The sequence below is a fragment of the Halichoeres trimaculatus genome, unplaced genomic scaffold (assembly GCF_033239565.1).
Source record: "Halichoeres trimaculatus isolate MK-OKI-2021-1 unplaced genomic scaffold, fHalTri1.1 fHalTri1_scaffold_4, whole genome shotgun sequence".
Lineage (NCBI taxonomy): Eukaryota > Metazoa > Chordata > Actinopteri > Labriformes > Labridae > Halichoeres > Halichoeres trimaculatus.
In genome coordinates this window covers 8,529,055-8,673,233 of record NW_027437182.1, presented here as the reverse complement: position 1 = coordinate 8,673,233, position 144,179 = coordinate 8,529,055, and the positions used below count along the sequence as shown (strand labels likewise).

The 144,179-nt window shown below is 39.0% G+C and overlaps 1 protein-coding gene and 1 long non-coding RNA gene across 2 annotated transcripts in view; one reads left to right on the top strand and one right to left on the bottom strand.

The window, feature by feature from the left end:
- The first annotated feature begins 29,999 nt into the window (after window positions 1-29,999).
- brinp3a.2 (bone morphogenetic protein/retinoic acid inducible neural-specific 3a, tandem duplicate 2) lies at window positions 30,000-105,733 on the top strand. Its single transcript, XM_074668415.1, has 9 exons — window positions 30,000-30,701; window positions 54,359-54,732; window positions 74,749-74,939; window positions 79,995-80,185; window positions 87,984-88,089; window positions 88,235-88,471; window positions 92,650-92,872; window positions 101,241-101,583; window positions 104,403-105,733. The coding sequence occupies exons 2-9, from the start codon at window positions 54,509-54,511 to the stop codon at window positions 105,171-105,173; spliced, it is 2,286 nt and encodes a 761-aa protein (XP_074524516.1). The 5' UTR covers window positions 30,000-30,701; window positions 54,359-54,508; the 3' UTR covers window positions 105,174-105,733.
- Window positions 105,734-137,420: 31,687 nt separating this feature from the next.
- The window catches only part of LOC141788587 (uncharacterized), a 13,532-nt gene continuing 6,773 nt past the window's right edge, over window positions 137,421-144,179 (bottom strand). The window contains exons 2-3 of the long non-coding RNA XR_012598153.1: window positions 142,513-142,632; window positions 137,421-137,728 (exon numbers count right to left, since the gene is read on the bottom strand). This is a non-coding gene — a long non-coding RNA (uncharacterized LOC141788587). The remainder of the gene's footprint in view (window positions 137,729-142,512; window positions 142,633-144,179) is intronic.

The following is a 144,179-nucleotide window of genomic DNA, read 5'->3' as shown; positions in this document are numbered from 1 at the left end:
AATCCTAAATGAAAAGGTAATTTTTTTTTCAATATAATAGGGAAATAATAGGAAAACTGAGGCTACAATTCACACAGGCTGACCAAAATTGGACAATAAAAGATTGGAAAAATGTTGACTGGTCTGATGAGTCTGGATTTCTGCACCACATTTGGATGGTAGGGTCAGAGTTTAGCGTCAACAACATGAAAGCATGGATCCATCCTGCCTTGTATCAACAGCTCAGGCTGCTGATGGTGAAATGGTATGGGGGACATTTTCTTGGCACACTTTGGGCCCCTTAGTACCTGTTGAGCATGGTTTAAAGTCCACAGCCTACCTGAGTGTTGTTGCTGACCATGTTCATCCCTCTATGACCTCAGAGTACCCATCTTCCGATGGCTACTTCCAGCAGGATAACGCTCTATATCATAAAGCTGGATTCATCTCATACTTATTTCTTGAACATGACAATGAGTTCAGTGTACTCAAATGACCTCCACAGTCCCCAGATCTCAATCCAATCGAGCAGCTTTGGGATGTAGTGGAACGGGAGATTCTCATCATGGATGTTCAGCCGACAAATCTGCAGCAACTGCGGGATGCTATTATGTCAATATGGACCAAACTCTCTGAGGAATGTTTCCAGTACCTTGTTGAATCTATGCCACAAAGGATTAAGGCAGTTCTGAAGGCAAAAGGGGGTCAAGCCCAGTACTAGCAAGGTGTACCTAATAAAGTGCCCGGTGAGTGTATAAGTATATGGTGAAAAAGTTTGGTAAGGTAATTGCAGGTCTTACTGTAGAATAAATTTTCTCCCTCATAAAACTCGCTTAGTCTTGTAATCTTCATTTTACCAGCCACAGTGTGTCACTACAGCATATTTCTTTTAAATCAATATAGATATTATTGATTAGTTAAGCTTCTGGCAGGTTAATGGGGTCATCTGTAATTTTTTTCAGTGCTCTGCCTTCTGCTTACTTTTTTTTTTTTTTTCACCATAGATTTATTTATACACACAAGCTGGAGGCATGATTCATATTCATCCCAAAGACCTGGGAGGTTAATACTCTGCACAACAGATAATCAGAGGTGATAAAGAGGAGACGCTTTAATTTACACAATTAGACTGAATGTGTTGATGTCAGCTGATTCATTGGCTCTTAGTGTCACCATGCACTTGACTGGTGGTTGGGACAACACACAGGCAGGAATAAAACAAACTGTAGAGATAAAGGAGCCCATAGATTTCTGTCCCTTCCTGTCCTGTCCTCCCTCGGCCTCGGGGTCTGAGCGATGGCTCTCAGTAACTTATGTGACGGCGGAGTTATCGCCATGATTGATGGAGCCCCAAAGGAATCAATAGCATGCGTGCCTGAGAAGAGAGGAAAATGCCTACATATTTCAGAGCCATTAACTGACCACAGTTACCATACTCTGGGCAATGTTTCTCAATTTGACCTGCCTCTTTGCATCAGGAGAGAGGCTGGATATGAAAAATTAAAGAGTCAGATATGGAAAGGTGCACGGGCGCTGCTTCTGCTCTCCGGTTAAATCGTCCAGACTGAGCTGGGGGCTGCTGCTCTGATTCCACAGGTCAAAGGAGATTTGTTAACAGCGGCGGCTAAATCTGCTGCCCCATTTAGGTGATAGTGTTTACAGGCAGGCTCGATGATTTATGACCTTAGCTACCACAATCGTATATCGGTCTCTAATTCTGAAGTAGCACATGTAAAGCAAAGTCAATTAAATGATTGGGTGACATGGTCTTTTATCAGAGGGGGCAATGCTGTGAGAAGAAGTACTACCTTGGTCGGTCTTTTGACCTTTAATTATCTCCCTTCAAAACTGGATTAGATAAAGCTAAGCACCCAATGAAAACATGTTATCTATCCTTTCAATTACCCAAGTCTCTTGATGAAGCGAGAGGGAGATTACTTTTGAAAGGGTGGAAAGGTCTGGAACTTCTTGTAAGTGAGAGATAAAGAGTGTTATTACAAATGGGGATTTTGTTTTATTTGTCACAGCTGCTGGTCTAAATCTTTAACTCCTTTAATCGTGCTCTTCGTGTTTAGACGGGTACATGTTGGTTTCCCTCTTTTTAAGTTAACTTTTTTTGGCATCACATTCAGTCACTGTTGTTACGTGCGGCTCACATCTCACCCCCTGTCTCCTCTCTGGTCCCTCCTTCCTCTGCCTGCTGCGCATTTGAGTGTCATCAGTGCTCAGGTGGGAGGAGGTGATTTAGAGGAGACAGAGGGCAGAGACGGTGTCTCTTCTCCACTGCTGAGCAACACACTTTCTTTTGCGGTCATTGTAGTCTTTTGATTTCTGTTGATTAACCTTTGTTCTTTGCTTCTCCTTTCTCCCAGGTTTTGGTTGTTCCCTCCCGACAAGTTAGCTGCCAAGAGTTTCATTATTTTGGAGTTTCTTTTTTTTTTTTTTTTTTTTTGGTCAGGGGGAGGTGGCTGGCTCAGTATCTTCCTACCTTTTGCATATTTCCGGCCGGGGTCTCCAGTCAGTTTCTTTTTTCCTTATAATATTGATTTTCTTTGTTTATTAACTGTGATGGTTGATTTAATTGAATAAAACTCCATCAATTAGTCTTGCAATTTACCTTTGCTTGTGGTGTCCCTTTTCTAATATGCTGAGGTCTCCGGGGTCCAGCCTTGTTAGATTAGGTTGGTATAGGGGACCATAACACATATTTATCTAATAGATGTACTCACAGGTATCACTGGTTCTCATTGATTCCACAGAAAAATTAAGACACTCTTTCCAACGCCTAGATATTCAGAATTGTAAGTGTTCTGGTTTCTCTCTGTAGTTTGTTAAAGTCCGAGTAGAATTTACCAGTTACCTTTTAGCAGGCTCAAGGAAATAAAAAAAAGTCAGTGTAACTTGAATCCTGATCTGCTTGAAGCCATGTTGCAAAAGACCATCAGAGCTTAGATTTACCATCTTCCTGTAATATATCAGGAATGATTGGTTTGACCTGTGTTTACCAAACAATTACTTTAAAGTCATCTTTAAGTTGTCCTCTTCTCTTGCGTACAGACCTGTGAAATTTATAGTTTTATTGCTTTAAATTTATCTATTATTTTTTTGAACCAGCAGGTTTCTTCTCAAGTTAATACCACTAAAGTTAGCTGGGATGGGGCATTTATGTGTTAGCATCCATCCCCAGAGGCACAAATCACCCCTCAGTGTCAGATAATGATGCTGTTGGGTTCTGAGCTTGCAAGTTGATTATTGCCAGCTTAATGTGTCATTAAGCAACTAGCTCTGGGGTTGCTGCTTGGTTTACATGTATACAGTGACCTGACACACATGTTGGTATTAAGCAGTTAAAATGTATTGTCATGGTTACATCTTGGTTCAGTGTATTAGCTTTAGTAGTAACAGATTAATTTCTTTAAACTTTAGGTCACCAGCCAATACAATACAAACAAGTCAGAAAAGAATACATTTATGAACCGTAACCACAATCACATTGATGCATGTGAGACGTTCAACTCTAAAACCAGGAAAGCAAGTCTTGCATGTGATTTTGTCATTTCCCATCTTGCACATTGATGTTTTTTTTTTTTTTCTTTTTTTTTTTAATGGAGATACTTTAGGCTATTCCCTCCATGGACCGCAGTTCTTTTGCATGACATGACTGAGTTTTTCAGCACAAATCGACACACCTTTTTTTCCACTATCCTTTGAGTGACATTGCTGGCGTGTTAACTGCAAAAGAATGTGCTTAAATAATGCATCTACTGGGATTTCCACAGAGTCACATACACATTTGTTGGTCATTTTCTAAAAATATGAAATTAATTTGAGCAAAAAAAGAACTACTTGAAAGATACAGCTGCTCAAACTGTCTCTGAAGCAACCAATGGTAATAACTAAATTAACTTTTTTTTACAGATTGGGTTGATCTATTCTGTGATTGTGAATGATTTCAGAAACAATAGCAATTATAACAACAGAAATGACTTTAAAAGATTTTTCTTAGTTGAATGTTGATCAAATTTGATTTCCATTATAAAGTAAAAGAATTAATGAGTTAAAACTATCTACTTCAGAAATAACCCCCTCTTAGATCTGATGGCACCTGGAAGCTCCCCTGAGCCGTGATAGTGAAATTAATCAGAGCATTTCTTGGAAAGCGATGACTTTTTAACAAAATTAACAAAGCAGATGAGCAGTGCAATAAGGGCATTTCCCATTGACACCAAATCATTATTGTCACAATAGGCGTGTACGGAGCAGACTATTTCCTCTCTGGCACTGTCGTGTCTTTCCGAGGCCTGAGCAGCTGGGGTTCTATTAATTAACTTGGCATTAGCAATGTTTGGTTTTTGTTCAGCACCAAGTGCACTGAGGTGTTTTAGGACTGTTAAATTAGGGCTGAGGAACAGGGGAATGCTCGCACCAGATTCAGGGAAAATTGCAGCCAGTTGTTCCATGAGGGAAGACGAGTCTCCTGGAAGCTCTCTGTTATTTAACATGACTGTCAATCACTGTTTCTAAAGGGCCCCAAAATCCCTCGCCCACTGTGGGGATAAACGCCAGGGATTGGCGACGGCTCTGTCTCTCAGTAAATATTCTCCAAACCCTGAAAAACAGATGTCCAACAATCAAACTCTAAATCAGCGCTGATGGGTGAAAGTGTGTTTTGAAAACAAGCCAAATCACCACTGCTCAGTAGCTCAATACAAGTGTTTAACTTTGTCTTGAATAGAAACCCACTTGTGTTGCGGAGGAATGTGATTATATTAAGGGACCGACATTGAGTTTGGACTTCATAGTTCATTGGTGCAAGAAAAATGCTTCAAGCTATGAATCCCTCTTGCATTCAGGCTGATGACTATGTCCTTTTGAAATATTCTATGTAAGGCTTTATGTACTCTTAGGATTCAATTGATAGTCAGTTAATTAAACTCAGAGCGTGTCAAGGTTACCACATCTTCCAGCAGCTTGAGATGCTAGCTTTCAGCTGCAAAATTTTTCTTTGCTGGAGGAGGTAAATTTGGATCTTAAGCGAGAAAAGTCTGGAGGGAGTCACTTGATGTGCAGAATAAAAAATATCACCTTAACAGCAACTTTTTTTCCTGTTGTTGTCCTTAAGCCCAGACACACCGTGCACTAATTTCCAGCTATTTTAAATAGATTAGTTTGAAAAGGTGGAAAAACTAAATGTAAAACTCTATCTGCCGGCTGGTGTGGAGGATGTAAAGTCAGAGGAAATTGGGTAGCTTGACAACTGCTCCACACCTCCCTGCCAGAAATGTTTAGGGGTGGCTCATAAGTTTGGTAACACTTTGTAACATAGATGTTTTAAACTATGTCTCAGTTGTTGGGTCAACTAATCCTACGTCTTTCATTCCACTTAAAATATGAGACAGTCACATTTTCTGCAGATGTATTTTGAAGAATAACAAGAAACCACTCTTGTTTTTGGCTCAGAACAGTAAGTATTTGCTGCCATTTTTCTCTTGTCTGAAAAAGGACAGTATTGCATCAGTGGTGTGTTTGCAGATTTTATTCTTTGCCCCCAACTGTCCATAAAACCCAGTTTGAAAATATGAATTTAATAAAATATAATTCCCTGTTGGCACTTGTGGTCCCAGTCATGATCAATTATTTAATTCACTGTCAGGTGAAACATAAAAGTGAGATCCTGCCTCTTCTTCCCCCCAGATAAACATTCACTTTAACAATCACAACTCAACATGTGACAACAAACCAGCTACAATCCTCTCTCAAACTTCATGGAAATTATAAAATTATATATCAAAGAAGAAGTGCACTGATTTTGTATGACATATTTGGCATGATGAAATAAATAAACCAACAGATTGTATCAGAGTGTCAAAGATATTCTGCCTGGTTTTGACTCATCAACCCATTTCTTCCCCTTTCTCTTTCTCAAACCTTGTCTGTGGCTTCAACTCCACACAACACAGGAAAGGTGACTGACTGTAGCTTTCTTGGCATCAGTCACCAGACTGACATCCTGTTGCAGGTTACTCCCCTTATTGGTTGGCTGTAGGACATTGAAAGGCTTTAAAGTTGGAAGTACTTGTGCTGCTCAATTGTCCGGCTGACATGATGCTGCCTGTCCTTGTCTTGTTCAGTACAAGCTTTGTTCACAACGTGCCTCTGTGTTCCTACTGGTTCAGGCTGTCAATCAAATGAGTTCTCTAGCCTTCCCTCTCTGTGGATTTGACACTAAAGGATGGAGCTCCAAAATCCCTTTCCGCTTCCTTTTTGAATTATGAAAAATGACCCTGGCTACAAAAAACAACCTGCCTCTGGTTTCTTTCTGGTGTTGAGACCCACCCACGTCTCTGCAGAAATATGAGTTATTCTGCCTACTGCTGCATTCTTTCAGGAAATAAAGTAGAGTTTTTGGGAGTTTTTAGAGACTAATTTCAACCCTTTGGCTTCCCCTCCTTTTAACCCTTTAACTTTCTTTTTTTATGCAAGGGATATGTAGTCTGTTTATTTTCCTTCCTCTAAAATTCCATTTTAAGGAAAAAAAAATCAATGACTAAAAAATTTGGAGCACTGAGAACAGAGGCTGCAAAATTCAGGAAAAAAAGCTTTCAGTGAGATCTAGCAGCTCAAAAGTGCTCTACCAAACAACTGCAGAGCAAGTTAAAGGGGAAATGCCACTAATTTGTGTATGCATGTTCTCTGGTAATGATCCTTGGCCCATCACGGTTTGTTTCAACAGAAACAAACCATCTTGATCAGTGTTGTATCTTGACTGTCTGTGACATATGGATGTAGAAGGAACTTCATGACGCTTGCTTGCTTGTATAGTTTTGTGTTCATTATGAAGATAAACGCCAATATGGAATAAGCACCATGGCTACTTGGAAAGATGACTGCTAATGATGTCTTCCTCTCCAATTGACAGTTGAACACTTATTTTCTTTAAATTAGCACCTGAATCCAACTGCATACAAGTAGGCACTGGCTTTCACAGTGGTTTAGGGAGAGGCACTGCTATGTTAACATTCCATGTGACTATTTTAAAACCAACATAGACTTTGCCTAATATGGTTTCATGCCAGATACCTTATAAGGCAAAGCTACAGAAAATGTGTCTTTGAAATGACAAGTTTTGCACCAAAGCTCTACCAGATGGTTATTTAATAGAGATATTGTGCATTTACTGAGGATGTGGACTTGTTAGGCTGAGTCTAAAATATTTCTTTGAGAGAGTCCTTCAGCTGGTTAAAGGTGGACCACACTAGAACACATGCAACAGTTAACAAGCAGATTAGCATTTTGGAGGATGTCAATGACCCAGTCTGTACTTCATCTAATGGGTTGCCTTTGAGATCCACTATTCTGACCAAGATACACAACTTGTAGGAGAGGTTAATACGTTATTCTGGAGAACTTCCTGGACTTGTCATTGTTTTTCTTTGGTACCTAACATTCATTTGCATAAGCAAGCATAATTACTCACTTATATTTTGCCAAGAAAATCACAAACTTGAAAAAATATCCCTATGTGGCACATTTGTAACAGTTAAAAAAAAAAAAAGAAAAAAAAAAAAAACATTACTTTATGATTTAACACCTCTTAAATACAAGACATCATACGACTGATCATGATTAAGTATGCGTTTACTTTCACAAGCTGTTTTTACCCTGTTTTACCACAGAGGCCACATGTGCCATACTCAGTAAATGTCCTCACAGAGGTGAAAAAATTGAATATGGAGGAGATTGAGAACAATAACAGACAGTTGTGTGAATCTACAGCAGAAACACCACTCCTTTAAGAAAGTTAAAGTCCAAAATTGATTGGAAATGTTGTCAAGCTTGAAAGCACAAAACCCCCAAATGTGGTCTGTCTTATTATTCCCTTTTTTCACTTGGTATCCATGAGCGTAGCTCTAATGAATAAAAGTCAGAAAAGGAGAGAGTGGCTTTAGCTATAAGGCCAAAAAATGCAAATCCATCCTGCTAAGCTCCACTGTAATGGAAGTAATTAATTTGTGCAGACAGATATAAGGGTATTATGGTAATGTTTGACAAAAAAAGGAAAAAAAATCAATTTCTCTGCATAATGCTAGAAACGCTGGTTTCTAGTAATATTTCATTTAACAGGAAGAGGCAGGGTTTAGTTATGCCTTTAATTTGTTTAATCAGAGGTCATCATCTCGGACGAATTCATCAGTTCCAACAAAGTTTTGTGCACACACTGAGATTACACAACCACCTTTCAGGTTACTAGCATATTCCTTTTTACTATTGTCTCCTCTGCCTGCTGGTTTAGTTACTTAAAAATTCTCTTTTCCAGACTGACAAAGCTTTTCATCTCACAGCTGTAGGACTCAGGAGTAGTTTCACCCATAACCTCACCTCACATCCAGCGGACAGCTAGACATTTTTTGTTTGGTGAGGAACACTGTGACACATGCCTGCTCTGGGTTTCCCTGATGACCTGATCAGAGTTCTCTCTGCTTTTTACCTGGTGAGAGTTGTCACAAGCAATCCAGGTGACATGTTCAGAGTTCTTTGAGAATTATATAGAGTTAAATTTTCAGGGCTTTGTCTGGTTCCACTGGTTTCCTTTATGGTTTAAAAAATATGATCTCCTCATCAAGTTTACTTCTGTCCATCACTGGTTACTTTTCTATATCTGATTCAACAACTGATGTCATTCCTCTTGTTCAACCATTACCTGTCTGGAGTTCTGCCTGGTTCCATCGGTCACATGTTTTGAGTTGTCTTTGGTTCCACTTGTAACTTGTTTAGAGTTTGCCTGGAATATTTTTCAAGCTTTTCTGTGGATTTACTGAAATGCTATTTTACAGTTATAGTTCCTACCAGGAGCACTGGTAGAGTCAGAGTTATCTTGTTCTCCTGATCAACTGTTTGGATAGGTTTCTGGTCCCCTTTTACATCTAGTGTTCCTACTGTTTTTTTAGGTTGCTGGTAGATTACTGAAAACTGGAAAGGACAATGAGCTTGAGGCCAGTAGCATCAGTTGCATTCATTATGTTTTGTTGTTCTGCAATTAAGAATGATATTTTTTTTTTTTCTTGAACCACAAAAAAAGAAAAAAAGAAAAAAGTTCAGATTTGGCTTTACTTCCTCTGTTACCCTTGGCTGAGCATCATTCTTTATCTTTCTATTGTTCTTCTAGTCACTTGTTCATATGTTTTACCTCTTTCTTGGTTACCTGACCAAAGTCTTCATTAGTTCCTTCAATACTGTGATGTATCCCGTAGATACTGTAAACATTTTTCTGAAGTTTTCCTGGTTGACTTGTCCCCCCAGTCCTCTGTTTATTCTTATTCTTATGATCAAGAGCTGTCTCTCAACCTACTTGTTCACTTGGTCCCTTTGGAGCTGGAAGTGGTCCTGGTCTCTTGGTAGCTTGTTAATGCATGTCTTTAGTGCGCTACGGCAACTGTTTGGAGTCCTTCAGAATTAACCTCTCAAAAGTGTCTTCTTTTTCCGTTGGTTTCATGTTCAAAAGTCAATCAGTAATTTTGATTATTCTACTGGTATCTGCATTTTCTGTGGTTCTCTTGGTCCAAATTTTTTACATTTTCTGAACGGCTTATCCTGTTATCTAGACTGGAGCCTATCCCAGCTGTCATAGGCCGAGAGGCAGGGTACACCCTGGACTGGTCGCCAGTCTGACACACATGCTCATGCTCACACTCACACCTAGGAACAATTGAGAGTGATCAATTAACCTGATGGGTATGTTTTTGGACTGTGGGAGGAAGGTGGAGTTCCCGAAGAGAACCCACAGGGAGAACATGCAAACTCCACACAGAAAGGCCCAGTGGCCAAGCTGGGAACCGAACCAGTGATCGTCTTGCTGTGAGGCTGCAGCGCTAACCGTTGCGCCACCATGCAGCCCCTGTTTGGCCATGTTTTCATAGTTCTACCTCTCTAGACTTATTCTACATGTTCCAATTTCTCCTCTTTGTTTCTTTGTCCAGTTGTCTCTGGATCCTCTTGTTCTCCTCTTTACCCCTTTAGAGTTCATCCTTGTCCTCTAGGACACTTGTTCATTGCTCTGGAATTCAAGCATTTTGTTCAGAGTTCTCCACTGTTTTCAGTTACATGGTAAAATAACCTCTCAGCAACCTGATCAGAGTTTGTCTGGGTCCAACTGTTACCACAGCAGTAACTGCTGATGCTGTCACAGCTTTAACTCAGAAACAAAAAACTTGTATAAAATCTGCTGTGTACTATTATTGATTACTTAAAGTGGTAAACACACATGATCTTTAATTCATGACTTGGTAAGAAGGTTCTCCTCTATCTGCTTCACTGATGAAATGAAAGCTGCAGATCATGATGTTTTTACAGACTGAAGAAGATTCGACAGTGGACTGGGCAGGCAGTGCTGCTCGTCCCTGATAAATTAACTGTGGACAACACAGTGCCAAACCCATCACTGCTTCGACAGCTTAAGTAGTGGTAGGTGTAATAAATGATTCAGTAGTCCCCAGAAGTAGGGTGTCAATTTGTAATGTCCTCCAAATGCCCAACCACCTCTGCCTAAAGCCACAGAGCTTACAGATTTGTCTGAAACCAGCTGTAAATTTAATTTTAATGGTGTGGCACCTTTCGCTGAGTCATGCACTTTCCCCTCCGTTCTACGCTTTCCCCCCACTCCTCGCAGCTTCTTTCAATGCTGTCACAAAACAGTCTTTCACTGGGTTTTGTATTATCTCTGTCAGCAGAGAGCCCATGGATCTATCAGGCCAAGCTGGGAAATACAGATAGTGACAGGGGTAATGTGGACCGGGTCACTTCACATGCCTTAACTTGTCCCTTCTTCCAAAGCTCAATCCTCTGCAAACCACAGGTTGAGGATTTATCTCTTAGACTTCCACTCGACTTTGTGTCATTTGTTTACCCTCTTCCAGGCAAAACAAAAGGTTGGATAAGAAGAGTACACAGAGAAAAACAAAACAAAACAAAATAAAAAGCCTTTACATCTTCCTACCCTCCTTTGCTGGATAAAATCCGCATGTCAGATTTTAGTGCGGGGGGGGGAATCTCTGTGCTCATAAAGTGACAAAACAGAACTATTCCTCTGTCCCTTCAGGAGTGGACCTACAGCTATTTTTTTCTTTGGGGGTGGTAGCCAAGACTTAATTGAACATGACAATGCTATTTTAATGGATTGACATTGGCCTAAACACAGACAGTAGGCATCAACAATTGAGCAGCCAAAGGTAATAAACAGCTCCATGTGGACAGTCAGGGGTCCTCTGGGGAGGAAACCCGGTGAGAGATCTTGTCTTTGTTAATGTAGAAATTACCCCTAATGGTTGGACAGGGCTTTTAATTGCATCAAGGACTGTTCAGTGAGGACTTAGTATTGATTTTTGCAGGACAAACACCTGGTGTAGAGTCTTGCAAACAAGGGGAAATAAAAACATTTCTCTGGTGAGGTGTAAAACCGTCTGGGTTTATCTTATATAATGGATGTTTGGGGGCATTACGTGTCCCTTGTTATCTTGTGATGGTTCACCCATTTACTGTCTGGATTTTGCGTGGTATGAGTGTTTAAGGTAAAGGAGGTGTCCCCTTTCCTCAGCTGACCCAGAAATAATTTCCTCCCCCCATATGGTGAAGGGTCATCTGATTTGTTAAATGCACCTGGAGGAGAAGAGGACCGAGGAGGGTGGAAGGGTTTTGTGGAGCATGTGCAGCTATCCCACCTCCACATGAATAATTATTAGTTAATGTTATTATTTTTGGTGCTGTGGCAGCACAATCCCGATAAACACCATGACCATATATGTTACATTTTCATTACATAAGGTGGCATTATATTTGTAGTAGGGCTGTCACTTTAACACATTAATTAGATTAATTAATTACACCGCAAATGAATGCGTTCACTCAAGACTAACTCATTGGCTGCTGGCAATTTTCAGAATATCTTGAATTATCTTTCAAGACGCAAATACTATTGTTTTCTACAACTATGTATATATTAAAACTACCTAAGAAGAGTGGACTCTCTTCTTTCATGTCTCTTTTCCTGTTTTTGATCCAAAAAACAGACAAAACTTACTTATTTGGATTGCATCCATCTCTGGTGCTTCATCCTTTTATCCTCTCCATGATCTTTGTCGTCTTTTCTCACAATGTGCCGTTCTTCCTCTCTGAACTACACTACCGTGGCACATCATCAGTTCGAGTGTCAGCTAACCGAACTTTCCTGACTTTGTCTCTGTCATCTCACATCTTTTCCACATATCCATACTGATCTCTCACCCAAAAAGTGCACCACTCTCAACCACAGTAGTTTACGAGCATGATTTTGATTGACAAACTCCACCAGACCCTGCCTCCCCCTGCTGAAAAGATATTTTTCTTCTATAGACCTGTGAATGCTTGTGATCGAATTGACATCTATAGACCTCAATGGTAGCTAACACGGACATTTTAATATTGGCCAGTTGAGGGACCCATACTTGGCAGTGGCACGTAACTTGACACACGCGCCACTAATCAAACCAAAAAAAAGCCACGGTGGCAATAAGAATGGAGATGATGATTGCGAGTGAGGCTGGCAAATTTTTGCTGTGGCCTTTGAAGTTTATTTACAACAAAACAAACAAACAAACAAAAAAAAAAAAAATGAAGACAAGGCAGTCAACAAAAATACGGTTATTTGTAGCTCTTATTAAAAATAATGTTCATGTCACCGAAACTGTTCCAGCCTGACATATCTAAGAGAATAAAGATTTTCTTTGGACGAGATGCCCTGACTTAGGTTTTATTCAATCACCAATAAAAAGGTGGGTTTAAAAATCTTCTTTTCTTTGTGCATTCATTTAATTAGTCATGCAATACATTTTTGTAATGTCCACATATTTAAATTCTGTATATGGGAACCTTAAGCAGACATGGGATCAAAATGTGATTAATTAATTATAAAGCATGTATTCAATTAGATTATTTTTTTAACCACCTGACAGCACTAATTTTTAGCAGCAGCATGTTTTTTTCATTCAACGACAGAACTAATGAATAAACAAAAAATAAAAAAAATAACTGGCCATGTTTAACAGTTTTCATTTCTCTGTGAACACAGGTTTCTTGGTGAAACTTTCAAACTTTCATCTAAGTACAGCAAGATATCGAAATGCCTTAAATGTTTGTAAAATGAACCAAAGGGTTTTTTTTTTTTTTTAAAGAGTTGATCTTCTGAAGGGTTCTTCTTCTTTGCCAAATTAAAACACTTGTTCTGTCCTTGTGCCACTTTCTTTTGTGATCCAGGAGCTGAGATGTGAGGAAACAAACAAGTGGAGAGACTCAACTTTGAATTGAGACGCAGACGCTGTACATGTCACGGCGGTCTGGTTAAGGTAGGTGTATGTGTTGGGAAAAACTTTTACCAAGGCCCCTGTTTGAATCCTGAATACTGTTATGTTTAGGACACCACTGAACTGAAGGCTAAAAACACTTCATCTTGAGCTTCTCTACACCTTTAGAAAACCGCAGCAAAGACCTTTCATCAACTTTGAAGTAGCTTTTCTATTGGCACTACTGATGGCAATGAAGGGCAACTGAAGATTCACCTCTTTCCAAACTTTATCCAATTTGCTGTTCTTTGGATTTGCACTTAAATCAGCGTCACATTCATAAAAGACTTTCTCCAGTGCACCATGTGCTAAATGACCCCAATGTTGACCTATTTGGCAAAGATAGAGACTTCAATGAGAGCTCCTCAATAGTGTGTGTGTGTGTGCGTGTGTGTGTGTGTGTGTGTGTGTGTGTGTGTGTGTGTGTGTGTGTGTGTGAGAGAGAGAGAGAGTTGAGCCCAGCACTGTGGAGTTATATTTGAGTTGTTATAAGCAGATGCTTGAAGGAAAATAAAAACCTCATCAGTGTTCATTGAGCATATCTGTTTATATACGAGTGCCTTGTTAGTCTCCTGCTGGATACACAGTGTAATGTTTCAGTTTTTTCAGCCAAAATTATTTCAACACGTGGCATACTGAAGAGGTTTCAGATTTTTTGTTTGTTAGATGGCTCTTAAATACCAAATAAATAAAACAAAATGAAGATTCTAAAGACATCCGTATACTCCATTTACTATAAAATAGAGCCATCATGAGGAACATTGTATATGATGGATTGGCCCCACATCTACTAAACATTCAAAGGAAAGCTTTTGTCTTCAGTTGCAGAAGGCATGGGATAACATTGGTGTTGGAGTTCTCAGGAAATATACTGACATTATGCCAGATATATGAGCTGCTGTAACTGTTGCAAAAGATGGACAGACCAAATATTAAAGTCAGAAGTAGATAAAAAACAGTCAGACTCAATGTATCTGATATTTGATGTTCTCAGAGCAACCATCTGCATGTTTCATGATAATAATTTGGAGGTAAAAGGTCAAAATATGCACATATGGACATTTTATAAAGTGGTTCATTTACTTTAGTGCAGGCCTATGGGCTGTAAAGCGGCACTACAGAAGAACAGCACATGTAAATATTAGGATGACCTCTAACAGCAGGGACTTCATATCAAATCCGGACTTTAGGCTCTATATATAATCAGGACATCCAAACTCAAGAGGGTCTGTTGTAGCTTCAGTATTATGGTAGTGTTTGTGCCGAAGGTGTTTCTCTTTTTTTTTTTTTTCATGCCTTCAGAAAGATGAGTCATCTCTTATGTAAACTGTGTTGAAAGACAGTCGCAGAAAGATAATGTGGCAATTACGTTTCGATGTACTCAAAATGAAGTCTGTCCTGTGCTGTGTTTGGTGTCTTTGTTCCAGTTTAGAAAAGGAGATAGCAGAGATGAGAAAGTGCAAACAGGAGTTTTTTGTCTGCAGTCCCAAAGGTTTCTGATTCGCGAGACATCCAAAGTCAAAGTGACTTTATTTGTTTATCTATAGAACTGCCAGTGCTAAGGTGTTAATCTCACTGCGATTAGGGTTTAGAATCAATGCCTCACTTTTTATTTTCTTTGAAATCAAAAGCTATTTTGTCCCCACGGCCTTCTGTGGTAAAAATGTTGTCATAACTTCCTGTATCTGCAATGTTGGAAAACACTGTGGTTTTGAAGGGCACACTGAATTTTAAAGTACTCCAAGGTCAGAAGTTACACGTAGCTTCTGTCTACAGAATCAAAATATCACAAAGTGCTCAACTTTTGAGAGACTTCCGATACCTTTCAAGTTTCAGATTTGAAAACAAGGAAAATGTTGCAGCGTTCACCACAAGTTGTTCCACCTGGGTATATATATATATATATATATATATATATATATAAAAGGGTAGAACAAGGAAAACTTCACAGCTATGGCAATGGTTAGCTGTCACTATACCTTGAAAAAGTAATCTGATTACCAATTACCCCTCTAAAAAGTAACTTATTTACTTTGCTGATGACTTTATTTTAAAACTAACAAGTCCTAAAAATGCTTTTTTAGTTACATTCAACAGCTGTTGACAACAGCCCCCACTGCCTCAAAGAGCTGCACAGTTTGGCAAAGTTGTGCAATCGCGTTTATAATGAATAATATTATGAGTCTACATGCTTTGTCATAAGGAACATGCAAAACAATGTTGGTTGTTGTGAAATGCTCTTCACAATAATCATTTTTTTAATATTTTGAATTTTGATAAACAACTAAAGAAAGCTTGTGCTGTACTATGTTCAGTGTGCAGCACTGTTCAGTTAAATTTTAGCTTGAAGTAATTTTAAAAAAAAACTCTCTGGACAGTACGCACTCACTGCCAGTGAGTTTAGCTCATGGAATGGAGGGAATGACAGTGAAAGATAGGACTCAACTTTCCCCAGGTCAAAGACAAACAACTTCTGAAGCATCTATGGTAATATGTATTACATGTGAGATGTCCTTGTGCTGAAAAAGGTGACATATTGCATACATGAATTCTGTCACACCCTGAGAGGCAAGAAGTAAGAAAATATAACTTTTTTCATGTGAAAAATGTTTCAATAAAGAGCTGCAACGCACAACGCACAGTGACAAGGATAAGTTACCGGTTTGGTAATAGCAACACAGATTACGCATTACTGAAGAAAGTGGTCATAATAAAGTAGCGTGCTACCGGCATCAGTGAATATTTTCAATTATATCTATTTGGAGAATGCTAATACAGATCGATGTGGGGTAAAATATGATAGATTCCCGGCCAAAACTGCAGACTTGACAACTAAGAGCTAACATTCAGGTGAAGCTAATTTGATTGATGTCAATGGGCAACTGCATCGGAGAAGCTATCAAAGCAATACTTTACAAAATCAGTACACAAGAGAGTGTCTTACACTTGTGAAGCAATGCAGGATTTACATGAAGAATAGAAGAAAAGTCAAGAGAAGTCAAGATAAAGTTAATTCACAGGATTCATTTAATTTCCAAGTTACTGATAAGAATTGCTTTGAATTTTATCAAAAGTAAGCAAAATATACCATGCATCTTACAACACACAATTAAAATGGTATTAGTAACAGTTTGAACAATAACTACTTTGACAGCCCTGTCCTCTTACTTTTAATTACACTGATGCATTTGCAAGCACTTAAACACTGTACGTTATTATGAGTATGTTACACCTCTGACTCAACATGATGCATTTTGTCTTTTTAACTTGTCTCTGCACTGAAACAGAAAACCTCCATTTTCACCAGTCATAAGAAAATACTTGTGGTGCCCAACTATGATGTCATTAAGTCTAATTTTAAAATTGCAGCTTAAAGAGACCCAGCCTCAAGTGGCCACTTTGATGGACTGCAATTTGTGTCACTCTCACATTTCTTTGCCCTGGAGGTTGCTGCTTGCTTGGAACCGAGTCTCAGTGTTTCGATATAAAAACACAAAATACAAGTCTGATTTCTTGTGATAAAACAATATGCTGTTAAAACAGGTGATCCACCAGCTGATGAAGAAATGCATCAGCTACGTAGCTCAAGAATAACCTCTGAACTTCACCTTAAGGCACTGGTGCCTGGACGGGGAACTTTCCATCCCATGTCTGGAGACAAATTGTGTGTTTGCTCTCTTCTGTCAGTGCGCACACACCACCCCCAAGAAGTAATAGTGTTGATATGAGTCCTCTTGTACAGAGACAAGCGCTGACTGTTGTATTGAGAAGAGGGGGCTGTGTACGCAGGGATGGCCATGGGGGAGTTTTCACTTTCATCAACGAGGTCAGCCTCTCAGCAAGAGCTTGTTGCTGCCTAGTTGTTTATCTGCAATACATCACGAGTGATGGATGGGTAATGGAGAAGCCATAGCCTTCTCATTCACAGCACTATATCATTTCTGATAAATCTCATAGCTATCTGTTCATTGGGTTTTGATGATAGGCTTCCTCCATGGCAGCATACTCGAGGTAGAAAGCCGCACTGGTCTATCCATGCCTGGCCTCTCAATTTCCCATTCTCTCTAGCTGAGAGCTGACATACAGCGTCTGAATTTGTGTGGTTTTCATGTTTACCCACACAATCTGTACTGTAAGTCATAAAAAATGCATTTTATTTTTTTAAATATTCAAACTCTGTGTGTTGAAAAAGCAAATATTACAGCAACAAGAGAGCAGCTGCATGCTTATTACAGCTCAGTTCTGTTTGCCAAAACGGAGCTTAAAGGGAGAAGTTTTAAGTTCAGAGTCAAACCTAAGGGCACTTTTACTGCAGTTGATGTTTTCAAGTATTTCTCCTTTTTTGGAGCATTTTCTGGGATTTGTGGTGGCAAGTGAGTTTTTTTCCGACCGTGAAAAGAAAATAATGCCAGTACAAATAAAGACTCAAAAGTATGAAGTACTCTTAATCTGCAGTTGTTATGGTACTGCAGAATAGCATTCTTGTACAACCCTCTGCATTGAAAAGTGAAAATTGACTGAGATCAACTCCAGGCCGTGTTGTTTTTCTATCTGAAACTGCATGCTGTTAACAAATCATCATAACAGTTAAATAGTCAATGTATGTATTGAACAGTGCCATAGGAAGTTTCTCTGTTATGTGGTATTGTGGGTGGTGACAATCTTTTTGATGCCTTATCCACTCTTTAGTTAAGTTAGAACTGGTTATTTTTGTCCTTTCATGGCACAGATGTTTTGGAGCAGAACATTGTCAAATTTTCTGAACAGAGGGTGCACAGAGAAGCCACGAAGGGTAAATGAAAGTAGGAAGTAGGAACAAAAGGTGGCTATAAAACAATTTTCTTACAAGACAGATTCCAAAAATAATGGGATGTTGTGCAAAATGTTGATGAAATAGGATGGTATAGGAATAAATTAAATTCTACATTTATGGAAGGTGAAAGTCAATTCAGACAAGTACTCCTGAGTCTCTCAGGGGTAAAGATTCACTCCTTTCAAGACTGTGTAAGGGAATAGTTCTACATTTTAAGAATGTACAAATGAATAGATAAATAAAAATAGATAAATTACTTAGTGGAAAATTGCATAGAATCCAAAATAAACATCATAAAACATTCAAAGAATCTGGAGAAAAAGTGATCATCAGGTATTCAGGCAGCACTACATCAAAAGAAGATGCAGCTCCGTAGTGGAAATCACTCCATTGGCTCAAAATACCTTCCTACACTGTCATCTGTAAACACAAGCCACAAATCTATCCAGCCCAGCTCCTCAACATCACATCACTGGATCAGATAGGCTTTCATTCAAGTCAATCTGTCAACTTACACTGGATCCACTTGGTCCAGCAGTTTGCAGGTAAAATGCAGCCACCCTTTTTTCGCCTTAAAGTGACACTCAGGGATGGAACAAGTTGGGTCCTATCACAAGGTTGGGTCCTATACCCCCCTGCTCGTCTGCTGGTTTCTTCTGCACTCAGACGGGGCCATATTTTACTTGACCAAAAACACAAATAAACGGACTCCCACCGAAAAAAATCTGATATCGGTCTGCATTCATGCTTTATTCAAAGTGAACGGCAGGTCACCCTTGCTCTCATAGTCACTCATCTTTACATTGTTATTGCATAATTCGTCCTGGCAGACTACCTGCGTTTGTTTATATCTGGCATGCGGACTGATACACTAAGCGGCGAGCGCCCCGTAGCCAGCTGTGGCTCTGCAGCGGAGGTAGCGCCGTTTTATGACACGATGAGAACTGGAGCCTTATTTAGCGGTGTTTTTGTGTGAAACTAACGCACTGAAAATTCCCTAAATAAAGTGTGAATGCAGACCAATATCAGATTTTTTCCGGCGGGAGTCCGTTTATTTGTGTTTTTGGTCAAGGAAAAAATGGCCCCGTCTGAGTGCAGAGGAAACCGGCAGACGAGCAGGGAGGGGGTGTTGGGTGAGAGCGCTCTGGGCTTCTGCTGCACAAAAACACTGCTGTAGGGGTCATTTCTGCCCTAAACCTTGTGATAGGACCCAACTTGTTCCATACTGGAATATCACTTTAAGAGGTGCTGGTGTGGCCTAGCGGTTAGGTCGAGCATCCCAGAAACCTAGAATGGTCTGGTTCCAATCTAACCTGCCCACTCTCGCTTAGTTTCCAGCTCAATCCACTGTCCTTTCTTTTCTGAATAAAGGCATGAAAAGTGACCTGCTGAAAAATCAAACAGTCCAAATAAAGCCCAGGTTATTATTTTCCAACAATTGTGATAGTTTGGGATGGATAATTTACACAACAGGAAAGGCACCATCAATGCTGCACAATATCTACAGGTTCTTGAGCAACATATGCTGCCATCCACGCATTATCTTTACAGGGAGACCTTACATATTCCAGCACAGCAATACCAAAACACATCCTGCATGTATTAAAACAGCATGGCTCCATTGCCTGCAGTCCAGATTCATCACTCACTGAAAACATCCGAAGCATCATGTAGAGAAAACAGAAATGGACAAAGGAGACCCCAACCTGTAAAGCATCGGAAATCACATGTTGGGGAAGAATAGGATGACAAAATCACTGGACGTGGGTCTCATCATGATGCAATACATGGTAAACATGTCCTCGTTATGATTCTTTTTAAAAACAAGGATATCTATTTTATAACAACATTACTATTTTTCAGTTTAACATTCGATAGGTTGTTTTTGCATAATTTCCAATTACATGAAGACTTTACATGTTTTGGAAAACCATCAAACTCAGTTGTAGTTAATCAAAAAGCCTACCAACGTTTTTAGAATTAAGCTTGTTCACATCGTTTAGCTATTTTTTTTCACCAATGTCAATTCATCTTTCAAAACTCTACATATTTGAGATGGAAAAATGTGGAATTTGGAATGAAAAGTGTGCAGGAGCTCTGTAATGTTTATTCAGAAGAAAATCACTTTTTATCAGTGTGTGATAGGAAATATGATCTGTGTTTACTGAAGGGTAGACAAAGCAGCTTACCTTCCTCATCCCCCTCTGCAGATGTTTTATCAATCCAACAATCCCTCTGAATTAGCGGCCACACTGTTAAGCACTGAGGCTGCTGCAGCATGATAAATATCTGGAATGAAAATACTGATCGCTATCACGGTATTACTGTTGTTGCTTGGAGCTGAAAACAAGGTTAGCTTACCTTTACAACTCTGCCTCTGGATTCTTCTTAATTCCTCTTCTCATCAGGGTCATCATTAAGCCTCGTATTGGCCATTACACAAAGTGTTGTTTATGGTATTATAAGTACCAGAGTGGGATGCATTTGGGAGCTGGTAATGATATTATGAGGAGTTCCAGTAGATGAAAACATTAACCCTGAAGACTCTCATTAAAGCTTTTATAGCACCCAGCCAGGAGATATGTCAATGAGGTTGATCGTGAGATTTTGCTGTGTTCAATACAGATAAACAATCATGACTGCAGCTTTAGGAAGTTAAGAGGGCGGAACAGCAGGATTTGCTTTGTGATGAGACAAAAAAAAAAGTTGAAAACATCCCCTCAGAGCTGTTCAAAAGTTACTTCTATTCATGAACCTTTTGTCCCAGCTATGCACTGATAAGCACATACCACAATAAACAGGGAATCACACTGCTGGCACTGGCTTATATTCTAATGCAGGAAATCTGTAGAGCAGCAATAGATAGAAGGCAACACAAGATAGCTTGAGGAAATATGTATGAAGTATGAGGTATATTCATCCCTGCACCAAATAATCCCCACTGTTTTAAATGTGGAGTAGATAACCGCTGGTCTGATGGCGTTCTCGGGAAATGATCGAAGGTGAAATGGAGCCAAAATGGATGGGCCCTTGGTTGAACAGATCTAAATTCATTTCACAGGCACAGTGGAATGGAGTTATCTGAATCTACTGTCCTCCATGGCTGCCTGAGGGATATTGGAGACAGCTAAGGTCAAATTACAGGGAGGTGGTTCAGCTTATGTGAGACTGTGGAGGGGATTGCAGGTCCCAGACATTCTGCTCTATACAGTGAGATCCTCTCAGATGGAGCAAAGAATTGGGTGGAAACACAAATCCTGTTTTGTATCAGAGTCACTGTTGCCAAGAATGTAAGATCAAAGAAGTAAACAAGTACATCTAGACTGGTCACTGGTGGACCGTGTACATCTCAGGTTGGCGACTTATCCTCCAGGCCAGCTCAGGGTAACACTCGTCTGTACCGACTACAAGTTCTTCACAGAAAATTTCATGGAACATGTTTGAGGATGCTGTGAGATGGAGGGCTGAAAAACTACTTAGGAGTACACTATTATTATTTTGCTGCACAAAAATGAGGCTTATCACAAGAATTTAACATGCAAATGCAGAAAGAGTGCTACTTGTACAAAGATAACAACAATGATGATAATGACTCTGAATATTCTGAAAGTACCAGCAAGTGGACTGATTATTTTGTTGATTTATTTGAATAAAATATTCATTTAATCACCTCCTCAACTGGGCTCTATCCCCTTTTGCTCAGGAATGATCTTCTCTTTTTGTGTTTTGTTTCCGTAATGATAATGAGATCTCTGAAATAAGATTATTCTCAATTAGTATGAAAAACAAGTTTTTGTATAAGAAATAGTTCATCACTGGGAGGTTAATCATTAACACATCGTCTTATATCAACATATATGTATTCTTTGGTGCATCATTTTAGGAGCTTACATGGTATTGGGAATTAGAGAAAAGGGCATTGAGGAGACAGAGATGTCTGGTTGATTGTTAACTTTACGAAAGAATTGACTGTTAAAGATGCAATGAGGAGGGTCTGTTTTCATTGGACTACCTCATCACCTTCTGGCACAGTGTTTCAAGCGCACTGTTGTAAAGTACTTTTAGCGAGGCGTGTGTTTGTTTTGGAATTATATGGAGATCAAGACAACTAAGGTATTTATTTATCAGTACAGTTACATAGCTCTACGGTTTGAAACATGACATCAAGTAAGTGTTGTAGTAGGCAGCCTGGTGCTCTGATATATCTGCAGGCTAATGTGACAAGAAGTAAACACTGTCAGTTTGTATAAAGTTTAGTAGCTGTCAGTATTCAACGCAGTTGACAGCCTGGTGCTCTAAGACAGGTCCGTAATGTGTAACGTTAGTAAATTTTTGTTAGCTATGTCCTGCGATCCATCTACCAAGCAGAGCTAACGTAACCTCACTCAGAATTTTATTGATAGATTCTCAAGTTTGAACAGAGAAATGAAGAATAACTGCTGCATGTGGGTTGGGATCAACATTATCAAAAACAGTTTTGCCCCCTATGTTAGCCTCTAGCCTATTCGCTATCACTCTCCTGTTTAGCTTTCTTGTACTCCTCTGTCCTTTTTCCTCCTGACAGTTAGGCTCCAGTGCCCACCATGCTACAAATTTAATCAAAAAAATGTTTCTAGCAGTGAAAACACAGATCTCTCTACTTACTACGAAACTTTGTGGTGTTGTCATTAAGACTTAAATGTTCTGTAAATCAATCTGATCCTGCTTAACTCGATCAGGAAGCTAAGAAGTAGCATTCTGAAATAACCAGTAACCTGTAATAATGGCACTGATAATCTTGTTTTAAAGTGTGGATTATAATCAGGAATACATTGAGAAGGGAGACATTTTCAAGATCACTTAGAAACTCCTCACTGCCTCTTTAACTATTGAATCTCCTATGTAGAACATTTGGTGTGTGTACAGTATGTTGCCTCGATGTACTAAGCCGTACCTTCTACCTCATTTCTGATTTGAACCACGATCAAGACGGGTTTCACAAAACTTATCATCTTGGTTTCACTACTCACAAATAGCTCAGGATATTCGGCTTCTGGATGAGATATCAGAATGCACCTAAAATGCACTTTTACTTTTATAGGTAAACTTAAATTAACCTTCTCCAAACTTTTGAAATCAAGTTGATTCACATCATAGAAATGATTGCGGTTGGCTCTGTTAGGGATGTCAGGAAGAGTTCCATGCATCAGCCACTGTTGGCACCAGACAAGCCTTTGGAGGTGGTGGTGGTGATGCAGTCTGGGGTGTTGTGTCCTGTTGATACAGAACTGACTGATACTACCTGAACAACAACATTAATCCAGTCGTTGCACCTCGGCTTGAGCAACACAGACCTAATTTTGATCTTCATTCATGGCAAGGAATCATCAATGTTGCATCATCAGGAAACGGCTCCTGGAGGCTGGAGTAACTCATGTAAAGTTGCCTGCTCTTCCTCGAGACCTGAATCCCATAGAAAACCTCTGGGATCAGATGAGTCATGCTGAAGGGAGTCCCAGAACTTTTATGACCTGAGGGCAACCTTTCAAGAAGAAAGGAATGTCACGCCTCACCAGATGATTAGGCAACTTGTGGACGCACATAGTTGTCAAGCTGTAATTGATGCCCAAGGACTCATGACAAGTTAGTAAGATGCTGTCATCCTTTACTTTCTTTTCCAGACTGCTTCGAAAGAAGTTAAATAGATTTTTTGAGCTGGTGTTTAGTCAGTCGGATTATTTGTTTGAGAACCAATAAAGCAATTTGCAAAAACCCTCATTGATAAACATATAAGTATTGAAATCTCTGAGACTTGTGTGGTTTCGTGCAGATGATACTTTCTGATCAAGAAACTCAAGTATTTAACAAAAAATGGTTGACTGTAAAACATATCCATTTACTTATTCAAGGGTGATTGTAATAGGGTCAATGAAGAAATCATTAACCTTCCCAGTGGCTGCAACCTCTATGACTTACCAGCTCCAGTCCCTAATTAGAGAGCAGGAATAGTGAAGTACTCAGAGTTCCAGCTTTTTCTTTTTTATTCTGAGCTTCTCTGGAAATGTATTTCTGTATCTATGCTGCTAAACCTCCAGGTTGCTTGTTTTTGTTTACCAAAGATGAAATCAGTTCATTTTTGTTCCCCAGGCTTCAGCGAGTGGAAGCACACAGCCCTGAACATACTCACAATTCTATTTCTGCAAACTAACTGTTGCTATTATAACTGTCAGTAAATTTACTGTAAGTTCAGCGTCATTTATCCACATCAGACTCTGACACATTGAGCATCAAGATGGCTTTTGTGTGATCGATTGCAGTGGGCTGGTCTCGGCCAAAATGCCAAGGGGATTTTTTCGTCCAGTGGAGCCCGGCATACAAGTCAAACACGTACAACCCAAAAAGGTTACAACTCTGACACAAGAAAGACACTGATGTGGACGCCATCTCCTGGGTGAGCGGAACTTTGGCATTAGAGAATGAAGAATGACACTGAAAAAGGGCAAATATCACACTCAACACCCCTTCCTCTTTCCTAGAGGAACATTTTCAGTGCCTGTCCAGTCAGCGGCAGAGCTGGAATGAATGTGATCCTCAGCAGACACTCCCAGGTCTTGTAATGAGACTGTGCTTAAGGTGTAAATTAGTTACACAGCCCGGCTCATCTCAGACACTGGAGCAGCAAATCCACTGGGCCGCTCCACTTCCAGCAGACATGATGGAGATCCATTTCATGAACATCACTCATTAATATGCTAATGGAGGTCATTAATGGTTGATAGCAGAATTAATGGAATTACAGTACTTAGCGGGTCATGGCCAGGAAGAGAGGGATACACTTTCCAACAAAGAGGCCTTTCAAGAGAAAAAAAAATACTCCTACTAAAGTTTGAAGTGTTTTTCTTGAACAAAAACAAAATAATTTAAAGTGGTTAGTAATTATAATGTTTGCTGTTATAAAAAGAGAGCTCTCTTGTTAATACAAACACTGAAACAATTATCCAATCAAGCATATAAGGAGTTTTTAATCTGAAAGTTAAACTTTGGTGATCCCAGGGGCTCTAAACAGTGAGGCTCGTTATTCAGCACCACGGACAGCTCCACCTCCACAAGCTTATCAACATCAACAAGACCCACAGAGCTGGAAGGCTTCAGTATGAATGATGGATGGATTTTGAAAGGAACAACACTGTGGTTATTCTAATTCAGCCCACAGACGGATGGATAGACTTTAAAGAAATGGTTAAATTAACGACTTTCTCCAAACAAGTTGTCACTTTGTGCAGGACTGTCCTGATCAGAATTGACATTCAGGAATATAAAAAGCGGGTTTGTGTCACACAGAATACGGCAGATATCTCTTCGGGGACGTGACATAAATCAACTTGAGGAGCAGGGACGGCCACAGCTCAGCACAGCATACCAAATGGACACTGGAAACACGCAGGAACTGGGTTAATTAGCACCACACCGAGGCGGCTGTGCCTGTAGAATTCCAAGAGCTGATTGCTTTCTCAGATTAATTCCTGCTGTTTCCGAGTGGATTTGGTTTCTTTTCTTTAGTCCCAGGGGAATCTGAGTTGAAAAATGACCCACAGAAACCACCCACACTGTGTTTCTAAGAAATAGGGCCCTAACCCTTCCGCACGAGTCAGTAAATACATTTGCATTTAAACCCTCAACAATGGAAACCACTGGAAAACCAAGCCTCAGAGAACTTGTCATAGAGGCTCCTGCACTGGTACAAGTCAAACTGCGTAAAGAAAAGGCTTCACAATAGGTGCCAAAACTCTGGATCAGAAACAGTCACAGGCCCTTTGTCTATGTGTTATACAGTCAAGATTCCAGCAAGAAACACACACACACACATATATATATATATATATATATATATATATATATATATATATATATATATATATATATATATATATATATATATATATAGATATATATATGCAAACTCCAAAATTCAAAATGCTTAGAAAAGGGGGGAAATGAAGGACATCACATAGGGTGACAATACACGAAGGAAGGGAAAATGAGACGCAATGAACTGACAAAGAACTGAAGAAACCCAGAGACCATAAAGACACATGGTAATTAAATCACAGGTGTGAAACAAGATACAGGTCAATCAACACAGAGAGGGAAACACAAGGACATACTTTAAGGAAAAACCTAACCAGACACACAGGGAGCAACAACCACAAAACAGAAACAGTAGGCAAACACAAGACTCACTGATACATGTATGAAACAAACCCACCACATTATATGTATCAGGGAAAGCGTGCAAACCATCCTGCAAGCCAACGCCAAGGATGGTAAGCAGCTGCTATGATGTTCATATTTAGCATTGGTTGCCTCATTTTGGGTTGGAGTACCAACAATGACATCTCAGCAAACTAAGGATGTGTTCACACTGGCAAACTGTGCTGTTTTTAAGCATGCTTCAGCCCTAAAGCACATTTCAAATGGCCAGTGTGATCACAACCGTGCTGTGCTTGAGCATGATTCACTTCTCTAATTTGCAATACTTCAGAGAGGTGGCACTTTGACACGGTTTACTTCATGCTCGAGCACAAGCATGCAGACAGTGCGTGTGATCCTTGATGTATGATCACTGTGAGGAAATCCCTTGACCATCATTTTAATCAGTAGCTGGGTGTTAGACGGGAGTGTCGGGCCAAAACGACTTACCATACGTTAAAAAAGTCTCTAAAGTTGTAGCAGAGCTGTCTGTGTCTTATTGTGCTGACTCTGATGAGATCACACTTCATGTAAACAGGCGTTTCACGATGATGTAGGCGGGCCATGTGCGTGTGTGATACCCGCTAACGTCTGTTTCATATTGGGGTAGTGTGACCGCTGGTCGTACTCTCCAGCGGGGGAACGGCTCTGCGGGGGTGGGGACAATCGGGCTTAAGCACGGCACGGTTTGGATGGCCAGTGTGACCACATCCTTAGTCGCAAATTTTGGGCCTACTACGCTATCCTAAACAAAATGTGTTTAACTTCTATAAACAATTGAAAAAGATGGTCAACCCATGATAATGTGCATGGAAGTCTTCACAATGATCTTCACCAGCTCTTCACCTGATCGATTAGCTACATCATGAACAAACAACCACCACAGAATATGCAAACTATATCATATCCAAACCTTTAAAGATAGATACAATTTGTATAATCCATTTATGATTTAGACTTGTGGTGTCAGAGAACCGTGGACAAAGAAAGAAGACAGATATTTGATTTAGTGCTTTTGAACCAGTGCAGTGCAAATAAATCATCTGTTGTCACAAAGCTCTAGTTTTTTTTTTGTTTGTTTGTTTTCAAGTGTTTAAAGGGGACATATCATGCTGATCTGTGATTTAATACTTACATATAAAATAATAAAGTTGAAAACAAGACCTTTCACCCCCTGAATTTTCAAAAAATTAGATATTGTATTTTTTCTGATATCCCAGAACAAGATTTGATGCCTCTGAAAATAGGTCATTGACATTTGGCTTTGAGATTTCGACCTTCATGACAACACAAGGATCCTTTCTTTTTATTGGAGCAATCTGATAAAGCAGCTCCTCCTCTGTGAAGTCAGTTAGTCACACAACCGCCACCGAGGGATACACCCACCAAGAGCCGTGTATAAATAAAGCTCCCTACGAGCTCTGGCTAACTTGACTGAGTGCTAACATAGTGACGGACTGACGGTAGAGGCGATCTTTAGACGACACTTTCAGCATGATGGATAAAACAGACTGAGAAAAGTGAAGGAGCAGGATGGAACCCTATTATAGAAATAGTTTATTGGTGAAGTCTTCCTATATTTCCACATATAAACTATACATGTTACAGTACCGGCTTGACTCACTACACTGAAGCGTCCTGAGATGATCTGTGTCGACGTGGATTTTCTTCCTCCTGAGCTGCAGAATCGTCTGGGTCTGACACGGGGTCCAATACAAAAGGACGTATCCCATACTCTGCCATTTTATTAGTGCTATCAATGCCTTACGGTGAAGTTTTGACAAACAGCAAACTCGCTCGGTCTGCTCCATTCAATGTGTCAATTTTGTAAATACTGCCATGCTGCAAAAACTGCCCCCTGGCTCTACCCCCTTCGCCCCTCTGATAGAGCTGACCAATCAGAGGACAAAAGGCTGTGACGTTGCGAGGTTACTGGAGGTCATTCTTGAAACGGAGCTTTTCAACGAGATCTTCAGAATGGCCAAAGATGAGGATATTGAGAACGCTATTGTGGGGCAATAAAGGAACTAAATGACTTGTACTGAGGACAGAAATGCTTTACAGGCATCCTAGTTTGGCATAGTGAAAAGGAGAAACAAGCATGATATGTCCCATTTAACATGAGTAGTTGAATGGGTGTATCTTGGAAGCTTCAGACATCAACTTTCACATGAAGATGACACAGGCTGCAACATTTTATGGTCAGGCATGTCAGTTCAACTCAGCTAAAATCTAGTCCCAGAGTTCCCACCATTCATAGGTCGAAAGAGTCACCCATCAATGTTTTTTTTTTCAACATAATGAGTCTAGTTTGGGCTGTTGGTGATCTACTTTTGTCTGTCATCTACCACAGTGTATCTTTGATGACATCTCAAACAATATTACTTGTGTTTAAACTGCTGACTTTGGTTAGTATAATATTTGTGTGAAAGTGGGTGAAATTATCATTTTCGGATGAAAGGGCCTCTGCCTCCTCTTCACACTCAGACAAATCATAGATAATGTTTTAGGCTGATTGCTACGGAGCCAGTGAGATGCCGATCAAAATGTGATCGACTTTGCCCTCAGTCTTTGGAAATGTTAAACAGCTAAATTGCAGTTTCTTAACCTAGCTTTTACAGTTTTTAAGATTTATTTTCACTCAGATTTGTGTGGATGCCTAAGGAGACTCTCAACTCTAATATCACATGCACTTTTACGATTTTAAGCTAAGTTTTAAGATTCTTATTAACTATTCAAATCCATTTTTGCCACTTGGGTATCTCAAATCTCCAAACCCATGAGAAGGGCTCACATCTCTGGTGGTATTCAAAATGTATTTCAGATGTCATTCAGACAAAAGAGCCTCTTTTTCTCCCCTGCATATTAATGATTCCTGCAGAGCAGTCTGATCCCTCCTGACCAGTCCAGACCCTACATGCTCTGCCACTGGTTTTGATCAGTGCCACCTGAAATGAAATCAGGTACCTGGGTGTGCAGTTTCACAGCACTGATCCCTGTAACTGTAATGTGTGCTGTCATAGTCATTATGAAAACGCCAGCATCCATTCATTCACTCAGTGGCTTCATGCTCTCTGCTGCTGGGTGATTTGAGCAGAGCTTCCTTTGCAGAGCCACTTAATGACGAACGGTTCATGCATAGTCATGCTCCAAGAGACAATACCAAAGAGGATTAAGCTTTATGCTCAACACCTTCTCTCCTCTGACTAATGTGACAGATTAGACAGAAAAAGGACTTCACTGTTGACGTCCTCTCTTTGGACTTTTTTTTTTCCTTGAGTGGACCAGCCAAGCAGTTATAAGGGATATTAATTACTTCATTCCCCATGTCTTTATAAATAACTGCGACATTAAAAGAACTATATTGGGGCATAAAGTTAATGAGAAGACTGCCATTTCGCTTAGTGCACATCCTCATTTAAAGTGAGAAGGAAGAGAGGAAGAGTGTGAACAAAAAAAGCGCTTATCATTCTCGCCACGTCGCCTACCTTATTCTACCCCGCTTTGGCAGCTATTACAGAGGGCTTCTTGTGTCTTAAACATGTGACTAAAAGAGAGGGAGAGAAGACGGCAGGGAGGGAGAGAAAGAGGGGCAGAGGGGAGAGCTGAGGCGCTCATGCCTGTTATCTGCTACCGGGCTCATACACTTGGTCCAGGATCGGGCTCCTGCGCTCATCCAAGCACACACACACACGCACACACTGATGCGGAGTAGGCGGGTCGTGTTGTTGGGTTGGAATTCATAACGGGATATTTAACCATCTCGGTGGGGCGGCTGTCCGCGTCCCGGTAGCCGCATTCCGTCGCATCTGTCCGACGCTGGACCCCGCCGCTTTCTGGCTGCAACAAATGCGCAAACGCGTCTTTTTAATCCTCTAATCGACAGCCCCTTTGCGCTCCTTGAGGCTCTCTCTCCTCCTCCTGCTTATCCTCTCCCTCTCTCCTCTTGACTACATCTCCTGCTGGATGATTTCATTTTGTTAACTCATTATCCTCTCAAAGGTCAAAGCTTCTAGGAGCGTTGAATCGCAGCTGGGATAAGGCGACTTTTCACCCGCAGCCAAAGTGAAAGTTTTCTCGCTGGTGCGACGGATTGATCCGGAGCAGCTCTCATCACCCTTTACTTTTACCCCCCTTTCGGATCCCTGAGTGTGTCCTGAGTGTTTCTGGAGTGCTGTTTCTTCCCCCATCGCGGAGCTGCTTTTAAACCCCGATAAACTGTGAAATGAGTTTCTCTACAATTTCAGCAATTACGCGGCACCGAGAATGGGAAATACCGAGTTAAACTTTACCTGCTGTTCCAATCCGCGGTGAGTTTTTGTAATTATATCGTCTTAGTGCCATTGAAATGTGTGGATTTAACTTATAACTTGTAAATACCTTAACTACATACCTGTGGATGCTTTCTGCTCAGTCCTGTGTGGGAAATAAACATGTCTGCAGTGTACTTGGCCAGGATAGCACCCGAAAAAAAGACAAATCTGCTGTGCTGTGACATGTGAAACTCCCACACAAACACACATAAACATAAATCTGCACAGCCATGACTACGGAGTGACACCTGCACATGCATGCTCACAGGCAAACTCTATCCAGTGCTGCGTCCAGGACAGCCAACACAATATTGCTTTTCATGCCTTGTCAGTACATATATGAGCACAATCAGACTCATCTCCTTGCTTTCTCACTGCCTCACCCCTCCCTCTTTCCCCTCCCTGTACTCACACTGCCACCCTTTATCTGCCTCCTCCAACAAACATCTCTAATCTATATTCCTTAGGGTGTATTGGCATTCTCGCCTGTAGAGGATCAGATCTCTAACACTGATGTGTGCACAGGGCACGCTTCGCCAAGCAGCACCGAGGCAGAAAAAGCAAGCTCGCTTTCAGCCTGGGAAGAAAAAAAAAAGAAGGAAAACAGTCCCGCTGATTTCATAATTATACATTTCACCCTCTAGCATCACCCTCAAAGACTGCACATGAGTCAGGGTAGCCTTATGGGAGCATCAGCGGAGGCTCTGATAATGAGTCGAATGCCCTCGAAGCAAACAAATAACATTTAAAATGCAATCACACAGGCCCAAGGGCACGCTGGCATAGGTGCTATTTGTAATATTCAAAATTTAACTTAATATTAATGCAATATCTTAGAACACATGGCATCAGCAGGAAGGTGGTGTTGTAGCTGAGCCTCACGGAGGAGAAAAACAGGGCTGTAATTCTCAATGCCACTTGCCAGTGATGGGCAGAAGTGCCAAAGCCTCAGACGCTTTATAGGGCCACAACAGGGCCACTGTTCAGCCCCTGTCCTCATCTATCCTGGGAGACTGGTGAACCCGAGCGTGTCTGGGCCTGAAAGGCACACTGTCTCCTTCCATGAAAAGAGAGATTTCTCTCACTGTGTCGCTCACCTGCGCCACAGAAAGGGAAGTTAACTGCTCAACACATTTCTACTTTTCCCCCTGTTAGGATGTCCAGTCAGGGAAGGGATGTCTGTGTGACTACTTTTGTACTTGAGTTACTCACTTGTGGAGGCGTCGGCGAGGAGAGCAGCTGCCTGTCTTGGATGAAAACTTTATACAGCTGAACTTGAAAGTAGAAGCATTACAAATAACCACTATGTCATGGCCCTTTGGGGAAAGATAGTCTCTGATTTTTCTTTTCTTTTTTTTTTTTTTTCTAATTCTACAACAGAATGGCCTCAAGCAGTACAAGGCCTATCTGGATAAGAGAAAGTCTACAAAAAATCAGACACTGATACTAATACAGATAAGCCTGTAGAGAGGCATCACTGACACATTATTCACAGATACAATCTGCTGGTTTCAAAGATTTACACTTGCATATTCTCTGGGATGTCTTTCAAAACGTGTCAGCAGTCTTAGTCCTGGTCCCACTTGTATCATTAGACAGGACAGCAACAGGGGAGCATATTGTCATTCATTGATGCTGAAAAATGCAGCATCATATCTATATCTTGGTAATAAGGGCGGCCAATTCTTGTAAACATAACAGACTGAAAGTGAATTACTTCATCCTAAGTTTTTTGGGTGTTTTGGCGAGTATAAATATGTTTCAGTGTGTATTTTCAGATCTGGGATGTGATAAGGTTTTGTGATACCGAAGTGTTGGAGTTTGAGGCCCTAGGGACGAACTCTGACTGGCACTGTTCTCTGAGGTAAATGTTGAATTGCATTGTCCCTATCAAATCAATTCAACAACAAATTGAAACAGTGACTGGGAGCCATCTATAGGCGTCTAAACCAAACACCAACAGAAGGAATTACATGCCTGAGAGGGCGCCTTGTTTTTATAGTTTAGTGTTGGGTGCCTGACAGAACCGGATCAGGCATTGTTAGTAGGTGTGACGAGTGAGGAGAGAATTGGAGAAGGGGGAGGAATTGAGCCTCCCACCTCCAACTGTAAACACACCACAAGGGAATGAAGAGACTGTGGAGTGAAAAATGTTGTTTCAGTTTAATGCAAAACGCTTCTCCTGTGCTCAGCTTTGGGTGGGGGTTGGGATGAAGCTTACACGTGTTGGACTTAATGAATGAGGGCCCCCGCTGCAGTGCATTTGATCATACCAGCTTTTTGCTTGAAAGTAGGTGATGGAAGAGGGAGGTAAAAGTGATGTCTGAAATAAGCAGATAAGAGGTAAAAAAGAGAGGGTGAAAAAATGAAGCTGAAGAGATGGAAAAGACTGACTGAGTGTGCAGTTTTTGGTGGTATTTTGGAGGTCAAGTTTTGCAAAGATCTGCCCATTATTTTATGATAATGAGCAGAGCGTGGAGTCTGACTTCAATCTGCAATGATGGAGAAGAGCGGGTTAGGCGGAGAGGAGGGAAAAGATGAGATGAGATGAGAAAAAAGCAAACGAGGAGAAGATCATAAAAAGAGGGGAAAATGTCTCATTGAGGGATTTGGGACCGACTGGGGCATTAAAATAGAATCTCTCAGATTAAGTGCGACTGGGGCATTAAAGCAGAATCTCTCTGAGGCAACTGGTAATTGAATGTTGAGTCTGAAGATACTGTGTAAAAGCTTTCATTCTCTCTTCCACTCATTTCTTCACACACACACACACACACACACACACACACACACACACACACACACACACACACACACACACACACACACACACACACACACACACGCTAAAGGATAGATCTAAGATTGTTTTCCTGGAGTTTACAACTAATCAATCACAGTCCTGAAAAAAAAAATCCAGTGGTGAACATGTGAAACACCAAGAGAGTTGTCTTTTCAATATGGGGTGTTATGGATTGAGTGGTTTAACCCTAATCCTAATCCATATCACGGTTATCAGACACTTTGTATCCTATTTATTTCATCCAAGATATTTTACTCCGTTATTCTAAAATCCATAACTTAGCCAATTAGCTTGACGTGTATCACTTCATAATACTGTTTTGCATCTTTTGTAAATGATTTCTTTCAAACACATCATTAGCCTGATGAAAAAACATCTCAACTTGTTCAAAATGCAGGATAAGAAATGTTTAAGGCTATAAATGTTGTTTTTATAATAACTTTGATAAAATCCTGATCCTGCCGTAAAAACGTCAGGACACATTTCCGCATATCGCCCCCTAATGGACAACATTTTCCTTAAGAAGAAGCAGAGTTTGCTGATGTTTATGCAGCACCTAACACTGCAGGAAACTGCCCACTTATCAACTGGTATCAAAAGACAGATGAGGTCTGATTTCATCAGTCTGTGATGATGACATGAGTATGTGTGCTCACACTTAGTGACTGATATTTTTTCCCCAGGAATCTCTATTAAAATAGACCATTCATGTGTCACTTTGAAAACAAATACTTATGTCAGTAAGAGCTGCTGGCCCTTGGTCACTTTCACACATTTGAAAGTTGCCCTCTTTGAGACAAAAAAAAAAAAGATTGGACACTACTGACCTAAATTATTTAACTGTATAGAAGGGTTGGCTTGATGAGCTGTGTGAAGGAAAAGTCTGTAATCATAAAGGAAGCAGACACAGATGCAAACAATTAACATCTTCACAGTTTTATGGGCCTCATCTGTTCCATTATTTGAGATTTTTTTTTTGCCTTCAGATTAAACATTTTCCTTCATAAATGTCTGTACCTCTGCTAGAGGCTGACATTTTTTCAGGAATCCTGCGGGTCACAGGATTCCTGTGGGATTCTTGCAGATAATTATGTGATTAGAAGATAAAATATAAGTGACATGCACCGCCATTTTGTAATTGTTTTCCAGTAAGCCTCCAACATAAGTGAAGAAAATAAATAAATAAATAAAATAAAACTACAGTGCTTTTGACAGCTTTCTTCCACTGGAATTCAAAAAAGAACAGGGAGCAAAGGAAGTAAACACTGGCGTAGCTCAATGTGCTAAAAACATGGTAGTGGTACAGGAGTGGGAGTCATTTTACCAGGAGTGGAATGGGACAGGATTTTTTTCTGTAGTAGTGGGTAGGACAGGAGTGAAAATGCACTCCCACATCACTTTCTGATGGTATGCAGATGTATTGTTGTGCGCAAAGCGTCTACCAGATTAAACTGGAAAAAGTTTACTTTTGCTATGTTGGTTATTTCCAGTATTAGGCAAGTCATGGAAATATAGCCACTAGCTGAAAACACTGCTTAGTTCTCTCAAAAAACAAACAAATAATCAGAACCACCTTTATTTGCCAGGTTTCTCAAGAATACAAGGAATTTGAATCCATATAACCACACTCTCTATATACAATTATTATAAACACACACTCAATTTTACAAAAATAGCAAAAAAAAAAAAAAGTAAATCAATAGATCTTAATCAATAAAAAAAATAAAGATAACGATAAAGGGCTTTTCACAGAGAAGAATTACCACTCAAGTTAGTGCATTATAAAAGTAGTCATTTCCATAGGAAAGTAACTTTATAAGCTAATCCCAAGGCAGAAGACTCACCACTTTATGTATGAAGCATGTCTTTGACAATATACCACACGATCAGGCTGTCTCAAAGTTTGTAGAGCTGGCAATAATTCCTAATCATGCCTTGGATGCTTGGATGGAGCGACTCCTCCCTGGTCTGATAAGCTAACATAAACTGCACCTGGGTCACTGGCTCTCTATCAGCAGCTAGCTTAGTAGAAGCATGGGGTTTGTCAGGTGCTTCATGTGATTAGAATTATTGGTGGTGGAAAAAGTTTTTCTTCTTGCAAATGAAATACAACTCATGATTTTAAGGATGAAAACTTAATGTCTTTGCATGACATCATGCATTACAAGCCTTTATTCATTTATATGATTGATTGCTTTTACTGAATCTGAAAGGTAAAAAGCTTATACTCTACTTAATAGCATACTACTCACAAAGCTGGTCATTTCATGCATGCAATTGTTTATGTAGTCCTTGTATTTAAAGTGCATTAGACATGCCCCTTTCAAACATTAGTACTTTGCATTTCAAGAGTCGACAACAAGTAGAAAATGTTGAAAAATCACAAATAAAAATCAGCTTCTAAATTCTTAATCATAGGCTGTCAAAGCTCCTGAGCTGTGACCTTTCAGATAATCGCCAATTATGTTGTTGTGAGTACTCGGTCAGTGGATTAGTATGAGTGGACAAAGAACACAGAGTGTACACAACAATCTGTTTCAGCTCACATTGAGTGCAAACGTTGAGCTTCAATAACAAGTCATGAAATCTTTTGTTTGGGAACATATGCTAGACTTTCTCTTTCGCAAGTGGAAGGATGTGCAGTGAGAGTTGGGGATAGAGGCTAATTTCTTTCATTTGTGGCTTTTCAGGAAGCTGGCATAAAAGCAGAAGACACAAACAAAATAAAGAAGCCTGAGAGATGTGCGAGGAAGAAAACCGGCCCTCTAATTTAAGAGCCACCTTTGTCCCTGTTTGCACAAGGCCACTAGCAGAAGAGGCTCTGTTTGTATTTTACTTTGATTTATAGAAGCTTCACTCTGTATGTTTTCCAGCCGCTTGCTGATATGCAGCTGTACAAAAAGGAAAAAAAATAGTGCTAGAAAAAAGTTTACAGCCTGTAAAGCAATCATTTTGTTGACTTTCTTCCTGGTTTGATTATCTCTTGAGTTTTTCATGTACAATGTCTTATAATGATTTATCCCAGCATGCTCTGAGATTAAAAATGGCACACTTCACTTGCTTAAATCGACGCGTGTACTCACATATAGACACTGGTAGAAACCCTGAGCTGTGTAAAGGATTGGATCTGTCTAAATAATTAATCACCCATCACTGCCACAGACATCCAAGAGAAGAAAAACACACATCCTGTGAACAGCCACACACACACACACATATAAACACACTGTACTAACATGCCTCTATTGATCTTAAGCTGCTAAAAATAAAGCTTTGTTAAGACTTGACTGAAAATGAGTAGATCAATGTTTTTACAGCTATTTATTTTAATCACTGGATTAAAGACGGAATAAAAGCGGCAAACAGACGCTATGATATCATCCATTGGTTTGTGGGAACCCTTTGAAGCTCTGAGCTGGTATTTTGGCTGATGGTTTTCTTGATTTTCTGGAACTTGAAGTATCCATATTTGGATGAGCATTGTAAAGTCTCAATCCTGGTTGATGAGATGCCATGGTAGCAACATGACACATGCTAGAGCATAGTCTGAATTTAGTCACATATGATCCCGTTTTGAGGAAAGTAGATAAAACATGGGCATTGTCTTCAATATGTTATCCATCCAAGCAGTTGCCATTTTGGAAATGCTGACTCAACCTAAGATTTTGGTCACTTTAGAATAGAGAATAAAGATTTTTTTTGTTTTTTTTTATAAATTACATTGGTTTTATTGAAGTTCTTATTTTATTTTTTATTGTGCAGCACTTGATTGTTTTTGAAATATGCAATATTAAAAAAGTGGATTGGATTGGATTGGGTTGGATTGGGTTGGATTGGATTGGAGAAAAGGCTGAGAGTAGATTTCTAACTCTAAAGCTGAACATACTTAAAATTTCTGGTTTTGAAAAAAAATATAGATCCCTGTGGTTTGCAGGGATAGAGAAATATTCCAGAAGGACCTCAATTCATGTATTTATTTTTCTGTGCCAGTCATGGTACAAAATAAACATGTTTATTTCTTCAATATAAATTGGCATTTCGTCATAGGCGTTAATGGGGCTCTCTGGGCTTTTGGAGTGAACCTCATGAGGATATCGGAAGAACTACAGTGTTGTTGTTTTTTCTTTTTTTCAGCCTTGGCTTCAAAAGTTAGTGGATGCTGTTTAGTAAAATAATTGGTAAACGTCATACTGTGCTAAGATGTAAAAATGTAGGTTGAAATGAGAAGACAAACCCAGAGCTGATTTAGTTTCGCATAGTTGGGGTAATGGAGTGGCCCTCTGTTGGCCATCATAGATAATGCAGATTAAAGGCGTCTCTACATTGCCTCCACTTGAAACAAAATATCTTTATGTAGGTAACTTGGCTTGTTTCTTTTCTTCCATCTTTCATGAACGAACATACCTGCGTTAAAAACAGAAGCGTTTGCCAGTGTTTGCCATCAGTTTATGCTTCCTCCTCCAGCCAAATGTTCCTCCTGCTTTTGTGAAAGGAAGGATTTGTCTGCCTGATCTGTTTCCAGGCTGGCTGCGGCGATGTTTGCAGGAGAATTCCTCTGCCTTAATGAACTACTGTATTTTGTAGACACCGGTGGATGGATTAAATGGGATTTCACAAAGACTCAGTTTCTGCTCTGAGTCATGCTTCTTGAAAAGAAAATGTCCACTGTAACAAACTGCGCTACAGTCAAGTCTCAGAGTCCATTTGAGGCACTAACACTGGCTGGTTTATTGGCTTATCTGCTTTCTTGCTCCCCTGTTGATTGGCAGCTTTTATATCATGGGGTGGAAACAGAAATTCTGGCCTGTTTGGATTTCTTTTTAACCAACAAAGTTTGAGCAAACAGAGCTTTAACACACAATAGGGAAGCTTAGTCTTCTGATGTCTGATCTGTCCAGGGTCCTGGAGATCTCGGCTATCTCTCACAGCAAGGAAACATACAATTTTTTTGATGTATTGGCTAGACTCTTTGTGACTTTTGTCAACTTGCTTAGACAAAATAATTTTTGGAATGATGACATATTGAAATAACATAATGTAAAGAGCTGCAGGGGGTTTGGAGGCGCTGGGGAATAATTCATTGATTTTATTAAAGTATCACTTTTACACAAATGTTTCCTAATGACTTAGAGACCAATAAGCTCTTTTTCAGTGTCTGTATTCAGATTGAACCTTGAATCTGCAAACACAGTGATATTTGATATTCGACAAGTAACCAGAAGTGTCAGTGTTTATTCCTCCGCAGGGAAAGTTGGGCAGTGAAATAAGTTGGCAGATTTTTTTCTTTTTTTTTTTCTTGTCCTCATGGCTGATACTGGAATAAATCAGAAGATGTGTTTTCTGTGGAAGTATTGCTTGAGACCAGGGCTGTCCAATGTTTTGACTGTGTAAAAAAAAAGGCCAAGGGCCAGTGACTCTTACTGTCGTATTTATCAACTGGGAAAGGAACATGCTCTGTTTTATAATGATTTTATTTAAGGATAATAGTGACATGTGAAATGTAGTCAAATATACTTGTGCCATCATCACAGACTTAAGAGCTCAAACCTCACCAGTCACTCAATTGTCTCTTGACACCAGATGAAAAATGGTCAGTTTTACAAAGTGTTACATACTGCATAAACATAAGCAAACTCTGTTTCTTTGCAAGGAAAAAGTTCTCCATCAGAGGGCGAATATACGTGGGAAATATGTCGGGATTTTTTTTTTTTTTTTTTTTTTTTTTTTTTTTTTTTTTTTATGGCAGGATCAGGATCTGGAATTTATTACTATCATTATAAAAACAAAGTTAATAGCCTCAAACATTACTTATCCTGTATTCTGGACAAGATTAGATGTTTTTGACTCAGGCTACTGATGTTTTTTTTTTCTTTTTAAAATGTATTTTTTTTTTTTTTATTTACAAAAGAAACAATAACACTAATATGGATTGAAACACGTAAAGCTGATTGGCTAAGTTATGAATTATAGAATGATGGAGTAATATATATATATATATATATATATATATATATATATATATATATATATATATATATATATATATATATTTCTTGGAAACAGGATACAAAGTGTCCTTTCACTGTGGAATGGATTAGGATTAGGGTTAACATACTTAATCCATAACATCCCATGTTGAAAATACAACCCTCCGAGTGTAGTGAAAAATGTTCACCGTTAGGGGGCAATATAAGGAAAATGTGTCAGGAAATTGGTTTTTAATGGCAGGATCATGATCTGGAATTTATCAGGATTGTTATTTTTCATGAAGAGTATTTTGACCTGCAAACAAATTTGTTTGCCCCATAGATTTATTATCCTGCATTCTGCACTATAATTTAACTGTTCTGCAGAATTTCCTAAGTTAAGTTAGGAAACTCTAGTCTTGTGTCTTCTGATGTTTTTTTTTTTTTTTTCTTTTTTAACTCTAGATGTTCATGACGCACATGTTTTTCCATATCATGAGGAATACATTTATTTAAACATGCCGACTGTAAGAGTTCTTTAGTTGCTGTGAAATGTAAAGAGCTTTTTAGCTTCATACAAGTAGCCTATGCACAGTACAAATGTAGCAAGACAAGTGCTATTAATGTAAGACATTAATAGAAATACCGATTATTTTATTTTTTTTGCACTTAACAGAAGACATAAATACACATCATTTATAACATGAGCCATTCCAATGCCACAATTCAAACACTTTAACATGAAAGCTGGGGGCTGAATGAAACTCTAAGACAGGGCTTTGCTTAGTGAAAGCAGGTCTTGGCTCATGCTCGAAAGCCCCTTCATCAACAGAAGTGAGCGATAAGTTATTTCTCTAACCATTATTTAAAGTTGCATATTCTTATTTCTGCATACTGGAACTTTAAGTTTTCATGTTACACATTATCTTTGATGCTTCATCCTTGTCTAATTCTTTCCGTTTTCAGTCAGAGAAGTTTGAAAAGCTGCAGTTTGGTCTAAAATACAGTACGTCCAGATACAGTTGTGTATATCATCATAGTTGCAGTTGCCCCTGTAAATAACCAATATAAATAAGTTTCTTTACTGAGTGACTTCACTGGAACTCATTTACATACAAAGAGGATTATAAGTGATAAAGAATATTGCAGGCAAAATGCAAATCATAGTTTAAGCCTAACTTTGTGGTGATAAAGCAGAAATTATTAAGAAAAAAAACAGAGTTAACGTGCGTGAAATTAGGTTCAGTGTGTCCACTTAGTGAATCTGAAGCCATACTGTGAACACCATGGAGTTAAATTTTAATAAATATGTCTGTGGTGATTGAGGACAACCTCCAACCGCCATGTTGGAGCCACATCATCTTGTGTAAGTTCAGAAGTAAATTTAGCAGCACCTGAACTACTCACCACCATAACACACTTTCATTTGACCTTCCCTGCAGCAGCGCAGCACGGCGAGGTCGTGCATTATTGCTTTGAGTCTTCATGTCAGACGCTAACACATGCGTGTTTGTGGATCTCTATGTGCATGTGTGTGCTTGTGTGTGTGTGAGTGGCACTCTTTGTCTTTGATGTCTATGTCCCAGGACACCTCAGGAGCTCATCCTTTGTATTTGTTTGCAACACAGGCGGATGAGTGCAACTGGCAGTCACATATTATAATTTCACAAAGGCTGTGTTTTACCGCTGGCGCTGCTGTGAGAGGCGTTGTTGACAGTTGTAGGAGAGAAGATAACTGGGTTAATTAGGGCCAAAAAGCTCATTAGTCAGCATGGAGGGGAAGATGTAAAGTTTATCAGTTCCTGTTTCTCTACTTTGAGGATGGTTTTAGGGTTGGCTCGCGGACAAGTTACAAAATGGATCCTGTTGAAGAAACTGTTATGAAACGTTTTAATCACACCCTCCTTCCCTCTTTTGTTTGATTCTCTTTTACTCCTGCCGCTTACCTCAAACGTTTTCAAAGTGTGAGATATCATAAAAAGACTCATTTGAATCCACACACTCACAGTGCCAACACAGAGGGTCTGCTGTGCTGAGGGATCCAAATGTGGATGTGGATGCACACTTGCATACTTCCTCATACACGTATACACACACACTCTCAGGTAGGTGACCGTTAGAACTGGCACCCTACAATAAGCGAGCAGATGTTTGGGGGGCTGAATGCTCTGTTTGGTCCCGGTCTCTGATGGAAACGGCTGCTGAAATTCTCGAGAAAGATTAGGCATGGGAGTTCCCACATCTCATCAAGCTTACGGTATCCTCCAAAAGACAGGGTGAGAGTCAAGATCCAACACTGCAGTCAGTAGTCGGGCCTGTATCCCTGGAGGGAACATGTAATTCTGGCAGCTTTAGTGAGTTGCAGGAAGAGCTGCAGAAGAGCCCGAAAGATTTGGAGAAAACAGATAAATCTATTCATCACGAACGCAGCAGATTAGTGGGAGAAGCCAATAAATGAAAGCGTGTTTCGGATGTTCTCTTTAGCAAAATCAATTGAGATATTAACTCGGAGAGGCATCAACCGCCAATTTAGTTAATTCAGCTGAAGAACTCTGAATCAATCAGACCCTTTCAAAACAAGAGCAGGATCATGGTAGAACATCAGTGCTCGTGCCCTCTAGGAAATTATCTCTTTCTCTGAATGACGCATTTGCAAACATTTTATGTTTTCCTGCGGCTGTTTATTTACCAGTCTCTGACAGTTGTGCCAGAGGATGTGAAATTTTCTATAGTCTGAATGTTTCTTTTTTTATCATTCAGATGAAAAGCAGAAAAACAAACAGAGTTGTAATTTTACACAGACGCTCCACACAGCCAGAGGACATGTGAGACCCACACTGCGTCATACCTTTACGTTACCACCAATAGGCCTCATAATGAAAAAAATGTCTTTGACTGACTGTTTCATTTAGATTTTTAACATCATGCCTCAGGGAAGAACATTGTGAGATGTGAAATAAGCTTTGAGTATCTTGTCCTGTTCCGTCGGCTGCTCGTCTTTTAACGTGGACTCCTGGTTTTCAGTCGGGGGGTTGTTTGAATTACAGCTTTAATCTCTGGAGGAACACGTTGTGGTGAGACTCGTCTAAATCTCCTTTGTAGACATCGCTGGACCATCATGTGAGCTCAGCCTGTTTTGAGCGGTGTGTGTTTGTTGACATGAATGTAGCTTTCTTCTTGTCAGTCAGCATGAATGTCATGCTTCCAAATGAAATTCATTGCTGTATTTATTACCTGCTCTACAAAAGCTGTTTGGAAGTAAAGAGAAACAGGAAGCCTGGGGCGATGGCTGGGCCAAGCACACTCAGGTCTACCACCTCAGAGAGTAAGAGTCATGTGAAAACCCAAAAGTCAGGGTTGACTCATTTTAACTGCTGACCTTTCGAAAAAATTGTACAAAGCCTCTGAAGCCATACTGAAACCTTAAAATGTGAATTCTTTAGGAGGCAATGAGGGAGCTATTCAGTTATTCAGTTTATCATAAAGAAAGGATGGTTGTATGAAAGCAGGTGCACAATGTTCTGACTTCTAGCTTGATTAACTGCGCAAGACAATACTTTAAGAGATGACTATACAATTTAAATGATCATTCTCAAATAGTTGGATCCTGGTATTTGATATCAGCCTGATACTGATTCATACTGTATATACCATGCATCACCAAGTGGCAGACCTGGGTTGGGATCCAGACCAACTGATGGGTCTGTCTGCACCCGTGACCAATTTGATAAACCCTCAAGAATAGGTCACGCTGGACACCGGATGGGCTCTGCTACTCCAGTCAGTACGACAATAGCTTACTTCAGTCAAGCCAATCGTATTGTTTGTTTACCCTGCAAGGCCATTGCACTGGAGCAGAGGGAAAGACATGTTCATGACAGTATGGCTTGCTCCAAAAGAAGAAAGGTTGATGTGGACAACCGTTGTTTTAAAGAAGAATGGACAGAGCAATATGTTCATTTTTCCTCCAACCTGTTCAAACCAACTCCATTCCAACCAAGATTTAAAGTGGCACTCACATGCCCGTTTCTGTCACTGAGAAAACTATAAGAATAAAAGTGAGAAGAAAAAGAAGGAGAGAAAATATGGTTTTCAATGCAGTCTGCGTTTTTCTCTAAAAGAGACACTTTTTTATTTATTGTTTTCTGAAGATATAGACTTTTGTTACTTTAAAAGTAAACCTTTTGTTTTTTTTTTAGCCTGGGACCTCTTTAATTTAAGGAGGAAAAAAAAATAAAGATGCCAAGTTAATTCTATGTTTGCAATTATTTTTTCCTAAAATAACATTTTCGTTATATATATATATATATATATATATATATATATATATATATATATATATATATATATATATATATATATATATATGTGTGTGTGTGTGTGTGTGTGTGTGTGTGTGTATTTTATTTTATTTATTTTTTATTTTTTTACAAAAAGTGCAGGCTCTTAATTTCTTTGTCTGGGACCTCTTCAAAAAGGGTTATTCAGCTCTGTTTGCCCTTTTTCATTAATTCATTTTATTCCCAGGTTTCTGCTTCTAAAATAAAGGGCTTAAATTTGTTTGACCAAAATTACTTGAATTTATCTTGAAAAACTATTTCTGCACAGAAAATTGACAATAAATATTATTGAAACCACAGGAAAATGAAGTTGAACTTTAGTCTGGAACTTCGACTTGGAGGGAAATTTAATAAATGGACCTCAGTGACTTTTAATTGACTACGCCTCGTATATACGCTTAGCACAAAGAGTAAAGAATGTGTGTTTGGCAGGTTATTTCTTTGTTGTAACAATGCTTCTTGGCAATAAATCTAATACTGTTGGGAAGCCAGTTAACTTCATCAAACAACTCCTGCGAGTTGTTGAAAACCTGTGATTTTCCTGCCAGGTTTAAAACTTGGGACTAAAGCACAGTTTGCCACCATGCAAATATTTTATCTATATCTGAAATGTCTAAAATTAAAAAGAAAAATAATAAGTGTGCATACTTATCAGCATAGTTCAAAGACGCATTAGTGATGAGTTCTACCTCAGATGTCTAGTGCTCTGATGTTTGATGCTGCTATGCTACAAGCTTCAAACCTCACATATTACCCTTTACTGACTCAATTCTGCCACCATGTGATGTCATTTTGAAAGGTACCTGTGGCAACGTGAAAAAAAAGCTGCTTTTCAATTACAATTAGCTTGCATTGACAGAAGGTTCAGGTAAATCCAGTAGAATGATTGATGTTTGAAACGTGCAGTCAAATTGAGAGGACAAACTGATACAGCATCGAATGCTTCAGGTTTTGGCCACCAGTGATTGACAAGTCACCATCACAAGAGTCCGTCAAACATGATTGAGGAATAGCAATGTATATCTCCTCTAGTGGTAAAAGTGTTCACTCCTGGCTGTAGAAAATCGAACTGGTGACAGCTGAAATGCTGAAATCAATAATGAGATCAACAGGCAGGGTTCACAGACTGAAAAACACATCACATACTTAACATGACTTAAGCAACTCGGGGACTGAAACTGTGGGTTGCACTCGGATGATCCACCAAAACAGGACCACTGGTTTCATTTATACATGGCATAGGGTTTTGACAACCTTTGTTTTCGTCTTTCTGAATGGAATCTTTCTGGGTGACTTTTCCAAAAACAATAGTACACATGGAAAGGAATGTTCCAATCTCTGGTCTACATGCGCCACTATAATCAAACAAAACAGTCAATGGGGCATGCGCAGAAAAACGTAAACATTACGCGATCAATCAAAGATGGACGACAGTTTTTTTAGCGAGTTTTTCATCCGTCCAGTCGTGAAATTATGTTCAGTTCTTTCAAAGTTTGGATCAAAAACAAACATTCCGCAGCAGTCCAGTGCTGACTGCTGGCCGCCATTTTTAAAACTGAGGAACGTCTCTAGTTTCGTCTTACATCATATCTGATAATAATCAATAATAATATTAATGGATTATTTGGGTCCATGTATACGTGGTTATTGAGACTCCCCTGTTTGGGAAGCTACAAAGAATCTACAAAATAGTATTTTTGAAATAACCCAATTTTACGATCGGGCATATATCTAGAATGAGATCACTCAGAAACTCCTCACACCCCCTTTAAATAGGGATGGAAAAAAAACAAAAAAACATCCAAAATCAGTTTCCTATTTTTTTGAGTTACGCAAGCATCAACTTACAAAGCAAATGGTGTCAGAAACAAAAAAAGAAAAGAGGAGCTGAGACACATGGCTCCCCTTTCTCCCTCATTGATCCACCGGGCCTTTTGGTCAAGTAATGACAAGACATTAAACCATGCAAACGGCGGGAGTCATCATGGTCGACTTGTTAAGCATTTCTGCAGCTGAACCATTTGATATTCAGTGGTGCTTACTGAATATAGCTTGCCATTATGACGGGCAGTGGGTGTTAAAATGCAGTACAGAGTGATCCAGTGCTGGCTCTACTTCACTCAAACAGCCATTTGTTGAACATTCGCAGCTCTCTATAGAACTGGCAGAAAGAAAAAAAGACATTTTTTACTGTGTGGAAATAAACATGACCTTGTGCTAGGTGTGAGACAAATAGCATCACTGTGTCGTCCTTCCTCCTAAACAAACATTTCATCCATCCTTTACAAAAGTGTTGCGCCGTTTTAACATCCGAGAGAAGAACTGCATGTCACATGACAAGGCTGAAGCAATCGCCTGTGGATGCACTAGCTGACTGTCACTGTTGAAAACCTTGAGAGCTCATCTAACAGATGTTTCCAGAGAGCAGGAAAAAATGCCTCTCAAGGCTCAAAGTGTTTTTAATTTAACTTAAAATCATGATTACTTTGGTGCTTTGAGAGTATGTCTGGGATAATGTGGAGGGAGATTATGAAAACATTCATAAAAACAAAACAGTCACTTGATAGCTTTAATCTTCATGGATAATAAGTAAAAGGGCTGCATTTGCTATATGATGCCTCGTCTCGCCTTCCATGGATATTATTCTAAGCATATGCCTATTCAGGGAATGTGAGTCCTCATTACATTCATGTGTGGGAAAGTCTATTCCCCCATCATTTGCACTCTCTCTACAATCCCATGGAGAGGACCTCACAGGAACAAACACAGCTTTCATTTTATACAGAGGTTCCAAACAGCCCCGGGTTATTGCTGGCCCACGTTGTGCAAAATCATATTTGAGTGGATCCACTGGAGCCCTGGCGTTTGTCGACTGCTAAAATTGAAAATTCCTCCTTGCTGTACCACCAAACATTTGATTTGTTGTTTCTAGATTATGTGGCTCCCTCCTGCCCTAAGGAGGAGCATTTTTCACTCTGATGAAAAGCAGTGTTTGCATAAGGTTGAAAATGTGACATAATGGCCTCATAGAGTGAAAATGGCATGTATCTGATAGCACCCAGGCAGACAATGACAAAGACTTAGTGGATGGCTTTGTTTGTGAGATAATGTGATTATAAGGCTGGCACAGACCTGTCTGGAAACAATGAATGTTTACTGACAGGACTGTCATAGCAAGTGTGTGAAACAACATGGAGTATGTGAGTCAGTGGGCTTTGGAAGCATTTGAGAAAGATGAGGAAGAAGAGTGTGGGTGGTTTGAGGAAGGAGGTACAAAAGAAAAAATGACAAAGGCGCAGGAAAAAAAGAGAGCAAGCAACAGGAAGAAGAGAGCAGTGTTTTCCCCGCCTCAGCTTTTTGGACAGCTGCCTGTTGGATGATAGGATTAAAGAGTCTTTTAATATGACCTCTGCGCTCATTTTTTGATATTAACACGCCACCTACTCCCCTCTGAGAAAGGTCACCCAAACACAATGTGCACCATGTAAAGTGAGGCAGTGTTCACCTTTAAAACAGAGTCAAAGTGGAGGCAGGAGGTGGGTTTGGATTTAATTAACAAAACATGCACTTGTAGCAGTTTTAAAGGCAACGTGTTGCTGTGTGTACATGTCATCATAACCATCCAGGTCATTTAACTAAAAAGACACTGGCAACAGTGCTGAGAGATCCTGGTAAAAGTGGTGTACCGGTTTAATTCCTAGATGCTGTCTTAAAACTTGTTGTTGTTCAGATGTGGTTATGAATTGGGGTAGCAAAGCCTGACAGTGCTAAAAGTGTCTGAATGTTTCTGTGCATCGATGAACCAATGAATTTACTTCACTGTATGGACACTTCTGAGTTTGTTGCACCTTGTGGTTGCACACTTGCAAAATGTCAAAAGTCGAACTCTCAGCACACTGGAAGTCTTGCAACATGTCATAGTCAAGGGGCAACACCAGGTTTAGAAAGATCAAAGTGCTAAAAGCGGAAGTGCTAAAAGTTGCTGTTCATTGAGGATGAGCCGCTCGAGGCTGGCTGCAGAAAGACAAGAAGTAAGGTACACACCAAGCCAAAAAACTGATTGTAACATAGTTAAAAATCATATTTACAGCCTGGTTCAACAAACAGTTTGGATCTGAAACACTGATTTCGCTATTGGCACACACTCTACAGTGATTTTTTTTTTTGTCTAACTCGGCAGTAAAGAAGATATTAGAACCATTTTATTGTCCAGTCAGAAACGCAGCCTAACTCATGTGAATGATGAGCGCCCTAAAGCTAATAGAAAGGAAACTCAAAGCCCCCGTCATACCCAGTGTGGCTGTTTCTGTGGATTGTCTCCATTTTAAGGTATCTAGAGCAGATGTGACGTCACGGAGCCTACATCCAGGTTTTATACAGTCTTTGGTCATAGTCAGATATTAATTTTGAGTAAATAAACGTGACTGACCACAGGAAGTTTGTAAAGCTGCATTTCAAGCAAATATGCTATTCACCAAGGCTGACTAATTGTTAACTCCAATAGTTCCCTGCCCCCCACTGCAGACATGTAGAGAAAGAGATAAATTGAATGACTATGCATAGTTGTTGTGGGTTAGTTTGATGTGACGTACAAAGGGATATGATCCATTTATTCTAATTTTACCTTGTGCAGTTTGCTCCTAGTCTATACTTTTGATCATATTTTTGTAGAGGTTACTCAAAAACTCTTAAAGCGGCAGAAGTCTTGTTTTTCTTCAGTTCCGAATCTCACAGTGGCATCTGTGGTTCTTTGTATTATTAATGTTATTATGAAAGTTTGTTAGTTTTTGTGTCCAAATGAGAAAGAGAAAAAGACAAACAGAAAGCAGTAAGATGAGATAATAGTCAGAAAAATTATTGTTTTTTAATTATAAATCTTAAAAAATTATTTGATAATTTGAATATCCAAAAAAAAAAAAAAAAAGTTTACCATACAGCTTCCTGGTACAGTCGTTATGGTATTGATTGTTAATGCCATAACTCTAACGGACAGTTGTCCCCATGTCTGTGTTTGCTGTGCTGCTTTTTTTCTTTTTTAAATTGTCAGTAATCCAGCTCGGCCACACCATCTAAAGCAAAAATCCACTTAGCACCATATCTGCCGTCATCTTTACAACAGGATATCTAATCTTAGCAACTGAATATGTATGCTTCAAATCAGTGCAGTATCAGTCCTCTTCTGAATAGATCATGGCAAATGAAATCACTCTCCACACACCTCACACCACTGGAAAATCTGACAAGATAATCTGAGGAAACCATCAGTATATCAAGCTCGCTGCCGTTTGCCTGATTATCTTGGAGAGTGTTCTTAACAAGACAAACCTGATGTAAAATTGACACTTGACTGTTATCTATATCATCATATTATGAAGTCTAGGCCCACATAACAAGCTGCTGTACTCCGTGGGTTGTTAGGGAAAAAACGTGTTGCATTTTAATACAGTAGCTTCCCCAGATCCTGATGCTAAAAGACAGTAAGCCCCAACTTTGTGTTTTGATGAACCTCAGACACCAAAGTGTTGCTCTGCTCGCTGTGTGGCCCTCTGCTGCTGAAGGCTTAGAGAGGAAAGTGTGATGTTCAAGCATGGCAGAAGATAACAGAAAAGATGGGAGGACTGAAGTCTTCAGTCTCTGTGCCAATAAAGTATTCAACACTGCTGGAACGAGAGCAGAGATTGCTGAAGGACTTGTTGGCAGTGTGACGGCATCGACAACAAAAGAAGTGAGAGAAGAATTTGAGAGATTCTGCAACATTTCAGTGGAAATCTTTTCATGCCCTCGTTTTACTTTCATGTAGCTCAGAATTAAACCACATTTCTGACTGCACTTTGGATGATATAACGTGGAATGTATAACAAAAATGTAGCTTTGTCTACCAAAGACCCATTACTAAAGCATTTCAAGGGACTTAAAACTCTCTTAACCTTGCAAATAGATCAACTCAAATGAAAACAAGCCCCACATTATGCTTTATATGTACCATCCAAAGCCTTGAAAAAGACTAGTTTTCAGAAATCAGTCTTTTTGGATCATACCAAATTAACTTCAATAACAGTGTCAGTCCAATCTGCCACCATCCGCACACATTACCGAAAAGCTCTCAGAAGAAAAAAAGCAAGCTAACAAATTCAAAGTATTCAGTGCCACAAGTGACAGGTACCTTAAAATCCAGTTCTTCAAATTCTCAAATACCTTCCTTCAAGCATTCTCTGCAGTATCAAAATCAAGCTTTCTTCAATGCAAAACAGCAACACACATAAGCAGCACTTTATGCATTAAAATTTCTGTTCCAGTACAAGAAGATGCAGAGTTTTTAAGTCACTCCCTACCTGATATCTGTCCTTCTTTTAGTCCTCCTCTCTGCCTGGGAAACAGAAATCCTGAAAGGTTTGGAGAAGCAGATAATCCCAATAGTCCAGGAATGTAGCTGGAAGCTCAGCTTCTCTCTTACTCCATTTTAGAATTAAAAAAGCCATTCATGAAAAATAAAGGAGTGATAAGTAAAAAGATGCTGAAAATTGGCAGAAAGCATCCTAGATCTAAATGAAGTGTTAAAGACTTCCTGGTTAAATCACAGCACTTGAAGCTGAGGGAAAGTTCAACAAACTGTGAGAGAAGAAGTGTCTAATTAACAACAGTCTGTATTTCTAGACACCGAAATGTAAATAAGATAAATAGAATAGTCTTTCAACTAGAGTTTGGTTAAAATCTGGTCAAAAACAGATATTGAAAAAGGAAAACAAATGTCTAAAGTCCCCCCATCTAAAGGTCCTACTTGGTACAGTCTGCTTTTCCACAACCTGATGAAGCCAAGATGTTTGCTTTAAGGGACAAGTGCTAAAATGGAAGTGTTTCAATGCTCTTTTATTTATTTATTTATTTATTTATTTTCATTTTTTTTTTGTTTGTTTGTTTTGTTTTATTTTCCAAGAGAAATTTAAAGATAGAAATTACTTTGTTTGATATGATTTAGTCATTCATCATGAATCTTGGATTTTTGTTTTTGTTTGTTTGTTTGTTTAATATATTAATTTGTTTAAATCAGATTATTTTATCATATTCTATTTATTAATTTATTTATTTAGTTAGTCAGTTTTATTTGTCTCCCCCTCGTTTCATCAGGTAAAATGTAACCTAAGGTGGAAACACTGATATTACACACTCCACTACAGTAGGTGGCAGTCTACATCTGTAATTATGGTTGTGATGTGCCAATATTTTAAGAGAAGGGGAAGAAGATGAGGGTGCTGTGCATGCATTCACCAGCAACATTTCAAGCAGAGTTGACTTTGGTAAGAACTCTGATTGGAGACCAAACTTGCTAAACAGATGAACAATGTTCATGTTTTGTTTCTGATCCTGTGGTGGCTTGTGTATATTGGTTATAAAAGCTGTGTTGTGTCATCACATGAGGGGCAGTTTTGAAATCTAGAAGTGTAGTTATCACACTTTAAGGATCAGCTTTTGACTTTTCTGGGGGCTGCATGTGTGAGGCCATTAATCCTTATTTTGCTCCCAGTTGAAAGTATGACACTGTGTATGTTTTGTGTGCCTGGGAAATACACTCTCTTTACACTGGGAGAGAGCAAACACTAATTCCAGCCTGGACTCTTTGTTGCAAATTGCTGGCTCATCTCATCACATCATGGGGTCGTGGATTCCTGTAGGGTTCGGTTTTCAATAATCTCCACATATTCCAGTCAATGATAAAATGATGGCATTAGATTCATTTTTCCAGGCAAACCAGCAGGCCGCACTGTTCCCAAGCTGCCTGCTGGTTCGTCTGAGTGTAATGATTGTTGAAACCCACACATACACTTGCGCATGCACACACCCACACACATACAGTCATATGGCTGAGTTAACTTGACAGATTGTCATCAGAATACTGTAATGGGACTCGAACCCCCCCCCCCCCCCCCCCCCCCCCCCCCCCCCCATCACAACACAAGCACACAAACACACAAAGCAAAAGAGTCTGTCACTGCGGGGGAAATGATTGACAGGCCTTGGAATGGTGATGGAGACTAATGTGAGCCCTGGACAACAGTCTGAACAGCACGTCGTCTGATAGATCTCAGGAACCAAGACTTTCTTATTCCTGCAACAAAAGTCTACCTCTGTGAGTGCGTCAGTGTGTTTCTCTCCGAGGAGCACTCTTAATAGATGAGGTGCAGTCTTACTGCAAAGTGACCGCCGATGTGTGAAAACAATACATTTTATCTACACAGAACAGTTGAAGTTTAACGCAGGAGAGGAGCATTTATAAGCTAATTTGCCAGTTTAAATTTAAAATTGGAAACTAAACTTCAAGAATCATCCGCCACCTGCTAAATCATTTCAGAAGCAGCAATGTTAGCATAGACTTTTGCATAAATCTATCTTTAAATCACACATTCACCCTGCTGATAAGGTCTGCTAAACGGTCCCTGTGTAACATAAATGAAGTTCTTGGCTTGTACCGAGTACTCAAGCTTCTAAGAAGCAATGACTCATAACGAATGTGGAAACTTAAAAAAAAACAGAGCCAAACTGTTCTTTTTTTGAAGAAGAAATGATTCACAGCACAACAGAGAGCATTTAACTTACAAGTGCTGTGATTTTCTTTTATTTGAATGGGCTATTTATTCCCCCAGCGTCTCCTGGGAAATTTTAGTCGGAAGCTGAAAGTAATGATTTTGTTTTGTTTCTATTAAATCTGTCATTTATTCTTTATCTTTAATCAATAAGTCCTTAACTTTAAAAATGTCTTTATTAAGTGGAACATTTTTTTTTTCTTTTATCAGAAGTTTCCTCATTCAGGCATTCTGCAGCTCTAAGAATAACACTTTTTTTTTCATTTTCTAATTTACTGTTTTATAAGTTGAGCACTTCTTTTTGTGAACAAGATTTACTTGACTAGGGATGAAGGGAAACATAATACACACTCAGTGGCAACTTTATCAACAACACCTGTTCAACTGCTCGTTAACAACATCGTCTAATTGGCTAATCATATGGCAGCAACTCAACGCAAGTTAAAACTAAGCATCATAACGGAGAAAAAAAGGGGATTTAAACACTGGAAACTGAGGCTACAGTTCACACAGGCTCCCCAAAACTGGACAAAAGAAGATAGGTAGGCTGAGAATTTGGAGTAAACAACATGAAAGCATGGATCCATCATGCCTTGGATCAACGGTTCAGGCTGCTGCTGCTGGTGTAATGGTGTGGGGGCTATTTCCTTGGCACACTTTGGGCCCCTTTGTAGGATACTTTGATGGGTACTTCCAGCAGGATAACGCTTCATGTCACAAAGCTCAAATCATCTCACACTGGTTTCTTGAACATGAAAATGAGTTCGCTGTACTCCAATGGTCTTCTCGGTCACCAGATCTTGATCCAATAGAGCTCCTTTGGGAGTGCATGAGGCTCAAACTCACAGATTTTGTCTGAAACCATCATTCCTTGTCATTTCATCATTTTGCAGTACCATTTAGGCATGTGGTGACAGCTTAATCCTACTTTAAAATGGACCCACTGCATTTCCCAATTCTTCCTTAAATATACTGGCGGCAGATGGTCAGAATGTCAGTTTTATTTACCAGCATGCATTGCTTTGAAAGAAAGAAATCAGAAAACGTGTTGTTTATAGCCCTGAGATGAAAAAAAAGAAAATCAAACCCAACCATATTTCTTGGTAACTAACCAGTGTTTTCCTGTGTTTTATAAAGTTTGACCATATTCCTGCAGCCTCTCAGACACCCACTGTTACTACTTTGAGATATTGTGAGTGAATGTGGTTAGATTAGCAGTGAGAGCACAATCTGTAAAGTTCTCCCCAATTTGAGCTCCAGAACTGATGTAGATCCATGATTCTGTCCCTGGCTGTCCATGAATCTGGGGCTTGGTGGCTCGAGGCCTCTGGCTCTTCCTGTTCGCATAATGAAGTGTCTTTGATCAAGACACTAAACCCTAATTTGCTCTCAATGAGCAGAGCAGTGCTCGCAGGGCTCGGTAAAAGGAGAATACAACGTGGTTAAATTTAATACGGTCACAGCCAAATAAAAGAAGAGATGACTGCTTTCAAAATATGTTTATTGTTACCTCACTAATTTAAGGTTGAGCTAAAGATGTTTGTGTGTGAGATGACATTTGAAGTGCTTTTGAAATCACAAGCCTGAGTGTGTTCATTTTAAAGTAACAAACGAAAAAGAAAGAGAGATAAGCAGTAAATCCTCATGCTTTTAAAGCTGCAGCTGCTGAATGTTTTCCACCTTTCTTTGATATTCTATTTCAATGATCAATTAATTTCCCTTCAATTTGCTGGTAATTAATGTAGAAATCATTCCAGCACAAATGGATTGTGTTGAATGATCCATCTGTGTGATGAAGTCTCTTCAAACACTTGAGAATACAAGCATCTGTGTCTGGCTGCCACATGGAGCCGGTACAGTCTGAAGTATTGTCAGGTTTCTGTTTGTCTCTCTGTCTTTACACCAGTTGTGGGTGTGTTTATATTTGTATCCTTATCTGTCTGTTTGTTCTTTTTTCTTTTTTAAGGTGTTCGGGGGGCGTTGAGGTGATGCAGGTCCCCCGGTCATCCCAGTGGAGGAGCCAGCTAATAAAGAGTGGCTTTGGCTGCTGAACACCCCCCTCTCCATCCTCCACCATCACCACCCCTCATCCCCTCACTCGCTCCCTCCATCTCTGATGGCTCTATGGGGCGTCATCAGCCTCAGCCTTCACTGCTGGGTGTGTTTACGGTCGGCGGTAACAGCAGCTGCAGCGGCAACAACCAGCCTCCCGAATGACAAACCCGGGGGCCCCCTGGACTGGCTCCTGTCGGATAAAGGGCCCTTCCATCACTCCCCAGAGTACATCGACTTTGTGGAGAAGAACCGGCAAGGCTTCTCCACCAGATATAAGATATACAGGTGAGTCAGGGAGGAAGCATGGGGAGGAACTCCACATAGTGTCTTGTTCTGATGCTACTTATACGAATATCTCCCAGCTGACACATTGCAGCGTTTCCACAGCTGTACTGTGAAAGGCTGGCTGTATGTAAATAAAGATCACTTAGATTATAGGTCTGAGTCTACATACTGTATTTAGATCAGTACAACCCACAGAGTCACAGTCGGCAGCCACAGACACACAGCAGCACCAAGACTTTACTGTTAGATTGATCTAATTCTGTGTAACAAGAGTTGAGCATTATATATTTGCATGTTGATAATCAATTCAAAATGAGATTAACAGCTTCAAAATCAATTATTTAAAGTAAATGATTGATAAACAAGAGTTTAAGGTTTCAGTTTTGTTGATATGGAGGCCATTAATCTGTGTAGGAAGTCTGCATTGTGGACACCAGGGGCCTCATGTACAAAGAATATGTACAATCTTTTTAATAGCAAAGTTCAGGTGTATCAAGAGTAAAATGACCGTGGGGATATGCACGGCCTCACGCCAACTTCATGGCTGGCACACGCACGTTTCTACAGCTGTTGACAGCTGCCTCTAATGCGTACGTTGCGATGTTGTACGTTGCAATGTTTCCTGGATTTGAATGTTGCCAAGTTTCAGTAGGAAATCCAAGTAAGTCTTTGTACATGAGGCCCCAGGGAGCTGCGTTATGGGTGGGCCCAATGGTTCCAGACCCACCAACTTTTCAACAGGCCTACCCAAAACTTAAAAAATAAAAAATAAAAAAATAAAAAAAAATTGTAACTTCAGTTTCTCTTTGTTATTATTAGATGTCCTGTCTTTATGAAATTAGCCCAGTTTGGAAATCTTTTGAGCATTTTGAACAAAAAACAAACAAACAAACAAACAAACAACAACAACAAAAAACAATGCAACAGAGCTGTGAAACATTCAGCCTCACATTATATGGGCAGGACTAGAGACTGATTTTGGGAAAGACTTTGTCTTTTGTTTAAATGTAGTTATTGTCACTGTTCTTAAAGCCTTTAATAAATGTAATGCCATAGCTGTGCAGCCCACTGGTTCGTTAGAGCACTACTCTTTGCTCAGTACCATGGATAGTGATCACAGGCAGACCCATCTGATGCGCAAAAATGATATAAAAATCTGGCCATAGTAGTATATGAGTCATTTATTCATACCTGTCATTTTTTTCAATTTGAATAGTGATCTACTAACTTTTGTAATTTAAGGCCCAGACAAAATTTGTTTGGCCCCCCTGAAACTGAAATCCTGGCTCCGCCCCTGATAGACACTCTGTTAGCATCACTCATGGATGTCAGAAACGAAAGCCCAAGCATGTATTTACTACTGAAAAGTATGTCTAGTTAACCTCTTCACATTGAGCTGTTTCTCATTTTGACTTTTGATACATATTCTGCCACAAATCTCTATCTCCCCTCTATTCACACTTTGTGCTGAATTTACACCCCTTGCAAAGAAATGCGCTACAGATTTGTAAATCAGGTGAAGCTGAATGAAATGCTAACAATGAGATATGAAAGAAATGAACTCTCAGGCGTTAGGGTTGAAGTGTCATGCAAATGTGTGCCTGATGTTTGTTGCAGAGAGGAGAAGAGACTTAAGTGGAGGGCAAGGTGACTCCAAAGGCATTTCAACACGTATGTGATAATGTTTGATCACTGCGGTGTCAGAGCCGCAACAGCAGAGGATTTTTATAAGCCCTACATTTGTTTTTTCCCTGCTTACATTTTTATTCTAACATCAAAATGATGTAAGGGGGAAAATAAAACATCACATTTGTGCACACACATTTGACAATATGCTTTCTGAAAACCCCTTTCATGGTTATTTAGTAGGCAGACTGGATTATTGGCCCTGTGCTGTCATGCTGAAAAGGTTCCTCTCTGCCAATGCTCACAAGATTTCTGGCACTTTCCTCGACAGAATCATGATGTATTTCATGCAGACATGTTGCTATCAGCAGGCTCTACATCATATTGTGCTGCCTTCCAGAGCCCTCGGGGAGTCACCTGATCAGGTGGTCAGCTGAAATATGGTGATTAGGACCGGAAAAAAATGATGATTTGTCATGACAGCAACACAGTCTGAGGTATCGGCATGCGGCCGAATTAGCGGAGATTGTGTCATGAATCATATCCTTCGTCATTTTAGGAGGATGTTGTCTGGGCTTCTGGAAATAGATGGACAGGGCTCTTGACATCTATGGATCGGTGCAAGGATGCTTTATGGCTTTGGTGTACGGTTGCTGCATTAGAGCTTTTTAATATTTCTTTCTCTGGCAAAAAGGCAGCGATCCGTCGGAGCTGAGCTGCACGAGCGGCAAGATTAATAGTCTTATCATGTGGCCAAGTGATTAGTGAGCTCTTAGTACTTATTACTCTGCATTATCACAGAATCCCCTGAGAGGGTTCTGTCAGCTGCAAGGTTGTGTTTGAGGCTCTCTAGATTACCACAATACGACACTGATTAATAGTGATGATATTAAAAGGAAAAACTATCCTAAAAAGCAAATAACTTGTAAATCTTCGCATATTGAAATTCTCTTGGATTCAGTCCCATTTCAGTCCAGAAAGGGGTCTGACAGAGACAGAATGGATACAGCTGTGTGGCTAAGCTTATGTTTCTCTGTTCTGGCAAATCGTTGCCCCCTTTAGTGCTTCTGTTGATAGGAATGAAATGTGGTGATGTTTTTGGGTGCACACACCTGGAGTTGGCTCATGCACAATTCAGTAGTGCTTTTTTTTTTTTTTTTTTTTTTTTCAAAGAAACTGGGCCCACTGCCATATCCTCCCAGAAGAACAAAGTCACGCCAAGTCCCCCCAAAATTCAAAAATCCTTGCATAATGTGTATTTTAACCTCACAGCTACCTCTGCTGGCATACATAGGACTTTGATTTTTAAATCAAGCCCTGACTATTTTGCAGCAACAAGAAACGGAATTGATGTTGTGTTGCTGAAACCGTTTCCAAAGCATGTCTTTAAAAGGGAAAAGAAAAAAGAAACAACTTTTTTCTCTCACCCCCACAGGTTGAAATCATGGCTTATGAATCCCTGTCACTGGGGGGACAGAAGCAAGTAAACAAACAAGAAAGAAAAAAAAGTTAGAAGTTTGTCAAGGTGTTTTTTTCTTCTTAGATTTTTTTTAAAAAATGTTTGATGTAAGAAATAAGTAAACAAGATTGAAAATCTGTCTGGGCACTCAGGACCAATATACTTCTATTTCCGATGCTGCAGGGACATCAAATATGAGTGTTAACAGAACGTTGAGGTTTGATTTCCAGCCCAGTTTGGAAAAGAGTTTGACAATAAAAAAAAGAACTTAAAAAAAAAACAAAAAACGAGCCTTTAGATTTCTCTTCAGTCATTACATCTCAGCTCCGCTCAATCAGCAACATCTCTGCAACATCTTAAAATTTTCTGTCCCTGACAAATCTGACTGGATTTTTGATGCATCTCTGAAGATAGCAGATAAATAACCAGAAATCATATGAGAAAAATAAACACAGAGTATTAATATCATAAAGAGTGTTTTGTGGGATTGATCAAAAGGGGTAAGAGCCGTATGACAACAGCAACAGGAGGAGTTGTTACATCTGTCTTTTGGCTAAGATTAGCAGAGATTTGGAAAACCTTGCCTGTTTACATCATTGGATTTTTAAAATTCACCATATGAACAGAGCTGTTTTAGCTGTAGCTGTTCTTTACCAGGCTCAGGATAGAAAGCATCAAGACAAGCTGATGTAAATAGGACGGTTTGTCATCTTTCAGAGATAGTAATGGGAGACAATACTTAAAATATATATTTTTTTTTTCAGTGTTGCAGATTGTTTGTTAAGACTCTGCTTTGCGCTTGTCAATGGTGATGTCATCTTAATAAACTGGGCATGCTCGGAATGACAAAATAAACTCTTTCACAAAACATAGGAATCAAATTATTATAATTTTTCCTATTATATAAGGAATGTTTATGTGATTCATCAAATGATAAATACTTTATTTTTCTTGTTTATCAAACTGAAATAATCATTTGTTTATTATCAAGATATTACATATGTTATGCTCCAAGTAATGTGGATCATGTGAAGGCATCTGACATTTGTGATTAATGAAAACCGTTTGAAAATGGATTCACATTTCTCGAGGTCATAAATATTTTCCCTCGGGATAAACCTTCTGGCTTCATAGACTTACAACACACACATTAGGAGGAACGATTCGCTCACTCGAAGACGGTAGTCCCGTTGACACATTTCTCCCATGGGCAGCAGCAACAAATGCAGCAGCAACCTATGCAGCATCAATATGCTTGAATCTCTGATCTATGAAAGTCAAATGATGCCAGGACTTGTTTTGGATTAGTGGTGTTAGATTTTGCAAACAGAGAGCAATGATACATATGTTGACTGATATGTCTGATTATGAAAAGTAATTAAACACCTGACTGTCTTGGGTTATTAAACAATCTGAAAGCAGTGAATTCAGTTTTTTTTTTTCTATTTATTTATTTAATTATTTAATTTTATTTTTATTTACTCTTATGATGTATTTATCTATATTTTTAATTATTTGCATTATGGTAAAATGTCATATTACCACAGATCAATTGCATAACAATAATATTCCCCTATTGTGCAATACAAGAAGAATGTGGTTGCCATGGGAGACTCCATCTGCATTAACAAACATTAAGCTAACTGAAGCCTTTTCTTTTTTTTTTTTTTCTTTTTTTTTTTTTTCTCTATTGTCATTGGTTAAACCTTCCGTGGTCACTTTTCAAGCCCACAAGGTATTTGATTTGTTTAAGCCTTCAAGTTCAATAAAGTTAGCTCAAAGTATAATATTAACATATTTAATTTATGGACAATTGAAAGCTTGAAAACAAAGTTGCTAAACAAAGTTAATAGCAGTAGACAGTGTCAGTGCTTTGAGAAAGTATCACTGTGGATCATTTCTGAATGACTTAAAAGAAAACGACTGTAATAATAAAATGCAATCAGTTTACTCTGGAAGCAGGCAGCACCCAACCACCCTTAGAGTTAACTTGATCAAAAGCAGACGGCTCATGTTCAATCATGTTGGATATAAGAGCCACTTCAAGCTGAAAGAACAACAGCAGATTTCCTTTAACCCGCAGGGAGCCTGCAGGTGCTCTGAAGAGGGCTGAGGTTAGTGTTTTAGATCAGACTCCCTCAGCTCTACTTTTCAACATCCCGCTGCTACACTCCAGCTGATGTTCTTTGTCTTCTCTTGTCTCCTGAAAGTCCCTCTGAGAGTTTGGCAACTTCAAGTTGCTCCTTGTTGTAAGTCGGCTGTTGAAGGAAGTCTAATAAATAGAAGTTTTTCCCCCTTAAGACATATTTCCTCAGCTATTAAACATATCCAAAAAACATTGGTCTCTACTTGTCCCTTTTTTTTAAGTCATAAGAGACAGTATTCCCTGCGTCACCCCCTATTAATGGCTCAGTTTTACTTCAGTTCTCACTTTTATTCAATTTGTTAACGCCCCAGGCAACTGTGGAGGGCAATTTCTCTCTCTTTAGTAGAGCTCCCTCTCTTGAGTTGGATTCAATAAAGATGAAAAATGAGTAAAAATAGGTGTAATTTCACTATAAATGAAGGAAAACCTTATTATAGTTTCCTTTTCTATCCCCATTTGAGATATTTAACCACATTATAACAGCTCTAGTGGACGCTGAGCAGTCTTAGCTTGTTGGTTGAGCTGTCTGCTTCTGTGGTCTAGACTGAAATATCTCAACAATTACCCGGTAGGTAGCCATAAAAGTTTGGAGAAATATTCAGTGTGTCTAGAGGATACTGGGTTAGGTGATCTCCTGACTTTTCTCCCACCATAACTGCAAGTTTCTGTTTTATTTTTGTGAACGTATTTTGAACATACTGGAAGAAAATGTATGTTAGACCTTAATGTTCCCCTCGAAAGCTTTTTTGAAACCCCTTTACTTTCATCAGATCGGCAACACCAGGATGAAAACATTCTTCAGTGTAGTCCTGAAGTCTGCAACCACTCAGAGAGAAAAGGGTCACGCATCTTGCAGTCCTTTCACAGTTAGAAAAATACACATTTTTCCTGAATATGAGCAGTGCAAAATTTGAAGATTCTACTTTGTCCAAAGGGGGTGACAAAACAAACACAGACTTTATTTATTTATCTATTTATTTTACTTTTTTGTTGATTGATTTTCCAACTTTCAAAGGAAATGGGTTTACAACAGCAATTCCTTTATGGGGGATCCCGTTTTGTGACACAGTTGCACAAATGATTGTGTTTCAGTAAGTTTCGAATCATAAAGCTTTTTTTTTTTGCCAAATAATAAAAAAAAAACCTTGTCACAATTTTACTACTTAAAAAGGGTTGAAAAAGGAAGCAGCTTAATCTTTGTGTCCTTTACACAGTGTTTCTGATGAGAAGATTTCACAGCATTAAGTGTCAGCGGCTGCTGCTCCAATCTAACAATAGTATTTTGCAGTCCTCTAAGTGGAAAAAGTAAAGTGCTAGTTCTCTCTTTAATTGCTTGTTGGGGTGTGCACCATATGCTTCATGTCATGGATTCATTAGTGTAACGTTCTATGTCTGGGGTTCATGAATTATACTGGAAGATTCTGGTGATGAGCCATCATGACAGACATATGAAATCAAACCTCACCTGTCCCTCAGTTGCGTCTTGATAAAAAATAAAAAGTTGTCAGTTTTCTGCAGTGTTACGTAAATGTTGGCAAACTCTGTGTTATCTCAAGGAAAAAAAAGTTCCCCATTCGAGGGCGATGTGGGAACAATATGTCAGTGTTTTTCATGGCAGAATTAGAATCTGGATTTAATTAGGATTGTTTTTCACTATGCTTTCTTGAGTTTCTGCAGAATGTACAGAGCTTTAGTTTTACACAAGTAACCTACGCACAGTCAAACTGTAGTTTTGTGAGCCGTTTCTGAACATACTTTGGTTTGGTTTGAGCATTGTACAGAAAATGTTAATGTATACATAATTTACAACACGATTCAATTTAGTGCCACGATTAGTACAGGGTAGGATGAAAGCTGGGGGCTGTATGAAAACAGACCTTGGGCCATGATTGGCCATTGGGAATGACTTTGGACATGGCTACCGTGGAGATTTTTCAGTTCATGTTAGTTTCTAGGTTCCCTCCAGCAACAACATACAAGTGAGGGTTGTGTGGCAACTGGGAAAGTTGTCAGTTTGACACTGTTGATGTATGTTGTTATGAGTGGCCAAGATAATCTGCTATAAGGAGAGGACAGGTTTGAGTACTGGCAGCTCTTAAGAAGTTTCTGATATGTCGGAAAAGTCGTGATTACTAGTGCATTCCTAGAATACTGTGGATTAGATTTTAAAGTGGTACATTCCAGAGCCAAATTAAAACACTGCTATTTCAGACAAACAAACATTTTTTGTACTGTCAACTTTTGGCAGAGAGGTTGCTTGCCTGTTGTAGAAAAGGGGCAGAGGTAGTTAAAAGTGATTGTATTACTGCCTTGTCTGGCCTCCCTCATTGGTAGTCTGAATCTCTCTTAAATCTTAATAAAAGCTCCATTACAGAAGAGATGGATCACCAGGAGCTGTGCTCTAAGTTACAGCCTCTAAGCTACCTCAGCAATGATGAAGTAATAATTCCACATCAAGCTGTCCCTCCACTCTGTTTGTCTCCTCTTGCTGATTGAATTTGAAAGGAATCATTGAGGGTGTGTTCTTCGCTGGATGTCAGAGTGAGTGTGTTTTGGAGAATCACTGGAGAGCAAGCCCATTGCTTCCAGTGCAAACACAATGTGGGCCTTCCGCCTCAGCCACCTGTCTGCAGGAAACACTGCCAAGGGAAGGCTGCCACATTCACCAGGGTGACGGCAGGACTGTTGACATGCATTTGGCTGTGTTCAGAACATATTGCATTTGGATAATGCATGTGATTATTTTTGTGGGATAAGACTGCACTGCAAAAAGTATTAAACTGAAATATCTTCTATGCCAATGAAAGTTATTGAAGTGACTAATCATGAGCTTGCACGCCAGCAAAAATCTGAATACTACTAAATAACAGAGAAAGAGCTTCAAATCAACACATATGTTCTGTGTCACACATCAGGAAGGTGTAAGTAATGCAAAGAGCTTTTTAATACTGTAGCTGTTTAAGGTACAGCTCATTGTTAGTGTATTATGTGTGTAAGATATAATCCACTGTGGGAATTGTTAGGATCAATCTATGGGTTGGACCTCCTCCAAAGGGTCACCGCATAAATCTGTAGGTTGTGAGATGATTAATGAGGTGGGAAGAAGAAGAGTTCTGCTACTCCAGTTTATATTCATATACCGTGCTTAACTTTTTGTGAAACATTGGGTACACTGACCTTTTGCATCGTAACAACTACTTTTTTTTGTATTTATGTGAGAAGAATAATTTTAAAAACCCTTGAATCTGATCATAGACAAATGATATCAGCCAGATGCTGTCTTTATAAGCCAAAAAGGTCAGTATTGATCATAGATTTCATTTTTCCGTTTTCATCAAGGAGTAGTTGTCTGATTGGAAAAATCTAATGAATGAAATGAAAAACACTTCATGATCTTGACTTTTAGATTCATTTTTCCAAATAAGTGCTGCACTGCAACAACAGTGTGGTCTGAAGCCACAACTTAAAGGTATGGCTTTTCAAAGGAGAACACTGTCATTCATAAGGAAATTTGCAAGAATGCATGTACACAATGCCTGAGAAGTGTCACTGCGGTTTAAAGTTACCCTGGACAATTTAGATTAGTTATGTACAATGATTCCAAGTTAATGCAACATTATTTGCACTTATCAGGAGTTCCACTTTTGTTGCTTCCTCTTCGTCATATAGGTCCTATATGTATTCAAAATTTAATTTAATTTCATCAGCAGCTCTGTGGTAATTCATCCACTCAAAAAAAATGCTCCTTTGTGATCTGGTTGTACACTATTAGTATACAAGCTGCACTTATTTTCGATTATTTTTGACTCGTCAACTGAGCCAACTTAGGATTATTTTAAGTGGAAGTTGCCTTCAGGCAAAAAAAAATAAAAGTGCATTAATTTAGATCTTAATCATCATCCCAATTAATGATGTAGCTGACAGCTCCAAAATGCTTTACTTTTACTTCTGGTAGAGTGACATTTGGTGATCTCACTTAAACAGACTGCTTTATTTATTCATTTATTTTTACTTTATTTTAATTTGTAATTTTTATTTATTTATTTATTTATTTTTTTATTTATTATTTATTTTATTTTATTTTATTTATTTATTTTTTAAAACAACAAGCCAAAAGCAACAGAGTTTGGCAAACACCAGCACTAATTTAGCCTCAAACTATGCTGGGAATTTGGCTGTGGGCTCTTTTTTTCTTATCTTTTTTATTTTTTTATTTTTTATAAGCCCCTGATTATATCACTATTTAAAATATAAGAGTACTTTGCTAGTTTTTTGGGGTTTTTTTGGAGCTTAAACTTGAGACTGATACCTTTTGACCCAATGCGGGTTTCATGTGTTATGATATTGCTGCTGTAAGGTATTGGGAAACCTCCGCTATCTGGTCAAGTGAGATTATTATTTGTGTAGATCTGTTAAAATGATCTAAAGTAATAAAATATCAGTGTAAGGGGATAACTGATGACACTAAGGTATCTATTTTCTGTCTGTGATTAAGCATACTGGGCTTAAAGTAATGTGTGTATAGTTTAGTTATGCAGATGCACAAAGATACATGAAACAAATCTAAAAAAATAATACATAAATAACCATTTTATGTCTTAAAGTGTTGTGCTTTAGTAGATCTTTCCTGTTACTTTTTACAAGGTGCACACTATTTGAGAGCAGCCCAAAAGAAGTCACCTCTTTACATTCTGAGAAAATACAAACAACTCTGAAAACTTTGCCCTGATAGCATCCACAGAGTTGAACTGATGTGCTGAACTGATGTACCTTTTGCAAACAGCAGCAATGAAATTGATAATAATAATGACTTAGCTGCTTGTTGGGAGGATTGCGGCTCCTAAAATCAGCTCCTTGGTGAAACCCATTTCATTTCCTCCTCTCCCCGCAGGACGAACTATTTGGCCTGTAGGGGTTTAAGATAAGGCCGGGCTAGCTTATCACAGTCAACGATAACTGAGGAAACGAACGACAGTGGGGATTTGCGAATACTCTTTCTGTACCTGCTCTGCCTCCCTCCCTCCCTCCCTGTGTATTCCTCTTTTTCACAGAACGTGCTGCAGCTTTGAACTAGTGCTTTCACGCTGCAAAGTGGAACTCAAGAGACATGGTGTCCCATTTGAAGAGGTCATTTATTTGTATGGCATGAAATGAGGTGAAGATTAATAGCTACACTAGATGTATCAGAGCAAGAGATTAGTCAAAGCCTTTGTCTGAATACTACAGTGTCAGCAAAAAGGTCAGCGGGTACAACATATCCATTTAACATCATTATGTTTATTTTACACACACTGCCAACAGTTTCTGCTCAACACTACATGGAAAAAGTGTCTTGTTTTGTAGTTGTGTATCTTAAATTGAAATCGATGCGTGCTCAGAATCTTTGCCACCAGCTCGCTCCAACTTTCTGTGCATCAGTTTGAATTTGAGATGGATTCACGCTCTGTATCATTCAAACATCTGGGTGTTCTAGCTTTCCTCATTACTCCTGCTTTAATGTGATATATACCCTTTCAAAAGGCCACACTCCCTCCATCCATCATCAGCCGCCAAGGTTGCCCAACCCTGTTCTGATTACAGCAGTCAAACTTTTATTACAGAGGGAGAAAAGTGCAACATTTGACAGGGAAGACATGCAGCTGACATGCTTTGCTGAACGTTGTTTCCTTTCACACATGAAAAACTGCCACAGATATAAATTCTTCACCCATTTCTGCATGGCATCGTTTTGGGTTCCAGCCGTCACATGGAAAGGATTCATTTCATTGCTTTCCAAAAAGCATCAAAATGAAGCTTTTCAAATAACCTTTAAAACACAGCGCTCTGTAAAAAGGGAGAAGGCTCTCTGAGGAAATATTTTTTCTGTGCCTTTCTTCTCATATAAGCGTGATTATGTGAGTAAATTGGGGGCAGTGCCAGGCGGATTGCACAAAAATTGGCAGCACACTCCTGTAGCCTTCCCTGAGAAATTTCAAAGTAATCACGACCGATCTATTATAATTACAGCTGCGATATCTGTCTGTGACTTCATAACTGTCTTTTTAAACATTCATTACCATGCAGATTGTGATGGAAGGAAAGAGCTCTCAGAAATAAACACAATCTCTCCGCTGGCCCAACTATCAGGCTTCTTTAAAACATCAAAGATAGACGCTTTTTCAAACAGCGTCTTCGTTTTCAAGTGTATTTAATTAGTCCCATTTAAAGATGCTGAAATAGGATACATCTCTGTAGGTGGTTTTTATCTCCGTTTCATATATCTTTCTACATAATGATCTTAAATTATTATCAGCCCACATGAAAATGTTTGAAAGTGAGTGAGTCATGGGTTACTTCATTCGCTCTTGCAGCAAGTGTGGATGAGCCCTGCTGCTCTTTTAATGAGATTTATTCTGATGTTGTCTGAAAACAAGTTAAATCAATGAGCATTGGCTTGTGCTGAACACCTAACAGTAAGAAAAGATGAGTATCAGACATAGTTGGCATCTTGGATGTGAGTAATAGTTGCATCTGTTTGACCACGGTTGAATAAAGAAAGGAAGCAGAGCTGGCATTATTACAGAATCGCTTTTACCGGCGTCTCTTCTCAATTTCTTGGAGGTCGTGTCCTTCCCCTTCTTTGTCTGTCAGCTTCACTGAATTCTGAAAAGAAGAAGTGTATCAAAGTGAGAATGTATTATGGAAAACTAACTGTATTTGACAGCCACGCATGAATATTGCAGCTTTGTATTTATTTGTTTTCAGGCCTCTTCTTTCTATATTATGGCTTTAACACAACGCGTTTCCCCCCCAACTAATTATTTCTTTAATGATCACTTTTTACTTTAAGTCACCTAATGCATTTTTCATACACATATATGCTTAATGAACAACACTCATTTTGTTTTTATCAGGACTGAAACACTTCATCTAAGCCATCTATTGTAGACTGATACATTTAGCAACATACGTGTTAATGCTGTTACATCCGAGTTTGATTAAAAAAAAGATTCTATAGAAAAAGAATAGGAAATAAATGACTTATACTGAAATTAATTTTGGATGCATAGGCTTTTTAAATGGACTGTGTTGTTAAAGCACTTTGTCCTGGCCTCTGACCACTCAGAGCACTTTTACATTACATGTCTCACTCCCATTCACACCACGTTCACACGCTGATGGCAGCAGCTATGGAAAGCGTCCATAATTAATCCCAGCAGCACTGCAGCTTGGTAGCAGGTGTCTTGCCCAGGGAGGGACCAGAGAGCAAACCGTGACCTTCTGATTGAGAGACATGAAGGATGCACCCAAAGAATTTTTTGAGGCCCAGGAAAAACAGCTTGAATTTGCTTACATTTGAAGGCTGCAGCCCTTGAAATGGGACACAGCGATACATTATAGAGGAGTTCACTGTGGCATCAAAAACCACAGTGAAATCCTGCTAGAAGGCTGGTGGGCATGTTGATTTAATGTTTTAACTAGTAAGCAGTATGCTGGGTAGTATGAATCTTGCAAGTGTTTATTTAGTGTGATGCAGGCCTGTCCAAAGTAAGACCTGGAGGCCAATTGTAGCCCGAAGTCCATCACATTAGAGGACACAAATACAATGGTGCAGAAAAGGAAAAAAAAAGAAAAAAAAAGAAAAAAAAAAAAAGGGGGGGGGGGGGGGGGGGGGGGGGGGGAATCAATATTTTTTAGAATGCACAATGAGAAGGGGATAAAAATGCTGTTTTCTAATCAAAATAGTCTGAATATGAAAAACAAACCTGAAAAAATCCAGATCCCAAGCCTGACATTTGATAAATAGATAAATAAATAATCAATTACATAAATACATTAATAAATAAATAAAATCCGGACATATTTTTTCCATATCGCCTCCTAATGGGGAGCATTTTCCCTGAGAAGAAGAAGAGTTTGCTGATGTTTAAGCCTCATGTAACACTGCAGAAAACTGACCATTTATCATGTGGTATCCAGAGAGAATTGAGGGATAGGTGAGGTTTGAATTCATAAATCTTTAATAATGGATCAAGGATGTTTGACCACGCTTGGTGACTGATTTTTATTTATTTATTTTTGTCCCTTGAAATATAATTAAAAGTAGAAATATGTAACAAATTGGACATTCATGTTACTTCATGGTTAACAAATATTTCAGTGAGAGCTGCAGGTCCATGGTCATTTTTTACAAAAATCAGATGAGGCCCATTTCGAAAGAAGTCTAGACACCCCTGATGTAATGTGTAACAAAAGTAATTAAAAACCTTGGTCTGCCCAACAAAACAAACTTTGATACTTTGATCACTCTCCTCAGTGCTTCAGCAGACATGTCAATTTAAAAGGTTTAAATCTACATTCTAATTTGGAACTTTCATGCACAACAGGTTCTCTTTAGCTTTTTTATAGGTACAGACCAAATTCTGTAAAAGTCCTGGGCACCAATCCACATAAAATCAAAAGGAACCATGTTTAGGTACCTAAATGAATCCTTGTGACCGTAAGGGAGTGGAAGAGTAGGCAAATTTCCATGCTGCATGTGAACACAGCATTGCAAGGTTATATATTGAAGAATAATGTGTTCAATTAAAAAAAAGAGAGAGATTTTTCTATTGAACAAAATAATATTTATTACCACATGAACACAAAAAAGTACCGAAAATTGGTACTGTCGAGTACGGATACCGATTGCCAGGTACCAGGCATTGGTACCGTGTCGTTTTTTAATGGGAAAGGTACGCATTCCTAGTCAGACCTGTGTCCCTACGGCCCAGAAATCATAACAGTCACACTCATTCCAAGAAAAAAAAACAGAATAAGCAGAATGAAAATGGTTTTAGCTGGGCTTATAGATGCTGAATGCTCTGTTTAGTTTCCTTAAGTCAGACAAAGAAAACCAGGTTTGAAACAAAATCTTGGATCATAGGGCTGTGGGAACATGGGCATGCTCCCATTTGTACTATCACATCAGCTTTGATAGACGGAGAACCTTCATTTGTTCCAGAGTTGTCGACATAGCTTTACCCTAAACCTGTCAGGCACATCTTCCATCATCCATATAGGCTATAAATGAGAGAGCTCTTTGATATTTCACCACATGTAGAAACACCATCACATGTCTCATCAGATTGTGATCTCAACATGATGTTAACATGTTTGATAGCCCTAAATTTAAATCAGAAGTACAGATTTGTTATTCCTGAACTAAATGCTTTCATCTCAAAGCATACTTTCTGTGGAGCGAGCTTTTCTGACCGAGCATTTCAGATCTTGTGCTGCCTGGCTCTTACAGAGTTTGGCCGTTGGTTCTTTTATCCAATTTGTTATGACAGCAGGTTAGCAGCGGTCAGAATGTAACTCCTAGCCTGGCCTGCTCGGGGCGAAAGAAAAACTCTAATCCAAATTAGTTGATTTTTTTTTTTCTTTTGGAGGAGCTGAACTGAAAACTTGTCAGAGTCTAGGCCTGTGAGCGGGCTTGTCCTGGTAACTGAGAGTGTGTGTGCATGCATGCTTGCAAGGCTTGACACGGTGGGTTTTCTGTTAGCAGGAAGTGTTTCAGGATATGAGAGGGCAGAGATATTCCAGGTTTTTCATGTTGTAATTAAGTTTTTCCGACCTTAGCCTATTGTGATTATATCAAGGTATGTAACCATTGCTTTTTCTGAGAAAGCCACCACGCTTGTGATGTAACTGTATCAGGATAGCAGTGAGTCAGTTCAACATTTCAAACTGACTACATTACAGTAATTTTTTATGTCAAACATCCAAGCTCAGTTAGGTAGATAACCAATTATTTGCAGTATAAGTAAAACAATATTGTCTTTGTGCTTGCTAGCAAAGTTTTGGAAAACCATAAGTAAAATAAGCATCTTTGACAGCTACACTTGTTGGCATTGTCTTTGTGAACATGTTGCAATCACATCAGCTGTACCCCAAAAGCACAGCTGAAACCTGAAACTTCCTGGTAGTCTCATTTAAAGTTTGACAAGCCTAAAGTGAGACGTTAATTGCTTCTCATTTGTGTCACAAATCTGCTAATTTAGATGTTGATTTGTTCTTATCTTGAGGAACTTGATGATGTATCTTTTATCAACATATTGGGAGATATTTTTACTCCTATCTTTACGCTTGTAGATAGTTAGAATAAGACATTTATTTGGTGTTTTCTAGTTCACTGGAATGATAATTCGTGTTGAAGTATTTCTCAACAGCAATACCAAAAATAAATTTGCTTAGATTTGAGTTTTTTTTGGGTGAAGCCCTCACACCAAATAAGGCATCTTAACTTTTTGGGATTTCAGGTCCAACACTTGGATTTCCAAAACTTTCAGATTTACTTTGGACTGGTCTCATTAACTCTCAGTACTTCTACCAGCAAAAGTAAAGCATTATTATTCATGTGTATCCAATTAGTGTGGCCTGTCTGCAACAACATTAGACTCACAAAGCATCAGCTGACCGAGCAGAGAGACAGACAGAGTTAGCTCGTGGTTTTAATTGATTAATCCAGTTAGGGAGGACTTTAAACCAGGAGAAGTCGTGTGAAAGGAAAAAAAAAACAACATTGAGTTATTGTTTTAACCTTAATTAGATGACATATTATTCTTTTTTTCTCTTAGGATCAGTACACCAAGTCAAATTACTTGTATGTGCAAATGTACATGGCAATAAAATTTAGTTCTGATCCCGAATTTGGCTTTACTTCATCTAACCTGTTTCACATTCACCTCATAACCTTACAATAGCTGTTTGAAGACCACCAGAGGAATCTCTGACCTGAGACACAAGAGATTCAACATTTCTCAAACTCACATCATGGTTGGTTTCCTGTACTAGTTTCTGCTGCGATTGATGCAACATATGCTCAAGCTGAAAGAAAATGTGGTGAGAGGTTTTAGTCTCTGTGATAAATCTTCTGGAACAACAACAAATGAGAAAAGAAATCATTGAGATGCAACAGCAGAGAAGATGCACTGTTTGTGTGATTTTAAAAGAGTTATCCAGTGTACCACTCTCAGATGACTTATTTGACTTTGTAAAGCTATTCAGATGACGGATTCTGCACTCACATCTCTCCTCAAAACAAAGTATTCCCCGAATATGTGCACCTCTTCCCAAATGTCAGACAAACAGCCCATGAAAGTCTAATTTTAATTCACACCATGCAGCGACTGTGAAGCTGAGTGTGGAGCTGCAGGTCACGCAGAACGCTCAAGCTTTTGTGAAGGACACTTCATGTGGCAATCTTCCACTAAACACCTTGAACTTTTACTTGCAGGATAACTTTCTATATGAGTCAGAGTGCTGCTGAATGCTATATCAGTTTTAAGAGCTGTGCCTTGGGCAAATTTAGCTCAAAGAGCTCTAGAAAGAAAGCTTGCAGGGTGCCAGGTTGGTCTTTGTTGATTGAACAGTCGTATCCTCTGGTTCTTAAAGTTCTCCTCTGGTCCAGCTTGCAGAGCAAGTTTGACATTTCTATTTTTTCTCTTCCTTATAATAAATATTTTTATTTTCACATGAAAGCAAGGAGTCACAGTGGATTTGAAGCTGTAAGAGGGAGATAGGCATGAAGGAAGCCCTTCCTCTACAGTATTCAAAGCTCAATGAAAATTCTGCTCCCTTCCTGCAGCTTGAACCAGCTCGGTGCAATCACTGTAAAGCTGTCAGATGTAATCTAATATGAACATGTCCAAATGTGTTACGATCATGAAGCATTAAGGATTTCTATAAACGCGACAATAATGGTCGAGGTCGTACATATTAGAGATAAAAACAGAGGGAGGGGGAGAGTGTTTTTTTTCACACTGCTTTTACCGTTTTCTCTTTCATGCAGTATTTCATTGGAATTTCAAGGGGCTCAGTGTGAACAACAGGGCTTCAGCTTGTTCCACCGTGTGCTTTATTCATGCTGATGTATATCTCCGTCATGATGGGACTATTAGGGAAAACATCCAGCTCTGTTGTATGAGCACGTATCTATCCCATGTGTCGACTGTGGTTTAAATGATAGGTTTCTCCTGGGGTGTGCTTTTTTTGTTTGCTTTCCTTTTTCAGCTACCTCTTTTTCTGTAAAAGGGCCACTTTTCTTCATCAATTCACTTACAAATTAGAGCAGACTGTGTAGGAATGGCACACATGATTCCTGACAAAGACATAGAGAGATAGAAGAAATTAAATACTTCCCTGTATCTCTTTTTCTATTTTTCTCACCAATTTGTTCATTCACTTAAGCTCTTCAAGGCTAGCCAAGCTGTTGCTGTAGCTATAAGAGCCAGTCCAGGTGAATTTGGAGGCAAATCTTTCACTCTCTATATATATTTAATGAATTTTGTATTGCTTTATTATTGACATTCAAATCACAAAGCCGTTTATTCCAAATCATTCACAGCTTTATAGACCCCTTTAAAACCTATCTTTAAAAAAAAAATAACATGAATTTTGACAACAGAAGCAAGGCAAGACAAGGTAAGGCAAGGTGATTTGTAGAGCACAATTCATACACAAGGCAATTCAAAGTGCTTTACAGCTAAATAGAATAAAATCACAATAGGCAAAATAAAGTCAACGCATAAAATCATACCATAAAACAGTAAAAATGACTAATTGAATTAGAAGAGGAGAGCGCAGATAAAATACTTTCAGTTGTATTATAATAAGCTAAACAGAACTTTTTCGAGCCAGGATTTGAACATTGTCAGAGTCGAGGCCTGTCTCACATCTTCCTCATATGGTTTAGCATGTCAGGGATGTTCTTTGGTGCTGAACCATGAAGAGACTTGTAAACAAGCAGAGCTGTTTTAAAGTCTATTCTCTGAGCCACAGGAAGCCAGTGCAGAGACCTGAGCACTGGACTAATATGGTCGTATTTCCTGGTTCTGGTCAAGACTCAAGCAGCAGCATTCTGAATGTACTGCAGCTGTCTTACAGCTCGTTTTGAGAGTCCAGTGAGCAGGCCATTACTGTACTCAATCCTGCTAGAGACAAATGGATCAGTCTTTTGAAGTCAGGTTTAGACACTATTCTTTTAATCCTGGCAATGTTTTGCAGATAGTAAAAAGCCGCTGATGTCATTGATTTGATGTGGTTGTTGAAGTTCAGGTCTGAGTCCAATATAATCCCTGGATTTCTAACCTGGTTGCTCACATTTAGAGAGAGAGTCCCAAGGTGACTGATTAAGAAGTAGGGTCTAGCTCCGTTCATTCAGACAAGTTATTGTTCTGTAAACTCTAAATAAAAGCAGCATAAACATGCCTGGTTGGTAAAAACAACACCCCACCATGGACTCAAGTTCTGCTAAATTCTGTCAGCATTACTACATTTTCAGGGCAACTGGTATGTGTTAGGGAGTGACCATGCTTACTGTCCACTTAAGCCATGTGTCTAACCTCAGTTGACCAGGTTTGACTGTAAATAAGTAATAACTGCTGAAATACTAAATCTAGTTTTTACTTTTTGTAGTTTAATGAAAGAAAGTTGGTTTCTGCGCAAGGGTATGACCAAATGCAACATATAGGACTTAATATTGTGAGTAACTATTACAAGGAAGTTTAAATTATGATTAACAGAAACAGATTTTATGCTTACAGTAAAACTACATTATTTTGAAAAAATATTTAAAATAATTAATGTTATGTTTCATTTGGTGTCGCTCTCTGTTGGGACGTAGCTTTCTGGCTCGTTTGTTGTGACTAAGGTCTCATACTTATCAGTCTATGTGCTTGTCTTTGGCTAAGAAAAGTTTTTTTTTGTTGTTTTCTTTTTTTTTTTTTTTTCTTTTAACAAATTTATCTTTTATAGTTCACACTCTATCAAAACCCGTATCAATGTGCAATATGTGTAACTTGTGCATTGAGCCCCGTCTATAGTGGATTTCTCTATTGAAAATGTCAATCCATTGAATATCTGTCTACTTGCTGAAGTCATCCACTCACTTATTTCACACAGAGTGGAGTGTCATTTACTGTCCTTAACATTGAATTATTTTCAGGTGAAAAGTGAGGGTTTTTTGGAGATGATTTCCTGTATATAGCCAGTCAACCCATTGTTCTATGGAAAACTTCTGGTGATAAAATTCACATTTAGGTGTGACAGTTTACAAAAAGTAAAGGGGTTTATTGGCTTAAAGTTATACCAACAAGTCGGTTACAAAGTGACTGCAGCTAGTAAATACAGTGTGAAAGAAGGCCCTCATTCAAAAATGAAAAATATAAAACATATTGTGACAACATTGCAGTTTAGAATCTGTGCACATAGTTATTATTATTATTATCGAATTAATTCAAGTCCAATCTGTATTTTCAACCGAATTTTTAAATGATTTTAAAGCTACTTTTACCCCCAAACAAACTTTATTATCATGTAAAAGGGGACAAAATTAGAAACTCTTAAAAAAAAAAAAAAAAAAAAAAAAAAAAAAAAAAACTTTAAGGACAAGTGAGTCTAGGACTTTATTTCTGCATGCAAAAAAAGATTCAGACTATGCATTAGTGTCTCAGTCACTAGGTTGGGCTTTCAATTTAAGGTCCCTCAGCTCTTAGAATGTTTTTGGGTGAGAAAAGGTACCCTAGTGTGTGTAAGCTTCATGAGATTCTGAATATAAAGAGTTAGTTGATACCAATAGTCTTCTACAATAGAATTTTCTGCTACCAGTGAGTGAATGTTTCAGTCAGCATTATAACACCTTGAACATCAGAAAGCCTCGAAAACCTCAGAGTAAGTTACAAGTTGAATTAACTTAAAGTGCTGAGAAGGGTATAACCGCTGTTTACTGATGTGTGTTTTCTGTTTCCTCTTCTGATTCCTGCAGGGAGTTTGGGAGATGGAAGGTGAACAACTTGGCAGTCGAAAGGAGGGATTTCTTGTCTTCTCCGTTACCTCTGACCCCTGAGTTTATCAGGAACATTCGACTCCTGGGCCGCCGGCCCACCACCCAGATGATCACTGACAACCTGATCAGGAAGTATGGGACTCACTTCCTGCTGTCGGCTACACTGGGAGGTAAAAACATGACAATTTTGATGAACAGATTCAGTAATTGAGCCTAACATCATCAAACTGACTCCACAAAGTGGTTTTGTGTTTGTTCATAAAGCTGTAGATTTCCATTACAAGCTTGCCACACTTACTCAGCAGGTGTCCAATTTTCAAAGAGGAAATTAAAGTAATCTGCGAACCAGAGCATCTTGATTTCAGATGGAAGGAGATAAAGGAATGGATCCATTTCTGCATTTGGTGGATGAAACGGTCGGTTTTGTTATCAGATTATTTTCACTGCAGCATCTTAGATGATAAGAAAGAAAGGTGTGCAAATCTGTGATAGCCTTTTAATGTTTCATGTTTTCATACTATCCCAGCTTTTCAAGCTAAGCTAATACTGCAAAGGCACAACTGAGGAGGCCTGTCATTTCCTGTATTCCTGCATGAAGGTTATTATCATTATCGTGCAGTAGCATAAGGAAAAGTATGCTTTCTGCTCCCTCAAACATGATGCAGGGTTTGGTTGATATACAGTTTGCAGCGGTAAAAGCTTTTAGAATTTGCTCTCCAGACTGTTGCATATGGAAAACAGATGGACATGACACAATAACTCAGCTGCAGTAAGTAACTGAATAAAACATCACAACTAAAAAAAAAAAGGGGGAGCACAGAAACTACCCCTGAGAGATGAGTGAATACATGTAAAAGCTTGTGTACAGTGAACCAGTCACTCCTGGTTACATGTAAACCCCTTTTTTGGGTTTCGACGTGATGAATGGATGGCATTAATGGTTCTCTGAGTGAAGCAAAAACGAAGAAAAGAAAAACTTGTTTAAGATGCCAGAGAGGGCTCAAGCAAAGCAGATTTGCTTTTACAGAGCAACACTTGTCAATTACTCTAGACCTGACTCCTGGTTTAGAAAAGGTCACTGTTGTGAGTGGCTGCATGTAATGCAACCGCACCAGCTGCCTGAGCTGATGCAGCCGCTTGCTCTGGCCTTCAGCCAGCACTTAGTGGTATGAAGAGAGGAGAATGAGGAGTTTGTCTTGGGCTGCTGCCAGAGATATGCCTCTGTGGTTCTGAATGGATTGCCTCTGTGTGCAGAAACATATGGACTTAATGAAATTAATAAATAGATTGTGTTATTAAGAGAGTGCCCTTCAGCTGCGGAGGAAGAAAAGGCAGTGGGCAGAGAAATGGCCCTGAAGCATTAACGCTGCATTATGATGAGAAATATGATGTGCGGTGTCTTGGGGACTCTCAAGCAGAGTGAGCAGCTCCTCAGCTGCTGCACTTATGAAGTGCTGATTGCTGTGATCATTGGCTACTGAGACAGGGTGACGTGGCTCTCCCTAATTGTGGTCAAGTGTCTCCGTGCTTCAGAGGCACCTGTACGGCTGCAACTGTGCTCTTAAGCACCTGGAACTTGCAGTGTGTGTGTTTCTCTTGAAGCAGAGCAGATGTTAGATTTTAGAATTATGGCACAGTTTAAAATGTGTGGTCCCTTTTGGCAGATGAAACTAGTAGACAGGACAATAACATTTATTCAAAGTATCTTTAAATGTAAATATTATCACCTGAATATAAAATCAAGCTGATTTGTTTTGTTGGTAGGTTGAGAGTTTAACATCTACATAGAGAGCAGGTACCATTCTTCTACTGGAGCACAAAATGGACTCAGTAGCCAGTAACATGTTTTTGTATTTACTGAGTGGCCACAAAAGATTCCCTGAGTAAGAGCATAGACTGTAAAAAGAAAAAAAAGGACGTCAACTTGCTTGGCTCGAAGTGAGGTTGCCACAACATTTGCTCTCCCCCTAGTGGCTGGTTTCAATTTAGGTAAAAAAAATCCATCTCCCCAGTCATTCCAGATAATCTGTGGTACAACTTTAAAAAAATTAACACACCTCGTAGAAATGTTTCTCACACCTGATTGTTGTGATGATTTGAATATACTATTTGGCTACCTTGTATTAAGGTCATGTTTTTTTCCTAAAAGTTTCATTTTTATTAGTTATAAGAGGTTAAAAAAGAGGCTTTAGGTCACAGACAGAACATTCATGGTAAGTGTAGACACATGCTCGTCTCTAGTCCATAAAATCACATGTGGTGTGCCCCAGGGTTCTATCTTAGGTCCTGTGCTTTTTAACCTGTATATGCTCCCTCTTGGTGGTGTCATCAGGAGACATGGAATTAACTTCCACAGTTACGCCGATGATACACAGCTTTACATCTCCATGTCTCCTGAGGCCAATAGATGCACTTTTTAACTGCATTTTAGTCATTAAACCATGGATGGCAGAAAACTTTCTTCAGCTTAACCAGGACAAAACTGAGGTTTTAGTTATCGGTCCTGAGGCCCAGAGAGAGAAGCTTTTACCCAAATTACAAGCACTGTCTTTTAATCCTTCATTACAAGTTAGAAACCTGGGTGTAATATTTGACTCTGAGCTGACTTTTCTTCCTCACATTAAGTATATAACAAAAATAGGCTTTTACCATTTGAAGAACATCGCCAGAGACCGCCCCGTTCTCTCTTGTGCTAACACGGAGACGCTAAAGCATGCTTTTATCACCAGTCGTATTGACTACTGTTATGCCCTGCTCTCTGGTCTTCCAAAAAAGAACATTTCAGGTTTACAATTACTTAAAAATTCAGCAGCATGTGTCCTGACTAAGACCAGGGGGCGGGCCCACATTACTCCGGTTTTAAGATCACTGCATTGGCTCCCTGTGTGTTACAGGATTGATTTTAAAGTTCTTTTTTTGGTTTTTAAATGTCTTAATGGTCTTGGGCCTTCTTATTTTTCAAAGCTTCTTATACCTTACGAACCCTTGTGGACCCTGCGCTCCTCTGGCAGAAGGCTCCTAGTCATCCCAAAAGTCAGGACACACACACATGGAGAGGCATCTTTCCAGTTTTACTGCCCTCGACTGTGGAACAGCCTGCCGGAGGACCTCAGGGCCGCAGAGAACGTTCATGTTTTTAATAGCAGGCTCAAGACACACCTTTTTAGCTTAGCCTTTTATTGAAATTTTATTTATTACATTTATTAATATTAGGTTTCCACTCTGTTCTTGTTCTTATTTATGGATTTTACGCACTTTTTAATGTTTTATTTGTACAATTTTAGGTCTGGTTCATAGTTTTTATTGATATCTTAGTTTTTACTCATTTTATACTTTTTTCATTAGGATCTCCAGTGTTTCCTCTGTGGGGGCCCTCTGCGCCAGGAGCTGTGGTTGACTATGGATACGGGGCACTTTATCGTAGATTCCTGGAGGAGTTTTGATGACCATCATCTCTGCTCTGGGTTCTGTGCCGGTGTCCTGTGGTTGTGGTTGACTCTCGGCTCCTGGTGCAGATGGCTCCTCTGATGACACTCTCTTACCTGGTTTGTCTGTACACAGCCTTTGTCCTTGGTCTTAGTTTCTTGCATTATTTTCTAGTGTGTGTATGTGTGTGGGTGTGTGTGTGTGTGTGTGTGTGTGTGTGTGTGTGTGTGTGTGTGTGTGTGTGTGTGTGTGTGTGTGTGTGTGTGTGTGTGTGTGTGTGCGTGCGCTTGAGTATGTGGGGTTGAGTCTGCGTATGTGTCTGTTAGTGGGTGTGTACATGAGTGTGGGTATTTTACGGAAAACAGGGGTGGGATGGTTGGTTTAAGGTATTGTTTTAATTTTCTTCATGTAAAGCACTTTGAGTTGCATTTTACTAAATAAATAAAGTTTGATTGACTGATTGATTGACATTTAATGATGATTGACAGCTGCTGTTCTTGTGCATTTTTTCAAGGACTGTAAAATTTGTTGGGAGGGAGATCCAAGAAGAGATTAGACTCTTGAAAGAAAAAAAAAAAAATTATTATTGTCACTCAGCTCCACTCAGATTCTCTCTGAGTCCCAGACTCTGGCCGCACAACTGCTGCCAATGGCGGGGCCTGTGACAGGGGTATTTTGGCTTCATATCTGAACAATGGTAATGGTGAAGCCATGCTGTCCACTCTGTATACAATCTATGGGAAAAGAAGTTAGTCATGTGCCTATATTTTTTTTATTTATTTATTTATTTTTAAATCAGTGGAAGTTTTTGACACTTGAACATGACAAACGAACGCTCAAACTGATTGTGCATCAGAAGAGCTTTATGTCCCCAAAGGCCACCATCTCTTCACTGACAGAGTGGGAGAATGTTTAATAACTATCACTCAAGCAACAAAAGGTAGTTAAAGGATCTGAAAGATGTTGGCAGGTCTTTGAAATGAGAAGTGATTGTAGGAGCTGAAGTGCAAGAAAGTGACATGCACTTAAGATTAATCAAACCCTCAATACATTGACCCTTGCGGTGAGTGTGACTTAGCATTTGACAGGCTTGAAGTGAGGTCATACACTGAAACTAAGCTTTGAAAGAGAAAATATTATTTTAGTTATTTATAAAGGAACTTAAAGAGGCGAAAAGTTGTGAGATTGCTTTGTTGAATTGCTTAGAACCAGCAGCCATGTGACAGGCTGTAATGGCTGCAAAAGCACCCAATCAGAGGACGTCCAGCTTTCACTTTTCCCAACGACAGGCACAAATTGTTATAAAACCATCTGACAGCATAACAAAAAGAGGGACCGCTACAAAGATGGACCTCTTTGTTAAAGTAAAAGCCTTTTTTTCATGAAACAGTGGTTATTCTGTTTTCTTTGAAGCTTCCAGACTCCACTAGAAAACAAATAAATAAAAAGCATGAATTTTACCTCAGAATCACAGGAGTTGAACACGCAGCCTGCTGCCTCGATGTGCTGTTTTTCTGTCTTATTGTGATGTTTTTTGGTCCTAGAAAAACCTCTGAATTCCAAGGTCACACGGAAATGGGGGACCATGATTCAGCTCTGCAACCTCAGCTGCCAGCCAGCCAATCTACCAAAACAATTCCAAAACATTTTACGCCGATTTGTCATTCGGACTCCCAATGCAGGCTCAAAAACACAGTTTTAACAACACTTGACGATGCACATGGGGTCTTCATGTCAAACAGTATGAACAAATTCCTTTTCTCCCTTATTTATTATTGCTGTCTTTTGTTTCTGTGCAGGAGAAGAGGCCTTAACCATATTTGTGGACAAGAGGAAACTGAGTAAGAAAGCCGAGGTGAGCGATTACTCGGGAAACTCCTCCACTGTGACTCTGGAAGCTCTGCACCAGCTGGCTGCCTCCTATTTCATCGACAGGGAGAGCACCCTGCGCAAGCTGCACCACATCCAGATTGCCTCCACTGCCATCAAGGTAACACCCTCCTGTCTCTGCTTGTGAGCAGAATTAATGTCATAATTCTTCTTCTTACATTATTATTTAAGTGTGAGAAAAGTTTGAAGGAAAAAAAAAAAAGCAAAATACTGGAAAGAAAAATTAGATTTTTCCTTCTCTGATGGTTACTAATTATTTGTCTGACACCAGGGTATAAGATGTGACTCGACACACAACTTCAAACTCATTTGTCAGGCTCTAAATCTTTTCTTGGATTTTAATTCATCTCTCTTTTTTTTTATTCCTGGTTCACACTCCTATTTGAAGACAGATGCATAAGACTTAAACTGAGACAAACACTGTTTCCTTATCTTGAATTTAGAGGGACTGTTTTGGACACCAGGTCTACTCACCACCAAAACATCACCATGCCAAACTGTGACAAAATTTGGATGTAATGAGTAAAAGTTGTCTGATTATTCAGGCCATAATGGAAAGAAATGTCCTCCCACAAGAGAAAAAGGGTTTGTTCCTGTGCAGCAGAGAGTGATTGATGTCTCCTAAGAAACCTGTAATCACAAACCAAAGAGCTTGCACTCCTGTCTGCTGTGTTACAAAGCGTCTGACTGGCTTTGTCTTGTCAACACACGCTTTCTTAGAGCCTCATATTCAGGCTGTTTTCAGATCTGCTGAGGTTGGGAGTTTAGGGAAGATGTTATGAAAACTGTTTCTGAATGAAAGAAGAGCAAAGTCATAAAATGAGATCATCAACATGAGTAAGAATCTATGAATAATGAAGAATGTGATGGTTATCCAGAATGATTTGTTTGGCAAAAGCAATGTTTTTACCATGTAACTTTTATTGTTTACTTATTTTTTGTAACCTGTGGAAGCATACTGCTGCAAAAAAAAGAAAAAAATGAGAAAAAAAAGAAAAAAAAAAAGTATTATCAATACTGCTTTGACAGGGAGAGTGTCAAGTAATTTAGCTGTACCAGAGCTACCTATTAGCTTATCCACATCCATAGACAGGAAACAGCCTCATTCACTAACATTATGTACAAATAGGTAAAGCGCAAATCTGGGCTTCATCATCATATTCTTACTTGAATTAATTATTACACTGCAACCAGAAAAAAAGAACTTCCTTAGACCATGCATACGCACAAATGATGACAACCAACCTTCTCAGAATGTGTAAACACGTAGTTCATCCATTCTTTCATCTTCTACCACTGTCCTGTTCAGGGTCATGGGCGGCTAGAGCCCATCCTAGCTGTTTTCGGGCGAGAGGCGGGGTACACCCCGGGTTGGTTGCCAGTCAATCACAGGGCTGGCACACAGAGACAGACAACTGTTTACGGACACACGCACAGTCATACCTATGGGCAATTTACAATCGCCAATCAACCTTGTGCGTAGGGATGAGCACCGAATTAGGTACTTTTATAGGTACCAACCAAATTCTGTTTGAAGTACTTATTGCTGACTCATGTAAAAAAAAAAAAAAAAAAAAAGGTACCATGTTTATGTACCTGAACACATCCTTGTAACTGTGAGGAAGTGAAAGAGTAGGCAATTTTCCATGCTGGACATGAACACAGCATTGCAAGTTTATATACTGAGAATGAATAAAAGTAGAAAAACTTAGAGACTTTATTATTAAATGAATCTATATTTTTTTTTACCATGTAAACACACAAAAATAATGAAAATTAATACTGTTAAGTACTAATAAGAATTGCCAGGCACTGGGCATTGTTATTGTTTCATTTCAAATGTGGAAGGTACCCATCGCTACTAGTGCGCATATTTTTGGACCGTGGTAGGAAGCTGAGTGAACCCATGCATGCATAGGGGAAACAAGTGAACTCCACACTATAAAGCTCACTTTGCCCAAACCAAGATTTAAACTGATGACCTTCTTGCTTTGGGCTGCAGTGCTAACTACTGCACTGCTGTGTGCACATTGTTGCACCATTGCTATGCCACCATGCAGCCTGTGAACATTGACTCTTTTAGCTGAATGCATGACATATTTAAACTACTTTCAGGAAAAGAAAAGAAAAAAGCTGTTCATAGATTTCAATAAATAAAAGGAGAAAAAAAAAGAAAAAGAAAATGGACGTAATGTTTTAAATAACCATGAATTATTCTAAATCCAATGCCCTTTTATATGCAAGGTGGTTAGAACAAACTTGGCTGGTACACACGTCATGAATCCGACAACAATTTTACATATGCACTTATTTTATGCCTAGAGTAAGAACATTTCTATGCATTTATTAGTGAATGAGGCCTAGCAATTCTCTTAGATTGTATCATGTACAAACAAACCATACTGCGATTCATAGGCCAAACTTATCTTGAGGATAAATCATGTCAGTAAAGAAAAAAAAATTCTTTTATGAGGAGGATTAGAAACTGCCTGAGATCTACAATGTCCCAGGAAACGGGGAGCCATCTAGTCCTACAGGGCATTTTAAATCTACACCACTAGTATTGATGTGGGCTTGGCTGATATGATCACAGGGGACTGCCCCAAACACAGCTGTTCAATAACTGCAGATCATGCGTCTTTAAATGTGTATTGAATTCACTGGACCTGGTAATATTTTCCTGCTTCAGTATGCAAATTGAAATGAAAACAATTCACCCCAATTAGTTAAAAAAAAAAAAAAAAAAAAAAAAAACTTAAAACAAAGACAACGAAACGTCAAGTGAATCCTAAAGGTGTGGAAAGAGGGAGAGATGCACTCTTGTGATCTTTTGTTTCTGAAATAACTTTCAACAATATTTCAAAGCAATTTCTTGGTACAATAGGTCATTTGGTAAATCTAAGAATACAAACAAAAGTAAAAATATCCAACATAACACCTAAGAAACAACAGCTGGATAAATATTTTAGAAATTATTCAACTACATAAATGTATCGAGTTGTTTCACGCTCAGGTAAGTGTGAAATTATGTAAATTATACGGTACACTTGCTTTTTCTGAGATTCCAATTATTCAGGTTCCCTCCTTGTTGGTGTAACATGCATGGAGAAAACTGACTCTTTTTTTTGATGCAGTGATCAGAAACGAAATCATACTTATTGTCATCTTGATTATTATGGGATTGACTGCTGCAAGTACACCTCACCTAAAGGCTGCACCGTGATGAGCACATATGGTGAGTGGGAGATGGATCTTGTGAAACACAGCTTGTGACAGGTCCCTGCCTCCGGTTGTCACCTTCAGGAAGCATGGGGTTAATAGGCTATGGAGGGGAGGCTGACCCTCCTTTCTCCCCTTTTCCATTCCTCTGAACACTGTGGTATCCGGTCGGTGAAGTGTGGCTTTCTCTGCTGGTGCAGAACATGAATCAGACTCCCTGTACTTGTATCAAAGCTCTGTCCTCTCTCTACATTGTGTTCAGGGAGGGTTGGGTTTTTCTTCTTTGCAGCTAAGGTGGGCACATCAGAAGGGCACAGGCAGATGCTTTTGTGTGTGTCATTTCTTGGGAATTAGGCTTTTTCTGTCGCTACAGAAAGGAGGAGAAGGAAATAGAATGTGCTTTCATGCTCCAAAGACAGTCATAGGGCGTAACTGACAGGTAGGAAGTAGGAAGGAGTGCAGACTCACCTCCATCACTGTGGATTGTGAGTAAAAAAAGACATTCCTACACATTTCTACATCATTTCCGCAGGGCACTGACCCGCACACAACAGCGGAACAGATACAACTAAACTGTACTCCGTATGAATTTGAAATTGAAGCGGTTGTAGGATAAAGAGAGGTCTGGGAGCCAAAGGCCCTCCTGCTGCCTCCATGCAAAGGGGAAATTGAAGCTCATTTCGGAGAAAAAGCCTGTTAGCGTTGGTTGTAGAAACCTGGGCTCACTTTAAGAAGTCACGGCAGAGTGAAGAGTCTAGGGTCCGGTGGACTTGTTTGCACAGTGAGTAATGACTCCGGTTGTTGGAGAGCGTAGGGGAGCATTTCCACTCCAATTTGAGATTTTCCTGGACGGAATTGATGGCGATAACCTCAACTGACTCAGACCATATTCGCTGGTCCATCTGTGCTCAGTGATGAACAAAGCAGCAGACTTCAACAAGGAAACAGCAGGAGCCTCAGGTTTCATATTTCATCTCGCAGACAGCCTCTCTATTGTGATGTGTTTTCAATATAGTTGAGGAATGCTTCTGAGTTCTCTGTCTTGTGAATACTTCAACTGTTTTTTGATCTACTACAAAGTAGAACAAGTAGGAACTAAATCATCTTTGATGACACTCCATCAGATTTAATTTATTTACCAAGGGAAATCTAATATGAATTAAAACATATAAGCTTGTTACAGCAACAATACTCTCAGACAGAAACACAGATTTCGAGCCTCATCGTTCTGACTCAGCTTTATATAGAGGCTGATCTTGTTTCAGGCTTGGGGCAGTATTTAATTGAATAGCAGTGTGAGAAGGTTGATTGTTATGATTATCCTGAACTCTGCACTTTAATAGCATCAATTGCTTACTTTTGTTGTCCCTAAATCCTGCTATCCTGAAGATACAATAAAAGGGGGAGAATTTTATTAACAAACCTTACTAATGGTTCACTTCTTCTTCTCAACACCTGGCAGTCGGTGGCTTGGTTTGATGGGAGAAACTAATACCGCTGGTTAAAAATAGAGTGTGAACAACATCAAATTATGAGCGCATCAGTTATCATAGCAGATGGCCGAGTGGGATAATAAAAAGTGTATTTTTAACTATGCAACTCTAAGTGGGGATATTGTGCTTCCTTTTTAGGCTTTATACTGTTCCTCCTGTACCCCTGTAGATTCACATGATTTGCAGCTTAATTTGTCTCACCCAGGTGATTTTGAAAACCCTTCTTTCATTCTCTGAAACTCTTCATTTTGACTGCTGTCTCTTTAAGGCTGCTCACCCCACAAACCTCCTTCCCTCTGATTGGCCAGCCCTCTAAAGGCCTGTTGGATGTTTGTAGAGTTAAAGGCAGACCTTGTGAAGATCTTGATAATACCTCTTGCTGTTTTTAGAAAAGATGAACATATAACGAAAAAAAATCAGGGATTTTTTCAACGTATGAATACATAGTGGTTTGAATTTCTGCACGCAATTTGTTTGAGCATCCAGCATTGATACTTAATATCCATGTTTAAATTTTTGAAAACCATATTGTCCCTACTTTAAAGGTTGTGAACTGTGACTTCACAGTTTAGAGTTTTACACATCCCACAAAATTTATCAGTATTAACTAAATGCAAAGCTGACACTAGATGAATGTTTCAAAGCTCAAGGCCACATACTGATCTGCTCTGTTTGAAAAGCTGAAAATGAAGATATTTTTTGGTGTCAAAACAAAGACATACATGGTGCCATTCAAATCTTACTTTGAATCCAAAAGAAGAGGCTGTTGTTTCTATAATGGTTATTAGATGTTGACTCAGATGCACTTAAGTAGCCTTGGTTAACCTGTCACTGCTTTTCACTTCACCTCAACTCTTTTCTTTGACCTTTTTGAGAAGAAAGGCACCATTTCTAAAGAAGTTCTCCAAGTTTTCCACTGATGACTCACTGCAGAGAGTTTAATGCCCTTTCAGACCTTGAAGTGCTCCAAATGTCAGTCATCTAACATTGTCAATTCAGTAAATAAATCGGATAAAATCTTCCCCCGCCTTTCAAATCCTCTGCTTGCTGATGCATTAGCTCTCACTTTTTTTATTCTTTTTGATAACTTGACAGTCTGCCGGGCAGTGTGTCTGCTGCTCTCTGTTGGATGTAGTTGTTCAGCGTGACTTTAAGAAAACCAAAAAGGTTTGCTTAAGAAGATGTCAGAACACATTTTAAATTCAGACGCTGTGAGGACTGGATCGTTCATCTCCCTCTGTTCATGTTATTAGAATGAGTGGCTGAAATACTAATAATAGAGCAGAGTAACACCTGCATTAAAAGGTCAAATCGTGAAAAAATGGAGAAAAGAGAGCAGTATATGTCTTTACAAAGCTCCTTTTTATTTTTTTTTATTTTATTTTATTTTTTTTTTATTTTTTTTTATTTTTTTTTAGTTTCATATTATCTCATCCGGCAACCTGCCATGATACAGGTGGCCAATAATGTCCTATTAAGTATTTTTAATATACCAGAATGCATGTACAGTGAAAAGCAGCTGCTATGCAAAGCGGATATTGAATGCTTGCTCATCACTCAATGTATTGCCATATGGCATATCATCTGGCATATCAAATATTTCCTTATAAAGACTCAATATTAGTGTGTTCTAAAACCCGGGTTTGTCTCTCATTTCCTCACTTTCATATCAGCATTATAAATCCCTCATGAAGGAAACAAGGGATTTATAATGCAATATAAATATTATTGTCCAAGAATTGCACTCAAATTATCTTTCATTTTCCTTTTCCTGTTCACAGAGGATATTTGTTCTTCCGCTCACAAACCCTCTTTCTTTCGGATTAGGCCTTTGATTAAAGAGCCCCATACTGCGTTTTCACTTCCCTGCAGCAGCAGCCTCCATATGAGCTCCCGAGCCCCTTCAGCCCTCTATGATTGTGTTACTGATCGACTGACCCTCATTGTCTCGCCTCATCCATCTGTCACTTTACACCAACTGTCCTCTGACAAGCCTGACCAGGACAAATCGCTGAACAAAATATGGTGTCCCAGACCCACAAAGAGAGAAAAATGAGAATCAGTTAGTCGCTCCCCTGCCGTGTCACAGCCGGAAAAAGGAGAGTGCTGAAATAAGATCTCTTCTTGCAAATGAAGTGAGGGGAAAAAAAAAAGGAAAAAAAGGATGCTTTGCTGGAGCTGCTTTGTGGCAAAGGTCAATCGAAACATCGTCCATCAGTGGCAAGACAAAAAAAAGAAGCGTTTTAGCATTCTTGCAGAAAAGTGCAGCAAAGCACTCTTACAGCAATTTAGGAGAGACTAAACGAGTTTACTCCAGTTTTCTTTCACGAGTAGAATTGATTACGTGGACGGTGCTTTGTTTAAACAAAGCAGAAATAGCCACTTACTCTGGACAAAGAGGACATGCATGTTTAATGGTTGAAAGGAAGAGGTTAATGGAAGTCTCACATATTTATAACTCAAAAAGATGAAATCACACCTGTCACAAGCTTTAAAAATCACAAAGGCTTGTGGGGTTTCTGATATAGCCCTTACATTTTTAAGTTATAGGCAGCAGAAATAGCAGATACATCCAGCAGAAGGCTTTCGGTGGTTGCACAAAGTGAGAGATACAGATGCAATGTGATCTTATCACTTCCATGAATCTGCAAGACTGTGCAGAGCCATATCTGTAAAGATGGAGGTTATAACAGAGCTGTTTACAAGAGAAGTGATGATTAATGATCTATCAGAGTTGATAACAATGCATGGTTTGTGTGTAGCTGGATATGCTGCAAAGGCAAGAAGACTCTGAATGGAAAACTTTGCATGTTTCTTAACTATTTTATGAAAACACATCCAATTCTCTTGGAAAAAGTAGCTTTTCTGGAATAAATGTTTGGATTTATCATATTAACTTAATGGTCCTAACACAAATCTATCACACAATTGAATTGACCTTTAATCTCTGACACTACAAAGTGATCACCAACAAATTCAGCACTTCATTTTTGCTTCTTTTTACTTGTGTTATGTTGAATAACAAACTCAGCTCACCTTGAAAAGTCTTTTTGTTCCATAAATGTGGATGTAGTCTGTAGTTCTTTGAGTATGAAGAGAAATATATCACTTAACTCTGCGTTTACTCTTAAATGAATGCTGTGGAGAACTTTAAACAAGAGCTTTCTTTTCCTTGTTGTTGCCCAGGTGACAGAGACCCGCACAGGTCCTCTAGGATGCAGTAACTATGACAACCTTGACTCTGTTAGCTCAGTGCTGGTTCAGAGCCCGGAGAATAAGGTCCAACTGCAAGGTATGTCTGAGTTTCTCAAAAGTATAAGCACACGGAATAAACTCAGTAAACATATAGATCTATACTCTGCAGGATAGCTCTTCCATAACCTCACAGTCACTTCTTCGTATCAGTTTAATAACTTTACTTAAACTTGAATTTGCAGGCTTGCAGCTGATCCTCCCCGTCTACTTGAGAGAAGGCTTCGTGCAGGCTGCCCTCAGCTACATCGCCTGTAATGGAGAAGGGGAATTCGTCTGCAGGGACAATGACTGCTGGTGCAGCTGTGACCCTAAGTTTCCAGAGTGCAACTGCCCTTACATGGACATCCAAGCCATGGAGGAGAGCCTGGACCGGATCACAGAGACGTGGGGGATTCTCTACAAAGAGTTTGAGGAATCAGGTGAGAAAGGCGTGCAGAGATAATGGATTCCTCCTCGTCTGAGATTGCATTCCTTTTTCTTAATGTGGGAAAATCAAACTTTTAGAGCATAAATTATTTATATATGGAGGAGAGGGAGAATGAATTCAAGTGTTTTATCTGCACAGTTAAAGCTGACTGAGGATCCTATATGTGTGGTCCTCCCTATTCTATGATTTATGGGTGAACTATAATTGCAGGTTGTGAATCCTGGGTCCTGGCACACTATCTGCATAAAGCACATTAACAAGGCAAAAGTACCGAATTAAAAAATCAACAGTTTTCAGCTCAGGTAGTTTACAATATGTCTGGAGCAGATTAATCAGCTATAAAGCCCATTTATTGCCAGTCCAGTTTTTCATATCACGGGGGAAACAGAGTTTGAGTGGAAACTTCAAGGATAATGTTTGGTTATTATTGCTGTGCTCAGTCAACCTGCCTTCACGATTATTACTCAGGTGAAATCAAAATGGATGTCTTTTTTTTTACTCCATAGATTTAGCTGAAATATCTCTCTGAGTGCAATTACTTGCAAAGTTTATGTTTTAATAGCCGAGTGTAAAGTGAGGGCACAGACGTGCTCGGAATACAGAAGCCCGCGAGTGTCATGAATGTGTCCTTCAGCCAGGATATCACAGATTTTCAGCCTTCTGCTTTATCAGCAGAGGAAGATGCCAGAAAGCGATGCATCCACTGACACAGGTAGAGATCAAATGTGTCTTTTCCCTTGAACAAAAAATGCTGTTACCCTTGAATGAGAAGGCAACAAAGGGATCAAAAAAGGGAGGAGTGTTTGCAGGTCATGACCAGGCTTGTGGATAATTTATGTGAGGTAAAACTTTAAGTCACTGAAAACCCACACTCAAAAAAGTCTCCTGAGGTTTCATTTACATAAGTTATGTACAAGTCAATGGTTCGATCTTTATGATTCTGTCATTTAAGAGTGGGTGGGTGTTTTCAGTTAAGCGTTAACTGCAGTGACACCTTTGGCCAAAATCGGTGGTGATTTTCAAAATCTGCAGAAAACAAAAGAATCCCCAGATGTTTTACTGATCCAGGAAAATTTCTCAGTATGTAACAGACCAGTCTGCCTGGCATATTTTTTTTTCCCACAATGCACATTGCTAGCACTGTTGATCTATGCAGGTGGCAGGTTTTGGTAAATTACCGCCATCTATTGGAATGAGTCAGCATTACAACTACAATACAACGCTAACATTAGGTAGAAGTTAAGTAATGCGGGAAAAAAAAAAAAAAAAATCTGGTAAATCCTGTCCCTTCTAGTTGTAAAAAAGGTGTTTACCGCTACATCTTCATCAAAGCCCAATAAACCACTAATTCACTTCTTGTTATCATATGTGGATTATATGGTGGTTTTCCATCAGCTGTAAAAATTAAAAGTCAAAAACTTCCAGATTTATTTTTTTTTTAATAAATGAAATAACCTTAATGTAAGATTAAAAATCAAATATGATGATTCTGCTGTGATATAATTACCAAAATCAATAAAATGTCAAGATCTACCCATTTGATTCGTGTTGAAAGAGGATGTTCTCCCTGATTTTAAATGCTCTCTCCGACCTGACCACAGATGCTGAGCAACAGCATTTAGAAAAGACTAATTTTGGCATTTATGATCTAATTTGGAATCCTGAATTATGAACAAAAATATGTATAAAATTGAAGCTTTAATATCACATGTAGGGTCCTCATTGGTCCTTTAAGCTGGTTGTGCATACTGTTCGTATTTTCATCACAGTACTTCCTGCTACTCTCACAGCTGGCATCGTACATCCACTGTAATCATTTATATAACAGCATAATTGCAGACCTTTAAATTAGTCTATCTTTGGCACTGAGTAATGGGAAGTAGCAGTAGAAGTGTAGCTTCGTATTTATATAACTGTGGCCAGCACTACACAGTTTCCACCGAGCATTCTGTGAATTGGTTTGATAATGATCATCAGCTAGGTACTCTTACATGTGCAAGAACATAAATCACAATAACCAAGAAAGGCACTGTACAATTTGTTGGTCAGTGACTGAAATGAATAAATGTTTTTTGTAGGAGTGTAAAAATGAATGCCAATGCAGATTTTAAAAAAACTCAAAAAGTTTATATTCTAAAAAGTTTCAGTTCAGATGTCTGTCTTTTTAAATCATGTCAGTGTTTTAGGTCCAGTGTAGAGATGGTACGGTTTATGAAAAAAAATCCACATCGTTCAGTTTTCCTCGCTTTGTTCAAGGCGGGTGTGCTTCGTTCAGAAGAAGAAAAAGAATCAACAGAAGAAAGTTAATTTGTAGCTCTAAACTTATTTATGATGTTGTGTTTTACCTACTTTCTGTCTCCCCCACGTTATTTCTCTCTCCTACAGAGTCCATGACAATTACATACAAATGGATTATTATGCAGACTAGACAGCAGTGTCATTTAGTGACTTTTATTGACTTCTGGAACGGCCAATAGAGACTTTCCTCACTGAGGAGTTGGCATGTTAAAACTAGTAATGTTTCACTCAGCTTTAATGACATTTTAAATGGGAAACAGCCTCATCCTCTCAGTTTTTTCATGACTATAAATGACACAACTGATTAGAAATAACCTGTTAATAGTGGATTATTAGAATATATGTGGTAATCTAGGGTGTTAAAAACAACAACAATGACCGAAGCGAAAAACCTTGACCACAAAGCTGTGATATGAACAGAAATGTGTATTTTGTGAACCGTTCCATCCCTTGTACAGCATGTAGAAATAAAATACTTAGCAACATCTCACAGTCATTTTCTCGATCAAATCAGTCCTTTTTCACCCCTCCCAATGGTGTAGTCACAGTCGCCTTTGAGGACAAGAAATTCTTATGATGCATGATGAATAAGATAATTTTCTCATTGAGCTGTTACTACCAAGAAATGTCTTTCAGTATATTTTCTTTCATACATAGGAACCAGTACCTTCTTTTAGTTCATTATTGTGACTCCTCACTACACAAAAACACCAGCAGATATCACTATTTAGTCCATTCTGGGCTGTTGTAGAAATCTGTGGAAGATATAAAAGGCTTAATAAATAAAAAGTGATTTTTCACATTCAGGTGTGAACATTTATGTGAACATACTTTGGATTTCAATTTCATGTTTTTCCAAGTCTGCTGCTTAATATTACACACTGTACCTTGAAGACAGTGAAAATGTGTCAGTCTAGGACATTAACCTTTAAGAGAATAAGTATTTTGACAGCTTTGTTTGTAGATAGTAGTTGTTGTTTTTTTGCTGCAGTGAATCTGTCTGGGAGATTCTAGTCAATAATCAAACACTCGCTCATGAACCTGGTCTCACTCTGTCTCATGGACCAAAGTTTCCATAAAAAATCGGTGCTTTCTTTTTCTGAGTGGACCTCCTTTCATCGTTTACCAGCTTCAACAACAACAACATCATTATTTAGCTCTTGGTTTCCTCCTCTAGCTCCGGTAACTATGATCAAAATTTAAGCAGCTGCCTCCTGAAGCACTGCCAAAGGCTGCATCCAAGTCCAGGTACTCCTCATTTCTAACCCAAAAGTACAGAGAGCCAAGGTCTGTCAGAATTCAAGTTTCCTTCACATAAAACCATCCTCTGCCTCAGACTGAAGAAACAACCGCTTCACCCTCTGCGTTTTTTATAACACCCACGAATCGAATGTGCACAGCACTGTGCAGAGCATTAAACGGTTGTGTAATGGTCCGTTTAGGTGATCCTTGTCAAGTCGTAAAGTCAGAAATTTTCTCATTACCGCGTTTTATTTCTGGATTCATTCAGTTTCAAGTTATTATTTACCGTGAAATACGTGAAGTGGAAAAGTCACTTCAGGATGTTCATGATCGACTTCACGCACAAACATTCATGTTTCCTTACAGACAAAGCAGACTGAATATAAACACACATATTTATGAACCGTAAACACAGAGCAAAATATCAATCCTGTGTCAAAATTAAACACCTTATGTTTTACTGGCCATGATGAACCAATTCAGTCTGTCAGTGTATGGGTTTGGTAACATTTAGTGGCAGCTACTTAAAGTTATATGATGTGTAAAGAACATTGAGATTTGAGAATCTCAGTGGGTGTGAGAAATGTTAAAGCCTGAGTGATGCTAATATCCTTTTTCCTTCTGTCACAGATGAATTCAAAGCATTTCAAGCAAGGCTGCCGCAGAACTATTTCCTCAATGTGTCCACCATCCAGCACCTGTGGTCCTTGGACAACATGTTCCAGTGGAGATATGAACAGCTGGAGAACAGCATGCAGGTCCTCTCTAGACGAGCCCACAGAGTCATCTACAAACTCTTCAGCCTCAGTAAAAGATGCCACCGACAGCCACAGGTCCATCTGCCCAGAGAACGGTGAGCACACCTTCCACAAGATGATTTTAAGAAATGTTTTTTAATCAAAGGTTACTTTTTCCTGAGTAAACCCACTGCGGCCAAGGCTTTACATCAAAGGGGTCTTTTTTTGGTCTGGTTTTCCTTTTCCGTATTCTTTTTCTGATTCATCTCTACCCCCTTTGGAGTTAGAAGGTTCTGGCATTTTACAAGCAAATCAAAACTGAACATGGAGTCACAGCCTGCAGTTCTCTCTTTAACCAATTTCAGAGACGTAGGTGGAAGGAAAAAAGCTGCCATTGCTGAAGTGGCATTTCACACACTCTTGAAATACCCCAGTGGTGTATGTAAAATCATGTTTATCTCCTATGTACAGCTTCCTTGAAAAAGGTCTATCCTGCTACATGTCGAAATGCTATGGAGTACCGTTAAAACCTAAATATCTACATCACAGTTTGTCTCTTAGTTTTTTATGGGACATTTCTGCACATAAAAACAACCATAATTTAGCTTACCTTGCTAACCTCAACACTTTACCTTAAATTCAGAAAATTGACAAGTCTCTGCTCCATTTCCTTTTTAATGAAGGTTGTGAAATTTGCAAAGCAACAATTACATCTCTACTTCATTTGACTGTATCTCTATGAAATCCTCCAACAGCAGCGGATCTGAATTTGTTTTACAGCCATAAAGCAGAGAGGAGACCACTTTGAAACTCTAAAATAAGGACTTAATATTTTGTTCTTTTTATAGACTGATTAAACATTTTCAAATTGAATTGCTTCACGGCAGTTTAACACATATTCAGTCGAGATAACAGGAAGTGCTCGAGCCACAGACTGGAAAAAGGAGTTGATGCTGCTAAACTGACTTGACCCTCTTATTTTTAGGCAGCATTTTTTGAGCATCCTTTTTGCGGCCAGTGAATGCCTTTCTTTTGTTTTCTTTTTTTAAAATTTTTAACCAGAAATAACCATAAAGCTTTGTAAGGTAAATCACCACAGGTGCAAAGAGCTGGCACAAAGCTGAGTTACCAAATGTGTCACAGCTATATACACGAGGCTTGTGGCTTTTACATTAGCTGCAAAGTAGCAGTGGCTCCCACAGAATTAAATCCCATTTGTGGTAAGAGCTGACCAGAGTTGTCAGCAAAGAAAAGATGGGAATTCCAGCAGGCTTTATGCTTATTTTCACTCCTCTTTCTACAGTTCTACAGTTTTATTTAGCAGATGCTTTTGTCCGAAGCCATGTACAGCACAAGCAAGAATTTTGACAGAAGGGAAAACCTTAGCTAGTGTGACCTCTTTGTGGAGGTAAGCTAGAATCAGAATCAGATATAACTCTTAAAACTCAGGGATATATTTAGTGTTGCTCATCACACTATTACAGCATTGGGAAATAAAATAGAAATATGGTAGTAAAACACCATACCATACCATACCATTTTTATTTATAAAGCACTTTAATAAGCGACACAGTATAATAAGTTAATAAAAAAGCAATTAGTACCAAATAGAAAAATGAGTAATTAGTAAGCAATAAATACAAACAAGATAAAATATTAAGATAGAATACAATTCAAATAAAATAAAATTAATGACATAAAATAAATAATTAAAGAAGCGCTTAAAAACACTTAAAGGCAAGGTTTGGCAGTCCTGAAAAACTAACATGAATTTAAATGTAGCATCTTGTCAGGACTCTGCCTAGCCCCTCCTCCTAGCTTCTCCTTCACCTCCCTTGGAGCTCCTCCAAAGCAACACCCCCACTCTCATGCACAAGCGCTGCTGATTCGCAACTTTGACTGTGAATGACTGAAATACAGACTCAGCACGTCATTTTATGTTTTGCACTATGTCGAGTCATGTCTCATTTAGAGGTAAGAAAACACCAAAATGTCAAAACATAAAGCTAAAAAACAAATAAGTAAATGCAACTTTTGTTGGTACTTGCAACTGTCATGCTAGCATTACCCACTTTTACCTGTGAAACAATATCAGGAGTAAAGCTATAATACAAATAGTACATGTACATTTTCTCTAGGACTTACTAAATATATCTTTTTTTTTTTTTTGCTTGTCAGAGCCCCTGTGGTGAGAGTTTATTAGACTCTGGCTAGACCACAGCCCGGAGCCGAGTACCTCATCAGGTCAGAGGGAACAGGCCCGAGGTAGAGGAAGGGGGCAGTAGTTAGAGGCAGGGGAACAATGAAAGAAAAGAAAGCCTCCAACTTTCTTTTCTTGCTCTGTTTAGCCGAAGGAGCGGTTACCAATAGGGGTATGGGTAGTTTCTCTGCTACTCTTCTACTGTGTGCGAACCTGTACACCGCCAAACACAGGAACCCTCATTGAGTCAGGGGCAGTGCGCGCTGATGAAATGTACGTGCAGGAGGAGGGCAAAACAGCAGGATGGTATTGGATTTGTTTAACAGATTGGATCCTAATTGATGTGATTGGCTGATGTTTTCCTGGGTTTTCTCCTGCTGTAGACTGCGGATATTATTCGCTCTCATTTAAGAACACATCATGTATTGCTTGCCATCAGGACATATAGATCATTTTAACCATTATAACAAAAAAATGTATCTTAATCAAACTACCAATTATACTTTAAGCGTAGTTCACCATCTTTCCAAAGCAACCACAGCCCTATATGTTTGTATGACTTGAAGTATGACTTGAAGTATGACAAGTATTTTAGATAGTTGCCTTATATGAATAGAAAAAAACAGCAATAGCAAGTAAGCTACTTTTTTAAAGCAGAGTATAAAGTAGGGATCTTCTGGTCCTGATCTGCAGTAGAAGATCAGAGCTGATCTGGGCATTTTTTTTGATTGATCTGTGATCTGCATTTTATTCAGTTATCTCATCCAATCATTACCGTCAGCAACCTCAGGGACATATGCTTCATAGGCAAAATATCCAAACACAAAACTGTCTGTTATGTGAGCTTAAATGTCAGCAGAATGCTTACAGAGAAGGTGGGACACGGGTTTTATCTCTGAAGTTGTAATCCGGTTTGGCTTGAATCCTGCTGTTCCTAAAGTGTCAATTCTCCAATCTGCAACATCTTTGGTCAAGGTTTATTAGAGGGCACACAAACAGAAGTTTGGTTAACAATGTTGTGAAGTACCATCTAAATCACAGCTGCTTGTATCTTTCATCCCCTATGATATCCTCCATGTCTTTACAACAAAGTGAAGACAGTATTTCTTCAGCAGACACAGGTCACTCAACTGGATGAAGTCATTTTTAATGTTTGACAAACTTTGTTATTCTTTAAATTAAGGACAGCTCCTGAACTTCACTCCTCTGGGAGTGAATAAAACTCACATCCTCTCTGGCTGGCTCCCTCTATCAGTGAGGAGATTATCAGCCATCACTGTCAGCTGCTCACTGTTCGCATTGACTGAGCTTCCACAGTGATGGCGCTGATGCAAGAGAGCACAACACATGAATCAACCCGCAGATTAATCTATACACTGCGCTCAATTCTATGTCCAGCCTCTCTTCCCTTCAGTCTGTTTCTCTTCTTCTGTCTCAGTATACCCCCTGTCTCGTCCCCTCTGCCAACTTGCCAAAGCACACATTAATCACTGATCCATGCAGCTGATATTCCCACCCACTCGCCAGGAAATGGAGTGGGAGCGTCATCTCCCTCATCCAGGCAGTGTTTATCTTTATTATTACAGCAGCATCAACTGTGAAGCCTTGCCTTTCTTTTCTGTCTTCACGGAAATCTCCCCGCTCGGAGGAAAGAGATTGAGAATGGGATGTTTGTCTTTTTGCCTGGGAGAGAAACGGAAGCTCTCCAAAACCCATTCAGTCTTCCTTCAACATCCTGTTTGAGGCACTCGAGAAAGATGAGCGATAGATGATTGATTTTGCTTCTTTGGGGGCTACTTTTCAAACAATTATCACAGAAAAAGCCAGTTTTAGCAGCAGCGTGCTTGGATATTATTGGCCTGATAATAATAAGACAGAAGAGTACAGTTTTTGAGTGAACTTAAGTCATTAGTGTAATGATGCACGCTGTCATTGAAGTGATGACTTCAGTGCTCCGGCTTTAATCAGCTCAGAAAACTCCCTCCTTATACAGAGCCGTCTCCAGACACTAGTGCCTGTTCTGTTTTGTCATGTCTACCACGATCTTGTCTTTCTTTGAGTTTCTGTGTTTAAGACTTGAGTCTAAGAATGTCACATAGATTTTTAATGTACTTTTCTATCCATCTCATCTCATTACAGCCGTGAGCTGTTTTGATTACATGGATTCATACAAAGATGTGTCCAGAAGGCATGATTAGCATTATCTTCCTTTACATTCTTCATATTGATGCTTTCTTTTACTCGCTTTGTTATTGATTGACTGGTTTGTCAGATTCTATGAATAGCATGTGTAGCGTGCTGCTGACATGCATGCGGGTAAAACCTCAGGAAAAATGAGCACATTAAGCCTGCCTTTTGCAAGCCTTTATGGAAATATGAATGCTTAAGGGTACTGTGTGAGGACGTATAGAGTAATCTAGCTGTCAGATTCTAGGGTGAAATGTCCTCTTGCTCACCTCTCTTAATTACAATCCCCTATGAGTCTGAACTTTTAACATCACAAGCTTCTGTTAGTACAAACTCTTTCACACAACATCCACTCTCATCTCCAAACCAGTCACTTGATATAAATACACATAGCTAACCAAACACTATCCTAGCGTTCACTGAGATGGATTCTTACCTGTCTGTTGAGTTAACATCAAACTGTCCTAATTTAGCTGTCTCTCTTCTCAAACCCTCAAAATTAAATTAAGTGACACAACTTTGAACACTGCTGCTATTGTGACTTCTGCTTGTTGACTAAAAAACACTTCCAGGAGACAGGATGGTTGAAGCATTCCCAGTAGTTTATTCTGCAACATGGGACATAAAACAACCACAGTTGCTCAGCTTCCTAACAAGCTGGTCAGACATTTGCTCCAGCATGAACCCCCAGCAGAGATAGCAAAGACTGTCTTGGACTGGTTAATAAAATGTGTGATCGTATTGTGGTAATTTGCTAATATAAAACAGTGAAATATATTCAGGGCTCATAAAGGTTTTAGCTCATATTACATTATATGATAACATGAAAATATTTTATCTTGTTAAGCTCCTTCTCATTGTACTGCCTCATAAAATTCAAATGGCTAGACAGGAAAAAAAAGAAGCTCAGCTCTCTTAATTTCCACTTTAAACCGTATAGTACACTCATTACTGAACATTTCAATAGAATGTACCTGCAACATGGGACATAAAACAACCACAGTTGCTCTGCTTCTCAAAAACTTGGTCAGACATCACACATCAGTAGAGAAGACGCAGCGTGCACAGCTCAGCTCACATCACAGCTCATTAGCAGCTAGCTACTGCTAAGCTAGTAATGCTGTTTCTTTGAAGTAACACAGCATTTAACTGCAAAAGTTTCTTGGCAGAATCACAGTTTGTTATAAGTTTTCATAGATTTGACACTTTTTATGCACCATTTAACACACAAAAAAAATGTGACTGAGTGAATAGGAGATTAACTTACACCCAGCAGAGATATCAAAGACTGCACTGAAGCACATCATGCATAGCATTAACAATAGTGCTGGGGTTTCAAGCATTACCAAAACAGAAAATTTGTGATTTTTTTTTTTTTTTTTCCCAAATTCATGGTGTATATAACATCAATACACACAGGTCAGGACATACATAAAATACTAACAAACAAAATATATTAAGACATTTACAACAAGATTATTGGATACTCTTTCTTTAAAACTTTAAATAAGAGGAAAACTCTTCATTTTGACTTGATTTAACACTCATTTAACATTCCATCAAATCAAATTCAATCAAATCAATGTAAGAGATGATGATGTGTGCCCCAATATCTGCCTCTAAATGGTTTCAGACCTAAGCTTAGTGTTATTTAACATATCTGATACTCACTCCATACCCAACAGTTAAAAAAATAAATCAGATATCCATGTTTCTTTTCCTCTGCCTTTGCTGGGATTGCTTAACAGGTTCCAGTACAAAATCATTCATTTTATTGACCCTATTAAAAAAAATAGCATGGTAGCCAAAGCTCACATTTTTGCCTCACTAGTCACTAACACGATGCTAATAAAAACTTTCTTGGCTTGAAGTGAGATTGCGACAAAAACTGCTCTCCCTGGTGGCTGGCTGCAGTATAGGTCAATCAATCCCTCTCCCCAGACATTCCAGATGGACTGTGGTCAAACTTTAAAAAAAAAAAGAAAAAGAAAATGATACACCTCATATAAATGTTTTTCACATCTGATTGTTGTGGTGATGTAAAGATATTGTTGAGCTGCCTTGTGTTCACGTCCTCTTTTTTATTAAAAGTTTTGTTTTCATTAGTTAAAAGAGGTTAACAAGTGGTTATGTCACTTTTGACACTGATTGATAGCTGCTGTACTTGTGTATTTTTCAGGGATTGTAAAATATGTTGGGAGGTAGAGTTAAGAAGAGATTAGACTATCGAAAGAAAATATATATATATATATATATATATATATATATATATATATATATATATATATATATATATATATATATATATATATATATATATATATATATATATCACCAGGTTCCAATCAGATTCTATTGGAGTCCAACTGTGCAGACTCTGGCTGCACAATGGTGGCACCTGTGATGGGGGGTATTTTGGCCTCAAAACCGTACAATGGTAAATGGCAGAGCCACACTGTCCACTCCATTCACAGTCTATGGTTTCAACCAATCAAGAATTTTATGGAGCTAAACGATGGTTTATGAACATCTCTATGCCTCAGAGGTCTCTTATCTCTTCCTTGTCCACCATCTCTAGAAATAATCAGAACAAAGGCTGTGAGTCAGGTAAAAACCACAAGCCTGAAGGCCATTAGAAGCAAGTGCTTCAAGAATGACAATGTTATATTCAACAGTAATGTTTGCTTGTCACGTCTGAAGGCCCATAGTTAAGATTATGGATTTAGGGAACATAAAGATACTTTTGATTTATGGAAGACACCAGCCTTCCATCAGGGGATCCATTACGGGTTTCATTAATCCAACAAATTTCCAGTGAATCATTAAATCATTTTATATAACCAGCAGTTTCCTCTTTTTTTCCAAAAATATCACCTGGTAAGGAGCTTAAGTGCAGTTTTTTCTGGAAAGCAGGAGTTGTGTATTCGTCTGATTTCATTTTCAAAACACAGCATCGCCTGCAACTTTAAAAATAGCACAGAATAAAAAAAGTGTTTACAGCAGTGGTTTGGAAGAAGAGTTACAGGGCACAAGAAGGCTGTACATAATCACACCAGGGAACTAACAGTACAACAGCAAACTTGACTCTGTGACTGCTTTGCGCCGCTGAAGCTGTCGGAGGTGAAATGCCTTGCCCACAGGTAGCCGATGATGGAAGGGAAAAGTCCCTCCAGTTCAGTTCCCATCCCTGCTTTCTTCCATCAGGGTATTTTTTATATTCAATTGGGTTTATTTTCTGAACCTAGACCCTCTTCTCAGTGTGCACAATAAAGTCAGGATTTCAGGGAAAGGTTGCCCCGACGTAATCCAACAAACATTTTTAGATTAGCATAAAGTTTACCACAATACAGTGTCATCAAAGAAAAGGTTGTGCTTTCTTCTTTCTTTCTGAAAGGAAATCCAGTGGTATGTTCTGTGGATGTCTTCTCCCCAGCAAGCAAAGAGGATAAGAGGCATAAAGGGATCACAGTCAAGAAAAGTGCTATAGACGGGAATCAAACTCTGCCCCACATGGGGGAATTATGAGTGTGTCTCAGCGTCAGTTACCCTGCGGCTGCAGCGCACTTCTAATATTAATGTCACAAACTGATCAAAGGGAAATGTCTCTCATTTATGCCTCTCTTCCTTCCTCTCCTCTTTGCACAACAGTTCGGCTTATATTTTTGTGTAACATGTGAGAATCAAACACAGCTTGGAGCTCTCCATGGGATTCTGACCCCTACCTGGTTCATGATATCAAGATAGACCTGCAACATCTCCACCATAACCCTAATGGTTTTAGCCTGCTGGAAATATCTGGCTTAAGAAAGGTAGACTGTGGCATCTGCTGCTGTGACATTTGAATAAATTTCTTATCATCTTGATGAATCTGAGGAGGAGAATTGTTGTAAGATGCCAACCGTGCATCTGGAAACAATGATCCTCAGTCTCATTCCTGAAAAACACCACATCTTTGTGACTTTTGTTGGCTGTTTGTGTTGCACAACATTGTCCAGTATGTGTTTCATATTTTATTAGTAAAGCTTTCTACACTCCCAAGCAGGAATCTTTACCTTCATCTTTTCAGCCTCTGCTCCTCTCCTCCACTTCTTCTGCAGGCCTCAGTCTTACTGGCTGAATCACTTCCAGTCCCTCCTGTACTGTTCTGAGAACAACCAGCTCGGCTCTTTCTCCGAGGAGCTCCACAGCTGCAGCTGCCGCTTCGACCACACCCCCTGTCAGCTGCCGCCGCCCTGCACCGTAGGGGAAGGCTCTGCTTGTGCAGTGTGTGCACCGGACAACCACACTCGCTGTGGCAGCTGCAACCCTGGCTTCGCCCTGACGCAGGGGGCCTGCAGGCCCATGGTGGCAGACTCTTCAGAAAACTACCTAGGATTCGAGACAGACCTCCAGGATTTGGAGCTGGGCTACCTACTGCAGAGAGCTGACCGCAGGCTAGAGGTATTTTTCTTTTAGCCTTTGTTAAATCCTGTCAGACTGACCAAGACCGGAGCTGTCTTTCACAGCAGTAGCCCAGGGAGAATACTCACCTATAAGCGCTGTGCTGAATAACAAAGTCTTTCCTTTTTTGCAGAAGAGGCTCTAAATGGATTCACCAAATGATTTTGCTTCCACTGTCTGTAAGATTGTGTGTACATCTGAAGCAGTTTATTGATCCCCAACTGCTCGTGTGTTTGAAAGGCTTTCTCCTAAACCCATGTTTGCTTTGCGCTTGCACAGATTCTGTGTGGCTGGCAGGTTACTTTAACACAGTCATTTTCTTCATCTCATGGAAATCTTGGGATGAACTGCTCTTAAACAAATCATTATAAGATCAGTGTAATGATGATTTTTGATGAGCTAGCCATGGTTAAAATCCAATCCAACCCAGCTTTATTTGTATGGCAAAACAAAGTTACAAAGTGCTTGACTATAAAACACAATACAGTTAAGATCACATAAATAAAACAAGAAAACAATTCATTAAAAAAAAACACTAAAACAATGTGAGAGAAGTAAAAGGTCCATAAAAAACAATAAAATAAAAGTGGGTTTTAAGAAGAGATTTAAAATATTATACTGAGTTTGACTGTCTAAGATCCTCCAAAAGCAAAGGCTCTGTCTCCTTTTGTGACCATTTTAGATTTTGGTACCAGTAGTAGGGCCCTGCTGGAGGATCTCAGGCAACAGCCAGGCTCATGGGGAATAAGGAGGTCACAGATATAAGCGGAAGCCTGACCATTGAGGGCTTTAAAAACAAGCAGTAAAATCTTAAAATAATTTCTAAAACTCACAGGTAGCCCATGGAGGGCAGCAAGAACTGGTGTTATGTGGTCACCTCTAGAAGTGTGGGTTAAAAGCCTGGCAGCTGCATTTTGAATCATTTGCAGTCTTTGGATATTACGCTTGCTGTTGCCAGAAAAAAAGAGCATTACAATAGTCTAGTTGAAAGGAGATAAAAGCTGGAATGACTAATTCCAAGTGTTCAGGAGATAGAAGGGACTTTATTTTGTTGATCAACCTAAGGTGCGCAAAACATGTTTGTACGGCTGTAGTCACCTGTGCATCAAAGGACAGCAGACTGTCAAAGATCACCCCCAGGCTGTGGGCCTCCCTGTAGATTTTGCTCGATACACCATCAAGGGAAGAGGTGAGGGTATCTGTGGTGTTAGTGCCGGGGCCAAAGGTGGCAATTATAAGAAATTCCAATTTGGAGTCATTTAGTTGCGGAAAATTCCTGGACATTCTTAATTTTTAATGTCAGGCAGACAAGACATCATGTTCAAATCTGTTGATCCAGGCTTTAAAGGGACATACAGCTGGGTGTCACCAACATAACAATAAAAATCAATACCATGGTTGCATATGATATGACCAAGGAGGAGCATATAAATCGTAAAAAGGAGGGGGCCCAAAATTGTCCCCTGAGGAACACCACAGGAGGAGGAGTAATCCCCCAGTATGACATAGAAGGATCTTTTGGACTTGTATGATGTGAGCCAGTCCAGCGCCACTCCACTGATAACAACAGTGTTTGAACATTGATTTGCTTCACGTTCTCCCAAATTTATGGAGGTCCATTAAAGGAAGAGAGGAAGAGAGAGAAGAGAAACTTGCATTAAAAAAAAATGAAATTGTGAGATAGAAATCAACTTTCTTGTACGCATACACTTTGGTGGCAGGAACATAAGAATGCATTATTAGAATAAAATAATAAAACAGCACTGGAACACTGGGATTTTATTTCACGTTTACTTAGTTATAAAGAGGCAAAGTGAGACTGAGTTCAAATTTCTTATCCAGTATCTTGTAATTTTGATCCAGTATCTTGGAATTTTGACTTTAATCTCATAATTTTGATTTTAAGCTCACAAGTTCAGCATTTTTTTTAACCTTTTTTGTTTTATTTATATCAGGGCAAGACCCCCTATAAACTATTTACATAGAAACAGACTTCCATACTTACATGTATGTACCATATTCTAGCAAAGCATAGTTTAAAAAAACAAGTCTAGCAAACTTGCACAAGATTAAACCAAAGGTCATCTTTTTAGTCACATCAGCTGGACACTAGGTCATGAAACAAAAATAAAAAAGTGAGTTTGTCTGCCCGGCATTGAAGTCGACATTTTAATGCATCCTGTCTCCTGCCTTTGTGAATGAGACACGCCACTACACTCAGGAAGACACTCGATCTGTTTGGATGCATTAAAACCAACAAAATTAACACAGAGTGAGAACTTTTTTTTTCTTTGGCAAGCTTCACAAAAAAAGAAGAATTAATGGACTGACATGTTCCAAAACCATCCAATTACCTATTTATACTTTTACTAATTTTCTCTTCCCTTCAGCTCTCCATTTGTGCTTTATAGACTATTGGCTCTGAAACATAATTGCACTCCAATTTTGGATGTACTAAATGAACTGGATGAAATGTTCTCACATGACACCCCAGTCATTTTAATGAAAGTTGAACACCAGAAGCACAAAGCGAACCTGACTTTTTGCTTTGGAGCAGAAGGAGCAACAAATTAAGTTTGCTGTGCACAGACAAACTTCAACCAGAAAGTTTTGTCTAAGTTTGGGAAATAACTTGTGATTTAATGATGTCATTAATATGTTGTCATGGGCCTCACAACAACACCAGGGGGGTCTAAAACCAGAAAATGCTTCTGTATACATAAAAAATGGAATCAAGAAAGACTAAAAAGGCAATTTCAAAAGATCAATACATCATATTTTTTGTGCTGATTATGTTCCCTTATCTGTTTCTCTGATAGGTTCATGCAATTTTCATCAGCAATGACATGCGACTCAACAGCTGGTTCGACCCATCCTGGAGAAAGAGGATGCTGCTGACACTGAAGAGCAACAAGTACAAGTCCAACATGGTCCACATGCTGCTCGGGATCTCCCTCCAGATCTGCCTTACAAAGAACAGCACCCTGGAGCCTGCCCTCACTCTCTACATCAACCCTTTTGGAGGGAGCCACTCAGAGAGCTGGTACATCCCTGTTAATGAGAACGGTTTCCCAGACTGGCAGGCCACCAAACTGGACCTTCCCTTTGAGTGCTATAACTGGACTCTGACGCTGGGCAACAAATGGAAGACGTTCTTTGAAACCATCCACATCTATCTTCGGAGCAGGATAAAAACTCAAGAAGGAGTGAATGACAGTGCTTACTATGAGCCTTTGGAAGTGACAGATCCTGTGAGGAACCTGGGTTACATGAAGATCAACAGCATCCAGGTCTTTGGCTACAGCATGCACTTTGACCCAGAGGCGATTCGTGACTTGATCCTGCAGCTGGACTACCCTTACACCCAAGGATCCCAAGACACAGCCATGCTCCAGCTCTTGGAAATACGAGACAGGGTGAACCGGCTGTCCCCTCCCGGTCAGCAGAGACTGGATCTGTTCGCTTGTTTGCTGCGGCACAGGCTCAAACTGACTGCCAGCGAGGTGGTTCGCATTCATGCCTCCTTACAGGCCTTCAGCTCACGCCTGCCCAATTCGATGGATTACGAGACCACCAAGCTGTGCAGTTAACAGCTGCTTGAACAGAGATCTTGACTGCCTGGAGGAGAAGTCCGGGACAAAAGATTTAATCGTGCCCATTGTGAGGCCGATGCTTGCAGCTGGCCTCTGTCTCTGAGGATTACCAAACTGTACGGTGAATCGGGAGAGAACCAGCTGTAGACAGCCGAAGAATGTACTTATATGGTTGTTTTTGGTTTTCTGTTTTGTGGCAACTACCTTCAGTGCTCTATCATAAAGAATGAGGTGGCTCGGTGAGAAAATGCACAACTGTTTCACAAAAACAAACTCTTCAATGAAAGAATTCTATCGTAAAATTCAGATACCACGACGAAAAAGTTGAACCATCTTGTTTCAGTATGAACCTGCTCATTTATACTGTAAGTACCAACGCGAATTGAATGGACATTTTATGGTTAAAAAAAAAAAAAAAAAGGTACAGTCTGTTTGTTTGTAATTTTTATATGTTCTTTTGCTTCAGTATCAGTGCACTTTCCATGAAGACCAGAATAAAGTGGTGTCAGTCAAGATTTTGTAGATAAATTGATATTAAAACATTATGTTATAACAGAGTTGGAATATTTTCAAATTATTTCACATTTTTAGAAAAAGGCACTGACAGAGATTTGAAGAACTACAGTCAGGGTTATTATTTTTAACCAAAATGGTCACTTTGTTTAAAAAAAAAAAAAGAAAAACAGAAGAAGACAAAAAAAGGAAAACACATAGGACATGTTCCATGCACAAGCTTTTCATACATAAATACAATACCACAGTCTTTTTTTTAATCTGGCACATCAAAAATAGGGCTATGTGTGCCAAACCAAAAGACTCTTTAACTTGAAAAGCACTCACAGAGCGCAGACATCTGCCAAGCATATTGCGATTGTCATAAGTCCTACTTTAATCTCATACTCCCTTTCTGCAGACTGTCTGCTACAATTTGGTGTTAGTTGCAGGTTTGTATAAAAATCCTGAAAATTTCATGAGTATCTGTTCATTACTTTTTGAGTTATGTTGTTAACAGACAAACAAACAGACAAACTCTGATAACCAGAAACATAACCTCTTTGGCAGAGGTAATTATCTCAATCAGTTTAAAAGATTGAGTATAAAAATGGTCAATCGGTGTCATTACATAAAGAAAAAGACCTTTTTGTTCCTCTTTATAACACTCCTTTGCCGAAACTCTGTGTAGTGCGGTCCAAAGAGGCAAAGGAGCATGAACTTTTCTTGCAGTGAGGACAGGATAAAAGTATTTGAATATAATTTGCCGTGTTATTAACAGGTCTACCCACTTATGACGCAAAGCTGAAGAGTTTATTTGTTTCTAAATCACAAACACTTGTGCTGAGAACAAAGAGCAGCACCGAGGAGGATAAAGAACAGAGGTTAGAAACAGTTCATGACTTGAGCTAACACTTCAGAGACGTCGAGTTCAGGCAATGTTATAAAGTAATAGTGAAACACACTAATGATTTTTCCCAGTCCAGGCACAATCAATTCATCCAATGCCGCTGACTCCACCAGCTGTGTCATTGCTCATGTCTCACTCATGCTATGTCCGTACAACCCGAGGGCTTTTCAGTACTCCTTTTTTTAATCACGTTCACAGACAGATGTGCTTGTACATTGGGCTGTGAGCTTTGTCAAACACGCCGTGAGTGCACAGCAGTGCTGGGGCTGAACAGATCCAGTGTAGACACTGACAGAGGACAGCAGCTGCTGCTATTGTGATGCTGACGCACTGCTTCCGCTGCATAGCCAGCTCCGACAAGGTGATTGGACCAAATACCAATTAAGCCCAGGCAACACACGACACTTTATGTCCAACTCAAGTGCATGGCAGCTCAGCTCTATTGTTAAACTCTGGCTGTGAGACAGCTCGTGTGTGGTTCTACTGGTGAGTCGAGGCAGGCTGGAAGAATAGAAAGCAAACAAAGGCTTCAGTTCCACAAAGAGGCAGTGACATTGTGTTTTTCTTTTCTAATATCTCAAAGTCTCACTTTTATGTGTTTGCCTGTTTATGATCTATGATTAAAAATGAGATCATCAACATCCAAACTGGCTATTTCTAAATTTTATTTACTGGTATCCCAGTATCAATCCATTTGTGACACATAGACTAAAAACCCATTTGAGGACATACTCTGGCTGGCAAAGTTAAGCAGGGAGAAGTGATTCGACCAACTAATTTCTGAAGCTTCAGAAATGTGTTCAAAACTACTCCAGGCCAGCTGACTCACCAACAGGTCTGTGTCTACCTGTGTCCTGAAATGAAGGTAAACAGGGGCAGATTTTATCTTTCAGCTGCTTGTTTTTTTGTCAACCTTGGAACTTGACATCCACCCCTAGGTTCGGCGTTCAGTGCTTCAGGCTTCAAATCTAGCCAACAATATCTGAATGACTGATACCATACACACAGCCAAGAGTTCGTGTTCTGCACACTGATCTCCGTTTTCAGACAAAAAGAGCCAAATCCTCTTCAGACAGCAGCTGATGTGTTCAAGGTTTGCATTGTACTCAGTGTAATTTGAATTTTTATTCTCCAAATGCTGCTTTTCAGCACAAAAAATCACCTGCAAAAGTGACTGTAAAACATCCGAGTAGTGATATGACACAAAAACACTTAGAACACAAAAGCTTTTCAGATTCAAAACTCACATGTATCTTTCCAGAGATTTTAGGTTTATGAAAAAAAATAAATAAATAAAAATCAAAAAATCAAAAATGGTGTTCCTTTATTTCTAAGTCAACATTATTGTGCTGCGCCCAAAAGCCATGTTCTAAAAATAGCACAAGATATTCACCAGAATTGCTGAAATGATGAGGTCATCCCATTAGGATCTGTAAACTGGTTCACAACCTGTTGGAGGTGCAGGCCTCAAACACCAAGGTCTACCCATAGCTCCATCCCTGACAGCCCTCTTGATGACTGGCAAATCAGATGGAATGGGGTTTGTGGAGCAGGGAGCCTTAAAGAGACAGCAGCTGAAATGCTGAATTTTAGACAGAACAACAATGTGAGTATTATATTTATTTATTTATTTATTTATTTAAACAGTGTATCATGTAAAGTTGCTACAGTACTACCAGAGGGACAGATAGCATGTAGACATCCAAAATCTGAAATCATAAACAGTTTTATGTAAATGGTGATCAGATTGGGTCAGTTTATATTTATTAAAAAAAAAAAAAAAAAAAAAAAAAAAAAACAAGCTGCAACTTCAGTATTCTGCTGGATAAAACTGGAGGCCAATCGGGATAATGATAAAATAAACATAAAAAATATTTTGAGATAAAACTGTTACATTGAAACGCAAAATTTTATGATCATGTGTGCAAATAAGACATTGCACCCTGTGACACAGTATCGGTGGTTTGGGAGTCATTTTAAATATCCTCTGCTTTGAAAAATAGTTGGTCAACTTTTCTTCTTTGATTAGTTTTGTTCACAACATCTCTCTATCCTTCATTCCCCCGGGGTTGTCCTTGTGGCCGCCAGATTTACGAGGGGTACACTATCGTTACAAGTAAATAGTGCCATCTTGAGTAATAAACATTGACCCTTAAAGTAAAACCCAGAGAACCTAAGACGGACTAACTTTTTTATAGTATTCTGATAAAGAAAAAGGTGAGTGTCTGTGTCAACACTTCACTTTGAATTCCAGTTACTGTAAAAGTAAGTAAAATAAGATAACTGGTAGACTGGCTTAGCGTCCCCCAATCTACAACAAAGCCTTCACAGCTAAGGCCCAGACCTTTACTAAATTTATAATACTAATGTCTCCAGACCCCTCTACTTTGATTTATTGGTGTTAAACAGATTCATAAACATGTGCACTTCAGTCTGGTCAATGATTTAATGTTTCTGTACCTCTGCGCTCTAGGTCAGAGATTCGATCTGCATTATTAATGTCAGGTGTAAGATGCCATCTCTAATCTGTTGGCATGCACATGTGCCTGAGTGACACAGCAGACCAAAAGGAAAGCCAAGCACCTGTGAAGGTTAACAGTCATCACCTCAATTTGTCTACTCCTCCTATCAACTCTAGCTCGTGTCAAAAGCTTCGTTGGACGAGGGCTGTGCATGGATGAGTAGTGTTTGATGAGATGTGTGAGTGGGGGAATGTATTACCAAATGTCAGCACGTCTTTTCCTGGATACAGCCGTGTCAATTACGTGGCGGAGATGAGTGCCTCGGTGCAGCCTGAAAAGAGCAGGCCTGTTAGAAAGAGACAGACACTTTGGCTGTGAGTCTGTGGTGACTTTGTTATAACTTCGAGGTCACTGAATGCCCAAATAGCATCTCTCACAGCTGGTTGGCAAACCCTCAGGTCGTCAAAGTCTCTTATATCTTTGTGCAAAAGAGGGAAAGGATCACAAAACAGGGAGCTAGAAAAACTCAGATACAGAAAAAATACACTTTACTCATCCACATAAGTGGGAAAAAAAAAATGAATTAATCATGTGCCGAGTAATTAGGGATATGGATGAGAGTTTTCAAAGAAAAATGGAACTGGAGGACTGGAAAATACTTCTGCCCTCCCTGTGGTACATGTTTGTCCTGGAGCAAAATAAAAAGATCCCAAGGTAGTGTTCCCATAATTATGATGTCTAACAGCACTCCACTCATTGTGCAATTACCCCTCTTGGTTCTAGAAACCAGTCCTGCAGAGGTAGCTAAGCTTAATGCATTACAGCCAGCTTGTAAATAGATCTATTTTTTTATTCCACAGCTTTCTCCAGACTCTCTTATGACAGTGCGAGTGGGTGGCAACAGGCAAGCTTTGATTGGAGACACTCTGACATTTGGTGATCTGTCAATCAAAGGTGTCAGGGAAGTAGACAAACACAAAGGCGACTGGATAATCTGGTTGATTAAATTCTCAGTTTGAAGATGATTTATTTTAGTTTGCTTTATTATCCTGCTTTGTCATAACACCCAAGAGAAATATCTGCAGGAGACTGCAGATTTATGCTGGTGATGACCTTGGGAGGCGGAAACTGACTCCAGGAAAAATGGGCAAGCTTCATCTTAAGGTTAATAGGTAGAAAGACCCAGAGAGACAAAAAAGTATACTTAAAAAAATATATAAAAATAAATAAATAAACAATAAGCTCCAAAAAGGACCTCTGTAATAACATGTCTCCTAGGGTTCCATTTTGCATCTGCACAAGACTCACTTGGCCTCATCCACAGTCAGTCCTCTATAGCAGACAAAAAAACTACTGGGCTTCCCTGGAGAAGTTTTAGTACACTATTTTTCCATGCATGTCCTATGCAATTGCCATTTGAAAGAATAATGACTTAATAAGCAAAATAAACTCATATTGGGTGAGCTGGAATTGAATAATAAAAAAAAAAGTCGACTTTGTAAATGGGAGGGAGGTTTTATTGGACTTGATATAAAATAAAACATTATGTTAAATGATTGCCCTCGGCGCTGTTATTCCTAGTGATATTTAGAGGAAGCGTCTGCTCTCACATCTGCCACACTGCGTCTATAATTCTGTAAATGAGCAGGAATTAATGAAGGAAACACTCATTACAACAGCTACCGGAGAACATGCTTCCCTGATCACACTGAGTCTGTTTTGTCATTTCACCGAGTCAGAAAATCAACAAACACATTTGTACGTGATGTTACAGCCCTGACTTAAATCCATCCAGACAAAAATAACTAAATAAAAAAAAATCTGCTTGTCCAGATCTATACTTCTTGCATTGTTTTTTGGCAGGAAGATTAAATCTGGGTGTCAGTATAGATGTACTGTAGCAAAGTGTAAGGTTTCAGCCTCTATACAGACCAAACTTTTCCTCCCCAGGGACCCGACAGTGGAACGAAACAGAGAACAGGAGGAGGAGGCAAAAGGTAACTGTCGCCCGCCAATAAATCAATACACTCCTTTATTACTTCAGAGAACAAAAGGCTCTGCACTGAGATCGATTGCACTGCTGAGGAGCCTCCAATAAGAAAATATATATATAAATATAGATATATATATATAGATAAATAAATTCTCCCGGCATTTGGCTGCTCTGTCCCCACGACTAGATCAGCATCAATTTATTACCAATGTGATGGTTTCTGCCTGGTGTGTTTTTGTATAAGCACAAATCAATCCTGAGTTTATTAGCGGCTATGATAAATTGTAAAATGACATTACTCAGGGTGCCAGATGAATACCATTCATTAGGAAGTTAGGCTGCATTGACTGAGGATGTGCAAAGAATATGAGACAGTGTCTGGGACGAGGTGATAGATAACACTTTTTAAAGTCATAGTGAAGTAATGGTATATAAGTTTGATAGTTTTTGGAATTGATCGAGAGATATTATTTAATAAAAAGGCAACTTGTCTGATTTCTTAGCCATGAACGACAAAAAGTATCTCTACAGAGGTTTATACAGAGAAACAGGAGGAGTGGAATAGGTATAACAGAGCACATCCAATGGGCTCTCAGCATCAAGAAAGCAAAAAAAAAAAAAAAAAGAAAGAAAAATGCAAAAGCTGAGTATGCAGGTTGAGCCCATAAAATGTTTCCAAATCTTCTCTGTTGATGCCAAACTGCTAATTTGACATGTTTGGTGGATTGGATAATTAAGCCCTGAAGAAACAAAACTAATTCACAATGTAACAGTGTATTCATCCAGCAAACAGGAGCCCCAGTAGCGTGTGAACCCTTCACAGCCACAACAGCCTGGGAATTCCCTGCTCATGCAGGTCACCAGCCTGGTGGGATAGCATCTTATGCTTCAGCTATCGTTTGACACAAATCACCCAACATGGTGGTGTTTGCGACTCAAACATACAACTTCAAAGCTACCCGCCAATCAGGTACTAAAAACAAGAGTGAAGCTGTTTGGCATTGGCAGAGAAGATTTGGCTAATTTGTGCAACCCACATACTAAGCTCTGTTGTTAGTCCCACAAATGCATGTTCCTTACAAATGTATCATTGTTTAAAAGGGGATAAACATGTTTTCAACAGTAACATATTAAAAAAATAAATAAATACATAAATAAAACAAAATTCGATTAAAAGCAAATAAAAAAATAGCAAGATACAAGATAAGATACAATAAAACAAAATAGAATAAAACAAAATAGAATAAAAAAAGAAAGAGAAAAGGTTAGAACAGATTTTAAGATAGCATAAAAGTTGCAATGCAGAGTTGCCGAGTTGTGTGGTTAAAAAAGATGTTAAAATGATTTGGTAAAATTTTCTTATAAAAGGCAGCTGTAAAAAGGTGAGTCTTTAACCTGGATTTAAATGAGCTGAGGGTTCCAGCAGACCTGATATTTTCTGGCAGTTTGTTCCAGATATTTGGAGCATAGAAGCTGAATGCTGCTCCTCAATGTTTGGTTCTGTCTCCTGGGACTGAGTCAGTATAATATTTATTTCCAAGAAGCATTGTTACAACAAAGAAATAATCTACCAGCACAAATGTCCTTACTTTTTGTGCTGAGTTCGTTTTGTGAAATGTTAGAAAAAAAAAAGAATGTTGCAAAATGGTAGTTTTCTTTAACCTCTTAGGACCCAGCATCCATAGATGAGTGGACATTACATTCCTGTCTTTCGTCCCATAATACTTTTTTTTTTTTTTTAAATGACCAATTAGCCACATTTAGGGACACAAATTCTTTTGGTGACACTACAACATCACACCCATTTTAGTGATAAAAAAGTGCAAAAAAAAGTACAAAAAAAAACAAACAAACATACAAACAAACAAACAAACAACTAAAAGATAGATTATGACACATATAATCAAACTTACTTAACAACAACCAAGTTGAGCTATTATACATATTAGGTCTTACTTATCCCAAATAGCAAGGTGAATTTAAAAATGCACACAGGACAAAAGCTCGGGTCTTAAGGGGTTAAGATATCTTGGTTGCACCATGGGTAAGGTTTTAAGACATAAAGGATTATAAGTGTCCCAAGTCTGCCAAAAAAAGATGACAAATTTTGAGAAACATTTCAGCTCAATACTCCCGTGATTTATTGAGCAGTTATGTGAGCCTTGGTCGTATTTTGGTGCCAGAACTCAAATGCTTTGTCTTGGTTTATGATGATCTCACCTGTGCTGCATCAGCTATTTGAAAGTCTCATATTTCCAAACCACGCCACTTATATCTTGACTATAACCTCCTGATTTCTTCACTGGATTAATGAATGTTAGGGTCGTATACTTCCTGCTGATATCTCATCTTACTGCTGTGTCTGCTTTTGTCTCCTTCATCGATTTCAATACTACATTTTTGGTTCTGTGCCTTGCTCTTAGTGCGTTAAATCAGGCAACAGCTCCGGAGCGTTATCCTATCAGTTAGTGTCAGAAAAGAGAACAAAAAGCATCTTCACACAATACAACGTCAGCGAAAAACCATGTATTGTTCTGCTCTCCTGTGTGGGCTAGAAATTGGGCTCTAAATTTACTCTGTCTCCGTAGACAGAAATTGAACAGAATACAAAAAGAATGAAACTTTTAATGACCAGATCACTTGAAATGAGTTTCCTTGGAATTAGCCCTCAGTATCAAAAGACAGAGATATTAAAGAAGATAGAGAGGATCCACTGACTCTGCCATGTTGCATGTTTCTAATACAGCCCTGAGAGGATAAACCAGACACTGGCTACAGGAGGAGCCTCTTGAGTCCTTTTTAGGTAGGTGGATTGTCCACTCAGCCCCCAACTGCTAATGCTCTGTGGCTTTTAAGATGGTACAGAGTTCACTTTGTAAGATTTAGAGGATGTGTCAAAGAGGCTAATAACTGCAATCTGCAACTATTAAAAGTAAAGTGTGCTTTTTCCCTTTTTTAAAACGTCCTCTGCTGTGTACTGTGAACCAGGCCTGTTTTTGATGCATTAGATCTGTTACTTAGACACTGAAGCTGGTTGCTGTGGAGATCACAATAAATATGATCATTTGGATGTGGAGCTGAAACATGAAGCTGAAGCGATGAACACATAGTTGAACCCAACACTTTGCACTCTCCAACATAATGGTACTACAAGCTGGACTCAATTTCCATGGTTACATTGCCCCCAGTTTTAGTCAGTTACTATAGCTGCACGTTCCTCAAACCTCTGTAAACAAGCAGTTTCTGGTTGATACACAAGGGGTAGTTAATGGTGAGCTAGAGCGTGAATATTGCCATGGGCAGAAGATTAAAAAGCCCAGATGTGTTGGAGAACCAGTAAGACGTACCTCACATTTATATTCCTCAAATCAATTTTTATTGATTATGGTTTAGGTAGCCTTTTTTCCAGAAAGATTCAGCATTTAAACTCTTTCTGAGATCAAAACACCAAGCAAGAACAGTTTTCAGGCCATGTCACAATAGTGAGGTATATGGTGTCAATACGACAACTTAGTCCCTCCTGACATCATTAGAGGGTTTTTTTTTTCTTTATTTTATTATCATTATTATTATTATTATTGTTTTATTTATTTATATATTTTTTGCCATGTTTTCAAGAGAACTAAAAAAAAATCAAGTGATGCTTGTAGCATTATTAACTCAAATTATTTTGTTTGTTTTTGTTGCTGGAAAATAGAACGTGACAGAATGGCCAGTTACTAGCATTGATCTCTCTGCACGTTTGTTTATCTTCCCAAGACATGTTTGATCATGTGAGCCTCTCTGAGATGTCATATTTATAAAATAGGTGGTCTAGTAGTCTTTGGTGTTAGACTTTAGAGAAGTGTCGTAATAAATTAATTATTAAATGAATTAATAAATGGATGAAAATAATAAATAAATAAATAAATAAATAAATACGACTGTCTTTATGCCATAAGGTCTGCGGGCATTTTAAAGTTGGATGAGATCTTATTTGGCAGGGTGGGCCTGAGGACACATTATCAGGCCTATGGCCATTTAGCCATTCATACTATATATATATATATATATATATATATATATATATATATATATATATATATATATATATATATATATATATATATATATATAAATTTATTTATTTATTTTTGTAAAAATGCATGACTCATCATCACTTTGGGACTTAGGCTGTCAGCTTTGCCAATACCTCTTTTAAGGATTATCCATATTTAAAAAGTTAGCCGTCTCACCCAAACTCAAGAACTGACCAAAACAACTTTCACAATCCAACACCATGCATTAAAATTCCTGTTGTAGCGCAACAAAATAACTTGTGTTAGTGGACACAGGCCCACAGGTCTTTGTCACAAGGAATGAAGAGGACAGTAAAACACCATCAGTAAAACAGTGTAGAGACTTACTAGAAACTTTGGCTTCCACCTCAGCTATCAAGATCTGCCTTCAAGTGCCGTGTGTTACAGTGTTGAACCATATATGACTCAAACATACGGACACATTTTCCGCATAAGTGATCAAAAATACGCTTTTTCCTGATTTTTCAAAAGCCTGCCTCAGCTAGAAACATGGATAAGTCATCTAATAACTATACTGTATTTATAATGCAGGTGTTTGATTTTTTGCTGTTGTGCTTATACAGTATGTCTAACTGAAGTGAACTGTGCTGAAAATTATCAGGTCGCTTGCACAAACAGATTTATTTCTGCTCCCTGTGTCTGGAAGAAGAGGGGGAGCTGGGATCTGATTAGACTTGATGAACTCTGTAAGTTCGAGGAGCAAGTGGAACACAAGGACATTTGCATTGAGTCCCCAGAGTCCATGCGGCAGTGAATACAGAAAATAAAACACAGAAGAGGAAAGAGGAAACATATTTTATTCCAGCTTATTATTTTCCATAAATTAAACATTGTATCAAAACTCAGATATAAACTCCAGCAGCTTGAGTTTGTCGTTATCGCTGTTGCTCAGCAGACTTTAATTTTAATATGCAGACCCTTCTGGTCTGCAAACATGCACTTAGAGATGAGACGAGAGGCACACGACAGGAGAACACACAAGAATGCTCGCCAGCTTAATGGGATAATTGGATGTGAAACTGTCATTCCACCTGGTGAGTGACTGTTTGCGAGAGGCAAGCGGCTAGACAGAAACAAAAAAACCAACCTAATCAGCCGGGCCCACTGAGAGCCATTTTATGCTGCAACATCAATTACAAAAGAATTGCTTTAGGGATCCTCTGGCCAGGCTTTCCAATGCATCACTTATTAGACAATCCTTTGCTGTGACATGTACTCATCAGAGGATTGAGGCACCGGCACTAGACAAGGTCATTTATGAATTATTTGGATTTGTGTCACATTTTTACCAATGTGCTGCTCCACAGTCGATATCTGAGTCTGTCTGTCTGTCCGTCTGTCTGTCTGTTAGGGGAATGGAGTGTGAAAACAGAGCCATTTCTTTTCAGGATAACTGCAGCCTTACAGAGCAGTGGTGCCTAAATAAAGCATTACTTACCTACTGAATGCTCATTGAGCACTAGACTTTCCTTTAAATGATGGTATTAAGATTGAATGCTGTGATATAAATTGTGCTCATTATATAATATTTCTTGAATGGGGAATAAATGGATAAGAGCACTGACGAAAAACTTTGTGTAAAAGGAGAAATCAGCTGTGAAAAGAGTTTGATGAAAATTAAACGGCTAATCATTTCTCAAACTGCTGGAAGGTATATTTCATACTGCAGTTACACCCACAGGTTGGTTTATCTATGATGCTCTTTCCTTTGTTAATCCAACCTTTTAACCACTGCTTTGGCAAGAATAACAGTGAGAGAAGTTTAAATTATTAGTTGTGCAAATGAGAAAGAGTCATTTCCCATCATCAGTTGTACATAGAGTAGAGAATGTCCAAGTGTATAGTAATGGTTATACACACATGGTTGAGGGAGGGACTTGGCCATAGGTAAATTGAAAGAGAACTGTACAATGATGAAGTAAACAGGATAGGGTCAAACTGTAGGCATGCACAATTTTGAACTTTTTGCCGATATCTAACAACTCATATAGTCGATATCGATACAGATACCAAAATTTTTTTCTGTGCACATAATTACAGACATTATCAACTCTCTTCTGTACTGGAAGTAGCATGTTGTATTATGGTGCATACTCTTATCACATTTGTTATGTAATATACATTTCTTGTGTAAAATAAGAAAACTACATACTTTAAACTGTATATTTATTTATGAACTTTTTTTTGTTTAAAAAAACAATACAAAAGATAAATCCCACTTGAAACCTGGATGATGCTCTTCCTGAAAAAAAAAAAAAAAAAAAAAAACTTAAAAAATTCATAGCAAATTTGACCAATTTCATAATTGACAGTCAGTAAACATGACCTCTGTTCACAGGGATCATGTGAGAAGTGCAACTGTACAGCAGTTAAACCCAAATTGAATAAAATTGTTTACTTTGGTAAATGGTAAATGTGCCTAAATTAGTCAGCTACATGTACCTTACAGACTGCTGCTTAAGTTTAACTTCAAACAGGAACCAAATATGGGACTACTCAGTGTGAACTGTGTAAACAAAATCACAAAAAGTGCAAAAAAACAAAAACAAAAAAACATTCAGCTTCAGCACACTATTTTATTGATTTATTGTATCGGCGGAATTTAATGTGTTGGCCAATATTTCATTTCAAGCCATTATCATCTGATACCGAAACATGGGCATGCATCCCAGCTGTCATTGGGCGGGGGCGTGGTACACCCTGGACTGGTCATCAGTCAGTCACAGGGCTGACACAAACAGACAACCTATCACGCACACACTCACACCTACGGACAATTTAGAGTGACCAATTAACCTGATGAGCCAGAGTACTTGGCTCACAAACATGAGCCGGGTATGAACATGCAAACTCCCATTGGCCAAGCTGGGAATCGAACTGGTGAACTTCTTGTTGTGAGGCTTCAGCACTGTGCACCCCCCCATCAAATTGTTGTCCGTAATTTTAAAAGACTGGACAGATAATGTCACCCACAGAACCCATAATAAGATTTACTACCTGGTTAAATCACCCAATAATGTTTGTGATTGCCAAGATGAATTAAACTCAACATTACCACTAAACATTAACACAAAAAAAAACAAAAAAACAAGCATGTTTTAATGAATTCATACACCGAATGATTATCATGATAAACAGTGTGGTACAATAGCAGAGATTTTCACTCAGAACATCCTTGAAAAGGTGAGTTTTGTAATCCAGCCCTCTAACCACTCATCCAACATTGATAATCTTTAGTAAAAAGATGCAGGCTGTAAGGACAAGATGAATTTAACATGAAAGTGATCAAATTGCTCAGTACAGACATACACATGTATGACTTTTAGACCTTTTTTGAGCAAAATAAAATCAAAATTCAGGTGTTTTGGATTATTTATGGTGCAAAGGGACACAATGCTACTCCTCTGCAATGCAGCAAGTGGTTTGTTTTGCTACCCACAGCTCAAACCTGATCTGACATTTTTATGGGATCCTGACTGTATCCTGGTCTGTTATGGTCAATACCAACTGGGAGTGAATTGGTTAAATGTTCCCAGTTAATCACCCAGTTGTTCCCTTAAGGTAAAAGAGTAGCAAGATCTTTCTGGGTTTTGTACCTTTTATTTTCTAGATACATGAACAGAGTTCAAGGGTATTTACAGACGTGGTTAACTAAGGATAAAAGGATGAATACAATTTCAAAATGACATACTCTTTTTATAACTTTAACTTAACTTTAACACAAAAAAGATCCCAAACACTTTTAGCGCAAAGGAAAGGAGCTCATTAATTTACTGACACAAGAATTCACACACATCCAACCCTCCTCGACGAGCTCTGCACATTCATATATACCCTGACAACACAACACCCACTCAAGCCAGGCAAAGCCCCTCCCATGCCAACAGGGCCTTTTCTACACGACTTAAATAGCTTGATCACACACATCAAACACATGACATCAATCTGCAGAAAGGAGTTTTAGTACATCAATGTCATCTGTTTATGACTTCAGGAATAGTTCAGTGAAAAGAAAATGCTACAAGGAAAGACTCTGTATGAATGCTGCTGTCATTTTCTGCACTTAAGAGCTGTAACAGTAATGTAAAGACTTCACCCCGAACAAAGATGTGAGGTTTACTGTCAATTAAAGCCATACACAGGCTGATAAGACTGTTATCACCATCGAAATAGAAACACTACAAATCATTGAAACTTATTTTTCCATCTGTTTGTATTGATAGTTACAAATCAATAAAATCATATTTAGATCAACATTTAGTGTCAGCTTGTTTATTAGTTGGTAGCTGATTAATAGGCAGGGTGAGATGCGACCCTGCTGCAAAGCTGAGTGATCGATCGGTGGCTGTTTCTCACATAAATCTAGAGCCATTCACTTTGACATTGTACCATTTTAGTGTCCCACTATGAGCGTGAAGTAACAGGAAAATGACAGCTGTGTGGACATCATGAATCTAAAGATAATAACGGACTAATGAATGGGATGGAAGTATTGTTTTCATGGAACACATGTTAGCATATAAGCAGCCTTTCTCTCTTCATTTTCCAGGAAAGTCATGCTTGAGTGCAATCACAAAACGTAAGTGTTCGTGTGCAAGAAATTGACACCAACACACATGGAACCCGCTTATATAGATGCTCTGTAACAGCATTCACTAAAAAAAACTAAAATCTTACCAAGTAATTTTGTCTTATTTTTCTGTAGAAATGTCTTTTTAGACTTAATATGAGTCACAATCATCTGAACAGTCCAGAAAATTGTCTTTAAAGACAAAAATGAGGTCTCAATTGCTAGCAATAACTAAAGTTAATTCGCCAATGGAACAAGAGAGAGGTTACTTGTATTAAGACATTATTCTAGTTTCAAGCAAATTTTCAGACAAATTTTCCTTGCTCCATTGGCAGATTTTTCTCATTTTTTTTTCCTTGAATGACTTGAAACCAGACATTTTATTCTGAACTGACAAGTTGAATGTGGCTCATATCAAGTATAATTAGACAATATGTACTTAAAATGAAAACACTTGATAAGATTTCAGTTTTTATCCAATGTTGGGGCCAAGAGTGCAGACAGGAGGGGGATGAATGCCCCTGGTGCAAACTTTCCAGCACTCTCAGTAGTTTATCCAAGTTATAACCACACTTGGATCCCATCTTTATGGAATACGTTTTTTCCGACATATCTCTGGGCTCTCTTACTCATAATCTGACACTAGTTTAATTGAAGGAGTGTGGGAATCAATAACATATTACAAGATCAAATAAGATGATTAAGGGATTGTATCAGCTTCATCTTTACCGTCATCACAAATCTTTATGCTGTATGATAGCCATTACATCAGTATCCATACTGATCCGACTGTTTTGTTTCCCTTACATTTGGATCTTGATAGAAGTTAATACTGTCTGTTGAGAGCTTATTCAATGCCCTGGATGCAATAAATCATATAAATGTGTATATGGTGGATCGAAAGAAAACTTCTTGTTCTTAAATATCTGTTTATGTTTGCAGAAATGATAAGATACTTCAGAGATAGAAAACAGATAATTCAATCACTTCAGGGACGAACAGGTCCTAACATCTTCCAGAATGATGATTCTCACATGAGGAAGCGCTACTTGTGTGTATGTGTTGAAAAAGCCCCCCTTTTTAATGACACACACACTCCAAATCAAATCCCAAGCAGCCCGGAGAGCTCGGAAATGATCATTAGGAGCCTCAGCGGCACTTGAAATGTCGCTGTTGACGTGCACAGGATGCTGCTCCTCACAACCTCATGGTGATGTGCATCAGCAATCAGAGGCAGAGGATGGGTACCAAACAGCCAGGATAATTAAAGTTGAACCAACAAACATAATCAACGCCCAATCAGGCTGTATTGTGGCGAAGGACTCAGACTGAAGAAGCCCTGTTAATTTCCTCTACACATGGAAGAGGTTGGTTGCGAGGTGTGTGCATTCAAACGAGTAGCAGGTGATGAAATTACATTAATGAAAAATGAAGTAGTATTGTCATAAATTTGGGTGTCCCAATTCCATACTATTACAGTCAGCAGGGTTTGTGCAGACAATTCCTCCTTCTTGAAAACACAGGAAGCAGAGTCAGAAAACAAGAAAAAAGCCAGCATTCAAACTTAAAGCATCTGTTTTTGTTTGTTTTTGGAGTTCAGACAACTTTGTCTGCATGTCATAATGCAATCCACACACCAAACGAAAAGGCTACAATCATCATTTTTTACTCTTACATGTCTTCAACACTAACAAATCATTCCAAAGGTGAAGCTCGCTACTGTTATTTTATCATGAGAATAAGTACTTTTTAGGAAAGCTGTCTGAGAGACCCCTTTTAGCACTTAAAAACACCAGTTTTAGTCTAAGAACTTTTCATGAGTTCAAACAGGAAGACTTGCTCTGTCCTGCAAGTGTCTCTCTTCATCTCTCTTGACCAGTAGTAATGTGTTGCTGGTGAAAAATCTGTTCAAAACAAATAAGTCATCTGGAAGAACGAACTGAACTGAATCACTTACCGAAAAGTTATTTATTTCTCAACTTCAATTACCCTCTCTTACTTCCCATCTTGTGTCTGTCTGTCTAGACCGTAAGAGTCACCAAAGCCCACCCTCCTTCTCTCTTTCATGTCAGTGATACGTCCTGACTGAACCAACAGAACAGAGTTGGTGGGGATTATGTGTCGCTCAAGCTCACCCCTATATCTCCCTATATTGTCTCCAAAATTTAAGAAGTAGCTTATACTTCATTTTACTGTGGGTGTTGCAAAAATATATGTTATTTTTCATTTATTTATTTATTTATTTATTTTTGCATTGATGGCGGCTGTCAGTTTGGGAATGGCTCATACATACAACTTACTTTTATTAAGCTGAACAATTTAACATCCACAAAAGACAGTCTCAATTAAATCCTTTTTTTAGTCAGTACAGTGTGTGTGACTGAGGCTGGTGACTTGCAGTCTTGCGCGTTCAGTCAATCAGTCATTCACTAAATGAACTAAACGGGAGCACTGACACAATTATTCACTGGCTGTCATTCACTGAACATACTGAAAGGGAGCTCTGCCTCTGAGTCCCTCTTTCTCTTGGTCAAACAGTCAGTGAGTGACTTGTGCACTGAACAGAATGGTCTATGAAAATAAATGTGGTTCTTTTAGCAGCTTTCAGTTTGCAAAATGTAACTTTATACTACTGAGTTCTCAGTACGTTCACAAACAGAACTAAACGTTCAGCCATTTTACAGCTTACAAAACTCGGATTCACAGCAGTACTGAGCAATTCAGTGAATGAATCTTCTGAACGAATCACTTTTACTGAACTGATCCTACTGATTCAGTACACAGAAAAGAACTGCTTTTCTCATCTGTTGCACCAGGCCTTCCTTTTTTTTTATATATATATATTTTAAACTCAACCTCTGTTGATACACACAGTTCATCTTTTAAGTCTAATTGTTGCAACCCTCCTTCACCCAAATCTGTGTCCACCTCCTGCATGCATCCTTCATTCACCACCTATGTCCAAACTCTGAGGTGTATCCTAAACAGCTCTGAGCCTCAGGCCCTGTGAGTGCCTGAATACAAAGCAATCCGATCTAATCCCTCAAGACTTAACGCATATCTCATTTTCTCTAAACTTGTTAAAGAAATAATTATTCACTCACTGATTGAATCAAAGATAATAAGATTAGGTTAATAACTTGCCATATCATGTGTTGTACTTTTATTAAACAAATCTTGCAAGAAGTACAAGTCAGGTCTGTCCTTACACACTTTTTGAAACAAGCTGAGCTGATGTTGAACTTTGTGTATCATTTACAAGAACACAACAATTGATTGCTTTTATATACGAAACAAGGTTTTTTGTACAAGTGTTTTAGAAACAAATAACTGTCGGTGTCCTAGTTTATTGCTCATTTTCCCCCAACCTGTTTTTGCTGTGTTTTCACACAAGTACCTTCAGAATAGCTGCTTCATTTTAGGGAGTGTTGCTGACAGACAGAAGTGCATGTAGTAAAATACATCCGCTTGCCTGATTTTTGGAAGCACAAAACAATATGTTCATTCATGTGTTCCACATGTAATGCAAAAATAGAACTTTTAGAGATAAAACAATGGAATGTACCATTTTTAATTTGAGCACTTTTACAGCTGCTTGCTCGTGGTGGTCATGTAACTGGCATGTAACTGGCATGTAAAACAGAAGTGAGACACATACTGTCTGGTGTCATTTTTGAAGGTACAAAGATAAAGTGGGTGCAATACAATCTCAAAACATAGTAAAAACCAATTAAAGACACTCATAATTAACTGTTTGTAAACTGTTTCGCTCAAAATTCTATCATAGACCAACAAACTGATCAAACGGAGTGCCCAGACCTCCATATGCCTGCCAAACAGTGTGTTAAATTACCCTACAGCCTTCTATATATCATCTCATGGACTTGTTTTGTCTTCCCCCCAAAACTCAATACAGATGGAACACAGCCAGATGTGTGCTGAGAGAAATACAGGCAGATAACACATTCCTCTCTGACATCAAAACAAATCAAAGGCATTGAAAAGAAAAAGCATGAAAATATGTTCAAACAAGGAGTTCCCCTTCGCCTACTCACTCCGTCTTTCAGCTTAATGACTTTTCTGTCTCTGACAGAGGCATGAAACCAAGTCCAAAATAATGATGAGGCAGGAAGCCTCAGCTTTAATTAAGGAATGCTATCATTGTAATCATTTTTATTCATAAACAAGAGTTAAATGCTCTAAGAGGTGCTTTGGCGAGAGGGATATATTATTGATTGAAGGGAGAGATTAGAAATTAATGACCCATGTGTCCCAGATTGAATAATCAATTTCAATTAAAATCAATTTCACAGTGCAGCTGCTTGGCAACAGTTCTTCAGATCTGCTTTGGTGCCGTTCATTTTTCAACCTCTCAGGGTGAACACACCCAGAGCCAGAGAGCAGGGACTGCACACAGGACCCTCCTGGAAGCAAGAGTTTTCTTTTTAACCTGATCCTCCACTGTCCAAATTAGTGGATGTTTTGCCTTACATGAGTAATAGCTCTATGATGTCACTCATTAGCTTGTTAAATGCTTTTATAAAGCCTTGAGTTTGGCATTTTGGCTCAGAAGAGTCCATAATTAGACAACAATGGGAGTCTGTGGTAGAGAAGGGCTGGCACACATCGCCTACCTATGTCTAGTTTATTGTCTTGCTAATGAGCTGGTTAGTTGTTTTGTTTGCCTTAGAATATGACTCTAATTGAAGTGGTTGCTGACCAAAGACATTTATTGTCAAACTAAGGGAGTTTAAAAAGCTTTTGAAAAGTAAGAAACTCTTAACTGTCTCCAGATAAGAGCAGGAAACAGGAAAACAGCACAAAGCAGTTAATTTGAAACAATCAGGACTGTCTGCCTTCATCACTGAGGATAAAGGCAGGAGTACTGACTTTTGTGCAAGGGCCGTCACAAAAAAAAAATAACATATGACTAAAACCAGAGAGGAAGAAAAGAAACCACAGAGAAAGTCTCTGACTCATCAAATAAAGTTAGGATAATGTTAGTTCAGAAATACTACCACGCTTCCATAGCCAGTCAAATCACTCGTAGCTTGTTATGTCTTTTGCCTGGGTCTATGTACCCTATCCCCAAACCCTGCAACTCTTCTCTTACACCAGAGCCACACTAGATTGTGTCACACCATCCTATCTCCGATCCACAGCATTTTAAGTACATGCTTTATCATCCATCAAGTTAGCTGACTGAGTGTTCAATTCTGCAGATAACTGGACCACTGGATGGCTGGAGTCTCAAGTCACAGGAGTTCCCATGCTTCCCATGCCAACGTTAGTTTATTGTTGTACTAAAGTTAAATATGATCTGTTGTTGACACAGTGTATCATAATTTAAAAGTCACCAGTTGTTTTGAGCAGTCTATTAGGGCTCATGATGAAAACTGTAAATGTACAACTACTATAACTTTTTGTATTAGAATGTTTTTCGTCAACTGAAGGTCTTGTGGTCATTACAAATTTTGAATTTATGTTTGTTATTTATGGCCTGTAATTCTCATTGATCTGAGCTTATACACATGAATTTCAAGTTCTACCAAACATTGTTTGTTTTGTTTTGACTATAGGCAATTATCAGATGAAAAACATTGTACGGTTCATCACGAACTACTTCAGACCAAAGTTACCAAGGGTATTTCCTTTGAAAATGTTTGATATTTTTTAACAGTCACATAATATAACGCCTATGCTAAATACACTTAAAAAATTACAGTATTCCCAATTAATGTATTGATACTTTGAAGGACAAATAACAAGAACAATATCATAGTCTATCAGATGTTATTTTTCCTGATACCAAAAAAAGTTTTCTGTGGCAGTCATCAACAGGACAAACTGGCTGTTCAGAGAGATTTAGACAAGTGGGTGGAGTGCCCAATACTTATTTGTAAACCAGGTCCAAATGCTGCAGGAGAGACTCATCAACTGTGATGATTGGATTTGGGTTATACATAAATGACAGGTCTGCGTTGTCTTTTGGTTCTGACACTGCCTCCTTTAACCTGTTTCCTGGCCTCCTTTGTCATCAGTTTGGTGATCGAGAGCCTCGCTTATGGTGTATTAACCTGCTGAGATGCTGCCACACAAAGAATGGCGGAGCAAGAATCTCGAATTACCATTACAAAAACTATGGGAAAAATAAATTATATTCAAACATAATCGAACAAATATTAAAACTTTGTTGCAACTGCCTGTAAGAACTGCCAGCAGTTTGTTTCTGTGGGAAAGACTGTACTCGGCAAAGGTTCCCTGGGAACCAAAGGAGTGTGCGAGTGCTTGGTTGCATCCATATGCGTATGTGTGTGTGTGTGTGTGTGTGTGTGTGTGTGTGTGTCCATTTGACAAATGAGGAGAAACCTGAGCATAGTTTTTTTTTTTTTTTTTTTCCCGACACATATCTTCCTCAACTTTCCAGAACATAACAAAAGGGTTAATGTGCTTTTAGACCCTGTCCTGCTTGATCTGCTCTGTGCATCGTTGCATCTCTGAAAACCTGACAGCTTGTGAAGTCCTCGCGTCAGTCAGAAGTTCCATGACACTTAATGTGTTTAGGCTACAGTATTATTAACACAGACACATTGAACATGTTGAATCCCACTAGGAGGTTTTGTTTTTGTTTTATTATGGCGCTGGACTCAACTTTTAGAGCCAGCCTCAAGTGGCTGATCATTGAACTGCACTTTGTGGAACTTGCACTCCATCACTGGCACAATATCCTCAAGCCTGTCCCTCAGATGACCTACAACTTACTTTCTCCTCATTCAATATTCAGTGAAGAAAATATGAGCAGCATATATTGACGCAAAATTTCCCCAGCCTCCTGGCAGAGCAGGGAGCCAAAAACTTGGCGGACTGGGTGAGAGAACTCAGTGTTCCTATTTGGCCTTGGATACGAAATCATCCATCATTTAAATCTTATTGGAGATGACAATGATGAGGTGCTTTATGTGTGCATGCAACATGCTGCAGAGAGGTTGCAGTCCCCCTGAAAAAGTATGCATGATATTCTAGATTAAAATTGAATGGATGGGGCAGTGGCTCAGCTGGAATAGTGACATCTCAGTAGGCATGCCCTTATCAGGAAAATATTAAAGCTATTTTCACAATCCAAATTAGGCACACAGGCTGTTAAATGCAAGAGAAAAGGTCTCAACCAATTTAACCAAAGAAGATGCTTATCAGTGTGGTTTAATTTGCATATATTGCATGTCAGACATGTTGGCAAAAATGTCAAAAACTAAATCAAAAAGGTCTTTTAGATGTATTTGCTGAAATTGCTTCTTGATCAGAGAGAGTAGATGTGACAGAGTGGTGACGTTATGGGTACCTGGCAGGAACAAATCACTGCTGACACATTTATCTGACACAGCAGCAGGGCATCTTGTAGAGCTTGGTTCGAACATGAAGCCAATAAGTGAAAAAAGGAGCACTTGTGCAGTTCTAACCTGTGAAAATCAAGCTATGATGTGCCTGTTCCAGATAAGTGTGAAAGGATAAAACATATCTTTCTGCCATCTCCCTTAATGTCTGCTTTTTGAAAAGGATTCTGGCATGTGGAATCAAGAGATGGTGGCCTTTTTCAGGTGGTTCTTTAGTTAAATAAGCTTTAAAATTGCTATTTTGACCTTTAAGTTGTAGAGTGATATCGTTTTAGATTTATAAAGGACCTTTAAAGAAGAGATTTCTTACACAATCAATGCAAGTGCTTCTCACCCATCAGAACTACTTACTAGCGTTGGACAAATTGCTAAATTGGCTAAAGCTCATCATGCAGCAGTAATCAGTGAATAATCTGCTCACTCAAGCATGCTGCAGCCTGGCATCTTTCATACAGTAAAGGTTTGCTCGGCTCAAGTTTCTCCAAAGTCATTGCGGTGGATAACTTAAAAAGTGCACAAAGACGAGACTTGTGACAGATCAGGCCTGTCTCAGCTGGCTTCAAATCGCCTGGCAGATCCCTGTCAACCTCTCTTTGAGATGCGAGCTGGAGGGCCCGTAATGTCAAGTGCCTTTGACACTTAAGACAAATGATGCTCTCAGCCCACGTTGGAGATATTAGAACACCACAGATGGATGTGTGGCAGGCTAGTGGCTGCACAGACACACAGGAATCTAAATAGAGCTGTTATCATCATCGCCATCATCATCACGTTTGAGTCCACTGATTCCCCCCGCAAAAAAAAAGTGTGAGTGCAGGGTGGTTTCAGAGCCTTATCATCTGTGCAGGCACTGGTGCCTTTCATAAACCTACAAGCATTAATTAAGAATCCATTATGAGCTCAAATCCATCAGAAATGTGGACATTATGCAGAGTGACACTCCATTATTGGAGCCTACGTCGTGTTTTGTATTCAAGAGTTGTAACAATTTCTTGTGGGTTTATGCAGAAAGAACAGCAAAGCCATCTGTTTGGTAGTGGTGTGAGATGCAGAGTGAATATTGATAAGGACACCACTGTTCTTGGTAATGTGTTGGCTTGCAGCTCCATCAGATAAGCCCAACAGCAGGATATCATGTAACTTATGTAATAACTATCAATCCGACACTAACAGGTACAGCATTAGTCTCTCCTGCTGGGAACCCTGTGGATTCTTACAAAAAAAATCTTACAAAATTACCTTCTGTTTGGTGTAAAGTGACTTCTTTCTACAAGGATTTATAGCCTTAAATCTCTGTAAATTCCTCACAAAGTCACAGCAAGCCTCGAAACGAAACTTTCAAACAAAACTGATTTTCAATATCTGCGTGGGCACAGGCTCTGGACGCTAACACTGGCCTCAGAAATTCATCCACGGGTCAAACTTTTTTTGTGGTCAGAATGATTGCTGACTTCTTCTGGATCTCTTTACATAATAGAAGCCGGTCCCCTTAGAAGAGAGAGGTTATTCTGAATGTGTGAGATAAGGGCCAGGAGCAAATTCTGAATTTGCTCAGGTCCCGTAAATGTGAAGCTTTCATTTCAATGTGAGAAAACAGTAGAGGAGGTTTGTAGGAGGATGAGAAAGAAGGAACCAGCAGAACACATCAGAGGGCTCCAGGGTCCAACCTCCATAGGATTCTGCCACCCAAGGACGAGTCAATTTTTGAGTGACGGTGGCAACATCACCTCTGAATCTAAATAGTTACAGGGTCTGATTGAGCCATAAATAAATCAGTTGAGAGGTCAAACAGAAGGCGTTCAGCTCAAAGACAGTCCAAACACATCCTTTCTGAGGTCTCACAGCTTTTTCTAATCTTGATCTTCAGCTTTCGTACCAAAATCAAACAGGGAGCAGAAAACGACAGAGAAACAAGATTCATCTCAAATCCCCCTAAGCCTTTATCGAATAAATGCTCTCACACAATGAACCCAGCGCATCGGAACAGATGTAAACAAGGACTTTACAGCCACACACACACACACACACGCACAAACACATAGACACCTATCAGAGGCAAACAGAATGAGACACACAAGTCAAATCTACAAAGAGAAGCAGAGAAAAAACAGCCATGCAGTCATCATGTCATCACTAAAAAGCGAATTATTTTTTCATCAATCATTTTTACATGTTGAGTTTAATGTTTTTCCACAATGGTTTACAGAAAGAAAAAAAAAAAAGCAAGAAAGGAAGCAAGAAACGGGAAATTTTATACCACCCATTATCCAAGTCAAAGGTGACATCCCTCAGATTCCAGAAACTGCAGATGATGGCGTTTTTCTTATCTCCAGCTGTTTTATTTATTGAGATCAATGCCTGAGGGAGCTGATGTTGTATAGTCACATACAGCTTTGTTTTGAGATTACACATTTGTGTTGCAAGGCCTCAGCTTTAATTCTATACATACACAGGATCAGCCATAACAGCTGTGAGTGCAAAGCTCAATGCAAAGGAAAATGTTGGTAAAAGGTTTTGTCAGCATGTACATTATGATAGATCAGAGGTTAGAGGGAGTTAAACAGTCAGCCAGTAAATCTTTTTTTTTCACACTGACATGGATCATATCGTTTTTAAGATTTTCAGAAAACTGTAAAAATAAATTCAGTCAAAGAAAGCTTGGATGATACGTGTGTTAGCTGGTCTTGATTATTCTTTTTTTGATCATGGTTGTAAGCTTTCTGGTTTTGTGTCACATGTCGACACTAAATCCTTTATTTCTAGATTTTTTACCCAATACACAGCAGTTTGAGAATACAGATTTTGCTTGCTGGAGAATTCTGAAAGGTAACAGGAGTGGCATGGAAACATCACACGTAATACTCTGGCAGCTGCTGATATCTGTGCAGTGTATCATCAGCCAAGTGATGTCACCCATTTGTTCCCACAGCTGAGTTTTGGAGCTAGTTGTCGAAATTGACCATATTATAAATCCTTAACTCAACCTAGATCCCTTTGAGTTAGGATGAGGTTAAGAGGTGAGCCTTAAGCCTTTTTGCAGACAGCCATGCAACTACATCCACACCCTTAAATGGGATCTTTAATAACTTCAAATATGATAAATAAAAAAAACACTTACTGTACAGTGAGTGCCAGTAGATGAATGAGCTTCATCTCTCTTTTGGCTTTATGCATGTGTGGGGGCGGGGGTTCCTGAGTTTCTGCAGCAGGCGTCAAGCAGGGTCTCGAAAAACTGCTGTTTCTGGCACTTCTAAATGGGCTTCATCTCTCAAGGCTTGATGCTGCCACTTAGTGACATATAGGCTAAATGACCACGGCAGCAGCAAGTAGTGTAGCTAAGTCCTCAGCAAAGAAAGTCACTACTGGCTGTCCTAGAAGTCACTAAATGGCATCAAAACTTAAGTTGTAAGATTTACACTGTATGTGCAATTGGCAGGGATGCTGTAGGAGAAAGGAGAAACATAAATGCTCAATTGCTTTGCAATCTGCACCCAAATTTGAAGGGAAGTGTATTTTCTGCTCTGACTGCAGCAGGGAGGGACTCCTGCATGAGGATTGGGCTGTCTACGACTGCTGTAGGAGGGGGGGTGAGCCCATTGTAGCACCAATGGCTCATTGAGGAGCAGACAGGGATACTGGCACCAGTTTACATCGAGCTTTCCAAAAATTTTCAGTAACATCGGAAAAGTTGTGGATTTGTGTCGCTGTATTTGTTTGTTTGTTTGTTTCTTGTCTTATTTAGAAAATAGTCCCTATATGGCTCTGAAACCCCACTAAATAAAGCTTTAAAGTCACTAAGATGGCAAAACTAGCAGAAAATCTGGAGCCATAAAGAACCAAGATTTGGCTTCCAGTAATAAAAGGCTTAAATAAAACTGCTAAAAGTTTTGATGGGGGACAACATTGAAATGCTGATCCATTAAAGTCAGAGTGAAGAGGCAATAGAATGCCATTTCCCAACACCTAAGACTGAGATAGTAAGGTAAGACATGAAAGTACTGAAGAAACATTACAACATGGAAAAAGAACATCAGAACAGAAAATGGGGCTCTGATTCAGCAAGTTTTAAGATTTTACAAAATGTTGGTCTGCCATCTGTTAAGGCTGGCTTCGAGCATCTACTTAGCCAATACTTGCATAACCTCGCAGTATCTTTCATAATGTTTCAAGAAGACATAGATTCAAAATGTTGACACAACTGAAAATAGATTCCCATCAATAGATTTCAATGCAGATGATGGAAAGAACTCCACATGTGCTTGAACAAATAAGAGCAGGAATCTGAAACCAGAATAAAAGTTTTTATCAAGTGTACAGTGTTACGAAACAGTATATATATATATATATATATATATATATATATATATATATATATATATATATATATATATATATATATATATATATATATATATATATATATATATATATATATATATTCCTCTGTGTGCATGTAAAATCTACATCCTGAATCTGATCAAAACCAGGATCAGGGCCATTACTGGGACACTTAAGTCAATGTAATCATGGTCTCACTGCAGCAGCTGCACTTAGAAAGAGACATTGTCCTCCACAGTTGAAATGTTGTGCCAGAAGCTGCTTTCTGTTGAGGAAAACTACATAAAAAACTGAACTGAGCCTGACCTAACAGACATATCACCAACTACCGAGCCTTAGAGGAAAGCAGAACTAAGATACATCTTGATAAAGTTCCCTAAAGCCCCTGAGCTATGCTATGAATCAAGACCTGATGGTATTTTACTCACTGACATATCTATAAAGGAGAATAGTTATGAAATAACTAAAACTATTCTGCTTTCAAATCGCCTTCAGCAGAGAAATAGTTGCTTTGTTTACTGTCTGGACAGACTTCAGGTGTTTTCTAATCCCCTGCATTTAAATTCAGCATTCACCATGCCCATCTGTTACCACATAGTCTCTCCAAAACCTCCACTAAACTTCTGACCTCTTGACATAAAGTGGAGACGGCCTGCAGAATGCTGGCATATGAAATGAGAAGCAGAATACCAGACTGCTACAGATATATATCTGCCCCAACGAGGCGGAGCACTCAGAAATCAGAGAAAGGGTTAATAAGCCACTAAAAGTATATTTGTGGATTGGTTAATTCTGTCTGTAAAACAATGGACCGGTCTCGTCTACATTTCCTGTCAAATTCTCTGCAGTATTGTGATTGCTTTTAGAATTACTGACCCTGTTGAAGCCTGATTAACGTAAATTGCTCCCCAGCGTGCCATGAACAAGCCTGACAGATTGCATGGCAACATACATTCACATTAACACCCACATTGTTGAGTGTAAATTAATACCTTTGTGGGTGCCATCTAGAGGGATTGCAGTTGAGGGCTAAAATAAAAGCCATCCATCATGTTTTGATCACTTTGTTCTTGAGAGGCAGTCTGCAGGAAGTGATGATAAACTACTGAAAAGCCGTAAAATCCCTTCTCAAGTGTGCAAGATTTTCTTGATAGGCAAGGTTATTTAACGTTGAAAATAGTGTCCTAAAAATAAACCGCAAGAGTTTGATGTATTTTCACCTGCATTTCCCACAGATCAAATTCTAAGTTCACTCAAGCACCCCCAGCTCAACCCAGAGGATTTGTGCAAATTTGCAGAGAATCCCCTCACTTGCAGAAGAGGGGTGCATTATGCATAAACTGTGTGAATAAAAACAAGTGCAAATCTGATCATTTGATTAGGCTTGGGTAATGTTACGGCCATTAAATATTCAGGGACTGCGTCCTCTGTTCTCAGCTCGGAATTCATGTGAACATTCTCACCACAGTGTTCTGTCTCTTGCAATAAATTCCCCCCAATTAAATCCCACTATGCAAAAAGATGCTTGCTTATTTTCTGCATAATTTGTAATGAGGAACACAGAGCTGATAACAAAATCACAAAAAAACACACTTCAGATCATGCATGGATACTTGAAATATTAACAAATAGATGAAAAATAGGATGACACTGTAAGAAGACGACATCATTCCTTGTTCTTGAAGTCATTTTTTTGTTTGTCTATTTAAATGAGTTCCTCTTGGAGGTAAATTCTGTTACATTTGTAAATTAAACACCTCCCTCTTATGTTATAAACAACAAAGACAACACATCCTCCAACTTGCAGAGAATTAGCAAAAACAAGGAAATTAAGTCGGAGGTAAATAGTCCCTCAAGGGGAACAAAACCCGGCTACAGTGACGCCTTTGCTGGCTCTAAAAGATAATGAAGAGGAATTTAAGAATTCAGCTGCATGTTCATATGCTCCTCAGAGATTTTGTATAATTATTGTGTCCTCATATCCTCCAGTAGCTGTGGTTTCCTGCACACTTTTCCCACTCAGATAGGGCGAACATGTCTTACCTTTAATATGGGATGGGATCCAAAATTCTAATTTTAAATGTGCATTTCATCAAAAACACTAAGTGATGTGCAAAAAGGTGGTGAGCACACATTAAAAAGTCCATTCCTACCCTGTCCTTGCTCAGCTTTAATAGACTTAATAGACATTTCTCCTCTTTTCAGTAAACAGTCTCACGATTCATGATTTATTTCTGGAAAAGATATTTAGTGGCTGGATTCTACATTCATTCAGTATGGTCAGCAGAGAACCTTTGCAATGTACATGCATGATGAACTCTTTAACTGTGAACCATAAAGACATACAATACTTTATTTTTTACTCCCTCTGACCTTCTCTCATTGTCCGTCTGAGACATCAGGGTCCCTCAGTTCACAGGAGCTTTTTCGTACAACTGTTCAAGACCTTGAAGTGTCCTCAAGTAAGACAGTGAATTTCAAAAGCGTCTCTTATGTGATGTTTCTCTTAATGACCTAGACCTCTAGCAGCCAAGAGGACGAGGACAAGAAAAGGGGGGAAAAAATGTCTGCAAGGACCAATACTATCATCTCCTTCCTCACCATCAATTTCTGCCAGGCTGGAAATCTTTTCTTTTTATTTTAAATCAGCAACAGAAAGTGAAAACTACAAAAGGACGCTCATGCTGCAGAGTGAGAAGAAATGCACAGAAGGCGAGGAAGTGTCCACTCCCATGTCCTTCAAAATGCTTACAAAAAAAAAAAAAGGAAAAAAAAAAAAAGAAAGGCATTTTCTTCATGATGCATTTAAGCCTGCACACTTTTCTGCACCTGCAAGAAGGTATGCACAACGTTACCCTCTTTAATAATACCAAAGTCACAACATACAACACAGCACGTCCTGCAAACTGTTGCATTATGGATTTTTTTCCATGCATAACATGAACTTGGATTTAATGAGAAACCTCTGACACATCTTCAATGAAAACAGCTCTGCATCAATTTCTCCCTGATTCACTGCACAACATAGCTGCTGTTAATGATAAAGCTGCCATAAGGTTTGCCAATATTCTTTTTCCCCCCTGGGCAAATACAGTATATACATCCTAATGCTTCACTTATTTGTCTTGTGCATGTACAATTGATATTTTTTTGACAAAATGTATCTACCTATTTAACTGTCACTTATTGTTGTCATTTGTTGTTAAAATGTAAAGAAAAGCTGTTCCTTCGGTGTGCTGTCAATCATCTGTTTTGACGCCTACCTCCTTGCAGAATATAGTAGTTGTCAGTCAGGTTTATTGTGTTCTTAGCTTTTTGAGGTCAGCCTCTTTCACAACCAGTTAAAAAACTTCTCAGTGGGGATTTGACAGAAACTTGGTTGCTATTTAAAAAGTGTGTTTTTAGATTCCTTTCACATAATGTTCTTTTTTTTTTCTTTGCTAAATTTGCTTTCCACTGACACACTTTTGAAATCCAAGACCAGAGCCCTTAAGTTGAAGTTAAATCAATGTTCTTAGAGAATTCTGGGTGTCTTTTCTCTGCCAATTGGTTTATCGTATCAGTAAAACACTACCTGAATTCATCCTTTTCGAAGCCCAGCATTTATTTGAAACTACATATATTTCATCATTAGTGAATTCTAACCTCAAATTACTCATTTGGATGCGAGGGTTGTCGATTTGTACGCTTGAGTAGTTAATTTGGGTGCACAAATTGGAAGTACATACTCGCTAATGTGCAATTTGTGTACCCAAATTAATCAATTACTTGCTTTGGACTTAACAGCATCCAAACATTTAGGACTGAAGCAACACGTCTGTGGATGAGGTTGATAATTGTGGTGACAAGTGTCGACTGCTGTGGTGTGTCTGGACGAGAATCCCTGAGCTATGTGAGCACATATAACATGACAACTGCCACTCTGAAAAGGCGAGCTATGTTTGACTTCTGCATAAAACTGTTAGCATCATCACTCAGAAGAAGTCTATGGGTGTGTTTACACCTTTAGCTCATTTGCTTTGTCCCAATTCAGGGGCAAAAAATACACAATTGTAGCCGTTGTTACTTGGTTCATTTGTTTTCACACAGCAAAAGTTTCTTGTGATCCAAAGTTGTAAACAAATACCACGTGCGATCAATTATTTTTCTCTCATTGGTCAGAAATCATACCTGGAAGGCGGGGAGTTTCCTTATCTTCATTCATCCATTCATGTTCTTATTGACTTTCCATGGGAAAGAACAGCTGTGGAGCATCAACAATGTGTCAAGCTAATTTGTGTTATAGCCTTTATCTGTACCAGTGTGTGATATATGACCAACATATGAAGTTTCTTCAAGTGTCCTGACTGCATCTGACAAATAATGTTGTTGTTGATTCTTCTACTCCTTCTTCTTCTTCTTCTGTTTTGACTGTACAGTTGTCGACCGGGCTCATTACTGCCCCCATCAGTATAATGTATGGATGGGTACCTTTCACATTTGAAACAATATGGTACTGATTCCCTGTACCTGGCAATTGGTATCAGCACTCATTGGAACACATTTTTTGGTACTTTTATGTGGTAAAAAAAAAAGATATAAATTTGAAATTTACTATAAAAATGCAAGTTCTTTTCAATGTAATATATTTTTCCTTCAGTATAAGCTTGCAATGCTGTGTTCCTGTCCAGCATGGAAAATCACCTACTCTTTCACTCCCTCACAGTCACAAGAATGCATTTAGGTACCTAAACATGGTACCTTTTGATTTTATGTGAATCTATACCTGGGACTTTTGATAGAATTCAGTCATTACCTATAAATGTACCTAATTTGGTACCCATCCCTAGTCCAGTGTGTGCCACAGTGATGAGTTGGTTGTGCTGGTTGCTGGGGCGATTGTGTTTTCACTGCAAAGGAACTGCACAAATAGAAGTGAGCTGAGACCACCTATTAATGGCAATTTTGACCAGCTTGTTTTGTCCCCCATTGCAGCGCAATTGCTGTTTTCACATATGCCCAAATGAACCAGACTTTCAGGGCAGCTGCTCACTGTTTCGGAACAACTGCCCCAAATGATCCAGGTGTGAATACACCCTGTGATTACATGACTTTACCTGTTCTAAATGCTGGTACAGAAGCTGCCAACCTTCATAAAATTGTAGGCATCATATTTCAGAAATAATCTGTTAGTTCTGTACCAGACATGAATTTTGCTATTCTGAGTGCTGGTTTAGGAAGTGTTGCTGTGTTCAGCACTCAGGGGAAAAACATACAGGTGGCTTTTTTGATTAGGATTGTGGCTTCAGTGTAAAGGGAGAAAAAAAAAAAAGAGGTCACTCCAACTAACAAACTCCCATGCCGCAGTGCCTCAAAATCTCACTGATCAGCATCAGTTTTTCTTTTTAATCCTGGAGTGTAAAAACAAGAAGTTATGGTTTCTGTCTGTGGCAATAACATTGCATCATTACAGAAAGGATCCCTACTGAGTTAGTCCTTTTGTTAAATAATGAAGGTATGTCTACCAAAACCAGCTGAAAATCCTCTGAAAATCCCCCACACACTTTTAAGATAAGTCAAATTAACCATTGATAAACAATTACAAATATCAAAAACCACTTATTGTACCAGGAACAATGCTATTTTTATTCCTATTGTGAAAGCCAGCATGTAATTTTAAAAGAGGACATAAAAACTGAAATGATGATCATGGTTCCCATTATGTCTGCTTAACATCAGCATAACTGTGGCGCTGCCATCGCTGCCATCGCTGACAGGCTGTGCTTATGGAATGGCTCCTAACTGCTCTGCTGTAGTCTTTACTATAACAGATTATGGATTTAACGTTCATCTTTTGATCAGTGTTGGTAGATGCTCTATATAAAGATCTTTGGATGCAGAAAGCCTGATCCTGACACATTCTTAGTCATTAACACTTTGTACCTCTATCCTCCAGGGTTTTCTTTTACAACAGGTGCATACTTAGAGTGAAACATCCGAAGACTTATAGCACATATCTTGAGCCTGCTTTTCAGTTTTATTTGCACAGATTGCGATCTGAACTGTGCTGTAAAAGAAACAGACATATTGTGGTGGTATTGGATATGAGGACCTGCTGTGAGGTCACTCAGACACACACAGAAATTCTCCAGTGCTGCTCATGTCCCCAAATGTTCCACATGCATCTCTTGACAAGGGCAGATTCTGAAAGAAGTTAAGCACTTTAAGGCCAGCCCTTGACAACTCTGATCCCAGTGTCTCTCCTCCTTGAGCGTTTTCTCACCTTCCACTGAATAATAATAGGTTTGGCTGGGGATCCGTCCTGTGCTGGCACAGAGCTGCAAAACAGTCGGTGTGACATGAGACGTTGTTCTGATGATCTCTCCTCGTTGGCTGTGAGAAAACTTGGTTTATTTATACAGATCAGAGGGCTTTGTTTGAGCTATTTTCACAGATCCTGCTCCTGTGATAAAGATATTTTTTTGGGTGTTTGTTTGTCTTTGTGTTTGTGGAAGAGTAAATATGTTATATTTATTTCTGCACACATAAAATAAGTGACCTAATTGAAAGCTGTGCCATTAATGGGGTCTAAATGAGGCTGTGAGGTTGGCACAGAGCGGTCTCAGCCTGTTGGGGACTAATGCCTGGCCTGGCAGAGAGTCGGACACTGGTGAGATCGGCTCCCGTTCCCCCTGTCCACAGATATTGCATTGACCTCTGCAGCCCACATCCCAAGATTACCTTGACATCTGCTGGGTGGGTTTCAAAAAGCTAATTAATCCCTGCTGACCTGAAGTTTGGCTGTCTGATCTAAAAGAAGCTCCAGTCCGGGGGTAAAGACCTGCTGTAGGTCAGCCCACAGGCGCCTGGAAGAACTTGGGAAGTGAAGTTTACTCTGACAGCACTTTGGAAAATCAGTTTACTAAATTTATCCATTTATAAAAAGAGTCAAATTTGTTGTGAGTTGTTATTTCAGTGTGATCCACTTCAGTTGGAGCCCACAACTCCCACTTCACATTAGTGAGTGTGATTTGTTTCCCTGTTTTGTTTCATGGCCTCTTCCGGCCCACTGAGTACCACAAACAGTTCCCACCATGAGGACACATTAATATTCATGAGTGATGTTACGCAAGAAAAAAGAAAATTATTGAATAAATCACAAAAACATTTGGCATTGTCAACCCCCCAAAAAGTGCTATAGGGCCCCTTGAGCGTGTAGTTGTTCTTCCGTGGTGTTTGGAATTGTTAGAGCCAAAAAATATCTGTATAGTGAAGGACATTGATGTATCCCAGAGTCCTCAGGGGAAGGTGATCTGCCCCTGTGGAGGTATAGTTACTGCAGGTTCAGGGAAGTGGGGATTCTTGAAGATATTTGCAAATTTATTGCTCTAGTTTTGAAGCAGGTGAAGGGAGCCTTGGGCAAAATTAGGTTTATCTGAGCGATGTTTGTGCGGTAGTCTGAGGGGACCGGATAACCCTTTTCGTTTGTCATCGCACAGACGAGTGTGCTCAGCTGCTGCGCCGAGGGAAATTACTAGGTTGTTGTCTACATACAAAATCCACCTTTGAAATGGGATGGGCCCGAGGCAAACATGTCAGACTTTTTTTTATAGGCAATGGAAAAAAATCTGGTGTTTTGGGCCAGTGAAGGTCAGACAAGGAGCAAATATGAATGTGATTTCCAAAACCTTTGCTCCATTTTCATGCCAACAGGCTTGTTCACATTAAAACATTATCATGGGCTTTTCCGCAAAATGTGTTCATGACAATAACATCCAAACAGCTCTGGTTTATCCAAGCAGGCAATTTAGAGTCTCTGTCAAATTTGAGATGAACTAAGAAAAAAACTATCCCTTTTATCACTTTTCCATTTCCTATTTTACGATTGGATAAAGTCCCAGATGACAGAAAAATTCAGTATAATCTGCAATCAAGTGATCAAACCATCACAGATCCCATTGTATTGTACCAGCCTTGTTTGAATGGGAGCCTCATCAAGTCTAAGTAACCAATGTGTGTATACGAGCTGTGAGAGGTTTTAAGTTCTGACTATAGATCATAGACTGTATAAAACATGGACGTAATTCCCATGTCTTCACCCGTCTGTACCTGATACCATGAATATAATCCGAAGACGCAGCCTCATTTGATATGTGGCCAGCTTTTAGCCTCCTTTCTAACAACTGTAGGGCGTCGGTAGGTCACATGAGCTGAGCTGCGTCTCTGATTGGGCAATCAAATGATCCTTATATCTTCTGAGCCACGGAGTTAGAAAAAGATTAACCCTCCATAGCATGTGTGCCGATAGCAAAATCAGCGTTTCTGACCCAAGAGGTTTTTTTTTTCTTTGAACCAGGCTGTAAATGTGTTTTTTTTTTTTTTTCAATGCTGTAAAAGTCAGTTTTTATGGCTTGATGTGCACGTGACTTCCGGTCTTTCTGTAGCCAACCTCAAGTGGATCCTGAATGAACAGGAACTTTTAGCACCTCCACAGAGGCTTCATTTTTCTAAACCAGATGTTGCCCTTTGGTCTTGACAGTAATGGCTTATATAAATTCAATCTATTCTAAATTCATCAATAATTCAGTGAAACTCTAAACAGAAAAAAACAAGGCTGTTAGTTTAATGATTTGTATATATATGGTTTTATAATCATTTGAGTTTAATCAGGATTATTTATATCAGATACTTAAAGAAAACATAATGTGTCTCGTAGAACAAAATGCAGCTGTCCTTTTCATTACTTATGGTAGTATCTGCTGTTTTTGTTCCTTTAAGTTTACCCTTACACTCGTTTGAATCTTTATTTGTGCTTTAGTGAAAGTGCTGCTTTTAAAACCTCCTTTATTGCTCTCTTTAAAGTCGCTCTTCAACCATCACTGTGGAACATAAGCTTCTGTCTTAGCTCACAACTCTCCCCCACTCACACACAAAAACACACACGCAAACACACACACACACACACACACACACACACACACACACACACACACACACACACACACACACACACACACACACACACACACACACACACACACACACACACACACTCTTATGGCAAACAAGTTCAGATTAGGAAAAGGCCACAGTTGGTGTTTAACAAGGAAGCAATTACTGTTACTAGATGGATTTGAACCTTGTTCTTCACTTCCTGTTTCTTCCCAGCACATTTCCCCCTCTCCAGCACGTAATGTAGAAAAAAAAAAAAAAAAAACAACCTCTTCTCTGTTATTTTTTTGGTGTCTCTTGGATGTTTTTCTTTTCATGGTAGAGTACAACGTAGGAATAAAGGTTTGTTTTTACATTCCTTCAGATGCTAAAGTGAGTGGGTATTGTGAATCTGAATAAAGCACATACAACAGTTATCAATACATTACAATATGTATGTATAGATATAGTAAATTCACCCTCTGATCTGATCAATCAGAGTGCATTTCACACGATCCTTGGTGTGTGTGTGTATAATAATAATCAATAGATATAACTGGGATTACTGGGAAACTGCAACAGATCCCACACATGACAACAAATGATGATGCACTGAACACTTTCCCTAAAATATTACGTAGATACCACAGCACAGCAGACACTAACATAAGATTCTATTCACTGCCAAACAGTGTCTTGAAACATGACTTAACAGTCAACAAATATGGTTAACAACAGGATGTTTGTCGAGCTTAATGCTCCAATCAGTCCGTTAAATTAATTGTGGTTGCTCTTTACTCCACGCTCTTACCCTCCTTGAGTTTTAAATGGGTATGTTTGAAAGAATATATGTATAAAAACTTCAAAAGAATCAAGTTGTTTTGTTTGTGTTACTCATAGACTGTAAAAAAGAAAGAAAAACAATGGACGTCATTTTGCTCAGCTCCAAGTGAGGTCACCACAAAAAATGCTCTCCCTGGTGGCTGGCTGCAGTATTGGTAAAAAAAAAAAAAAAAAAAAAAAAAAATCCAGTTTTCCTGCAATTCCAGATGGGCTGCGGTTAAACTTTAAAAAAATTAATAAACCTCAAAGAAATGTTTCTCACATCTGATTGTTATGATGATTCGAAGATATTATTTGGCTGCCTTGTATTCAGCTCTTCTTTTCTCTGAGAAGTTTTGTTTTCATTTGTTAACAGAGGTTAAAAACAAGGTTTTATGTCATGTTTAACTATGATTGACAGCTGTCTTTCCAATGTATTTTTTCAGGGATCGTAAAATATGTAGGAAGGGAGAGCCAAGAAGAGATTGGACACTCCACAGAAAAATAATAAAAATTAAAAATGTCACCCACTCAGATTCTCTCAAAGCTTCTACTGCGCAGACTGGCTGCACAATGGCTGCCAATGGCGCCTGTGACAGGGGTATTTTTGGCTTCAAAGCCATACAGTGGTAAATAGCAGAGCCACGCTGTCGACTCTCTTTACAGTTTATAGTTTTACTCCCTTCTTGCTTCTGATTGGCTACCATTCAGGGACATGCAAGACATATGACAGTAAATATTGAATAATTGAAATTTGGTATTTCAAGTTGTTGCAGCAACATTCTTTCCTGAAAAATATTAGGGGAAGCAGATTTACTTTTAAACATTCCTGACACCCCAAGAAACTCTGGCAACTTAATCTTACAACTGTCAAAACTGACTCATAGCTTTTGTTGAAGGAAGGACATCGACCCTTCTTTAGTCCTCAATAATGTTCCTGACTCAGAAAGGCAAACAACTGTCAAACAAAATCATTACCCTCTGTTAGCATTTGTGAAATTGTTCACACTGGGGCTCATTTATAACAAAAAGGGCCTGTTTTGCTCAGTGGTGCATTTAATGTATGAAAACAATGACATGCAGAGATGCTGCTCTTTGTGCATGCTTCGTGAAATAAATAATGCCTCTTTCGGCCTTACATAAAGGACACCTTTGTAATTATGTTCTAAGGATGACTCCTGTGGCTTCTTTCAAGACTTGGAGATATGTTACGTGTTGTATATGTTCAAAACTATGCATCTGTATCAAAGAGGTGGAGGCCACATTGGTAAGAAACTGTAGGGGTTGTGTCCTGCTCCCTTTCATTTTGACAAGAATACATGTCTAATATCCTTTGGAGTAATTGCACCTCAAAGGGAATAAAGCGTACCTGCCGACTGATTTGACGATTGTGAAATCCTAGGTGGCTTTTTCCATCAACAGTAATGGTCTATTGTTGTCTCCTCTTGTTCAGTGCAGGTGTAATCATTCTGAGCCTTCAAAATAAAGTCTGAGAAAGGAAAAGAGGAAAGAAAAGAGAGTTTCAGACAACAAAGAAAAATTCTAATCTTTGTCTCCCTGTGGTTCTGTTTGTTATCACTGTTCTGAGAAACAAACAACGCTTGTGGTAGGCACACATGAGGTTAATGTATCATGAAAAGTATTGGTTTCAGCATTTCTAGTAATTCTTGATCTGATTTTATGGATGAGCAGATTAATATACGTTCTATTAGAGAAAGGCGAAGGGGTTTTCATCTGGTCCATGCAAAAATCTATTAACTCCAAATGTACCGTGGTGACTCTTTGAATGTTTACTAAACTGAATGCATCGAGCCATCTAATAAAGCCCCAGATTTCATTAAGAGGAGAGTGTGGTGGTGTCAAGTTAGTGCTAAACATATCACTGGACTAAAATAGGATTCCAGCGAGAATTCATTTGTACTGAGTCTTATACAAGCTTTTAACCCCCTCCTTTGAGCTACTATGGTCCCTTTGGTACAATCTACAGGAGCATACATAAATAGGTGGTTGATTCAATGGCTTGAGTTTCCTTAAGTTTCATTAAAGGGTTGAAATGCATCTCAGGATATAGAATTGGTTCCATTGTGACTCGATAGCATCACACAGTTTCTGCAAATTTGTCAAATTAACATCTATCGCGAGAATCCCCCGTTCCACCACATCCCAAAGGAGCTGTACTGGACTGAGATCTGGTGACAGTGGAGACCATTGGAGTACAGGGAACTCATTGTCATTGTTGACTCTAAATTCTGAGCTAGCATCTGGATGTGGCAGCAGAAATCAGGCCTCATCAGTCCACCCAACATTTTTTTCAGTCTTCTATTGACAAGTTTTGGTAAGCCCATGTGAATTGTAGCCTCAAGTTCCTGTTCCTAGGTGACAGGAGGGTCACCTGATGTGGTCTTCTGCTACTGTAGCCTGTCTGCTTCAAGGTTGGACTTTTTTTGTTCAGAGATGGTCTTCTCCAGACCTTGGTTGTAACGATCTGTTAATTGAGACTATTCTTTGTAAACCCGTTCCAAGCAGGGATGGAGCCAGGATTGCAATTTCGGGTGGACCTCAAACTACAAAAGTTAGTAAATAACTATTACTACAAACATATATATACAAATGTTTGATAAAATTTCAGTGCATCAGACGGCAAAGGCTCTCAATGGTATCGGCCAAAAAGTAGTGCTCTCACGCACCGGTGGGCTGCACCATCTCAGCTTTCCAAGTATTATAGGCTATAAGAGCAGACACATTAACCACAGTTAAATAAAAGAATCAATCTTTCCGAAAATGATTCTTTAGTCCTACCAGTACAACATGAGCCTGAATGAATCATAACTTCTTTTACCAACAGGCTAAAAATTGCCCAACTTGGCTCATTTTATAAAGAGAGGGCATTTAACAATAACAAAATGAGCATTAAGTGACACAATTTCATAATATTCTTATATAAAAACTTTATTTTTTTAAACTGAAAAATAAATAAATAAATAAATAGATAAACAAATAATTAAATAAATAAATAAAGACTCTTTTTTTCTTTTC

Excerpts from the sequence above, each read along its gene's own strand:
- brinp3a.2 (XM_074668415.1), top strand. The coding sequence starts at position 54,509 with ATGGCTCTATGGGGCGTCATCAGCCTCAGCCTTCACTGCTGGGTGTGT. Across the intron at positions 74,940-79,994 it reads GCTGTCGGCTACACTGGGAG|GAGAAGAGGCCTTAACCATA; the intron begins GTAAAAACATGA and ends GTTTCTGTGCAG. Across the intron at positions 88,090-88,234 it reads GAATAAGGTCCAACTGCAAG|GCTTGCAGCTGATCCTCCCC; the intron begins GTATGTCTGAGT and ends TTGAATTTGCAG.